This window comes from Paramisgurnus dabryanus, chromosome 14 (assembly GCF_030506205.2).
Source record: "Paramisgurnus dabryanus chromosome 14, PD_genome_1.1, whole genome shotgun sequence".
NCBI lineage: Eukaryota > Metazoa > Chordata > Actinopteri > Cypriniformes > Cobitidae > Paramisgurnus > Paramisgurnus dabryanus.
The window spans coordinates 20,028,858-20,130,067 of NC_133350.1; the positions used below are offsets into that span (position 1 = coordinate 20,028,858).

General features: G+C 38.1%; 3 protein-coding genes and 1 long non-coding RNA gene across 20 annotated transcripts in view; 3 read left to right on the plus strand and 1 right to left on the minus strand.

Moving 5' to 3' along the window:
• Positions 1-3,202: 3,202 nt before the first annotated feature.
• Positions 3,203-33,287, plus strand: zmynd8 (zinc finger, MYND-type containing 8). Of its 12 annotated transcripts, none has more exons than XM_065241487.1 (21): positions 3,203-3,324; positions 9,559-9,632; positions 9,798-9,949; positions 10,382-10,603; positions 18,798-18,911; positions 19,347-19,412; positions 19,677-19,769; positions 19,849-19,936; positions 20,018-20,073; positions 20,144-20,221; positions 20,333-20,448; positions 21,715-22,211; positions 23,087-23,215; positions 23,634-23,789; positions 26,164-26,718; positions 26,842-27,342; positions 27,468-27,661; positions 27,767-27,847; positions 27,932-28,010; positions 31,317-31,556; positions 31,833-33,287. In XM_065241487.1, the coding sequence occupies exons 1-21, from the start codon at positions 3,311-3,313 to the stop codon at positions 32,000-32,002; spliced, it is 3,675 nt and encodes a 1,224-aa protein (XP_065097559.1). In that variant the 5' UTR covers positions 3,203-3,310; the 3' UTR covers positions 32,003-33,287. The 12 variants fall into 12 exon arrangements, with proteins under 12 accessions (XP_065097559.1, XP_065097560.1, XP_065097567.1 ...); XM_065241488.2 differs by having other exon boundaries at positions 3,273-3,324; positions 9,562-9,632; XM_065241496.2 differs by lacking the exon at positions 3,203-3,324 and adding an exon at positions 4,557-4,628 and having other exon boundaries at positions 31,317-31,611; positions 31,833-31,972.
• A 2,156-nt stretch (positions 33,288-35,443) lies between these two features.
• dido1 (death inducer-obliterator 1) lies at positions 35,444-59,282 on the plus strand. 5 transcript variants are annotated; one of them, XM_065241498.2, is made up of 17 exons: positions 35,444-35,579; positions 40,036-40,099; positions 41,641-41,748; positions 42,086-42,974; positions 44,462-44,804; positions 45,930-46,148; positions 47,265-47,481; positions 49,804-50,395; positions 50,545-50,704; positions 50,844-50,960; positions 51,048-51,197; positions 51,470-51,626; positions 51,727-52,219; positions 52,427-52,577; positions 52,685-52,774; positions 52,861-53,056; positions 54,841-59,282. In XM_065241498.2, the coding sequence occupies exons 3-17, from the start codon at positions 41,673-41,675 to the stop codon at positions 58,746-58,748; spliced, it is 7,758 nt and encodes a 2,585-aa protein (XP_065097570.1). In that variant the 5' UTR covers positions 35,444-35,579; positions 40,036-40,099; positions 41,641-41,672; the 3' UTR covers positions 58,749-59,282. The 5 variants fall into 5 exon arrangements, with proteins under 5 accessions (XP_065097570.1, XP_065097571.1, XP_065097569.1 ...); XM_065241499.2 differs by having other exon boundaries at positions 45,933-46,148; positions 49,801-50,395; XM_065241497.1 differs by having other exon boundaries at positions 49,801-50,395; positions 54,841-59,281.
• A 27,370-nt stretch (positions 59,283-86,652) lies between these two features.
• LOC135719428 (uncharacterized) lies at positions 86,653-88,442 on the minus strand. The gene is made up of 4 exons (XR_010521088.2): positions 88,130-88,442; positions 87,684-87,732; positions 87,248-87,291; positions 86,653-86,825 (listed from the first exon to the last, which is right to left on the minus strand). It is a non-coding gene; the product is annotated as an uncharacterized lncRNA (long non-coding RNA).
• A 10,568-nt stretch (positions 88,443-99,010) lies between these two features.
• Positions 99,011-101,210, plus strand: part of fgd5a (FYVE, RhoGEF and PH domain containing 5a) — a 50,348-nt gene continuing 48,148 nt past the window's right edge. For both annotated transcript variants that reach the window (XM_065241502.2, XM_065241503.2), the window contains exons 1-2: positions 99,011-99,313; positions 100,948-101,210. In XM_065241502.2, the coding sequence (XP_065097574.1) occupies positions 101,014-101,210 (197 nt within the window). In that variant the 5' untranslated portion in view covers positions 99,011-99,313; positions 100,948-101,013. The remainder of the gene's footprint in view (positions 99,314-100,947) is intronic.

Below are 101,210 nucleotides of genomic sequence, written 5' to 3' on the forward strand. Positions count from 1 at the left end.
AACTGTCCATTATTATAATTTTTTTGCATAAGATAAATTGGTTAAGCTAGTTTGTTAATTATCTTAACACAGTTTTGGTAGTAGTATGACAAGACCAGCTTGTTTTGTATTTCTGTAACTGTATGCATGTTCAAGGGGAAATGGCTTCATATTGACATTGCAAACTTATTTGATAGCTAGCCAGTCCGTAAATTATAAGAGGCGTGTGGGTGCCAGTATAGACTATGCACAATAAACAGTGTGTTGTTTTATTATTAGTATATATTTAGATCATTTTGCAAATATAATTGAATGGTCAATAGGGGGCTATTTAGGACATGCTCTGATTCCTGTTGTCTGCAGAGGCTGTAAGTGCTCTGCCCTCTGAAGACCAGACATGGAAGATAGCAATGAACTCGTCTCCATGGTGATCTCTGAGGCATACCAGTGTAGAATTTCAACTGTTGGAGGAGACAGTGCTAAAGAGGGAGGGAGGGAAGGGAAAAAAAGAGGGGAGGGAGAGAACAGTGAGGGAGGGGGAAGGGAGAATGGAGAGCAAGCGAGAGAGCCAGACTGAGTAAAGAGAGAGAGAGTAGTAATTAGCTCATTGCTTGCTGTTTCCTGTCATGACAGTTCCCTGCTATATAACCTCTGGTCTCATCTGGCCAAGAATTTAGATGTGAAATTGATGCATGGAACCAAGCATTGAAACATATTTGGAAAAACTGAAGATATAATTTTTTTTTGCACAATTCCAAATCAAGGTTGAATTCTAATTGCTAAATTGGCAAAATCTTGTGAATGAGCATTTGAATCAGAAGGCTCATAACATTTTCTGCATTTTAGTTATTGCCTGGCATACGACTGCATAGTTTTGAGGAAAAAGACCCAATGATAGTGTCCCAATGACATTCTTCGGAAAACCAGAGGCCTATAGACCTGTTGTTGTTCCCTCCCCCAATTTGCAGCATAAACTGGCTTCCCCCTTCTATGAGTTGGAGACGGCTAACCCCCAACCCCCTCGTTCCGTCTGCCCCCTTTGAAAAGACAGGAGATAGGGATTTAAAAGGACAGGAGATAGCCCCCAATCATCTGCATCTATAGATCCTCTACCTGCAAACCTCCAGCCACGAACATCTCTTTCACCCATCCCCTCTCCACATGATGCATACACATCTCCACAGATTTACAAGGTTAAATCTCCTCTTCAGAAATGTATGGTTGAGCATCAGGTTTAAAACTGAAAGTGCAATACAATTCAAGGTTAAGTGGTGAAATGATATTACTGTGCTCCTTAACAAGGCAGATTGTTTAATGAACTACATAAATCAATTGCTGAACTTTATTTGAAACACTTTATTTGAGACATGATTTATGGATCTCTAGACTGAGCTAATAAATAGAAACATCAATTGTGCAGGTAAGAGATAACTGAACTGCATTTCAAATGAGCAAAAGACAGTAATGTGCATGTGCATAACTGAGATAGTGTAAATATTGAGCTGAAAAGAAACAGTGCACCGATGGAAGAAATTCTCTATATCATCGATATTTTTTGCTTGAGCTCTTCCATGCTGTGTGAGTGTGTCAGTATGTGTTCTGATTTATTAATGCAGCAGGGAGTCGTAGACAGCTGTCCTCAGCAAAGATGACAACAAGGGATGAAGAAAGCCGAACAGCTCCCTCTAGTGAACATCATGAACATTATTGATCAGTTGATCAATCATTTTATTTTATTCATCTAAATATTATTTTATTTTGGAATGTAAAAAATATGACTAAATTAAGAATTCTGAAAATAAAATAAATTATATTTAATATTTCCGTACATTTTTTCTCCTTGATGGTTTTGACGTTTCAAGTCCAGGTGAGTGTCTACCATTTGAAGTAAGTTACAAGGCGCGCGGAAATTCACAGATTTGGCGGTAACACACCCTGACCAAAACTCTTTAGTGACCATATACAGCATGCTTACTAAACAGTCTTTCATTAAAATGATACTATTTGACAGTTTCGCTTGATATGAGGAAATTAAGGCGTGTTTTTGTTTGCTAACGTCACTGACATGGATTAGCCATCCTCAGACATAGCCACAATGTTTTCTGTAAATAAATGACAAGGTCATAAAGATGACATATTAGAAATCACACGTAATTAATCTGCTATATCTGTTAAGATATTTTTCCAGACAGATTTAATATGATTCACGATCATTAATTTTTTGATAAGTAAAAGGGTGTATGGCCTACTTCATAATCGCCTGTTCTTATTTGTTAAATTGTCGCATAAGCTTAAATCCTGCGGCTTGTTGAGGACAAGTTTGACTTTCCTTTAGATGGGTACAACATGTACCATATAACCACACTTAATGTTGTCTTTACGAGGTATGCACGTGGTGCTTTATAGTAGGTGTTTCATTTAAATGACTCATTCAGTTTCAGTGAACACTTCCTGCAGTCTAGTAGCCTATGTATGGGTTGTCTGGTAATGTGTAGGTTACTAAAATTATGCATTCTTTAGATCATTTTTAATGATGAAATCAGGTTTCGCAGGGAGATAAGTGGGTATGGGGTGTGTTTACTTAAAGGTGCTTCAGAACCTGTCTAACTAGAGTGGGTTAAGATAAGATGTCCTCTACACCCAACTCTCTATCTCAAACATATATTTATAATATGTTTGTTTTAACCGCGCATAGTATGTTTGTCTCATAGATTTCTTAATTTCCTAATTGATACTTATATATTAGGACATGTTCAAAGATATAAAGGTGAGCTTGAGTAAACTACCATGGTTAAGAATTGTCAATGGTTTGAGTAGAAAGTAGTAAATGATTTACAAAAATTCCCTGAGGTTAAACTGCAGATGATGGATTTCCCAAGATGTATATATGGACTTGGTATTCTTCACTTCTATTTGATTTTAAGAAGGGCTTTGTGCATGTTTACTGACACACTTTTGTTGTTTTACCATTTAAGTACTCAATATATTTAATCTTGAGTAAAAACAACTCAACATATATAGGTTCGGTTATGTTTAGTGTAAGTATATGTGTTGGTGTGATTGAGGCCTAGGTTCTATCTCAATCTACAATCCTGCCACGGCCTGCCTGAACTGAACAAAAGACGTTCGCTCAGGAAACGTTTCAGCCAATCAGAGGCCGCTTTTCATTCTGCTTTTGAGCAGGGGCCAATCGTAGACCTGCTTTCATAGGTTTTACCAGAATGTTGGCTTGGCTGCCTTGGAGAGCCGAGACTGCTCTGTATAGAGAGGGAGGGCTGAGTGCAGTCCTCCATGTTTTAATAAGCATTGACATTACACACAGTTTTATGCCATGCATCCACAGAGGTAAGCCTGCTTTTTTATCGCTTCTTTATCTGATTATGTTGAGCATTTGAATTATGTCATGCAAAATACTGGATATTCTCAGAGATAGAAAAAAATCTTGTCCCCACACTATAGGTCTGTATCCTGACAGGCACAGAGCTCAGAAATCACTCTTTGACTCTTGTTGTTCAGTTTGTCTTTGAACTTTCAGGATCACATGGCTGACCCGTGCTAGCACAGTGACCGAAATGGCCTCCTCTCTTCTTTGCTTAGTAATGTTTCTCTAGAGCTGGAGAGAGGAGCACAGCCGTGTCTGGTTGTGTCACAGGCCAGACCTCTCAAAATGCAAGGCCCTGAGGAGCAGACGCTTTCTAAGAGGAAGCTCACATGCAGATTGGCAGAAAGATCGAGCTGCAGTTTTGGCTCAGGTTTCACATGTTTGAAGAACACATTTCAATGGCTGACATACTCAATGTCCATTTTGCTCCTAAGTCACATAAGTATAGCAGTTGTTGGCTTTAAAGCGAACAATTTCTGTTTCATAGACAGACATAAATGGAAAATTAGGCTTATGTTTGTCTTTCATAGTTAGAGGCGTTTGTTTGCTCTGAGTCAGACTACAGGCCAGTCATTTTATCAAAACTCAATTGTGGTTGGCCATTTCAGACAGCTTCCTCTTTTTTTAGCTGTGAAACCAAAAATACTGTATGCATCTACATTAAATATATATTTATGGCAAGCTTATGTATGGTGTTTTAAATATTTGTCTTGGTCCGTACCCGGTTTAATATAGTAGGAGTTTGATTAAGGGTAAGACCTAAAGACTGTGGACTAGTGGACTAGTGTTAATGTTAAACCAAAGTGTTTATATTTTGTACTACTAGCTACTTGCTGCCAGTGTCTGCAAAGTCACATATGTGTTTAGTTGTGTTTGACAGTTTGAGTCTTTTTTTGTGTGTTTGGCTTTACCTAGCTGCTTTGACATTATATGCATTTGTACAGGTGATTTACTGACCTATAATCTGTCCTATGCTGTCAAAAAATGTCCCCTATCCGTCACTGGGGCAGGACCTTATATGTATGATTATATGTGCCATTTTGGTACAGATATGTATTTGTTACATGTACCTTTGAAGCACTGATATATGAACTCTTTAGGTGCAAAAGTGAAAGGGTCCCGCCCCAGTGACAGCTAAGGAATTTTTTTTTTGACCATTTAATCTGACATTTTAGTTAGTATGTATATCTTAGGGAGAGGTGCAGAGGATTATGGGATTTCTAACATTTACAAGACGACAGTGATGGATGAATATCAGAAAAATAGGGTAAGCAGCACATTTTGCAGTTCCATTAATGCATTTGGCAAGTACAGTGCATACCATGTATACATTTTCTCTGGGATCGAACCCACAACGTTTTGCTCTGCTAACACGATGCTTTTCCCACTGAGCTAGAAGCAGCTTACAGTAGCAGCTTATTACCCGTTGTTATTATTACAACCTGACTGTGTAAACTGTAAAAACATTTTCGTTGATGCATGAGATCCTTTTTGGCAGGCTGCTGACTGCCCAAGCCATTCTTGAGCGTCTAAATGGGAACGCATAAGGAGTATTCCCAAGACCAGCAATTTACTACGACTCCAATTACATTTTCCTGCCTTTTCTTTGTCTCCTGGGGGCGTATTACAGAAAAGTCCTAACTTTAAAATCTTATCCTAACTGTTTGGTAACCATGGTAATTTCAGTTAGGACCTCATTTAAGACAAAAGCTATTACAGAATGATGTTCCTAAATGCATTATCTTATCTTAACTGAAGATAGGAAAGTGGTATTACAGAAGCATCCTAACTTGACAAAACATCCTAAAAACGGTCTTAACTTTAGGGTAACCTCACAGGTGTCCTAACTTAAAACTTTAATGAGAGCCAGCTGAAACAATCACATTATGATAGAGCTGCGGGAGAATACAGTACACACTTGACTCAGCATCTATTTCTTGTCATGTCTCTATCAAATGTTGAAATGTACAGTAGTATCCTAACACTTAGGAAGAATAATTTTAATTTTTGTAAGTCACATTTGCTAAATGTTTAAATTGAATGGTAACTGATAGATGATGTGCTAAAACACTAATACAAAAAACACAGATTATGATTACAATGAATTTAATAACATGTATTTTTCTGGCCCATTGAAATTAAAAGGACAATTCTTTTGTTTACTGTAGCAGCAGCTCACGCATTGCTGGTTGCTTGGTAACAGACATGACAGTTGATAGCCGAACATGATTAAGCGATTTGGGATTTCCTAACTAGAGATGAGATAAGATTTGGTGAGATAAGATGAGAATCCTAAATCAATTTAAGATTTGCTTCTGTAATATGAATTTGTGAAAAATCTTAACTTAACACATCATATCTTAAGTTAAGACCTAAGATAGAAAGTTTCTGTAATACGACCCCTGGTGCTTATAAGACCTTTAGTGCATTCCTGTGAGTCACTCATTTGTCAAAGCTTGGTTAGGCGATCGCCTAACACGACAGGGAGAGAACGAGATCAAAATGGTCGCTCTTAGCCATGAGCAGTGGAGGGGGAGGAGGGAAAAAGCCACCTGACACATTCGTCCGAAAGCTCCAGCGTCCCATATTTGTTCACACATAGAAGCCGGTAGTTTTCATGGAAGAGGAATATGAGGATTTTCAGGGTATTTTCCTGCTGAATGGCAGCAGCAGCCCTCCCTGCATTGCAGCAGTGTATCAGAGCAGAGAGAGGGAAGCGGAGAGAGCCACACAGCGCCAGCCACCCAATCACGCGCCTCCGTGTGGCTCTCAAACCAATCGGCAGCACACAGCTGAGGTTAAAGATTGACAATCGCTCTGAGAGCAGCAGGGAGAGCAAGGCCCTTCTGGAAAATTCTGCACCCATCTTTGTCTCATCCCTCAATGCCTTTAAATCTGAACAAAAATTACATTTAAAAGGCTCAGCCTGAAGAATCTGTGTACTGTGCCCGTAAAGAAAAAGGTATGCTGTTATTATGTGTCAGTTTTTATGTGGAGAATCATACAATGTTGACGCGATTGTGTTTTCTTTTTAAGGGGCGGACGATTATTGAGGTTAAACGTGTATGTATGGTTGTATTCTGATAATGTTTGCAGATGCTTTTGGGTTATTGATTATACAAGATGATGTGGATGCTGCCGAAGGTGGGGAGTGGATGGTGCATGTAGGTTGGGCGTGAGGAGGCCAAGATGGCAAATGCTCAGTGTACAGATGTGTGCATGCTGTCAACACAACCCCTCCCCATTCGCATCTCTGAAGGTTGGGGGTGCAGGATGGAGAAAAACCTGATGGGAAAGGCAAAGATATTGCTGCCTTGTCAGTGATTACATTTTGTCAGGATTCACTTGTAAATGTGAAACTGTAAGAGAGACACATTATAGGTATAAGCTAAACAAAAAATGCATTGCGATTGCATTGTCTTTGTTTTTCTTGAATGAGTGGTTAAGGTCAGGGTGAGCTGTGCAATGGTGGGCATGTGTAATGAAGACGTGGGCATCAGGTAGAAGTGAAGCTGATTTTCTCTATGTACTGCTGGATGCCATTAATGCTGGAAAATTATTGAGATAATAGCAGTTCTTACACCTATACAAAGGATTGACATTTTTAAAAGGGTTTTCTTTGCTTTTTGGATCAACTGATGATGGCAAGCTAGCAATATCTGACAAGTTATATCCCATCCGTCTATAAAAGCTATTTAGTGTATGCAGAAATGAACAACAATGCTATTTTGGCAGTGGAGGGAAACCATTTTGGTGAAGCTCCTGCCAATGTTGTAACTGAGCTGTGTTGCCTGTTATGTTTTTTTTTTTTCGAGGGAAGGAAGGCATGTTGTACAGATTGTTTCCGCTGGGCATCTTTGGGATATTTTTCCATTAAGGAAGTACATTTGCATTGCCAAAAATAGGCTACTGGGACATCGGATATTTTGTTCCATTTGTTTGCCCGTGTTAAATAAAGATGTTCAGATGTAAAACCATTTAAGTGCGTCTGACGTTTTCTTGTAAATGTTTAGGTTCAGTCATTTCATTTTAATGGCAATGAAAAGGTTATTAGTCAGTAATTGAAATGCGTTATTTTCACACATGTCACTATAGTCGTTTAATTGGTATGAAATTTGGCTTTCACTTCAAAACCCTCAAAGTACATGCAAGCCTTTTCGACAGAAACCTAATTTTTTTTCCAAAAGACATAGTAGCAGGTGCAAAACCACTAAGAGGGTGTTTACACTTGGCATTAACATTCATTGATAGGATCACAAGTGGAATTATGTTAATGCCAGGTGTAAACGGTGTTCAAAACATTTTGAGCTCGTCCACTTTCAATTACATTCAGAGGTAGTCGAAACCCCTTTCGATCGGATTGCTTTTGTGTAGTGTAAACACACATGTGGTTGAATGTGTTCGAACAGCCACACGCGACCACCTTCTCTCCGCCCATTTATCTAATCTGAGGTACTGAACACAATGTTTTACGTCTTTTCTGACTTCTGGCGCGGTGAACAGCGCTATTTTTAGCCTTTCAATGATAAAACTAAAGCGTCTGATCTCCCCAGTTTCATTTTGTAAGTATGTGAAAGTTGCGCGATCCAATTTCATCAGTTGCCCTGAAAATTCAGAGAAAGCTCTAACATATACATGGACAAAGCACTGTGCAGCATGTTTACTTACAACACAAGCAGCAGACTTCGACATAATATTAGTTTGCGTCCATATAAACTCATCATTACTCCCGCTCGCGTTTAAATGACAGCGGAGAGACTCACCCACCGTCTTGACAGACCATACCCTCACAGTATTCAGGACAGAAATGGTCGAAAGTGGACAAAAAAGACGGATTTAAATATCAGGTGTAAACGTGATGTGTCTCAACAAACGGTGCTAAATAGCACTAAAAGTGGTTCACTGGCTTGTAATCATAGGGGAAAGTGCCATATAGCACCTATGTAGCACCTTTGTAGAACCATATTGTGCTATATAGAACCATATGTGGTGCTATAGTGGTGCCAAATCACCGTTGACGGTTTCAACAGTAACAACATAAACAAGCGGCTTTCATGGTCAACATGTAAATTCCGGTAAGAATAAATAACAACAAAGTACTTTAAACGTAGTTATTTATATAATAAGCTAAATAAACAACACGTAGATTACATAGGAAACCAAAACAAACTACGAGATATTTGTTCAGACCATAAAAAAACTGAAACCGGAAGTAAAGTTCGGACCAGACGCATATCGCGTCACCACACGTGCGTCCGATGAAACCGTCTATATAGGTGCTATATAGCACTAAAAATTGGTTCCCCTTTGATTAAAGCAACACCAAAGAGTTTTGGCTCTTTGCTCCCCCTACAGGTTACAAGCGTAATTGTCCATTACCCACTGTCATAAATACTGAGGCATAGCTGGCTCTGATTGGATTGTAGGTCTGCCGTAAAGCAAGTTTTTGTAGTATTCACTCGGACTACAGGACCACTACCCGACGTTTGGAAACTTCTTTAGTGCGGTTTTGGCCGATAGAGGGCTGCAAAGCGAATGTGAAAGTGCTGTTCACCCTGTTTAGAGTGGATGAACGACTGACACTGTTTTGGAAGCGTTATTTTAAGGTAAAAAAAACTCTTTGGTGTTGCTTTAAGAGCTTTTTGTGCTACTGTATTTAGCACCAATTTTTTTTTAGAGTGTGTGGTTGCCATATTCGTGTTGCATTAAGGTCTAAGTACTCACATGGAACTCAAATTTAAATGTGATACATGGTCATTTCACATTCCTTTGCTAAAAATCGGGGGTGGCGTTTAGTGGATTCTGCCAACAAAGTGGTATTTCTGAATGGCCCATACTGCAGATTAGACGTCAAAAGGCTCTGTGTGATCTCTCTCTCTCTCTCTCTCTCTCTCTCTCTCTCTCTCTCCTGCATTGAGATGCTTTAATAACTACCAGGATTTGTGAAACAGTGAACGAATTTGTTTCCTTTTGCTCAGGATAGTTTTCAGAACGTAGTTTCCAGATTTTGTGATCTTCCTTTAGTTTCATTGCTATTTCTAGCTTTAACCCTTTGAATCTGATATAAGTCAAGGCTATTTTTAGTAAAGCTCTTTCACTGAAAAACCTCTACAAATACAAACAACACCATTATACCATTGAAGCCACCTATTTAAACCCTTTCTATAGAATTGATAGATTTTTATCTATTTTTGTAGCAGCTTGGCTGAAGGAGAAGTGAAGGCGGAGTCAGATGCGACTGGAGGGATGGAAATCGCAACACGATCTAAGGGTAAGAATGAGATGAGAGATCAAATGCAGCATCTTTGTAATGCTGCACACTCACTTTTAAGTTGCTACATTTGTTGATAATATTTGGATTTGGGTATACAGTTTAGTTGATACTATCAATATAATAATTCCTTCGCTCTGTGTTATTTGTGATTTTACTATGCAGCTTCTGATCAGGGGTCAGCAGAACGAACCGTCCCAAAACGCAAGGCCACCAGCCCTCCACACTCTTCTAATGGACACTCCCCTTCTGAATCTTCCTCCAGTCCTGCTAAAAAGAAGAAGAAACCTGGCGCCGTCAATAACAGCAAAGACCAGGTAAAACATCACTCTACCTATATAAACTCATGTTCAAGTCCTGCATGCCTGACTTGAACACGTGTGTCATTGTCGCTCATTCACTAAAGTCACTTCACTAACAGTGTGTGTCTGTTTTTTTGGGTGGCTTCTTCATGGTGATACACTACTACAAGATGTTATAGTGTACCTCGATGCCTTTACAGTTTTTGCCATTAGTTGCCATTTAAAATTAATTGGGTAGTGTTGCTATTGTCATAATTATTTAATGCACAAGGAAGTAAGGAAATCTGACATTCTTTATAGTGGTCACTAATTCAGCGGTCATCTGCATTTTCGTCTTCCCATTTCGCTTTCTGTTTGATAACCTTTGTACCTGCTTGTTTTTTCCTGTTACCTTTAATACCCGTGTTTTGAAATCCCGTCCCTCTGTTTTTCTCGCCCGCATTCCAGTCAGAACTAAGACATGGTCCCTTTTACTATGTGAAGCAGCCCGCACTCACCACAGACCCTGTTGATGTTGTACCGCAGGACGGGCGGAATGATTTCTACTGCTGGGTGTGTCACCGTGAGGGACAGGTGCTCTGCTGTGAGCTCTGCCCGCGGGTCTACCACGCAAAGTGCCTCAAACTGGCTGCAGAGCCCGAAGGAGACTGGTTCTGTCCTGAATGTGAGGTACTGACTCGCACAAACACGTGACAGATCAAAAATCATCTTAGCTGTTAAGCAATATTTTATTCGTTGTTTGTTATGTACAGTAGTATTGTGCACAAGTCTTATTGTGCGTTCACACCAGACGCGGAAGAGGCGGCAAAAAAGTAGTTGTACACTTGAACATTTTGAATTTACTCGCTTCATTCGAGACATTAATGCATGAATTTGCGTCATGGGAGGGGCTTATTAAGCTCAATTTGAGTAAACTTAAGGCGGGCGTACACGGTGCGATTTTTGCTGTCGTAGGGGCTCGCATGCGATTTTTTTTCCTCGGGAGCAAATCGTTCATGCTCGTATGGTCGCGGCTCGCACCGTGTGAGAGGAATTACGAGCCGAGCCGAGCAGGTTACGAGCACCTTACGACCTCCCGATAATTTTTAAACATGTCAAAAAAGTTCGGGAGCTGTCGGTATAAATTCGTAGTGTTGGTGCGGGTGTACGAGACGATCTGGCAAAGCACTTGAATTTGACCAATCAGAATGTACAAAAAGCAGAAGAAGACAAATGTAGCACTGCTACCTCAAATATTGATGACTACTCTATAGCTGGCTATGTTTCGCGCACACACACACTCCGGTTACCGGACATCATGACAAATATGACAGGTCCTTTCAGTGACGACCTCTTGATCAGCTTATTTGCCTGAAAAAACTTGTCATACGTGTTTTTGTGATGTCGGGTCACAGCTTTGGATGTGTGTGGAAACAGGAGAGAGTGTAGTTGTTTTAGGCTATACCGCTGTTCTGATGCATTAAACAAGGCTTTTTGATGTTAAAACTTTTTTGTTTTACTTGTTGATTTTTCTTTACTTGTTAATATGTTTTATCATTATTTACAATGTAAACATAAAATAAGCCAACTAAATTATGTAATACATAAATATAAAAATTATTAGACTACGTGCAGAGACCACTGGTTTAAACAGTACAGGATGTACAAAGAATGTCGCAATTTTTGTGTAATCCAAGCTGTGCCAAAGTTGCTGTAGTTTTATAAATGATTGGATATTAAAAGGGCTGTCGCGACAGAAAAAAGCAACGGAATGTCCATGTTTAATAGGCTAAGATATGCATTTATTGAGAGAGTACATAAACATGATGATCATATGCGGAGACGATGTTTCCCATCTTATTATGGAGCTTCTGCTTTAACAAGTGAGCTTGTTCGGTATTTTTACACACATATATATATTTTTTTTACATATTTTCGACCAAAGAAACAAATGATATAGCCCAGTGTAAGTTATATGGTAGCCTTAGCTTGTTTTGAAATGATGAGAACATTTAAATGACTAAAAATGTAGGTGTCACAAGGTGACGATCTTTTAGGCGGAACCAAAAATTTGGAAAGTTTTGGTTCCGCCCGGATGTTTCCGCCCGGACCGGTAAGAGAAAACACCGGACATCCGGTAGCGTCGCGAACGCTGTAATCGGCCAAATTACATACAGCTGAGAGTCATTAAGAGGAGCGCCGGGTGATTGGACGATGGCAACACTCAGGAGAGTATTTCAGGGCAGTTTAAACCACAGTTTGGCAGATCACACGAGAGACTCAGACACGAGAGGCGAGTGACACGGGGAAGCTCCTTTGCCAAAAGCAGACAAAGACACGCACCTTTTGAAGAGCCCGAAGCTCTGTTGATCCGGCGACCGCTGAAGCGGGCGGAAAGAGGACAGAGTCACAGAGGGTGAAAGGAAGGCAAGCGGTGGATCTTTTGAAAGGAGCACCCCGAAATCGCTTATTATTCCTGTTGGTGGTGTGTATCGTAGTGCTGAGTTGGGCTCACCGGGTATGCGGTTTTGGATTGTTGTATTTGCTCTCTCTCTCGTTTGGATTATAGCCTTACATTGAGGAAGATACCGAAGACCTTATAGGTAGAAGAATTAAACGAATACTGACTTTGGATGAAAGCAACGAAGGAAGGAAAGACGCACCATTGTGAGTATACGATTGTGGAAAAGTGGTGTTGGTGGCTGAAAGCCATTTTGTCTATGCATCTAGAGTCCTAGCAGTGTGAGATAAACCCTGGGGAGCGTGGGACGAAGAAAGTACAGCAGCTGTGAGTAACGGAGTCTCTTTATGGATGTGTTGTACATATATTTGACCTGTATATCTCTTTGAGTGTTTTTGGAAGAGAGCGGGTGGCCCTACCCCTGAACCAGCGCGGTGGGTGAGCCAAAGGGTCTTTGTGCTGAAACAGCTCCAGTGACGAAAACAAGCACTAGGCCAAGTTACCATCTCCATATTCTTCGTCCAGAGTGAGGTGAAGGAAGACGGGCGTCTATTGTAAGCACTGAGCGTGGTGGGTGAGTCTTGGATGTAGAAATTTTCACTTGAAGTGGTGCTGTGTAATGCTGTGTATTGCAGTGAGATTGCTATTGTCTTGTCTGACGTACCCCCGCCTCCAGTCACTCGTTCTTGAGACGACGAAGAGGAAGAACGGTTCTAGAGTAAGACCTGTATATAAATATGCTGTGAGTGTGTTCCAGTCTTAAAATCTCAGAGTGGCGTCTCGAAGTATTTTCCCAGCCAAACGCTCGGCGGACTTGAGTTTAGGAGTGGCGGTGAAGAACTGTGCTATTGACGGTGTGTGGATATTACCTATAATATTGCTACCTTACCTGTGTCCTTTTGTCATCACAGAGTTGGAGGCGAAGGAGATCCGCCGCCCCGAGGTCTCGACGAAAGGGCGCCCCGGTCCAGTTTTCGATTGACCAACGGGTCTCGAGGAAAGGGCAGCGCTCGACCCGGTGTGCCGGCGTGACGTTCTCGCCCCTCTGTAGACCAACGAGCTCGCCGAGAGGGTTTTGGCCCCCGGCGTCACATAGGAAACCACTGTCTAGCTGACGCATCGCGCAGCCAGTTACCGTAAGTCCGCCACCCTGTTAAAGTAATATACGACCTGTTAAAACTGCCAAATCAACGGGGAAGAGGAGTGTGTTGTGAGAGCTGTGCAGAGAGCCATACCTACCCAAAGCTGTAGTCAGCGCAGAGGTGAGAGAACCATTGGAGACCGATTCATTGTGCCTTTATGTCCCAGCAGTCATCTGTGGAGAGAGAGAGAAAGAGCCAGCGTGAACGCTGAGATATCGGACTGTGAAGAGAGAGCCATACCTACCCTAAGCTGTAGTCAGCGCAGAGTCCTCTGTGGAGAGAGAGAGAGCCAGCGTGAGCACTGAGATACTGAACTGTGCAGAGAGCCATACCTACCCAAAGCTGTAGTCAGCGCAGAGGTGAGAGAACCATTGGAAAACCGATTCATTGTGCCTTTGTGTCCCAGCAGTCATCTGTGGAGAGAGAGAGAGAAAGAGCCAGCGTGAACCCTGAGAAGCCGAGCTGTGAAGAGAGCCTAGAGGGGCCGTTATTTTAAGTTCCCCTTTCCCCTTCCCTATTTAATATTTTTAAGTAATTTAATAAAGTATATTTTAATTTTATGCCTACCTTGTGTGTCTGGTCATTGGGGTGGCTTTGGGAATCTCCTCGAGGTGGAGAAAGGGGCGTGGCCTTATTTACACCTGGGTCCACCCCTACCTGTGACAGATTTGGCGTAGTCGGCAGTCCACCTCGGGTTGAGACCAAGGTCCCCCAATGACCTACCACGGTTTTTTAAAAAAAAAGTAAAGTTCCCCCAACACATTATCAGTCCCCAAACAACGCGTTCTCGGGACGAGAACGGATTGGCGGGGGAGGATGTCACAAGGTGACGATCTTTTAGGCGGAACCAAAAATTTGGAAAGTTTTGGTTCCGCCCGGATGTTTCCGCCCGGACCGGTAAGAGAAAACACCGGACATCCGGTAGCGTCGCGAACGCTGTAATCGGCCAAATTACATACAGCTGAGAGTCATTAAGAGGAGCGCCGGGTGATTGGACGATGGCAACACTCAGGAGAGTATTTCAGGGCAGTTTAAACCACAGTTTGGCAGATCACACGAGAGACTCAGACACGAGAGGCGAGTGACACGGGGAAGCTCCTTTGCCAAAAGCAGACAAAGACACGCACCTTTTGAAGAGCCCGAAGCTCTGTTGATCCGGCGACCGCTGAAGCGGGCGGAAAGAGGACAGAGTCACAGAGGGTGAAAGGAAGGCAAGCGGTGGATCTTTTGAAAGGAGCACCCCGAAATCGCTTATTATTCCTGTTGGTGGTGTGTATCGTAGTGCTGAGTTGGGCTCACCGGGTATGCGGTTTTGGATTGTTGTATTTGCTCTCTCTCTCGTTTGGATTATAGCCTTACATTGAGGAAGATACCGAAGACCTTATAGGTAGAAGAATTAAACGAATACTGACTTTGGATGAAAGCAACGAAGGAAGGAAAGACGCACCATTGTGAGTATACGATTGTGGAAAAGTGGTGTTGGTGGCTGAAAGCCATTTTGTCTATGCATCTAGAGTCCTAGCAGTGTGAGATAAACCCTGGGGAGCGTGGGACGAAGAAAGTACAGCAGCTGTGAGTAACGGAGTCTCTTTATGGATGTGTTGTACATATATTTGACCTGTATATCTCTTTGAGTGTTTTTGGAAGAGAGCGGGTGGCCCTACCCCTGAACCAGCGCGGTGGGTGAGCCAAAGGGTCTTTGTGCTGAAACAGCTCCAGTGACGAAAACAAGCACTAGGCCAAGTTACCATCTCCATATTCTTCGTCCAGAGTGAGGTGAAGGAAGACGGGCGTCTATTGTAAGCACTGAGCGTGGTGGGTGAGTCTTGGATGTAGAAATTTTCACTTGAAGTGGTGCTGTGTAATGCTGTGTATTGCAGTGAGATTGCTATTGTCTTGTCTGACGTACCCCCGCCTCCAGTCACTCGTTCTTGAGACGACGAAGAGGAAGAACGGTTCTAGAGTAAGACCTGTATATAAATATGCTGTGAGTGTGTTCCAGTCTTAAAATCTCAGAGTGGCGTCTCGAAGTATTTTCCCAGCCAAACGCTCGGCGGACTTGAGTTTAGGAGTGGCGGTGAAGAACTGTGCTATTGACGGTGTGTGGATATTACCTATAATATTGCTACCTTACCTGTGTCCTTTTGTCATCACAGAGTTGGAGGCGAAGGAGATCCGCCGCCCCGAGGTCTCGACGAAAGGGCGCCCCGGTCCAGTTTTCGATTGACCAACGGGTCTCGAGGAAAGGGCAGCGCTCGACCCGGTGTGCCGGCGTGACGTTCTCGCCCCTCTGTAGACCAACGAGCTCGCCGAGAGGGTTTTGGCCCCCGGCGTCACATAGGAAACCACTGTCTAGCTGACGCATCGCGCAGCCAGTTACCGTAAGTCCGCCACCCTGTTAAAGTAATATACGACCTGTTAAAACTGCCAAATCAACGGGGAAGAGGAGTGTGTTGTGAGAGCTGTGCAGAGAGCCATACCTACCCAAAGCTGTAGTCAGCGCAGAGGTGAGAGAACCATTGGAGACCGATTCATTGTGCCTTTATGTCCCAGCAGTCATCTGTGGAGAGAGAGAGAAAGAGCCAGCGTGAACGCTGAGATATCGGACTGTGAAGAGAGAGCCATACCTACCCTAAGCTGTAGTCAGCGCAGAGTCCTCTGTGGAGAGAGAGAGAGCCAGCGTGAGCACTGAGATACTGAACTGTGCAGAGAGCCATACCTACCCAAAGCTGTAGTCAGCGCAGAGGTGAGAGAACCATTGGAAAACCGATTCATTGTGCCTTTGTGTCCCAGCAGTCATCTGTGGAGAGAGAGAGAGAAAGAGCCAGCGTGAACCCTGAGAAGCCGAGCTGTGAAGAGAGCCTAGAGGGGCCGTTATTTTAAGTTCCCCTTTCCCCTTCCCTATTTAATATTTTTAAGTAATTTAATAAAGTATATTTTAATTTTATGCCTACCTTGTGTGTCTGGTCATTGGGGTGGCTTTGGGAATCTCCTCGAGGTGGAGAAAGGGGCGTGGCCTTATTTACACCTGGGTCCACCCCTACCTGTGACATAGGCTATCTCTGAAACTTTATTTAAATAATGATTAATTTGTTTTCATACTATATTTGTATTGCTATGTATTAATTTACATAGGCCTACTGTGAAAATGCCCTATATTAATATGCAATGCCTTCTGTATGGCATTTATTTTGTGCAGTTACAGGAGCATAAATGCTGCGGTCTCACTTTTACTTCAAGACACCGCATTGACCGAACATTTGCACATAACAAGCCTAGACAGTGTGCTTATATTAAATTAAATTATTTTCGTTTTACAAATTAATATTTGGCTATAGATGTGTTGTCTTAATAATTTAATTATAAAGGGAAAGACGTGTAACGTTAGCTTGCGTTTTACCTCATTGCTCCTCATTCTGCATTTACAAATAAATAAATAGGCCCACTGAATGTGTTTTTTGAACGGTCATATTTATAAAAAAGCAACAATATATGTAACATTAATAATAGCAATATAGATATTTACTTGGCACTAAAAACATGATATATTAAGACGGTAAAACCGCATATGCGCTAGCACGAACAATCACTGCCAGAGAAATTCCTTCACCGCCACAGCAGACCTATATTGCAATTTCGGAATGCATAAATAGAAATTCTAAAGAACAGAAATTCCAGGCTGTTTTATATACTAAGCCAATATCTTTACCCTATTCTTTTTGTTTTATTTTTTGTACATTCTGCCACAACGAAAGGTAGCCTACTTCATCCTCACAGGTGTGAAAATGTCTACGTCAGAACTCGTCAAGTCGTACAGTAAAATCTTGTCGTGTGTGACTGCGTCCGAATTATTTTCGTATAAACTCACTCGTGTCGTGTGCGAGAGCTCACGACGTTCCGACCGTCAGAATTCGCACCGTGTACGCCCAGCTTTACCAGATTGTTCGACCTCCTCACTCACTTTCTTTCAAACAAGATCCTTTTAATTCCTGTAAAAGTACAAAGATGTCTCGTGTAGCGATGGTGATTGTCCTCCATTGTTGTTTTGTTTTCCTGCCCCGCTCGCTTCCTGTAATCACGTCACTGCTAGAGCAAGTTGATTGGTTAACGCTGCACGAAAATCTGCCAAAGTTCAGAATTTTTAGGATCATGCGGCAATGCTCAATTCACGCGGACCGCGCCATTTGCGCTTACCGTGCCACAGGATGCCTATTCGCGTCTTTGCATTGACTTAACATGTAAATCACTCAAGCTTGCCCCGCCTCTTCCGAGTCTGGTGTGAACGCACCTTTAGGCCACCACCAGCGTAGTTTTAATGATCAAACATATGCATTTTCTGCTCTCGATTAAGAAACAAACAGAAAATACAGAAAAAGTGTCACTTGGCACTAAACACATCTTGAACTCTTCTAAGGAGACTGAGGTCCGATAATCATGCGATTAGAATTAGGCTTTTATTTCATTTAGGTTTACTGCGAAAAATGACTTTCTTACTTAGTATTTTTGTCTTGTTTTCAGTACAAATATCTATAAATAAGATGCATTTTCTTGATGTTAGACAAAAAACATGAAATAAAATAAACCTAGTTTTTAGACAGAAAATATACAATTTAAGTGAATTTGTGCTTAAAACAAGCAAAAAAATCTGCCAATGGGGTAAGAAAAAACTATTGAACTTTTGTTTTAAAACACTTAATTTAAGAAAAAAACAAGAAAAATTTTTTTACCCCATTGGCAGATTTGTTTTTGCTGGTTTTAAGCACAAACTTAACTTAAATTGTATCTTTTTTGTCTATAAACTATATTTATTTTCTAAGGTCTTTTTGCTCATCAAGAAATTGAAATATTTATTCTGAACACAAAACAAAAATACTAAGTAAGAAAGTGTTTAAGAGATCCTGTAGGTTCCTGCTATTGCTCATCTGTAAGGGGGGCTCACACTAAATACTTGACACTATAGCTTATATATTCTATATCGTATTATTGCATACAAATTTCCTGTATTTTCTGGTTATATTCTTATAAAGAAATAAAAAATTAAGATAAGGCATAATTGTATATTTTACTGTACCATTGCTAAAACAACGAATCTAATGGTGGCCTAAGACTTTTGCACAGAACTGTATTTTAAAGGCATGTGCCCTATGCTATTGAATACTGAACAACTACTGTACTGATATGTAAATGCTGGTGATCATAAATATTATATCAAAATCCAGTTTAAGTTATATAGCTTTTCTAACGTTTGCATTTATACTCTTGCTTTTCTCTATTCTTTTAGAAAATAACAGTTGCAGAATGCATAGAGACTCAGAGTAAAGCTATGACGATGCTCACACTGGATCAGCTGTCTTTCCTGCTGAAGTTTGCTCTCCAGAAGATGAAACAGCCAGGTGTAAGTTTCATCTCTTTTAGCAGATTAACATTAGAGGTTTGTCATCTCATCTTTATAGTTATCTGGTTCTAATAGGAAAATATTTAGAAAATAATAGTGAGAAATAGCTGTTTTAATGTATAGTTATTTTAAGCCCTTTTCCTTACAGAGCAGACATGGAGCTTCATTAACTTCTCAGTAGTGCTCTTGGGGCGCTTTCACACTCGAGATTTGGGTGCAGACCCGAGTTGGTTTGACCTCAGAGTTCAGTAAATTTTGGAAAGACAAAAATCTGAAGTCTTTACTCAAAACTAATACATTTTTTCTGACCAAAATCATATAATGTAAAAAAAAAACTGCACAGGGGGTGGGCTGGTATAAAACTCATTCAAGCAGTCAAACCAAGTGTGAAAGATAGGCACCTCAGATCATGGGGCAGTTGTGCTTTCTTAACAGGACCAACCTCGTTCATCCTCTCAGCTTCCCCATGACGCTGCTTCACGGAGAAAGACTTTTAACTGGGTAAACAAATGCCATGCAAAAAAAATCTTACTACATTCCCACCCCTCTATTCTATCCCCTGCCTTTAAAACATGTTTGCAGTGGATCATATTGATAATACACCATAGCACTGACCACAACATATAGTCTAAACTTTATAGTTGGTGGAGATGTTGAAAGTTAATAGCAGTCATGCAAAGACAGCAAGGCCATTATTTCTACCTTCAGTGATGATATAGATTAGTGCTAAAATAGCTTTTATCTGTGTATTTTTCTTCTGTTCAGACGGAGCCCTTTCAGAAGCCAGTGTCATTGGAACAGCATCCAGATTATGCAGAGTATATATTTCATCCCATGGATCTCTGCACTTTAGAAAAGGTGAGAGTGAAACATTTAATTCTTAAAAAAATGGGTAATTCATCAAGAAATTCATTCATTTGCTTGCTCTGTTATTCAGAATATCAAAAAGAAAATGTATGGATCCACTGAGGCTTTCCTGGCTGATGTGAAGTGGATTTTGCACAATTGCATCATTTATAATGGAGGTTGGTTTAAGTACGGTAAATGCTTCTAGTTTTATGATGTGGTTTGATGAGTTTTGATTAAAATGTTGTTTTTCTTTCTAGGGAACCATAAACTTACAGCAACAGCAAAAGTAATTGTAAAAATCTGCGAACATGAAGTAAGTACAGTAAAACACATCACAACATGCTAAATTTAGTGCCAGTTTTTTAACACCAGTTATCTTACAGATGAATGAGATCGAAGTCTGTCCGGAGTGCTATCTCTCTGCATGCCAGAAAAGAGACAACTGGTTTTGTGAACCATGTGTGAGTGCCCTACACCAAGCAGAATGATGTGGCATTTTAGACATTCTTTCTTCACATAGTAACAAGTGTAAGTTAACCATCTGTTCACGAAATATTTGTGTGCATCAACAGAGCAACCCTCACCCTCTAGTATGGGCCAAGCTGAAGGGGTTTCCATTTTGGCCTGCTAAAGCTCTACGAGATAAAGATGGACAAGTGGATGCTCGATTCTTTGGACAGCATGACAGGTAAGAAACTTTACCAACCATTTACCGCATGACTTTCCGTCGTCTGTGTTTATTGCTTTTTTAATGCGATGAAAGGGGACATATCATGAAAATCTGATTTTTTTCCATGTTTAAGTGCTAAAATTGGGCCCCCAGTAGAGGTCTTCTCGGGTCCAAAGAAATGTACACGACCCAAATTACCTGAATCACTTTATACCCGAACCCGATGTGCATCATTATTTTTTAAGAAAGCCCCGACCCGAGACAAACCCGAGAAAATTAAACCCAAGTCCAACCCGAACCAGTGGCCCAGTACCCAAATGTAAACGGCACCAACGTGTGTGCAGTCTGCAGCCCCGCATGCAGCAGTCAGACAGAAAGAAACCCAGCTGGTCTCGCAACAAATTTGGCGAGCTGCTCCATTTGTTTTATTTTGTTATCTGACAACGACACCAAGGTAACCGCTAAAATGTACATTTAAAATTGACTGACATGTCTGTTTAATGAAAATTAACCTACTGCCAGCCACACAATGTCGCAAGCACTCTTGGCAAACAGAGGAGAGGTTTGAAAAGGACATTGACACACACACGTGAGAGAGTTCGGGTCTTAGGGTCCATTCGGCAAAAACACATTATTTTAAGTTACCCGAGAACCGATGCCGCTATTATTATACCCGTGTCCGAGGCACAAGTGAAACTTTTAGACCTGAACCCGATCGGGTCTCGGGTCGGACCTTGGGTTTTCAGATCTAAGTGGACCCGTGAAGACTTTATAAACCTAGAAAACGTGAAAAAGACCAACTCAGTTACTTAGTTTTGGTTCTGCAAGCATGTGCAAAAAATGTCAGTAGGGGATAAAACCGCCCCTTAATCTGCACTATCCAACCACGGCACTGCCATTTAGTGCAGAGATCAACTCATTTGCATTCAAAAGGACACACCCAAAAACACCTACAAAGTGGAAATTTTAACATGCTATATTAATTCTATATGGTATTTTGAGCTAAAACTTCACCTATGTACTCTGACACCAAAGACTTTTTTGACATCTTAAAAAAAACTTGTGAAATGTCCCCTGTAATGGAAATGGATGATAATCATAAGCAAGTGATCATAAGTAATTCATACAACTTGTATGTTGTACTACAAGGCTCCTGAAACCGTGACCATATGCTTTGTGCAGCGAACAAGGCTGAATATCTTTACAGAAAAAATACAGAAAGCTGATAAGACGATGTAGAGCAGTTTTGTACTATTATTTCATTCTGTCTAATTTATTTTTTAGGGCCTGGGTTCCTATTAACAACTGCTACCTCATGTCCAAAGAAATCCCATTCTCTGTAAAAAAGACCAAGAGCATCTTTAACAGCGCCATGCAGGAGATGGAAGTATACGTAGAAAACATCCGTAAAAAGTTCAGCGTCTTCAATTACGCTCCGTTTCGCACGCCGTACACACCGGACAACCAGTTCCAGATGCTGCTGGACCCAGCAAACCCTGGCGCGGGCTCCGTCAAACCCGAAAAACAAGAAAAGATCAAGTTCAGCTTTGATTTAACGGCATCTCCTAAATTGCTCGTGGGCAAGAGCATGGTGTCCAGTGGGACCACGGGGAGCGGGACGGGAGGGCGAATCTCATTAACGGATGTGCCTCGTTCACCAATGAGCACTAACTCGTCTGCCCATACTGGATCTGATGGAGAGCAGGAGACTGGAGAGAAAAGCCATGCTAAAGCCGCCTTGCCCCATTACAGCACAGCAGAGGAGTCAATGGATTGTACTGGTATATAAAACACACATGTTACCCTGCATACTACTTTTTTGTCTGTGAAATTCAGACAAAATCTAATTATGAGATTAGGAAATCGTTGATTTCATCTTTGACATGAATTTACTCAGTCAATATATTAAAGATATCAAAGTTATATTTTCACAGAATGTTCTTTACATTGTGCAGGATGATTTAAAGTAGAAAACAGTAAACTTACTTTAGTTGGGTTTTCGCAGATTGGGTCACATACGTTGGATCAGCTACTTAGCTTTGATGATAGAGAACCAACCTGATTAAGGGGCGGTTTCCCGGACAGGGATTAGACTAGTCCTAGACTTAAACACTTTTATCAGCTCTCCAAATTGAAAACAACTTGCACTGACATATCTTAAAATACATCAGTGGCCTTTGTTTTACCTCAAAATGCACGCAGGTAATGTTTTTAGTTAGGCATGTTTGTTAAAGGAACAGTATGTAGGATTGTGGCCAAAACTGGTATTGCAATAACAAAACTTGTGGCTAAAACTGGTACTGCAATCACCCAACTGGTGGCCAATACACAAAATGACAACATAAACATCAGTTGAGGGCTGCAACTCCACTTTTTAAATGACAATATCCTGGCCAGACCACTGTTGTGAGTGATATAAGTATTTGAAATGAAAATAATTTCTTAAAGTCTAGTGACATATCAGGGCCATTTTATGATTAATTGATATAAATTTCTTACATACTGTTCCTTTAAAACTAGTTGTATTTCCTAATTAAACTAAGGCCTAGTCCTGGATTAAGCTAATCCTGGTCTGGGAAACCGCCCCTAAAAGTTAAGTGTGTGTTGCCATAGTCCATAAATTTTTAACCATTAAAGCTCGTTCCCTCTCTTACAGCATCACCCGCCCCTCCTAGAACAGGAAACACCTTAGAAAGCCCTAAACCATTCCACTCCCCAGCTCCCAGCACCCCTGTTAAACAGGAGAAGACCCCAACCACCGGCAGTATCCTCAACCTAAACCTTGGTAGAACTTTTTCACCTCTGCATTTTAAGTTATACTTCATTTCATAGATCTAGCATGTTGTAGACAGCATGTTGAAGGCTGTGAGGCACAAGTTCTTGGATTATAACTTTTTTTTTTGCCATCAAATCATTTATCTCTTTGTTTTAGCCACATGACATTGGCTTAACCAATGACACAGGTTTGGTGTAGTCTCTTTGTTTGACTAACTGCAGAATAAAACAATAAAATGACACATTTTGCATTAGAAAGACTGTTTATTTAGATTTAGGTCTGCTGTTGTGTTGTTTTGTTGGCATCAAATACGATGTAAAGAAATACTTCATATGCACAATTGATTCAGTTTTACTGCTTTATTGTCATTTATGAGGCTGTATATTTAGGATGTGCTCCTGATTGAGAGCTTTGTTTTCTGTTTTAGATCGCAGTAAAGCAGAGATGGACCTGAAGGAGTTGAGTGAAAGTGTTCAGCAGCAGAACCAGCAGCAGCCTTCTCTCACCTCTCCTAAAAGACAGATCAGGAGTCGCTTCCAGCTCAACCTGGACAAGACCATAGAGAGCTGCAAAGCACAGCTGGGTGAGTTCTGATGGAAATCTGGGAACTAGAGTCACCTGAAAGATAACATTCATTGCATTAAATAAAATTACATTGGTGATTACGGCTGTGTATCTGCCAAAATCTTGTGATTCGTATCATGATACAGGTGTTTCAATGCATTGCGGTAGTGTGCTGTGGGCCGTTGTATTTGGATTTTTCTTATTTTTGGGGGGAATATAATAAAATATAATTTCAGGATAGTTTTCATTGAGAACAAACCACCATATGCAAACCTAAGCAAAAAAATTGTGGCGCACCCCTATGCTAGTGCTTCCTGTCACTATTTAAGTTCAGAGATAAGAAGAATGCTATCTAGTGGTCGAGATGTAACCTCCAATGAAACAACTGCTATGAGTCTTGTACGGATTAAATTTTTTAAATATTGTTTTTTTTCTGAATCAGTATAGCATTGCCACTTGCATTTATCTATATTTTCCTACCCCCCTATTGGTGACTTTCTAAATGTACTGTATGTCAGTCCACCATTTCAACGTATATTTTGAATTGAACAACAATTTTCTCTGTATATTTTTCCATAAGTTTACATTTATGCATTTGGCAGATGCTTCCATCTAAAGCGACTTAAAGTGCATTTAAGCTAAATACATTTATTTTATTATTTGTATGTGTATCAGCTTGGATCAAACTCATGACTCATGTGCTATATACCAGCTGAGCTACAATTCACACTGCACCACTGAAACAAGATCAAAGAGTACTCACAGAGTATCTTTATAGCATTCATGCTTTACTGTTAATGTTATTGTTATTGTTTTGTTCACACATAGCATCGGTACAAAACTTTTATGGTATCGCTAAAACGTTTAACGCCAGCAAATTGTTGGAGTGATTGGACCGATAAACCAAAAATGCTGTTTTAAAGCATTTTTATAGCCCAATTTTGTCTTGTATGTTTAGAAGTGTGATTTTGTTTTATTCTGTTCTCTTAATCCTGGTGTATAGTCCCTGTAAAGTAAAGTTTATTTGACCTCTACGTGCACAAAGACGTTTTGACGCATGCACATTGCGACAAAATGCAATGCATCTCCTGGGCTACATATTACATGTGCAACCTACTTGTACAATGTACAAAATCCAGCAGCCTAATGGCACTTTCACATAAGACGCCGTGTGCCCTGCGCTTTAAAACACATTAATTTCAATTGCTTGTGCCACGCAAGGGCTAATTTGTGTTAATTTTCCAGCTCCCCTAGAGTTAAACATTTGATTTTTACCGTTTTGGAATCCATTCAGCCGATCTCCGTAGTGATATTACGCACAGCCCGAAAATAGTCCCGCTTGTTACTTTTAATAGCAGGGCGCTGCGTAATATCATTGCACCTGCTGCAGCTATGTTACAGCAGCAAAGTCCTTGATTATTACCCCAGAATGAAAGTATAGTTCCTAGCCACATCGGCCTAGAAAATCAAATTAATTTTCTGATCATCAGAAGAGTCTGCGTGTGCTGTAAGCAGACCCTCGCATACAAGTAAATAAATGGACTATACTTCGGCCTTTACCAAGACAGTTAGGGGTTGTGTACACCAAAACTTTTACGCCCGCGGCCGGCGCATGTTTTCAATTGTTTCCAATTGAAGCCCGGCGGTTTTCAAATAAGCCAGCAGCTAGCAGTTTTCTTCCGCGCTGAAAACCGGCGCCCAGCGTTTTTTCCGCGCTCAGCACTGAGCACCGAGAGTTGAACATTTTCAACTTTGGATGACAAGCTCCGCTCGTCAATGTCAGTTCTCACACGGTCGTCCAATCACAGTGGAGGTGGGGCGGGACAAGTATCACAGCAACCAACCATCTCACAGCTGACGTATCAGAGCTACCAAAGCGCTTAGCTGAAGAAAGCTGGCACTCAGCTGAAATACGGCTGGCATTCGGCGTTGTCCAGGCGTTTTCAGCCAAGTTTAAAAGTTTTGGTGTGTCCAGCCCCTTAGGGGGCATGCACACCAAGGCGTTTACGCTGGCACACACTTTTCAAAAATGCCAGCAGCTGGTGGGTTTTGCCCAACCTGAGCGGCAAGAGCTGAAAAATTTTCAGCTCATCAATTGTCACTTCTTACTTGGACGTCCAATCACAGTGGAGGAGGGGCAGGAAAAATATCACAACAACCAACTAGCGTATCATTCATCGACTAATAAACAAAGCAGAAGTATCATGGCAACCAAAGTGCTCAGCTGGAAAAAAGCTGGCAAGAACCTTGCCGCCGGCCTGGCGTTTTCAGCCATGTTTAAATGCTTTGGTGTACACGCCCCCTTTGGCAACACTTTTAAACCAAAGATTTTATGCAGGTTTTTTTTCTTTTAAATGATTGATACCAAGTGTGCAATCTTTATTTATTTGCAGGTATAAATGAAATATCAGAGGATGGTGTAGAGCACAGCGACTCAGAGGAATCTGACAAGTCTGACTCCAGCGACAGCGAATACGCCAGCGACGACGAACAGAAATCTAAGACCAGCCAAGACAATAAAACTGCAGCTGATGGTAAAAACGCAAAAGAGCCCCTTAAAAAAAAGACTAAACATTCAGTGGCAGCTGTTGAGGACAAAGAAAGCGGCACAGATTCTACTACAACCACCAACACAGCAACCAAAGGAAAACCCATCCAGAAAATGAACCCCGCTGACCCTATAGCCAAAGAGAAGCCCGGTATGGAATCAGAAAAAGAACCACCAGAGAAACTAAAAGACAAAGTAGCTATGCCATCCCCAGAGAAACCCAAAACATCAGAGGAGGCCGGGCAGCCGACATCTGCGGATGTGGAAATGGACTCTGATTCAGAAAGGGAGCTAGTCATTGACCTGGGAGAAGAACATGCAGGGAAAGAAAGGAAGAGGACCATGAGAGATTCTGCCGCTGTCACCGCACTCAAAGAACCCACAGTCTCCAAACCTGAGGGTGAGATTGCTTTAGGAATTTCACTTTTATGAAGTCATATTTTTTGTTACTAATTTTAAAACGACAAACTTTGTGTTGGCCAACATGTTGGGTATATATAAAAAAAAAATTATTTGGTTGCAGGTAAATCCACTCCAATTTCAAGTGCTCTTACCCAGCACCAGAACCCAGCTGTCCCCTCCTCCACCCCAATTATCAAAGACCCATCTCAGTCCCCAATGGCGATCCCACTTAACATTATACCCCTCACGGTGGCTTCAACCAGCACCACTCTGACCACCTCAACCCTCCCCAATGCCACTCCGGGCACCCACAGTTCTCCACCCGTCCCCACCAGCACCGTAAAGAAACAGCGTCCCTTACTGCCCAGAGAGACTGTGCCTGTGGTTCAGCGGGCCGTCGTGTGGAACCCCACCACCAAGTTTCAGACGTCCTCTCAAAAGTGGCACATGCAGAAGGTGCAGAGGCAGCAACAGGGCCAAACGCAGCCGGCAACACAGGCACAGGTGTTAACGCAGGTGCAGAACAGCCAACAGCCGCAGCAGCAAGCGCAGGTCTCCTCATCCTCATCCGGGCAGCAGGCGTCTTCTAGCACCAGATACCAAACGAGACAAGCTGTTAAAGGTATGTAGCTGTTAAAGATATTATACTCCATTTCCAATGAGGTCTGATTTAGTGAATGTTGGAGATTAAACACCAAAAATTCTTATGTATCATATATAATTGAAATGATGTGCGTGTATATCCAGCTGTGCAGCAGAAAGACTCCCCACAAAGCACGTCAACATCTGCGGTCACTCTGGTCACCAGCACGCCGGTTTCCGCCACCATGACGGCAGGAGTCACTGTTAGCTCTTCTTCATCGACTTCCACGCCTGGGGACTTCCAGATCCCGACCACATCTGCTGATGTAGCAGCTGATATTGCCAAGTACACTAACAAAGTGAGATGGGGTGAAATGCTCATAATATCTTGGGATGAAAAAGAATTAATCCATAAATGTAATTATTGAAATGCTAGACTGACAGTGTTTTTTAACTTTTAACAGATCATGGATGCAATCAAAGGGACGATGAATGAGATTTATAATGATCTTTCCAAGAGCACATCAGGAAACACAATAGCTGAGGTTTGTATAAAAAAAAAACTGCAGAAAAGCATGATACTTAACTGATCTGGAGCAATAGGTATCTTTATTTCCTCTTTCTTACAGATTAGACGGTTGCGAATTGAAATCGAAAAACTGCAGTGGCTACATCAACAAGAGTTATCAGAGATGAAGCACAACTTAGGTACCTCATCTTCTGATATGGATTTTTTTTATCCGTATTACACTTTGTTGTCTTGTGACACGTACTGTTATTCATACATCAGTTAGTTCTGGTCTTGATTCTGATTGGTCAATAGCTATAGCACAGCACCAATAAGCAAAGTTAAGATATGTGAAACATTCTGTATTTTTCCAGTGGAAAGAAGGCTTTTGGTGATTTTAATTCATGAAATTTGCGTTGCTAGATATTGTTTTTGCTTTAATATATGTATTGTAGGGTAACCATTTTATAAAAGCAATAAGGTAGTGCTGTCATGAGTAAGTCAAGGCTGAAGAGTGTTGTACACTGCAAAAAATTACTTTCTTACTTAGTCTTGTTTTCAGTATAAATATCTAAAAATTCCTAAATAAGGTTCCATTTAGCAAAATGACCTAAGAAAATAAGTCAAATTTTTAGACAAAGAATATACATTTCAAGTAAATTTGTGCTTAAAACAAGCAAAAAATATGCCAATTGGGTAAGAAAATGTTTCTTGATTTTTTTTCTTGAAATAAGTGTTTAAGAAAAAAAGTTAATTTATTTGCTTGTTTTAAGCACAAATTTACTTAAAGGCGGCGTGCATGATTGTTGAAAAACACTTTGGAAAAGGGAGTCGGGCCAAGTACCAAAACTAAGGGTGTCACGATTTCCATTTTAAATCGAAATCGATCGAAATTAAGTCACAACCTCGAACTTCGAATTAAAAAATGGGATCGTCGATGCTGCCACGCTCCCATGTCACGTCTGGTCGGCTTGTCAACGGGGAAAATAAACCTCTCAGAGGTGCCTTTAAAAACATTGGTCCAGCAGAACGCGATTTAGATTTTAAACACGAGGGATGTATTGCTACAACTCCTTGTAATGCATATCATAAAAAGGATTACAACCTAGTGATCTGCCTTTGGACAGTGCCCAGCTCTCTGCACGTGCGCGAAAGAGCCGCCAAGATGCAGCGGGTTATATTTTAAACAAAAGGAATATTTTGCCTCAGCTCACATGAAACGCATAAAACTGAACAAATACGTAAAGATTACTACTTTAGTTTATGTTTAGACTTTGGACAGATGCGAGAGCACGTGTCATGCATGTGAGATAGAGAGAAGCGCAGCTGCTTATGACGCACCGCTTTTATTTCAGATGCTAGGAGGAGTCCAAGACCCGCGCATTAAGTCCATCTGCGTGCAAGAAGGAATCCTCTCTCTACAAGCTCTCTCGCGTAAAGTAAAGCCCACAAACCCCCATGCGCGGAAAGCACGCAATGTGCATGTTAATGTGAAACTATAATAATAATAATAATAATAATGGCATATGATTTTTTGTCTTACAAAAAAAAAACGAGAATCGAATCGAACCGTGTCCTAAGAATCGAAAATGTAATCGAATCAAGGATTTGGAGATTCGTGACACCCCTAACCAAAACACACTTGTAGCCAATAAGCAGTAAGGGGCGTGTCTACCTACCGACTTCGTTGCCTACGTTGCATATGTGTGGGGTGGGTCTATCAAAAGAAGGTCCAGATTCTATTGGGTTAGGGGTTTAAATATCAACATTGGCTTTCAGAGATCATGCACCCCACTTTTATATTTGATATTTTTTGTCAAAAAAATTTACTTATTTTCTTACTCATTTTGCTCATCAAGACCATGCATCTTGATTTAAGAATGTTTAGATATTTGCACCGAAAACAAAACATTGTTTGCAGTGTATACCCCAGGGGTCTCCAACCTTTTTGTGAGCAAGGGGACAATGGATAAGACAATCTTTTTTTATATAGTCTACTTAAAACAGTTTTGCTTTATTAGTTGATTTTATTGTATTTTTACATGGTGATGTGTTTTATCATTGTTCAAAAAGGTTAGCATGCATAAAAGAAGCAAAGCTAATATAAAAAATATGTAGGGTATTTGAGGGTATTTGGCAGGCAAAACTCGCAGACCATGTTGGAGACCACTGGTATAGACAGTTTCAGCAGTAACAACATAAACAAACGACTTTTGTGGGCTACACTGCAAAAAATGACTTTCAGTAGAAATATCTAAAAATATCTTAAATTAAAATGGATTTTCTGGATGAGCAAAATGATCTAAGAAAAAAAATCTAGTTTTATAACAAAATGAATATACAATTTAAAGGGATAGTTCACCCAAAACTTTCCAGGTCCAGAAAGGTAATAAAAACATCATCAAAGTAGTCCATGTGACATCAGTGGGTCAGTTAGAATGTGTTGAAGCATCGAAAATACAGTTTGGTCCAAAAATAACAAAAATTACGACTTTATTCAGCATTGTCTTCTCTTCTGCATCTGTTGTGAAGCACATGCGCGAGCCTGCAGTGACGCGGATGACTTACAACGCGGCTGACGTGTTATCTGTGCGCCCCAGCCTTTTTTTTTTTTATGCACCCGGGCTTCATTACAGTCTGAGGGAGACGCACACTGTAAGTTTAAAAAAAAACTTCATAAACGTCTGATGATAACATTGCATTCGTTTCACTGCAGTCACGTGACTTTAGTCTCGCACAATTTGTGCTTAAAACAAGCAAAACTATTTGCCAATGCGGTAAGAAAAAAGCTTGTTTTAAGCACAAATTGACTTATTGTATATTTTTTTGTCTAAAAACTAGATTTATTTTCTTAGGTCATATGCTCATCAAGAAAATACATCTTGATTTAAGAATTTTTAGATATTTCTACTCAAAACAAGACAAAAATAGTGAGAAAGTCATTTTTTGCAGTGTATACGCAACTTGTGGACTCGCATAGAATCAATAACAACCCTTTACTAGAGTCCTTTTACACTAGTCTATTTCTGATAACAAGGGAAGTAAATGACAAGTAAATGATCTTTGTTCATATATCATATTTAATGCATATCAACTATTACACTCAGCTAACATTTCTGTGTAAAATGAATGTATAATGTTAGCGACATGTCCTTGAAATCTTACCTGGCTGCCAAACCTCTCCGCACAGCTGTGATCCATGCTCGTCATCTCCCCTCATCTTTAGCAAACCAAAACATTTTACTTTATTATGGTGTTTGTTTTAAAGATCAGTTTAGCCACTACCCAGACAGGAAGTTCTTCGGTTCAGTCGTGTAACCACAACAATGTGCATGTGTCCGATGAAACCGTCTATAGGCAAAACGGGAAGCGGATTGACTTTCCACTATACAGCACAGCTTTCATACCTTATTGCTAACAAATAAAGTTTAACAAGGCACAACAAATCTATTGTCTTGATATTTACCCAGTCATCGTGACCCGACCCTTGTGTATGTGATTTTTAGAGTTGACTATGGCAGAGATGAGACAGAGTCTTGAACAGGAGCGAGACAGGATCGTGACGGAGGTCAAGAAGCAAATGGACGTTGAGAAGCAGCAGGCCGTGGATGAAACTAAAAAGAAGCAGTGGTGTGCAAACTGCAGAAAGGAGGCCATTTTCTACTGCTGCTGGAACACCAGCTACTGTGACTACCCCTGCCAACAAGCACACTGGCCTGAACACATGAAGTCATGCACACAGTCTGGTAAGATGTAGTGTGGGGATCAGACTCATACAGAACTGTGAGAGTGATAACAGATGTGAGTACAGATAAGGTTTACTTGTGCTTAATATAATGAGATACAATCACTATAACATCACTTGACCCCATTTTTATAAATAATTCACCTTTAAAATGTACTCACTCTCATGTAATTCTAAACCTGTGTGACTTTTTCCCCATGACAAAAACAAAAGGAAGGAGTTTTAAGTTATCCATGTGTGTGTTAGACTAATAAACAAATGACATATTATTTTTCAGCAACATCATCACAGCAAGAGCAGGATACAGAAGGTAACACAGACGTTGCACCCAAAGCCCATGGGCAGCCAAACAATGGACCCAATTCACCCAGAGAGACTGTAGCCACTATACCTGCAGAGAAAGACAGTGACGTGGATAAAACCAAGGACACCATCACTGTGTCCTAGCTTGAATGTACATACACTAAACTGGACTTACTTCTGTACAGATGTACATAATGTAGATGTTGTCAAATTGTTCACTACAAAATTTTTTATTTAACATATGTTTGTCTTGCCTAATAGTGCATTTGTGATATTTCTTTTTTTGTTTTTACGTAATGTCTGAATGTTCCCAGACAAAGACCACACAAAGATATTCCTGTTTAAAGGCCAGAAAGACCTTTCTATTTATGTTGCTTTTTAATTTCTTAACTGCTTGGGGATTAGCTGAGCTCATTTTTTTATGCGTCCAAAATATTCAAGTACCACATTGTTCAGGGGGTCTGCATAATAAAAAAGAAGAGATTAAAAATGAAAACCTCTTGTAATCTTTCAAGAATGACTCACTCTTACGGTAAATTGGTTATCGTAAAGCAACATGTTTTTTATTTCCAGTTACAAAAAGCAGTATATAATGTTATTTTTCATTTTTAGGATTTTTATCAAAAAGAGTACTGTTTTGTATTTTTTGAATACCTTATTTATGCCAATTTATATAAAAAGAATCTTTGGTTATGTAAAACTTAGATGACTACATTATATTCTGTCCTTACATTGCTAAGACAGGATTTAACACTGTTTCACCTATGACTACTTCATCACAGTCTTGTTAGGATTGTGTGTGTGGACACAAAGAGATTGTAATATGTTGTAAAACTGTATTATCATTAGAAAATATAGTCAGCATGATCTGTTTATTTGTTTTACTGTATCTTAAATATCTTAAATGCCTTTAGATATTTTTGCTGCCTTCACCTCAAGGGTCCAGATTATGTTTCATAGTATCCTCATGTAAGACCATCATTTTGTTTCTACTAAATGTTCTTTCTTGGTCTTTTGTTGAAACATTGTTATTGTTTCTAGCAAAGTATTTTTATTGGCTTTATTTATCTAACGATTTACATTTTTATATCCTTTTTTAACATGACTGTATTACATCAAGGGCACCAAAGTTCTTTGCTAGTTATAATTTTGTTTACAACATATTTTGTATGTATATTTTCACGTTTTGTTCTTAGTGACTGAAGAGCAAACCTACGACCTGGAACATTCCTTAACATGTTATACTGTTAGTGCATAAATATGTTATTCCAAACCATATACAGAAAAGGGGAGCGATCAAGAAAGGCTTTTCCGTTCAAAAACAAATAGATATTTACATGATGTATATAAAAAAGATCTGGTGGTCTAAATTGTAATTTAATAGTTTTTGTATGGTGCAAGTGAATTAAAGAACACCTGAATGAAAGTATTGAAACAGAGTCCTACTTTAATGAACAACACTGCAAAAAAATGGTTATCAAGAAAAATAATTCTTAGTATTTTGGTCTTGTTTACAGCAAAAATATCTAAACATTTTAAGTCATCTTGTGGACCCCTTGGAAATCTGCTGAAACCCACTAGTTGGCCCTGGTACTACCTAGGTAAAAAAGTTAAATGTTTGATAGCTAATCCTGAAAGATCTTAAAATGATTTATAAAAACACTCACGTACGCACTCACACAATGAAGTAATTTTGATGAGTAAAACGACACAAGAAAATAAGTCTTGTTTTGGTCTATAAAAGCGCTATATAAATGCAGTCCATTTACCATTTACCATTGTTTTTAGACTAAAAATATCAAATTTAAGTGATTTTGTGCATAAAACAAGCAAAACAATCCTGAACATTTTTCTTAAACACTAAATTCAAGATAAATTCAAGAAATATTTGCTTACCTTATTGGCAGATTTTTTTGATTGTTTTATGGCACAAAATCACTTAAATTTGATATTTTTGGTCTAAAAAGTAGAATTATGTCTTGGGCTGTTTTGCTCATCAAGACAAAGCATCTTAATTTAAAAATTTTTAAGATATTTTTACGAAAAACAAGACAAAAATACTAAGAAAATGTTTTCTTGAAAATCTTTTTTTTTTGCAGTGAACATATTAAAATAGAAAAAGTGCACTGCACGTTGTATAACTTTCAAGTGTCTTTACATTGTTCACACACTATATTTGATCAATGATTTTTTAAGGTTTAAGGAGAGATGGGCTTTCTCAGAAATGTAACACCCCTCACATTCTAAATAGTCAGTAAGATGTTGTCTGGATATTTATATGCATGAAAGCTTAAAAATATTTTTATGCCATTGAATAATTGTGATAACCTTTTATGCAATGTATTTGTGGAACTCATTGTTTTAATTTGGTCAAAGTTTAAAATTATTTCCAGTCATATACTGTATATGAAGAGTTTCGTTGCAAAACAAAAAACTCTGTTTTTAACATTTTTGTCAAAACATGTTTATTATTATGTTATCATGTTATTATTTTGTTTTATGGTTCTACTTAGCTGTATTTTTTAAGTTAGGAAGGTTTAAATCAAAACAAACCAACTGCAGTTGGATTGATATTAATTGGAATGCACAACCAAAAAACAAGATTTCTAAAAAAAACAACAACGGAGTTATCTCGTTTTGCCACGAAACTCTTCAATATTGATACAGTGATCTGACACAGAAGTACACAATATTATTTAAATCCAAAATGCAATATTTTCATTTAAAATAGCAGCAAAATTGTGTGAGTGCGTACGTGTATGTTTATAAATCATTTTAAGATCTTTCAGGATTAGCTATCAAACATTTAACTTTTTTACCTAGGTAGTACCAGGGCCAACTAGCGGGTTTCAGCAGATTTCCAAGGGGTCCACAAGATGACTTAAAATTTTTAGATATTTTTGCTGTAAACAAGACCAAAATACTAAGAATTATTTTCTTGATAACCATTTTTTTGCAGTGTTGTTCATTAAAGTAGGACTCTGTTTCAATACTTTCATTCAGGTGTTCTTTAATTCACTTGCACCATACAAAAACCAGATCTTTTTTATATACATCATGTAAATATCTGTTTGGTTTTGAACGGAAAAGCCTTTCTTGATCGCTCCCCTTTTCTGTATATGGTTTGGAATAACATATTTATGCACTAACAGTATAACATGTTAAGGAATGTTCCAGGTCGTAGGTTTGCTCTTCAGTCACTAAGAACAAAACATGAAAATATACATACAAAATATGTTGTAGACAAAATAGGGGTCCACAAGATGACTTAAAATCAGCATTAAAGAAGCATTAAAATAAGCTATAATAATAAAAAAATATGTGTAGTAATGCCAGGCTCTAGATATTGTATTGGGTAGTAAATGATAAAAGGCGGCATAAAATTTTGTTGAGGAAAATAGGGGGGCATTCAAGCCAAAAGGTCAACTTAAGGTTGAGATCCACTGTGCACCATTATGACTTGGTTGTGAGCTTTTTTGCCCTGCACACAAGAGGGAGCACTTTTACATGATAGATGTCCAAGGATGGTGTAGTTTCTCCTCCACTCCAGGGTGGCGCTTGACTTTTTAACCACAACTCGGTTTGCGCGAATGTGCTTTGCCTCATGCTATCTGAAGCGCACAAGCTAATATTACAATCGCCACCACCACCATCAACAGGAAAGAAAATGGAGGTCAGAGAGTTGCATTAACTGCAGTCCGAACAATATTAATGTTAACAAGTGAGTATGCATTTTGTCGCCGTAAACATTAATGCATGTTGACTCAAAGTTAATTTGAACTAAACGGATGTATAGATGGACCCTAATGCATATGTTCGTCAGTTTCACAGCAGTGAAGCTCGCGCTCCAGTAATGGCGCCTCGAGCCTCCATATTTACGTTACTTGATTTGATAAGAGTGATGCTATGTGCAAATGAAAGCCCTGATTTCCCATTAATATGAAATGCGCCAAATCAATGTTTTGGGGTGCAACTGAAAACCATTATGTTATGCATTTAAGAAGGTATGTGGCCGTTTGAAATATCGTTGTGTAAAATGTTATTCACTTTTTTTATACTAACTTATGTGATTATTATCTTATAGTAATTACACATGGTTTGCTGTCTAATGTATGATTGTACTCTGATTGTTGTGATTTCTGTTTTATCAATGCCATGAAGTTTTGATTTGTACTGGGCGGTGAAGTGGGTGTGTGCAGTACTCTGGTTTAACAATAAATGTGGTGCGTTGCTTTGGTAGCTATAATTTAAAAATATCAATTATTGCATTAAGTACGTTTATGGCTCCAGTACATTAGTTTACTGATTTTCTGGAAAAACGCGTGCCGCACTCTAGATCGTGTAGCTAACCACACCTACGGTATGTTTATATTAAATAAACAATATTTACGTTAAATTGTTAAAATCTCCTAACACAAATGTTCATTAGTAGGCACAAACCCATTTAAATTACTTAGATTATTAGACTATAAATATGTGTAGGCGCTAGCGTGATCAGTGGTATTAGCAACTCGTCACGTGGCAGCCCTCCGTGACTGAAACCGACCCGATTAATATTTAATTGGTAAATGGAGTAAGTTTATATTCCGTTTAAAACACATATATAGTTCAGACTCAATGGTTTTTTTTTTAAGTATTTTTTAAACTGTGTGGAGCAAATCTTTTTAATGTGAAAAACTAAGCGCGAGCGAAATGATGTGAAATGGAGGTCGCGCGCTAACGTTAGCTAAAGCTAACGGGCGAGTAAGCAAACTTAATTTTACACCGAAACCCCTTTATCGCAGTTAAATTACATTTAATGTTTTAATGCTCTTATTTATTGCGAAGTGATTGTGGGGGTGGGCTGTTTAGAGTTACTTGTGTCACTGTTGTTGTCACATAAGAGTGTGTTACTATTACACTTACGGGCGGCTATGCTACATAGGCTAACGTTATGTGTTTTTATTTCTCTTTACACTGTTAATTTAGTACGACAAAGAGGGTTTTATATAACTATATATATACATATATATACATATACATACATATATATATATATATATATATATATATATATATATATATATATATATATATATATATATATATATATATATATATATATATATATATATATATATATATTATTTCGCTAGTTGAAAGGGACTTATAAATCAATTGTTTTTAAATAAATTGCGTTTTTTAATATAAATTAACCCTTCCATCAAGGTTTGAGATGTATACTTGTAAGGAAATATTTACATTTTTTACATGCTGTATGCAATAATATTTGTTTACTCTTTATTGAGGTAACGTAACATGAAGTGTAAATAGATGGGTTAAAAGGGATGTCAGCTGTCACTGTTTTAACAGCACAAGCTGTCATATACTTAGTTGTGTATAAACAAGTATGTATATTAACAACTACTTGAGTGGTTTGATATTTAACCTCACCCAAATTGCCACATCAAGTAAATTACAGCAGTTTAGTTATGTACGGTATAAGTCAGTGGTCTCCAACATGGTGCACCAGGTTTCCTGCACACAGTGAGTTGCCGCCAAAGCACCTTCTTTTAATATCCCTAATTATTCCTTTATTCAATACATATATTTTATATTAGCTTGGCTTATTTTATGTTTGTTAACATTTTAACGATGATAAAACATCACAACACATAAAATAAAATTGACAAGTAAAGAAAAATGTTTTTAGTAGACCCTTTCAAAAAAGTAGCCCTCCAGATTGTTTTATCCATTGTGGTAGGTAGCCCTTGCTCACAAAAAGGTTGGATGGAGACTCATGGTATAAGTAGTATTAATAAATAATTAATAAGTAATAAGCTTTCTAGCTCAGCTCTCTGTTTGTATATACACTGCAGATTAATAGTTGTCGTCTTAATGCCATACTAGCAATCTTGCAATAACATCAACTAGAAATGCACTGATATATGTCGGCCAATAATCTGTATCTGTCGATAAATCAGTTTTTCATACTGTCGGCCGGTGAGTCCTGTCAATCAAAAAAAAGAACAGGAAAATGCAATGAATTTGAGCTGTGTATCGAAAATGTAAAGAAAAATCACCAGTTTATGTTGACGCTTAATGGTCATTTAATGAATGAATAACATTCAGAAAATGTTATCTTTAGAATCGTTAATGCTAGTTAATATAACCATCAAATTGTCGGTATCAGCAGATATTAGTCTGAATAATCATCTATTGGTATCGGTGCATCTCTGACATCAACTATTTATAGAAGATAGTTTTTAATTTAATTTGATGTAACATATTGATCTCGCTTTAAAGTTATTGTTGTGCACTGGAGTTTAATATCTGCAGTTAGAAACAAACAAGTTCCATTTACTTGTAGGGCTGTACGATTAAGGGGCGCACAATTATCCCCATTTTTACGAAATGTTAAGTGTCAAGTGTACCTAGATATGTCTGTAAAGTTTCAGGTCAAAATACCCCTCAGATAATTTTTTATAGCGTGTCCAAAATGCCCCTCTTTGGGTGAGAGCAAAAACCGCTGTTTTTATGTGTTTACCTTTTAAATGCAAATTGATTACAACTCCTCATTCCCTTACCAACAGACAGTGAGTGCTTTTGGTTGAAAATAATCTAAATCCTGTAAATAGAGCTACAGTGTTCTAACAAAAACATATGTGTAAAATTAACCAGTCAATCAGTGGTCATTGGCAGGGCTTTGTTTGTGTGACATCACATTAACAAGAAAATCAAAACAGTGGGTCTAATGAGATTAATTTGGTTTAACGAGGTTTAAAAGAGAAGTAGATGGTTTTCAATTGTGGGTTGTTGTCCTCACACACTGCTAACATGCATTTATGTCTTAACACCTTGTAAAAATGGATTTTGCATAATATGTACCCTTTAATTGAAAAACTAATCACAATTACGATTACATGTAAAACAATTACATAATTGTCAAAAACCACCTACGCTTATTTCTGTGCAAGCTGTGTTAGTTAGTTATCAAGCATGCCTCTTACAGACGCTTTTACTATTGATCTATTTTACATATCTTTGCTTGTTCCGACCAGAGTCTAGTCACACACATGCTTTCACACTGCTGTGATGCGATAGTTAAACACACTCTGGTCAGGTGGCTATTCTGTGTGAAGTTTGCATGTTCTCCCTGTGTCAGTGTGGGTTTAGGGTGCACTCACATTATCCAAACCAAGCCCCAGCGCGATTGTCACCCCTCCCTACTCCCCCAGGTGCACGCACTCACACTGTACCTTTTTATCGATCCGAGTCCGGGCGCGCTTACGTCATTAAGATGCGATTGTTTTGAAAAAAGCAGGAAGTAAAGCTCTCTCTTAACACTGGAGCCCACCGTAATGATAAGTCTGTGTTTTTCATTCGGAGTCGTTTGGTGCGCGATTACAGACAGCCCTCTCACATGTCATCATATTGCTTAGTTCATCTGTCACGTGCGCAGCTCAGACATTCACGTAACCCCGCTGCGCGAATCAAAAGGTTTTTACGGAGGCAGATGAAGGTGAGTGGTCGCGCAGCTGACGTCTTCACCTTTTGAATCGCGCTCAGGCGCGATTGCGCTCACACCACAGCCTTCCGCGCCTGAGCCCAAGTGAACCGCGCTCCGGCCCACCTCTGCAACCCGGCCGTGGCGCGAATAACCAATCCGCGCCCGGGCGCGGAACAGAGCGATCACACTAGTCAAACAAACCAGGCTTTGGGGGTCAAACGCGCCCGAGCGCGGTTTGGTTTGGACAGTGTGAGTGCGCCCTTACTTACGGGTACTCAGGTTTCCTCCCACAGGTCAAAAACATGCAGGTTAGATAAATTGGGCATGTCAAATTTTCCCTCCCCCAATGTGTGTATTGATTAACTGGTTCTTGCCATGAATATAGCCATATATGCTGGAATGGTGTTAAGAATAATGAAAATAAACACACACACCATATAACATTCTCTGGGTGTTTATAAAATTGTCTTATTTTTTGTGTAACCTGAAGCTTGAAAGTGTAGCTGGCCACATGATTTTAAAAACTACAAATCTAGGCTGTCTGAATTGTTGAATTTGTTTTAGTTTTTTATTTTCCTTGTCATTTTATGAATGTAATATAAGTTTGGTGTATGTCCTATCAGATGTCTCAGTCTTGAAATTAAGTTTTTCTTGTTTGCTGATTTATTTCATTTATTTATTGTTCTAGTACTGTGGTTGAGTTCCAGTCCTGGTCTTCATTTCAGCTGAGCCTGAGAAGCTGATCCGAACAGGTGCCACATTTCACTACTCCAATCTGATGAAACCGTACCTAATTTTGACAACTGAGGTCACACAATTACTTTATTGTAATAAGACTGGAGTAAAAATGACATGAAACTTGTAAATGTAACCTGTTATGCATACACAATAGGCAGCATGTGTTTCTCTAGGTTTCATTTGTTCAAGATCCATACAATGTTCATGAATGCAGCTTAACCCATCACAAAGCACTGTGCTGACATCTTTTTACTTTAAGACAAACTTGATATAGTTACAATATTCTAGTAAATCATTTCTAAAGATTAAAAGTTTATTGTCATAATTTGACAAATTTGAAACATTACAAAGAGAACTTTGCTTAAAGAAAATGTTTAAAGCACAATAGGGCGGATCAAATAATGTTGGGTCTTACGAAGTCTTTACGAAATAAGAGGATGAAATTCAGCCCACCCTATTGTTCTTGTTTCAATATTTTATATTATATTAAATATTAAACTTTCAAAAATATTAATATTTAATATTCAATCTTTTACTTTTAAATAAAGACTTCATTTTTGTATGTAATGTAAAATTTTGATCTATACCCCAAATATGACTTTCTAATTTATTATTTATTTTAGTGACTATAGTAAGGAAAAAATAACTTTGATATTTAGAGACAAGTATCTACATACCTGTTTTGTAGATTTTGTCCATATTGGGGCTTATCCTAGTCCCTGACTAAAATGCATGTTTGAGCTGCCTTAATTTTGCACTGTCATAACTGAACATCTCAGTTCCCCTGTTTTGTCTCAGGATGCAAACTGGTATTGTTTTTGTTTTTTTGTAAGGTATTTTTGTAAAAACTACTTAAATGGCCTAATTTGACTAAGCCTAGTCTTGGATCAATTAAATTCTGTCCCGGAAACTACCCCTATATCTGTACTTTGGAATGTTAAGGGCCTCTTTCCGAGATTTTAAATGGGTACTACTACGACAAATAATCTTAAAGGGAGCATATCATGAAAATCAGATTTTTCCATGTTTAAGTGCTATAATTGGATCCCCAGTGCTTCTGTCAATCTAGACAAAGTGAAAAAGATCCACCCAGTAACATAGTTTTGGTAAACCGTTCTCTGCAAGCATGTGAGAAAATGGGTCATTGAAATTCGGCTCCCCTTGTGATGTCAGAAGGGGATAATACCGCCCTCTAATTTGCACTATCCAACCACAGCACTGCCATTTAGTGCAGAGATCCACTTATTTGCATTTAAAGGGACACAATCCAAAATGACACATTTTTGCTCACACCTACAAAATGGCAATTTTTACATGTTATTAATAAATATCTAGGTGCTATTTTGAGCTAGAACTTCATATACGTACTCTGGGGACATGTAAATTCCTACGCATGTAAATTCTTAAATCCACAAAGCAATACGTAGCAACCCCTAGTCAAAAGCAACTATGTTTTAAGACGTGTCAGAAACACAGATCGCCCCAGTTGGGAAGACTGTCTGGAAATATATAGGAGCTGTGCTCTCCCTTATTTTGTCTTCTTTCTTAATTATAGATATTCTGTTTGAAAAGTAGTGTCTCTCTGTTATGGAGGAGAGTGTGAGCCCTGAGCTGGCTCAAGCCCCTGAGCCTAGCCAGGATCCAGTGGATACCAGCTCACAAGGTACCCATGGCTCAGTCCACCACATGCACTTCTTCATGAGAGCTGTGGGCTAGTCTGGAATTTTCAATGAGGAATTTATTTAAAAAGAAAGAAATCACTGAAAATTAAGTGTCACTTAATTACAATTATATGCACGTTTCAGTTATCTTTTCATAATGTGGTGTTCCAGTCTGTACTGCTTTGGGCTCTAAATTCACCTGCACTTTCATTATCAAATGCACTACATTTGCATTACAATATCAAATGTGATCAGGATCAGATATCTGCTGCATGCTGTTGATTTGAATGCCTGGTACATTGTGAATTCGATCTATATTTTGCTACGTTTCACACACAGAACCGACGTCGGTTTCAGAAGAAGTCAAAGATCAAGAAGACCAAGGTGATGGTATTCAAGATAAAGTAGAGGAGGCTGAAAAATCCACCAAGCCGCCTTGTGAGTTTAAGAAGACTTGGGGCTTTCGTCGTAGCACTATTGCTAAAAGGGAAATTCCTGGCGAAATGGCTGCAGAGACTCCAGAGGGAAAGGGCGCCCCAGTGCGTCGCAGTGGTAGGCAGGCCAAGCGCACGGACAAACTTGAAGAATTTCTAGTTACTGTCAAAAGAGGAAGAGGAACCGGGAGAAGGAGTTGTCCCTCACGGCTCGAGGGCGGAGATCCACCTTCCCAGACCCCGACTGATGCTGAAACAACCTCCGAGGCCAGCTTCGATGGAAACGCAGAGACCAAAACGGAGGAACCTAAAGTTGCCTCACCGGAGAAAAAGAAAAGAGGGAGGAGAAAGATAAAGAGAACTGCTAAGACTAAAGCAAGCAGTGCCTCAGTCAGTGATGATTGCAGCTCTGATAACGAAGAGGAGGGTGAAGGTGAGATGATAAAAACACCTGAGGAACATATGGAGATCGAAGCCAAAGCTGAAGATTGCAAAGACGAGGAATCAAAAGAAGAGGAACAGGCAATGGATGTAAAGAAAGAAGAAGAAATAGAAGAGGTAGAGAATGATGAGGGCAAAGAAAAGTCTTCAGATGACTTCATAAGTAGACGTCCTCCTACAAGATCTTACAGTAGAGATTCCAAAAAAGACACTAAACCCAAGCCAGGACCCAAGGTCAACAAAGATACAGATGAAGAGGAAGATGATGATGAGTCATCGTCGAGTGAGTCTGACACCGATGGCTATGACCCTAATGCACTATACTGCATCTGCAGGCAGAAACACAATAAAAGGTACGTGTTTTCGGTAGAGGTCCATAATGTATCAAAAATATATGAAAGTGTATATTAATAAGAGGTTTTGTCAAATGTGAAGGCAAGGTCTAAACATCGTATATGCTATCGTGCAAGTATGATTAGTTGACGTTTGAGCTCATTTTAATATACTAAATATATTTGGGATCATCTGTTGATATATTATCCTCCTACTAATTTTCTGCAATTTTTAATGTATTGTAGGGTTTTCTTTTTTTTAACAAGGTTGTTTTATTTAAAATTTCACATTACCTTTCACAATATAACGGATAAATAAGACTATTAGTGTAAGATACTGGGTAGTCTTTGTAATTCAGTAAAAGAAAGTAGGAGGTAAAGGGTCTTTCCATCTAAGTAATTAATTTTTTGGCAAGTAATGTGCAAATTGCTCTGATGGGGGTTTCTAATATAAAGTTCTCATAGTTTGGTCTGTAAGTTTGTTGTATAGTACTAGTTAGATCTATTTGATCTGCATGATTTCCTTAACACCTTAAACTTCCAATGTACCATGGGAGGACTACTGAATTTTTTGAAAGAAAACTTTGACATGATAAACAACTTAAAAACAAAAAGCTAAACATGTCACACATCTTTGGGAAGCTAAGATTCTTGTTATTCGAATGATGTAAACTTTTTTTAAGATACAGTAAACACAGCAGGTACAATTAGTGTCCTTTTTTGGTGTTTTTAGCCTTTTTTCTTAATCAAAATTATAATTTTTTTATTAGTTTATTGTGAATTGTCAGCCAATTAAAAGCAGTAGCTGAGTCTGTCAAAATTAAAATGCTTTGTGAAGTCCATTGTTTTTAAAGGACTATTTTTTACTTAAATTGGTAAACAGCTTGCTTTTTTCCTACGTATATCTGGTCATTCTTAATGTGTCAAAATGTGGTTGTTATGCAGCGTGTCTCTTCTGGCCTCTTATAATAATTATTATAATAAAATAATTGTGACCTTGTCTATAAAAACCTGGCTTAAAGGAATAGTTCAAGCAAAAATAAAAATTCTGTCATTTACTTTAATTTTGTTGCAAACCTGTATAAATGTTTTTGTTCTGGTGAACACAAAGGAAGATATTTTGAGAGCTGTTTGTAACCAAACCATTCGTGGACCCTAGTTACTTCCATAGTATTTTTTTTCCTACTTTGGAAGTAAATGGGGTCCGCAAACAACGAAATTTATACAGGTTTGTAATAACATGAGGGTGAGTAAATGATGACAGAATTTTCATTTTTGGGTGAACTATATCTTTATAAAAACATTTTTTGAATTGTGAAGTACTTATAGATTATAATCACCCTATATAATGTAAAGAACATTGTGTGATAACATAACCTTAATCTCTTTAATTTTGACTGAGTAAGACCTTGTCCGAGATAATTAGATTGAGACTTGAGCCTGGATTTCACACACAGGGTCACGTATATATTTTAAGGGTGTTTGGTTATTGGAATCCTTGTGCTTAGGTTCATGATCTGCTGCGATCGATGTGAGGAATGGTTTCATGGCGACTGCGTCGGCATCACTGAGGCACGAGGTCGACTGATGGAGAGAAATGGGGAAGATTATGTCTGTCCTAACTGCAACACACACAGAGTACAGATCACCAAGACCGGTGGCTCCACAGCAGCTGCAGACAATGGCAAACGGCCAGCATCTGGCCCTCGTAAAGCAGAGCCCAGTCCAGCTACATCCAGCACTGCTCCAGTGGCAGCAGAGGAGAAAGCTGCTGATGACCTGGGCATCAAGGGCAGAATCGAGAAGGCTGCCAATCCTAGTGGCAAAAAGAAAATAAAGATTTTCCAGCCGGTATGTTGCAACATGAACCATGAGTCTACACACTGCTGCTCTATTTTTGGTAATTGTTGATTCGTCAGGTCGATAATCTTAACATTGGTTTGTATTTGCTGGTTTTGATATGATTGTTTATATACCGTGCAGCAGTAATATGTTTTTTATTACATTAAAATTAACTAAGGAGGTTTTAGCATCACCTGCATTGATTTATTTAAAGTTATGTAAATAATAATTATTATTACTATAGTATGATTTTTTTCATTCATTTTTTGATAAATTACAATTAATGAAACGAAAAATCCTAAAATGTGTATATCTTGTCAGCTTTGTCGCAAATTACCTCCTTTAGAATATATTGGGCGGTTTTACAGACGTACCTTAAAAAATCAGTGACTTTGTTTTGTCTCCGGATTTTTTTTTGTATGGTATGTTTACAAAAATTATTTACATTTCCTTATAAAACTCTAATCCCTATCTGGGGAAACTATTCCATTATGATTTATATAAGAGCATTATCTTGTAGCATTAACTAATGTAGCTTAGAGCCATATCATATTTATAAACTGGATTAGATCCAAGTTGATATGTTTGCATTAGTGTGTATTAAAGGAAAACACCACAGTTTTTCAATATTTTACTATTTTGTTACATCAATTTAGATTTAATTAATACATGCCTATCTTTTTTTGATCCGTGCACTTTTAATCTTTGTACAGCGCTTCTTGAATGTGTTAGCATTTAGCCTAGCCCCATTAATTTCTATGGCTCCAAACAAAAGTTTTATTTTGTGCCACCATACTTACTCGTGTAACAGTCTTTAAATAAGGAAAACATGCAAGTGTTTGGTGGCTTTTAAATTAATCCCTGTTTGGAGCCATGGGAATGAATGGGGCTAGGCTAAATGCTAACATATTCACAAGGTGGTGTACAAAGATTAAAAGTGCATGCATTGATAAAAAGGGTATGTTTTAATTCACCTAAGTTGAGTTAAGAACATAGTAAAATATTGAAAAACGGTGGTGTTTTCCTTTAATGCTTGCAGTCTACTTTGTATTCAAGTGACTTTAACATTGCAAACAGAAAGAATCTCTGGCCACAACCTAGTGGTTGCAAAAATGTGACATCCTGAGTTTTCAGCAGGTGACAGCAGTCAAGGGATCTTCCCTTCCCAAGTGCATCGGTCCTGGATGTGAGAGAGACGCTCTTCCTGACTCAGTCTACTGTGGGAATGACTGCATACTCCGGCATGCCGCGGCTGCTATGAAGACCATTACCACGGATGGAAAAGACTCCAAGCAGAAGGAGAGGGGCAAGACCAAACGGCAAAAAAAGAGCACAAATAAATTGGCACATAAGGTATTAAATAAATTCCTGAGGAAGGCCCAGTAGTGTTTATTTTAGTAAAGGTTTAATGCTACAAAAAAGTTGTGTTAATATGCCACCTTTTACAAGTACACGGCTGCATTAGTATTGAGGGTATAGTAAGCTCAATAATTGTTAATACAGGTGCAAGACCAATCTTGGAGACGGGTACAGTATTGGCTTTATCATGCCAGGTCATTTGAGATCAGGCTTCTTGATGTCTACTCTGTTTAAAATAATACTTGTCTAGATATAGATATATAAATACGGTTAAATCTGTGGAATATATCTTTGTTATATTTAATATTGACCAAGTAAGGTCATGTCAAAGATTGAAATCAATCTTTGGTGTTCCAAATCTCCATAATAAGATTGGGTGAATCTCACGAAATCCAGACTTGGAAGGCAAATTTTTTTGCACATATAAGATTAAGGTCTGAACTTACTATAACCATTATTTTTTTTAAGGATTTAAAAATATTTTCTATAGAATTATTTACTCTTTTTTTTTTAGATTATAATTATAAAAAATTATCGTTTTTTATAGGTACTATGACACATAACATTACATTATAAATAAGAACTGCTTACCTGGTAGCCATCTTGAGTGTCACAGTCAGTTATGTCCCTTCCAACTATAAAAAAAGTGAGTTCATTGAGGGCTTAAACAATGATTGAAAATTGTTGCGGAGGATGAAAAAATTGTTCTTGGACACATTTATATTCCTTATTGTCTCTACATTTACCAATGATCACCAAATACCACATGTTTCTTTACTGTAAATGTTTACATGCACTGAAGCTTTTTATTTTTTAAATTTTTTAATTATAAATATTTTCATGTCAAAGACCCAAATCCAGTCATGGACACATTGCGGTAAAGAAAAAATTCCCCCAAAATTGGCTTGTATGATGTCATTTGAAATAATGTGCAAAATAGTACATGAAGAGATGTTTGTAACCGTATGCTGCTTATTTTGATAGCATTTACTTTTTATCAAAATGTTTTATGACACCTCATAAGTCTAATTTCGCGATAATCACCCAGATAGTGTCACACATATATCAATAAGTGCTAATGGTGCTTTCTTTCTGTTTTCTTGTCCATAGAAGAGTGGCTCTGAAAGGAGATCCTCTAACCAAGCTGAAGAGGAGGAGGAATCTGAGTCTGGTACTGAGGAAGAGGACGAAGATGATGAGGATGACAAGCATGCAGAGGAGCATCCACCTCCACCAGCCATGTCATCCTGGTCCAGTGACCATAATTACATTGCAGTAACGCCAGAAAAGACTACACCCATATCAGCATCTGTGTTAAACAAAGCGTGTATGTATCTCTCTGAGGGTTTTCCACACTTTATTGACTTGTCTCTACCGATGATAGTGGCGTTGAACTGTCGAGAACAGCCGAGTTATATTGTTGCAGCCTAGGGGATTGTGAGTTCAGATATCTGAAACACCAACTCCTGTCAAATTGGACTGAAGTCAATGATGTTACATGCCTGTAAAGGGATTTTTGCACTATGTTAGCTTAGCTATAATTATGAAATATTTTAAGGGGGACCTTCTACACCAATATTTTATTGTAAATAGGAACTGTTAATATTTGGAAAGTACCTGTATCAGGTCATTCGAGGTATTTAGAGCTCCAGTACAGGTAAGTTTATCAAATGTGGAAATGGTAAGTATTTATGATGAGGAGTAACTGTATTTAAGGTCAAAGTATTTAATATATTTAAGAGTAAAATACCTTTTATTAAATATAAGGTCAAGGTAATGGATATCATGAATCTTTGAAGCCAAATTGTAGTGCCTTGCCATGATATACATTTGCAGTACATTCAGGCCAATTTCTGTGAACTGTTTGTGTAAACTGATTGTATGGATCCCTACTACAAATTTATCTCCAATCCCTTGTCGACTTGGGTGCAATAACTTCTCGTGAAAAGATGTACTGACCTCACAGGACAGGTACTACTGAACAGGTAGGTTTTGATGTCTTTATACCGCCCCTTCCCCGACTACACATAGACATGGACATTTGACTGCAATGCTATGTTGTTTTAAAGAAAAAAACTTAACTTTACTTTGATACTCCTTTGATTTGCATGCATTGCATTTATAAACCTTTAATGGAGAAAAGTGGCATTCAAAATAAAGTGAAATTACGGATAACACTGATGGCCCTGTGCTTCAATTGTGAGAGAAGTCTGTTTATTGGATTACAACACTTCATGGTGTGGCTCTGCCTTTTTTGGCCGTGATCAGACATCAGTTAAATGTCAAAGCATTGTTAGCAAAAAGAAGCCGACGGTCCTTGGAGTCAACCTGAGAGAAGAACTATGGAGTTCAGAAAAGTCCCAAGAGTGCAAGCTGAAATAATGAGGAACGCTCAAGAACCGCTGAGGACAACGTTACAACCCACAGCAGCCGAAGACAGAATTCACACGCCTTATCATTCACAGCAAATGGAAATACATAAAACATAGTTTGCTTAAATGCATAATGAATTAATTTATTATATATATGGGGAACGGATAGTGTACAGGCTATATAATGAGTGTTGAGCTTCATGATTTGTTTTCCTGCTGTAGTGGTTATGGTTCAGTATTGAAAAGACAAAAGTGTCAATAAGCTTAATTACCTAAAGAAAGGATGCCATTGTTTGATATCAAGAAACTAATGACAATGCATATTTGTGCATTGGTCCAAGCTGATTTTTTATGGTTTTAGAAATGGTGTTTGGGTACATAAAGATGCTTTAGGTTGTCATTTGTACTGTGTTGATATTTCTCTCAAGGAGAAATGTGTCCGGTATGGATAACACATGAATGTTGATTATTTTGATTGAGGACATTGTGCACACAACTACATTTGAAGTGCTATAAAAAAAAACAATGCAGCTTTGCGTTATACTTTTGAGCTTGGATATTTAGTGCACAAATGTATTATACACTTGCATTTGAATATAATTATTTTTCTAGTGATCTTTATAAAGTCCTTATGAGTTTGCATTGATATTGCATTGATTTACTTGATGTTTTTTCTATTGTACTCTGTGTGCATTATTTTTCTTACTGATATACTGAGCATTTTGTATTTTATACAGAAGTCATTAAATTACAATGAGAGACAGAATTTTATTCAGAAGTGTACATGTAATGAAAAATATTGTGCTAAATATTTTTAGAGATTTAAATTTGCATAAACTCAAAAAAAGGAAGCAGAATTTTTAATATTGGCTTTTTGTTTTTAATATAAAGCTGCTAATTTTGCATTCATAATTAATTTATATGCATTTATAAAAGTTCATATGAATGAGTGTGTGTGTGTGTGTGTGTATATGAATTTAAATTCTAAAGATACATTTTAAATTAGTGTGAAGCGGATACACCAGCATTGGTGATTGTAAAAATATATTATTTAAAATAAAGCTTAAAAACTGCTTACTTGAGCCCTTTTGTGTTGGTTTTCTTAATTATAGCTATTGAGAGTGTTTACTATATCATGACAAGGCACTAAAATATGTGACTTCAATGAGTTAAATTTAACCAGTCGTCTGCCACCAAACTGCTAATTTTAATTGCGAATTCTGATAAAAAATTTTTTAATACATTGTGGTTTTGTTTATATCTTTATTTTCCAGCAGCTGTCCAAAAAGACAAAGAAAAAGAGGAAATCGAGGAAGTGAGGCCGGAAAAAGAGTCAACACATGTGGAAAAGAAAGCTCCTACTTCACATGTTGCTCCCAAAGGTGGGAAAAAGTCTCCTGTTTCAAAAGGGATTAAAGGAACTGCAGACGCTGCTTCTCCGACCAAAGCCAAACCAAGTACAACACCTCTGAGCAGTACCAGAGACCTGAGGAAACAGCCCCCACCACAAAGCATCAAGTTCTTGAACAAGCCCAAGAAGCCAGGGCCTCCCCCACCTCCAATTCCAATCTTGTCTCCATCAGGCCCTCCTGGATCTCGCCACCATGCCTCCGGAGCGCTTCGCGTTAGCAAAACCACTTTTACCATCCCTAAAAAACAGCCACAGGCGCCACCAAAAGAGGCTGCTGAAGGTGGTCCCTCTACCTCTTCTAAGACCCCACCTTCGCCAGTGTCGACCACTCCATCCATCCAGCACCCATCACCAAAACCAACCCAACCCCCTGCACCTGCTGGTCCTCCTCAGCCACCACCCAACAATCAGATGAGATCCAACATCAGACGATCGCTGACCGATATCCTGTATAAGAGGTGAGAGATGATTCAGAAGTACTGTTTTTTTGGTCATTGGGACTAAAATCCAAACATTTAAGCATTTAAAATATTTTTGGGATCAATTGTGGATTTCATAAAAAGTAAATCGATTCCAGTTGTGTGAATTCGTCACGTTTGTCCCTCAGGGTGAGCGACAGCGATGACCTCTCCATGTCTGAGGGTGAAGTAGGGAAGTTGGCGGTCAGCATTGAGAAAGAGATGTTTAACCTTTATCTGAACACCGATAACAAGTACAAGAACAAGTACAGATCACTTATGTTCAACCTGAAGGACCCTAAAAACAAGGTCAGTCCCTTAATGTACAAATATTTTTGTTTACTCGTATTCTAGAGGCAGAAAGTACTCAAAAATGGCTTGATAATGTTTGATTATCTACATGGCTTTGTGTTGAGTCTTTAAGTTCTGTTTTTTATTTGTGCATCAGGGTCTGTTTTATCGTGTGATCGGTGCTGAGATCAGTCCTTTCAGACTGGTGAGGTTGAGTCCAGAAGAACTTCTTTCCAAGGAGGTGTCTGATTGGAGGAAAACTGAGACCACTGAGGTAAACAATACATTTTTAGTATTATCTTAATAAACTACAGAATATGTATCACTAGTAGGAATGAAATTGTGTGCTTGTTCCAACAAGGATCCAAGATCCCAGTCAGGACATTCCAAATCCGGATCACGACAAGAAGGCATTCCCCCAGATGTAGACATGGAGGAAGCTCCTCCAATGTCTGATGGAGATGTATGTATGCCTGCCACTTCCCAATCTCCCCACTTGGCTTCTTCTGCTGTAAGTGCTGAGGCTCTGGCTTTCCTTACCTGTCTATTCTTTCGCACCTCACTTTCATTGTAGCTTCCTATGTTAAAACCTCATCCCTTCTTTCTTTTTGCTTGCTGGATGCATAATTTGCTATACGGGGTGTTACTTATCTGCTGTGACCGCATTACTTTGATTTGTCCATTATTTGCATTGTTTTTTGGTTGTACATTCGTATAAATTAAGGGGATAATACTGTTCGAAGATTTCCCTTTTATTTTCAACGTTTGTCTTTTTTTTTGCAGGAGCCCCAGGAAGACGCACGTCCTACTTCTACATCGCAAGCTTCAGTTTCTTCCGGAAAAGGCAGTGCAATGCCAGATATCTTTAGTAGTATGTTGCAAGATACTACGGCACATCACAGGACTCATCTGTTTGACCTAAACTGCAAGATTTGTACAGGTTTGCATAAGTCATTTTAGTAAGCACAGAACATTAAGATTATTTCAAGCTGTATCTACACTTACTAATAAAACTTCATTGAACAATGCCAATTTTGCAGGTCAGATGTCTGCAGACGATGAACCACCTTCTAAAAAAAGCAAAATGTCTATGGCTAAGAAGCCAGAGCAACCCTTAAAGTCCAAACCTGATCCCAGACCATCCAAACCCTCCGGTGACCACCCCCCAGTTTCCTATTACTCTGGTGTAGAGACATCCATGCCTGATTCAACATCTGCAAAGGAGGATCCAAACACTTTACCGCCACCGGTCCAGGCCCCAATTCCTGCTGCTGTCTCCTCTGTTACTATAACCCGAAGGGATCCTCGTACGGCAGGTCACCGGTCATCCCTGCCTCAGATTCGGACTGCTCAGACTGTTCCTGATGTTGGGGTTTCTTCTCTGTCAGCCAGTATCCCTGTGTCTGTTGAGCCCGTGGCTGTAGAAACAAAGGGTCCTTTACCAATGCCTCCTTCAACCCCACCACCTAGACCTGTGGTACAAAAAACAGCCTCTTCACAAGATGCACGGCATTATGGATCCAGCACTTCCAGGTGCAGTGCTATTTCAAATCTGCATTTGAAGAAATGTTATGATTTGTATTTTATTGAAAACATAGACTACTATTGATAAGTAGTTGCATGTAAAATGTCTGATGGTGAAACTGATAATGAAAATATCCTTTGATACTGTGATGAAAATTTAGAAAAGCCTTTATTATTACGTTTGGTTATATTTATATCTATGTTGTATGCTTTCAGCAATGTGCCAGAGCCTTCTGTTGAGGGTGAAACAGCTTTGTTCCTGTCTGGTCAGGAGATGCTGTGGAAAGGATTTATAAACATGCACACCGTCGCCAAGTTTGTCACAAAGGCCTACATGGTGTCTGGATCATTTGAGCACATTAAGGAGGTGAGTTTTTTTTAAGTTACATTTGTATAATGTCACATGGTATCATATGTCTGTAAAGTTAGGAGTATTCGAATTGAAGATTTAACTCTTTAACACTTTCTTTGCAGGATTTGCCTGACACCATTCACATCGGCGGTAGAATATCTCCACACACTGTGTGGGATTATGTGGGAAAGTTGAAGACTTCACTGTCCAAAGTATGATATGAAAACATATCTGACCAAATTTACTAATTTTGATTGCTTACATTTTACGATAATCTCCCTTTTTTTTTTTTTTTTAGGAACTCTGTCTAATTCGTTTCCATCCAGCAACCGAAGAGGAGGAGGTTGCGTACGTGTCCCTGTTTTCTTATTTCAGCAGCCGTAAGCGGTTTGGAGTGGTGGCCAACAGCAACAAACGCATTAAAGACCTTTACCTCATCCCTCTGAGCTCAAAAGATCCACTGCCAGCGAAGCTCCTGCCATTTGATGGACCAGGTAAGCATCTACATAGATAATGCACATTTTTCGCAAACATTTCTTATATCTCGGTCTATATTTCTAATAGAAAGCCAAAAGGGTATATAAAAAAAACTAATCTGGTAAGCATGGTTATTCGCTTGTTAAGTATGAAGTCTTACACCACTTCCGGGTCCTAACGCTCTTAAATCAAGCTATTATGCACTCGTATCAAAGCAAAACGACCACAAACAGCTCATCCTAATTTTTATATGCATAACAAAATTCGAGGTGATCAGACATGGATCATGGACATGGATTTTTTTTTACAAATTATTAATATATTGCTGTTGGTGATTCTGTGAGCCTGGAGACTGCAGGGTACACTGATTATATATATTTTTACTTAATTGTGTAACAAGAATAAATATTGCTCATAAACGGCTGTTTATAAAATATCCTCTATTAAAATAAATGGAGGCTTGGACCCGGAAACAGTACTTACGTCATGACTTAACAAGCACCCGTAGTCTTGTAGGTTATTTAGTGAATTGAGAGCTTGTTTCATAATTTACAAAAAAGGAAAACTATTTTCAATGTCAAACATGCTTCAATATGTGTTACTTCACTAGTTTGTTTATTTGTACATTGCTGTCTGGGTTGTCTTTTTTCTTGTCATGTGTTTTAAAATATCCTAATAAAATATCTTCTGAATCCAAGTTTGGTGATGTCTTAGATTTGTTTTTATTCTTAATATAAAACACTTCTCACAATGAAAAATGAAAGCGAGGATGTCAGAATTGTACTTTATACACACAAAATGAATACCCTAAAATTTAACCGCCATGTTTATTATTATAGCCAGGGTGCACGATTTTAGAGAAAAACTTTGGAAAAGGGAGTTGGGCTGAGTAGCACAACACACTTGTAGCCAATCAGCAGTAAGGGGCGTGTCTACTAACCAATGGGTTGCATAGGTGAAGGGCTGGTCTATCAAAAGAAGGTCCAGATTTTATTGGGGTAGGGGCGTGTTTGTTTAGGTGATTCCAAATGTCAACATTAGCTTTCAGAGATTGTGCACCCCACCTTTAAAGGGATAGTTTACCCAAAAATGAAAATTCTTTAATCATTTACTCACCCTTATGTTGTTTCAAACATGTATAAATTTCGTTGTTTTGGGGTCCACGAATGGTTTGGTTACAAACATTTCTCAAAATATCTTCCTTTCTGTTCATCAGAACAACAACATTTATACAGGTTTGTAACAAAATTGAGTAAATGATTACAGAATTTTCATTTTTGGGTGATATAGCCCTTTAAAATCACCTAGAACAGCATTATGCTGAATTATCTTTTTTCATAAAGAAACAGTTGAAGTCATCCAACCTGCTCAAGGAGAGTGAGTGAATGCAACTTACGAATGATAACCAGCATGTTTTTTTTACGAGGAGAACCATTGCACAAAATTTACATTAGAATGATCTATATTTGGTATGAAAAATTTGTCAGGGCAAAAACTGAATTATCATTTCCAACTGTAGCATATTTTAGAGTTTTGTTTGATTGGTGTGTAAGGTTATTTTTTATATAATTTTGTGTTACCATTTTATAGGAATGTAAAATTAAGTCCCATTTCTTTGAATATGCAAATACAGAACTTTAACACAAGTGTATTATGAAAATGAAACGGTTGTATTTTGTGAAACAAGCTCTCTAAGATTACTAACTTTTATTTTAAAATTTCAAAAATCGTACGTGACTATAAATGTGAAGAATGTATTTGTTAGGGTAGTGACTAAAAATATTTTCCTATTGTGTTGCAGGGCTTGAGCCAGCTCGACCCAATCTCCTCCTGGGGTTGTTGATTTGCCAGAAAGACAAGAAGCGTCCCGGAGCATCTCTTGAGAATGAGGAAAAACGTTCTAAAACCTTAAGAGATGAGGAGACAGGCCTCCCAAAACCATCCATTGTTGGAAAAGTTGAAATAAAACAGGACAAAAGTGTTAGATCTAGTCTGGATGGCATAAGCACAACTCCGCCAGGTACACCACCACCCCTTAGTGCCTCTGAATCTTCAAGCTCCATCTCAGCTTCTGTGTTGTCCATTCTCTCCTCTGTGAAAGCAGCTGGTGTCACCACTAGCACAAACAATAATTCTCCAAATGTCACAGCGGCACAGGCAGTCTCTTCCACACCTCTGCAGACTATCCTAAAGACTCTTTTTGGTAAAAAGAAGTCTGATACTGATGTCTCGTTATCACCTTCAGACCAAGGTGCTGCAGAGGGATCCATGCCTTCTGTGTCCATACTGGACCCAATTGTAAAACAGTTTTCAATATCAAAGAGTAAAGAGATAGAAGTACAGGACGACAGACCATATGATCCTGAGGAAGAGTATGACCCAGCTGTTGGCTATGCTAAAGAAGAAATGCATAATGCAACCAAAGTGTCTGCAGCTGTTGAGAAAACAGAGGTGAGATCTGCTGTGGTGGATGATATTGCTTATGACCCTGAAGATGACTCCATTTTTGATGATGTTGGGGCTAGGAAATTAATTGAATATCAGAAAGGGCTTAAAGACCAACAGGCCGAGGAACAAAAGTTGCAGCTGGAAAGGCATGAGGATCCAGTTCACCAAATACCAGAGACTTTGATTTCTCAGCCTGTGACATCTTTATTAGCTAACAGCCAGTTGTTGCAGCTTGGTAAAAAAGTTGAAGACTTAGTGGCAAAGAGCTCAGCTACTCAAATTATTAACCAGAGAAGAGACCCAAGGCAAAGTAGGGACCCTCGCCAAGCAGCTGTAAGTAGAAGACCAACGTCTGATTCAATTGAGAAAGAAGACCAATCTATTGTAACTACAGATGAACCATCTCCACAGCAAGCTTTGGTGATAGAGACATCAGCGTCACAAAACTGCATAACCTTAGATGCACAAACAGCACCGCTGGATTCTATTATGGATACATCAGTGGAGGAACCTACTACAACCACTGACACAGCCCCAACTCAAGTCACTTCTGTCTTGGATATTCAAGATGTGCAGCATGACATCCTGCAGACAGCAGAAACAACCAAGCCTGAGGAAGGCAAGAGTGAAGCTGTACCTTTCCTTGGTACAGAGAGCATGGAGGTTTCTATTCCATTACTAGGGGAAAAAATTGACCCCGAGTTAGTTGAAAACTATGTGGATAAAGAATCTGAAGAGGAAGAAATTAGGGAAGATCCTATTGAATCTGACAGTAAAAGTTTTGAGAAAGTATGGCCAAATTCTGCCAGTATCTTAAAAGCTGATCAGGTTTCATCAAGTGGACAGCCTATTGAGACCACTCCAACCACATATTACAGCATTTCAACGATCAGTACGTCATCTGTACACTCGACAATGCCAGATGACGACATGCATGATTCTTATATGGATTCTCACAGTTCCCATATACAACACATAACAACAACCAATCCTGCAAACATTCCACATCAAATGTCTTTTCCTCCCCCTATTGGGCCTCCACCCATTCTTGGTCCACCTCCCATGCAAGGCCCACCACCCATGGCTGTTCCACCGCCCATGCATATCGCTCCTCCAATGTCTGGACTACCACCACCAATACAGATTCCCCCCATGCAAGGTCCTCGTCCACACCTTGGAGAAAATGATCATTCTCAGTTTCATCCACCTGGATCATATCCACCTTACCAGAATCAGTGGGGAAGCAATCCTCAGTTTGATGCTCCAAGAGGCCCACCCCCTCCCAATTTTACACCAAGAGGACCACCCCCATTCCAACAAATTGGTCAGAGAGGTCCTCCTCCTCAGATGTTTGATAATTCTCTTAATCCAATGCCACCTCAGCATATCGGACCAAGAGGCCCACCTCCAGGCCCTCCACTAGCTGGACCACCTCCTCCAAACTTTGATGGACAAAGGTTTAATGGTCCTCCACTCCCGTTTAATTTCTCAGCACCTAGAGGCCCCCCTCCACCATTCCAAGGCCCCCCTCCAACTCTCCAAGGCCCCCCTCCACCTCTCCAAGGCCCCCCTCCAACTCGCTTTGATAATAGAGCACCGCCACCATCACACTTTCCAGGACCCAGGGGGCCACTTCCCACTCATAATATTGGGGATCATGGAACCCCATCTAATATGTCAAGAGGTCCCGGTGATGACCGTGGAAACTCTTATCAAGGACTAGAGAAACCCCACATACATGCACAAGGGCCGCCTTTTAGGGGTCCACCTCCAAACCACTTTGATGGACGGAGGGGACCCCCTGGTCCTCAAGGTGATATGTCAGGACAGCGCTTTCCACCTCCACACCAGTTTCGTGGTTCACCTCCACGTAGGGGGTCTTTTGATGAACCGCGGGAAAGATCGTCTCAAGAATTTGAAAGACACAGAGGACCAGCAATGCAGCAGTTTGGTGGGCCAAGAGGTCCACCACCGGGGCATTACGACAAGGAGGCTGCTGGTCAACCACCACGATATAGCTATAACGAAGACAACCCTAGCGATGTTAGACCCATTCGTGGGCCTTTGCTTCCAACGCCTCCTGATGGTCTCATCCCAATGCAGGCCCGTGTAGGTGGGCACAGTCCAGACCCCCACCGTGATGACCACTGGAGACGGCACTCCCCGGAAATGAGACGGCACTCCCCGGAAATGAGACGGCACTCCCCGGAAATGAGACGGCACTCCCCGGAAATGAGACGGCACTCCCCGGAAATGAGACGGCACTCCCCGGAAATGAGACGGCACTCCCCGGAAATGAGACGGCACTCCCCGGAAATGAGACGACACTCCCCTGAAATGAGAAGGCGAAGCTGCTCTTCGAGAGATGGTTCAGATCCTCACAACCGTCCGAGTAGATTTGATGGAAGCTCACGTGACAGAGATGCCTCCTCAAGATTGTCTGAAGAAAGAGAGAGGCAGCGTGATTTGTCTGAGGATAGGAGGAGAGAAAGAGATCGAGAAGGTCCTCATGGTGGACGACCATGGGGCTGGAACAGGGAACACGAGTATGAGAGAGGCAGAGAAAGGGATCATGAAAAAGACCGGAGCAGGGAAAGAGATGGGGAGCGGGGTCGGAGCAGAGAAAGAGATGTGGAGCCTGGTCGGAGCAGAGAAAGAGATGGGGAGCGTGGTCGGAGCAGAGAAAGAGATGGGGAGCGTGGTCGGAGCAGAGAAAGAGATGCGGAGTGTGGTCGGAGCAGAGAAAAAGATGGGGAGCGTGGTCGGAGCAGAGAAAGAGATGCGGAGTGTGGTCGGAGCAGAGAAAAAGAGGGGGAGCGTGGTCGGAGCAGAGAAAGGGAGAGGGAGCATAGCAGAGAGAGGGATCACAGTAGAGGCAGAGAGAGTGACCGATACAGAGATGGAGATGGAGACAAGAGAAGAGACCGGGATCGAGACAGAGACCGAGGTAGGGAGAGAGAGCAAGAGAGAAAAGACTATGATCGAGAGCGAGCCAAAAACAGAGAGCGAGAAAGAGACCGTGACCGAGATCGGGATGGCAGGGACAGGAGACGAGATCGCTCGAGGAGTCGAGAACGAGAGCGTGGAAAAGATCGGGACAGAAGAGATCGGGACAAGGAGAGAGACCGAGATAAAGACAGAGGGAGGGAGAAAGACAGAGACAGACGGGACAGAAGCAGGAGCAAAGACAAGAAAGATGAGAGAAGGGAAAAGTCTGACTCCTCAAGGGCAAGGTCTACAGAATCTAAGTCCCATTCTTAAGTTGTTAATTTTGATATGATGTAAAAACCTCTGGAAGAACATTTTCTGAATGTTTTTTTTCACATTTTGCATGGATTTGAAAGTTATGTTTCAAAGTCCTGTTTTTGTACTCCTTGTCTTGCTCAAATATTTTATGCTTTTTACATTTAAAATCGTTGATGTTGATAACATCTTGGGGTGACATCTTACCTGATGATAATTTTGTTAGCACAAAATGCACTCTACTTGTATTGCCGTTTTAAAATATATGGGAAAACTTCACAAATAACAATAAAGCAAGACATGTAAATATGTATGTATGTGTGTATATACAGGTACGGTTTTATCTACTTTTTCTAAATAGAGAAATCGTAAGCCATATAGCTTTAAAAAAAAGTGTCACGGAAAAAGAAAGTTGTCCTCAATAGAAGGTCTTTGTATTGTAAAAGCTTAACCAACATTTCATGAATGTGTCTGTAGGCTGTTAATGATTAAAGCCACTTCTGATACCCAACATATTGTTTCATTAAATCCTCTCTATTGTTAAAACAAACTTTGTGTTTTTGTTTGCTTTGTTTTTATACAGAGTATAAATAGGTAAATATATAGGTAAAGTTGGACTTTAAATTATTTAAAAGTTCAAATAATTAGCTGGAAACTTTTTTTCAAAAGTATGCATTGTTTTGACTTTGTACTTAATATTACAGTTTTGAAAAATGAAGGGTCACAATGGTTAACATCTTTCCAAAACGCATGTGGGGGCTCATGAAACGTCATTAAGTATGATAAAAGCGCAGTGTTATATGTAAGATCTCATTTCCTATGGTTTGTTTTAAGATTTTTAAATTAAGTCGTACTTAATGTCCCGTTTAGACGTTTTTGTTTACAGGATACCCATAACATTGTATCGTTAAGGTAGTAAAGATAGTTTTTTGTGGTATTTAAAATAAATAACTTAATTTATGAAGGATACCTTTCAGCGATTTTGTTTGTAGTGTTGAACAGTTTTTGAAAATTGTGTCATACACACACTGTAAGAAACACACTGTGGTCTTTACTGCACTGTTTCCTCTCTTATGAGAATAAATACTTTACTATAAGTTGTCACTGCTAATGAGACCTGAGGATTTCTGTATTTTGCATCGTTGGGGTTGGTGTACTGGTATATTGATCAAGACATTGTCTTTTGTATCACACTCTTAAGACAAGTGACAGTTCACCTTAATCCTTCTTTTCAATGGCAAAAAAGAAAAGTTGGCATTGGAAACAAGGATCGAACACACATGAAATCAGTACAACAAAAAATGACATTAAACCCAAAACAACAATAATAAAGCTACTTAAAAAATGACAAAAAAATTGACAAGTTACATTTTTATTCTTTTATTCATTCATTACAAATATTTGTAATATTAAAAATGCAGCCTTTGTCGCAAATACTTACATGAAAAATACTATCCCTTACTTAAATATTTATTAATATTACTTTGTGGTAACTATGGTTTGACTATAATAAATACTATAAAAAATAGTTTCTTGTTTTAATTGTAGTAAAACCATGTTTAACCTCTATAAGGGGTAGTACGTGTCAAGTATTTATCAGTTAATAATACAAAATACTCCAATGTTAAATGTTTACTATAAGAAACTACGGTATAGACCATTTTACTGTTTGTACACAAGGATGACGTGGCAGCGTTTGCGCGCGCAGTTTGGCAACGGAAGTATGGCAATCATCAGCAGTGAAGCAACACAGACAAAGTTATTTTAAAAAGTTTACTTATCAAATTTTTCAACACAGCTACCAGATCCGTGTACTATAGTGGAGTGGATAGAAGACGTTAGCAGATGGCCAAATATAAAATGGCCAGATACATATATACGTATATTAAATTAGTGCAACCAAACGCAACAACCAGACATTTTGATGCTGGGAAACCGTATTAATAAACTTTATGAGTTGCTGCTAACACGTTAGAACCACTGGGGAACAACCACTTCTGTTGCCAAAATGCGCGTGCAGGCTATTTGATGACGTGGGCTGTAAAATGATCTATACATCAACTAACTGCAGTAATGGAAAAAAATGAAAAGGAATAAAAAACCAACTGCAGTAAATCCTATAGTGTATTACATAATTTTTTATGTAAGGAGGAAAAATTAGTTAGACTGAACCCATTACTAATAAATAAATATATTAATGATGAACATCATGCTAGTCATTCATAATTTGAATGTCTAACTGATATTAAAACAGCTTATTAAGTTTTTCCAGTAAAACAGGCCTGTTCAAAAGATTATATTAATTTTAGCTTTTTATTGTGAGCACACAATATATTTTTCAACATTACCTTTGGTGTTGGCGAACATTTGGTTTCCCGACAGGGATTATTTTAAACCAGGACTAGGCCTTAGTTTAATTAGGAAATATAACTAGTTTTAACAAACATGCCTTACAAGCATTACTGGCGTGCATTTTGGGGCAAAACAAAAGGCACTGATGTATTTTAAGATATGTCAGTGCAAGTTGTTTTCAGTTTGGACAGCTCTTATTTTTATTTTAGTCTAGGACTAGTCTAATCCTTGTCCAAGAAACCGCCACAATGACTAACATAATATTGCTATCTGTGATTAAAATGTCATAGTAATATCTCGTCAGTAGGTGGCGGTAAAGGCTCAGAGAAAATAATAAAACTGTTCAGTTCACGCCAAATGAAAAACTATTTGTGACCAAAAACATGTCATGTTTAGGTGTTACATTTTTCCACATTATAAACTATATCCACGTTTTTAAAGTACATAAATATTGTATGTAGTAAAATGGCACGTTGCAGAAATTCATTTGTGTATTTTGATAAGTTACTTAAAAACCTTTAGAAAAAAGGCTTTTCTTTTCTTGTAGCAGTGTGTGGGTTGTGATATCTATCAGCCTTGCTCTTTTCAAGGTCATATTGAAGGATATTTTCATGTCATGACTGTGCCGGTCAGGTCTCTTATCATTTATCACAGCTAGACTGTGTGCAGCAAAGGGCCCACAGCATTCAGAATGAAATGTTCTTTATACTGAATCGCTCCATCTTTCTGTTGAGCACTGAGCTTTTGTAGTTTGTCTGCACACCTGACCTTTAACTGTATGGAAGTTTTGCTAGAATCCTGTAAATATGTTTGACATACTAGAATAGTTATATTCATTAGTTGGTTGACTCATATAAAAAAAGGTATAATTAATTCTTACATCTATTTACTGTAACATCCAAGCATTTTATAGAAAATGCAATGGCCATGTTGAGAATATGAGAGCATGGAAAAGGTGTTTATGAGGAAAATGAAGACAAGACGACAAAGACATTTGGGTGATTCTCGCGAAATTAGACTTATCAGGTGTCATGAAAAATTTTGATTTAAAAAAGTAACTGCTATCAAAATAAGAAGCATACAGTTATAAAGATCTCTTCATGTACTATTTTGCACATGATTGCAAATGACAACCTGCAAACCGATTTTGTTGATTTTTCCACTTTTAAAGGGAAAATTTTCATTACCGCAACGTGTCCATGACTGGATTTTGGTTCTTTGACATGGAAATATTTATAATTAAAAAATCTACAAAAATAAAAAGCTTCAGTGCATGTTACACTATAAACATTTACAGTAAAGAAACATGTGGTATTTGGTGATCATTGGTAAATGTAGAGACAATAATAAGGAATATAAATGTGTCCAAGACCAATTTTGTCATCCTCCGCAACAATTTTCAATCATTGTTTAAGGCCTCAATGAACTAACATAAAAAAAATAGTTGGAAGGGACATAATTGACTGTGACACTCAAGATGGCTACCAGTAAGCAGTTCTTATTTTTTCTCTCCAGATAAAAGTTGTAATTTTGTTTGTCATAGTACCTAGACAACTTTTTAGTTCTCATTACCGAAACATTTTAAATGCATATATTTAATGTAATAACATGTTGCGGTAATGATAATTTTTGATAATGATAATCTAAAAAATGTAAATAATTTTATAGGAAATATTTTTAAGTCCTCTAAAAATAATGATTATAGTAAGATCATAAGAACACATCTTATATGTGCAAAAAAAATGGCTTCATGCTTTTTTCATGAGAATCACCCATTTTAAGTCAAATACACAAAAGGCTGAATGTTCCACTAGGGGATGTACATTACCCAAATTTGGATGTTATGGTTCACAGTTTATTGTTTAATTTAAAAACATATTGTATAATTGTACAACTATTGTATAAAATAGCACAAATGTTCCTCACACTTCTGTTGCATAAAACATATAGATATTTTTATAACACCATATGATTTTCTTAGTATTTTTTTCTGTATAAAACGCGTATTTTTGTGAATGTTTAGTTTTGTTAGTATGTAAATAGTTTTCAAGCCCCAGTCAGCGTCCTCATTAAGGATCTATTTGGCCTAAGACACTTTCCCCTTAAAACAGAAATCTCACAGCAACATAGATTCAGTGAATGATGTTTCTGATTCTCCTGACTTCCCACAATTACCACCTGAAAACTGTCAGGATGTCCAGGATCCACTGTCAGTGGGAAAACCGTAAACTAGGGACAATCAGCTTGGTGACAAGCTTGGAGAAAACAGATTTTGGATGCAGTTCTATAATGAAGGAAAATACACCTCACATAGTTCTCCCAGCAGTCCCTGTCCCAAATTACGCTCTTCTACAATATGTCTAACCTATGGACAATTCACCTAAAATCAAACTCATGTTGTTCCAAACACAGGAAATACAAAGATGATGTATGACATCATCTGTCAGTCTCCATTCACTTACATTGTTGGGATAAAAGATGCATTTGAAATAAAGATAACTGAGGCTGTTATGTCTTTAATATATGAAAGAATGCAATAATATGAATGAATGAAAGAAATTAATATCTATTTGGAACTTGAAAAAGTTTCAGAATTTACATTTTTAGGTGAACTATCCCTTTAAGTGATGTAATATCTAGGTTGTGGTATAAATTTACTTTAAAATCAAGTAAGACTGGGTGCATGTGAACATCCTTATGAATCATATTATAACAAATGGGATCCTCAGAGGTCTTGTGGGTGTCACGGATGTGTGCAAGCAAAGGCTGTGAGACCCCTAGTTTACCTCAAGGGCGCTTTTGAAGACAGGTCTTGATTCTATTAACTCAATTGTTTATTTTTTATATGTTCAGCCATGATTTATTGCTGTTTATGTTATTGTGTGTATAGGTTGTGTTGTGTTTCCAGGGCCAGTGGGGATATTTACTGTAAAATATCTTTATTAAATGTAATAATAATACTTTGTATGAAATGACCTGACATCAATATTACCTATGGACATTGTAGGGATGCTGCCCAGGATACCGAGCGAGAGAGAGAGAGAGAGAGAGACAGAGAGAGAGAGAGAGAGAGAGAGAGAGAGAGCACTGTATGATTGATTATTCTGTTATACCTTTGTGGTTTGATGAAAGCATCCATGATTTATTTGGACCACTCACAACATCATTACACTTGGTACAGTATCTGTGTGTGCGAGCGTGTGTATTTTACAGGTATATTAAATCTCAAGTATTTCTCTGAGGCTAAAAATATTGCAAACAAAGCCTGCCAAGAACGGGTTCATAAATGGCTGTCCTCCCGATAAATATTCTCCCTTCTAGTGACACCCCATATTAAAATGGGAACTATCCCCTGTTGTGCGTACTGCACATATTAGGTTATTTAATACTTGATGAATGTGTTTACTTGAAGCAGATGTTGCCTACAGTGTAATTATTTACCATGGCTAAACCACATCAGTTTAGTGTCTGGTCCACATGCTTCCCTGTTGTCCCTCATGTGTCATAATTTCTGGTAAGACAGATTTAAAGTTGCTGTTTTCCTCTTTTAGTTTCAATGGGATGCACATGTGTGTTGTTTAATTGCTTAATGATGTTACAGTAGGTTGCTTTTAAAAGCTTGTGAAATTCATTGCAGTTTATTGCAATCGTAGACTAATAAAGTCGTATAATCTTTTCATTTTACAAGACCTTTAAAATAGTTTTTCACAGAGCAGTCTTCTTGCTTACGTTGACATACAGTATCAGCACCAAAACACAACCGTCCTAAACTGGTCTTGCTGGTGACCACCAGCTGAAGCAGCACCAAACCAGGACCAGCATGGGAATGATGTTTTTGCAATATTCCCATAAATGTTAATTACTTGTTTTATAGTAAGATGTCTTAACTGTGTTAAAGTGCATGTTGAAGTTTTGTTGTTGGCATGCAAGCGAGGCTGAGATTTTTGGTGTACTTCCTGGTTGGAGGGTTGGGTTGTGGATGCTGGTTTGCACTTTGTGCTTCCTGTCTCTTATGGGACAGGCCCTTCGGTACTTCCTGCCTGGAGGGGTGGAGGGCGTACTGTGACCTTGCCTCATGTGTTTTTCCCGCTGGGTTGTCCCATCGAGCCATTCCAAGATGGGGACACAACAAAACTCACATTGAAAGAAAACCAACACAGAGGAACAGGGGTATCAGGTAAGACCTAAAAAATGCCTGTATACACAATAATCAACAAACACAGATGGGTAAATCACTTCTGAACTGAATCTACAGTACATTGTCAGAAAAAAATACAAAACTGTACCTATTCTGTCGCTGGGGTGGTACCCTTAAAAGTTCATTTTTGTACCTTTATGTGTATACAACAGATTGAAATGTTGTACCTTTTGGAGTACAACATTATATTGTAAGGACCTATTGTGTACAATTTTGTACCAGTTAAATTTTAATACCCAAAAAGGTATAACATTGTATTATGTTTAGTATACCCGTAATGGTACAAAACGGAACCTTACAGTGTACCTTGCACACCCAATGACAGTAAAACATGCAAATGGTTACAATAAATGTCAAACTTTTAGACAAGTGTTTCTCAACACGGTTTTATCCGCAGGGTTCAGCACCACAAAAATTAAAACAATACAAGAAATGAGTACCCATACTTACACTGGATACATTAATATCAGTGGTGGCCGGTGACTTCTCTTCCAAGGGGCGCAAATTCAAAATATGTGTGATGTGTGTTGCTCGTCATGTTAAAATATGCGTCAAAAGGGTTTATGATAAAAGAGATGCTTAGGTTCACGAAATTACTTATTAAAGGGGACATTTCAAGACTTTTTTAAGATGTCAAATAAATCTCTGGTGTCTCCATAATGTTAAGTTTTAGCTCAAAATATTACACCGATAATTTATTTTAGCATGTTAAAATTGCCTCTTTGTAGGTGTTAGCAAAAATGTGTCATTTAAAATGCAAATGAGTTGATCTTTGCACTAAATGGCAGTGCAATGGTTGGATAGTGCAGATTAAGGGGCGGTATAATCCCCTTCTGACATCACAAGGGGAGTCAAATTCCTATGAGCTATTTTTTCCATGCTTGCAGAGAATGGTTTACCAAAACTAAGTCACTGGGTTGAACATTTTCTAGGTTGGTAGAAGCACTGGGAACCCAATTATAGCACGTAAACATGGAAAAAGTTTGATTTTCATGATATGTCCCCTTTAACACTAACCTCTGATAACACATGAGATTAATCTCTTTTATCATAAACCCTTTCGAAGCGTCTGCAGCAGGCTCGTATTTTGACATCACGTGTGATGCACATAAGTTTACATGATGCGCCGAGCACATATTTTGAAATGAGGAGCCACACACATGACGGGCTACATACATGTTGTGACGAGCTTCGCATCGTGTGCCCTTGAAAAAGAAGTCACCGGCCACCACTGATATATACTAAATTTAAAAGTTTTTTTAAGTAAAAACATGTTAATACTAAATATATTTAATCAATATTCTATCAATAGTTTTATTGAACAAAGCCAAGAGATTTTAAACTTAAACAGTTTGAGAAATATTTGTTTGAGAATCTGTTATTTTATGAGTGCATTGAGTTTTTCACCTTAAGAGTTCATAGTAATACCAACTGATACCAAATGTATAGATGGTTTTATCGGACGCCTGTCCGGTGACGCGATTACGATTCAACTTTTCATTTTTATAATTTATAGCAACTCCTCACTAAATATATGATTAATTAAGATACAGTATATGTTGATTGTATTGTCATTTAATGTATTGCTCTGTATATAGTCTTTCCCACAATGCAAGAAATTATATCATATCCAGTGGCGTAGCGTCTGGGCATGCAGGGAATGCACGTGCCAATGGGGCCGCCCCAGCTTTAACATTTTTTTTTCCAATTTAATTTTTATTTGTGGCAGCAATAAATATATTTTTGTATGCATATCATGTGTAGTGATTTCTTATTTCTCCGTAATGTCAAATTTCTCCGTAATTCCTTGTTTGTGTTTATTATATATTTTTTGCACTCCGCGGCTGCTGTAGACTACTACGTCATCATTTTTTTACATGACGCATTGCCGCACCAAAAAAAAAAAAGAAAACACAGTGTGAGAGGTTACTATAGCAGCTATCTACATGAACATTAAGGATGGACAAATATAAACATAAAAGTGGGGCCTCAAAGAGAAAAGAGAAGGCGGAGAAGTTAGTCACGAGTTAAAAACTACCCAAAACATTTCATTTTTCTTTATTTAAATCTACCCTTTAAAGTAAAAAGTAAAGTAAAAATGGCTTTGGCTTAAGGGGGCCCGTAATTTTTTTTGCATATGGGCCCGGGACTCTCTTGCTACGCCACTGATCATATCATAATTAAGTTAAACTTCATGCTGCATTTTTTTTACGGCGCAGAGCAAACCATCAGGTTAAATGTAAAGTTGAATTCTAATATTATTTCTCGGTTCATGTTATGTGAAATATATAAGCTCTCTAGAATTTTTTTAGAAGAAAGTTGTTGTCATCTTCTAGTAGGCCCTTGTAGTGAATGAGGGAAACTAGCCATTTTCGCTATTTCAGCTCGCATTTATTTCTGCCTTTACTTCCTGTTTCCTGTCTGCCTCAGTTTAACTTCCTCTCCAGCTTCAGCTTTAGAGAACAGAAGATGTTTAGGATGAGCCACCGAAAATTTTTTGTTGAGAAATTGTTATCTTAAAGAAGTCACACTTATTACAGTGTATTCAACGTATGTGCATTGAATAAACTCATATTTCTTTCCAAAAAAGCCTATGATGGTTTATATATAGATCAGAAAGGAATGCAGGTTGGTTCCTCTGCATTGCCTGTTTTAAAGGGGTTCCCACCCACAGGTTAATCCCTATGGGAGTCTTTAAGCCAACATGCAATGCTCTCCTCTCTCTTCCCTGTGCACTATGGGTGTGGAGCTCAGGGAAGCAGGGTATATCCTTCCTCTCAGTTGAGGACATGTTGAAGGGGGAGGGCAATGTTGGGTTGTAAACCGCTGATGGATAAGGGGATATTAAGGTCTGTTTTACATGCCAGTGTCTTTTAATTATGCGCAAGCATCATTGCGTCATATTTTTCGGTGTGTTAAAAGGGTTTATAATACCTTATTGGTTTGTCAGCAGTAGCGTAATGAAGTAAACCCTGAAGTAATTTACAGCCGATGTAAATAAAGTCCCATAAACCTGCGTTTATGAGGCTTAATGGTGTGTCTATGGTTCATTTTTCATTGCTACTTGTATTTCTTAGTTACATTTCAGTGTTTTTATGTCTTTTATTTAATTACATTTTTTACCAACTAAGATCGATGGTTTCCCACCATTATGTTCATCAGTAACAATGATGCTATTAAACATTTAATGTTTCCTCACCTAAAATTAATAGAGAGGTAATGGAGTATGAAAATATGTTCTAATGGATTGGTTGACACGGCATTAAAAGCTGTAGGAATAACTGTCTGATATTTAACACGGCAAGTATTTATGATGTCTTATCATAATAAAATGAAGAATGCATGCAATACAAAGTTGAAGGCAACATTGAGCAAACAAAGATGTGAGATGTATGAGCGGTTTCCCGGACAGGGTTTAGGCTAATCCAGGACTAGGCCTTATTTATATTAGAAAACATACCTTTTAAAAAACACTACAGGTGTGCATCTTGAGATATGTTAAAATTAGTCAGGACAAGGTGTTTTTAAATTAAAGCAGCTCAATCTTGCATTTTAGTCTGGGATAAGCCCTATCCGGGAAACCGCCACCTAGTTATTTTCCACTCAGCATTAGATCAAAATGAGATGAACCCAGCATGTTGGGTTGTAATTTAAACTATGCTAGGTTGTTTTAACCTGTTGTTGGGTAAAATCTAAACATTTTCTAAACGGCTGGGTTTCGACCCAATGCTGGGTGCAATGTAAAAAATGCAGCATTTATGTTACTTTAACAAATTAAGTTAAACAATTTCAACTTGTTTCTAAAATTTATGTCGGTAACACTTTACTTGTAGGGGTGTTCATAAGACTGACATGACATCTTCATGATCATGACATGACACGTTTCATGAACATGAAGGAGATTTTATGCACATATGACAACTGTCATCAAGTGTCATTAGTTCAAAAATGTCATTTTTAATGCAAAGATAACATTGTTTGAGATGTCTTTGTTATGACAACTTGACATTACAGTACCAAGACAACATCATTTGTCATAAATCATGTCAAAACATGACATATCAGATAAATTATCAAAATTAAGAAACTACCTTTATGGGTTAACATTACAGTAAACTGTCATGTGGTTGGTTTTGAAATTTGCTATCATAAGGCCATTATAATTGTGTCTGATCACTTTATACCAGTGATACCAGTGAAATTTGTCATTTAAATGTCATAAAGATTTAATACTCTGTCAAATAGTTTTATACAGCGTCATAAATATTTTTCTTGACCTCAACTACAGTGGTATAAATTAAATTTGTTATTAAAATGTCATTAAGTGTTAATACTGTGTCAAATAGTTTTATAACAGCGTCATAAATATTTTTCTTGACCTCAACTACAGTGGTACAAATTAAATTTGTTATTAAAATGTCATTAAGTGTTAATACTGTGTAAAATAGTTTTATAACAGCGTCATTATTATTTTTCTTGACCTCAACTACAGTGGTACAAATTAAATTTGTCATTAAAATCTCATTAAATGTTAATACTCTGTCAAATGGTTTTATAACAGCTTCATGAATATTCTTTATTTCATAATGTTTTTTTAGTTTCCTCCAGGTGTTAGAGAAATAAAATCAATCATCCAATAATAAAATAATACTAATTAAAATTTATCAAATTATATTTTATTGCATTTGGAGACAGATTCACCTACAATTGTTGAAAACAGTACAATGGTGGGTTAAGCCATACAAAAACGTTAATTTAATGTTAATTAAATTCAATTAATTAATTTTTTGTTCGTTTTTTCTTCTATGTCAGAAGATTTCAGAACCCTCTGTGTGAGGAAAAATAATATCTGTTATTTGTCAGTTTTTTATGTACTGTGCACATACATAAAGTTACATAAAATATAATCTTTTGATGTGTCTAACAATTTAACACTTGATGACTACATGTCTATACGCAGGCTTGATCAATGAGGTCATCCTATCGGATGTTTCTCGATGTTCCACGGTGTATAGGCTTCAGAACATAGGGGCCGAGCATTTTAGTGGCGGTGCAAAACGCAGTTGTTTTAACTTAATGCTGCGGAAAAAAACCAAGCAGATATGTACCAAAATATCCTGAGATACATGTGCATTTAAAACAAGGTTCAGAATCCTCCATGTTATATTATAAAATTCCTGAAAAAGGCTAAAAAAAAAATGTGTTGATTGTATCTTACAACGGTTTACATTATTTGAATCACAAGAATTCCAGCTTTCCAAAGATATGTGAAATGTTTAGCTTTTTGTTTTTGAGTTGTTGTATTTGATGAAGTTTTCTGTCATATAATGCAGGGTCCCTCACGAGGTACCTTGGAATTTAAGTACACTGTCAAAAAAAGGTCCTAATTCGTACCATTGAGGTTACTTTAGGTACAAAGGGATACTTTTTAAAAAGTGTACCGCCCCAGTGGCAGCTTTTCTGAGAGTGTAGCTTGCATTTATTTATCAGTCCATGTATATGATCTTCAATGGTAATTTGTACACATGGGAGCCTATTTTACTCTTGATTAGCCCAGTAAAGAGAGATCATCTCACCCTGATTCCCTGGAGAACTTCGAGCAGGTCTACAGCCAATACTGAGGACTGCTCCTGACATATTCATTATAGCACAGTTGTGAGGACCTTTGATTAAAATCAATCCTTTCTATGGCACACACTTCATTTGAACCATTTTTCCCAAGCATAGGTGCTTCCCAACAATCAATGAAGTGATGGATTGTAGGTAGTGTACTTGTAGAGAATAAACAGCTGGGTTAATGCACGCACACACAGAGTTACCAAGGACTGAATGATGTGTCACTGTCATGATGTATTGCCCAGAGTGATTGCCCATCCTGACGCACGCCTGCTTGTAGCAATAACAGCCCTAAATACCCAGGAAATTAAATGCTCCACAGAGGTAATAAGGAACGTAAATCCAAAGGCTTATAGATAGGGCGTGCAGTGGAAAATGATATTTCATATTACTTCAGGAAAAAGAGAAAGTACTTCTATATATATATTTGTGCATTATTCAGCACTGTGGGATTTACATTGAATATATAAAATGCTTTACATTTACGTCAAAAAATTATGTGCTGACATGGGGTTGTCTAACAAATAGGCGTTTTTTTAGACATGATCATTGTCTTGTGATTGTTTATACCTACTATAAGTGCTTTACGTGCAGCGTTTAGATGGGTGTGGCAATAGTTACTGCAAAAATATATATTTTTATTTGATAAGCATAAATCTGGTTTAGCTGTCTGGCTTGCATTCAATCTAAGTATGTGTTCACTGGGATTGAACCCACGATTGCTAATGCAATGCTCTAACTATTGAGCCACAGGAACATTAATTTACATACAGTATAGAGGCGTCATGCCCATTCAAACTGAGGGGGCAGTGCCCCCGGTTCTTTTGAGCCAAATGGATTTTGCATGCAACCTCAAAATCAAAGAAGCGTCCATTAATCTGTTATTTGAATTTTAATCTGTTTAATATGCTCACTATTATCAATTCTGTGCTGCATCGAGGTCACTTTTCGGAGATTTTCGGCGTTTTGATCGTGTTTTGATTGTGTTACATTGCAGACAGCGCAGTCGCAGACGTCATCAGTGTCTGAGCGCGCTCACGGACTCTTTGCTGTTGCTGCTGCATTTTGCTCTCTGAGGAATTAAAACGGGTAAGAAACGCTCACGACATTTCCAAACCAAAGTACGGTAATGTGCAGTTAACCTCCTCTCTGTACTAAAAAATTTATGGTTTAAAATGTGACAGTCTCAACGTTATAGTAGTAGATTTCTAGATTCATCTTGGTCTTTAGAATCCCTTGGGAGTTCACGGGGGCGTGAATCACAAATGTTCATGAGGTAAAATGTAATGCAATAATGCGTTCCTCTAATAATTTTATCTACAACTTTTGTTAATCATTATTGAACATTAAAATCAATCACGTGGCTATAGCTTATGTCATTTTCGTTGTTTATATAGCCTACTTTATGGATTTAAAATGACATTCATTTTATAAGATGCAGTTGTTGTGCAAAATGCATTAATGACACAAGTAAACAAGTTCTTTATTAAAACTTAAATAAACAAAACAAAATGTCATTATTCAGATTGAATAGTATTTGATATGAAAGTTAGTCAACACTTTTATTTTGGAGGTTTTTTGCATGAAAGCAGGGGTGTTAAGATTGTTAGAAATGTAAGTGCCATGGAAAAGACTGAAAGCTGTATAATATTTCGTTTGATGCACACATTTCTGTGAGCTGTGCATACTGTGCCCCCTTAAAAAAAATTGGTTCATGACGCCCTTAAGTATATTTACATTAAATTACATTAGAATTTACAGTAGCCTACAACAATAGGAAACTTGAATCAAAATGTATAACTTTTTTGAAGGATCTCTTGATAGAAACCCATTACGGCAAAAAATATATATTTTAAGGTATATTTTAAAATATTTTTACTGATATATTTTTTGGTCATTTTTGTATATTTTAAATATATTTTTAAAATAAATACATTTTAAAGCATCAAAAATATATCTAGCCTAAAATATCTGTTACAATCCTGTTAATTAAAAAGATTGAATATATTTTCAACTTCAAAAACATACTTTAAAAAAAATTAACTTGTATTTAGCATATATTTTAAATATATTTTGGCAAAGAATACTTTTTATAAACTTTTGCCATATGGTTTGTAAAATTAGAAATGTATTTGCTTGCCCTTGAAATACATTTTGAAATGTTAATATGAAGGTAACAAGTAAATATATTTCCAAATTCAAAAATATATTCAACTGAGCATTACTTTCTACAAAATATATCTAGCATATTTTGCCGTATATGAAAATGCAATATAATATACATAAATATATAATCAGTGGTGTATAAAGACCTTACATAATGAACTGTATTGTTTTATTACCTTAAAATAAGCCGTTTTTATCTACATACACCGCGGGTCCCCTTACTGTACATGGAAGTTGCCGCCATGTTTCTACAAAAGCCCGAAATGGACAAACTGTTTAACAGAGCCTGAAACCGCATACTGTACAGTAGGTGCTGATAGAGATGAAGTACCTACTTACTAACCGTTAAAACATAGGTACTGTATAGTATGAATCCTGGTAGTATGAATGAGATTCGGGCATACTACATCCGCCATGTTGCTACATCACGTGACATACGTCGTCATCAAGTCATGTCATTCCAGCGCAAATTCAGCCTAATATGACAATGTGTCGTCTTCTTCGTTGAGTAACTCCTCCGGGGTATAATGGGATAGTGAAGTGTCCATCGTATGCACACTGCAAAATCTAATCGGAAGTAGTAGGTCATTCGGGTACTTTTCGCATACTGTTTTTCGAATACTATGTATTCGGACATACTACTCGCCTCGCCTACTGCTTTTCACGTACTATATAGTATGGAAGTAGGCGGTTTCGGATGCAGCATTTGTCTTAGATGACAACATGTTTGTCCTGTGGCAGCTACCGTAGCTTCACTTTGCGTTTCGAAATTGAGGGGTGAGCTGTTGGTTAAAAAATTGCAATCTCATCGCTAGATGCTGCTAAAAAAAACTGGACCTTTAAGGTTTGTTATAAATGTTCTTATATGATGTCATTGTCTTTTAGCCAACCAGACAAAAATCTTTATATTGGGTTCTAGCAATTTATTTCAATCAAGCATCATCCATAAAGACGAAAGCTACAATTGAATATCCTTAATTGTTTTCAAAGTAAGCACAAGCAAAAAAGCACTGGTTGTTAGTTAAAGCTTGCACAGACTGACTTTTCTGTCATCCATCATGTTTAAAACACACAGATGCTAAAAACGTTTCTGAAGTTTTTATACCTGTTGAATAAGCAAAAGCATCAAATGTGTTATCACACTACAGCTTTCAGCCATGAAATGGTCCTGCAAAAAGAAGCACTACACTCCATTTGCAGGCATCATTGCAACGGTCCACAGTTATCTTTTGTCTTTCTGTATCCGTACGATATCATGACTGATGACATTCGACATAGATGGAGACAAGAGGTCTTCTGGACACCACAACCCACTAAATCATCACAGCAGTAGATGTGTCTGGGTTAGTCGGCCGTCTGGGTGCTAAGTGCCGATGCTACAAAGGATGCTAAAAATTCTGCAATCCCTGTATGATGATATAAAAACATCAATTATGGTGCAGATGGTCAGTTTTTGTAGGTATTTTGTAGGTATTTTTGTTGGTGCCACCTAGTAAAGCAGATAGATGTCATACGATTAAAGAAATCGTATATATAGTTATATCCTAGTCCCAAAAGTTGAAAAAAATAAACTAGCAGGTATAAAAATGGAACATGTATATGTGTCATAATGGACCAAAAGTATCAATTACTGGCTTAAATATCTTGATTTGCTGGTTTGTGTGTGCTGGATTGTAAAGAAAAATCTCTGCAGCATTTCCGCTATAGAGGGATTAAACAGCCCTGCTTTATGGTGTGGAAACTTTCTACAATAGTTTTTCTCCCGTGGCCTTATTTGCTGTGACATTTAAACTGTTTAGACAAAAAACAAAATTAATGTACTGGCACTCAATGTAATACAAAATGTCAGCAGTATTTACTCTTCATTAAACTGGCGGTGTCACAGCAGATTGCTACTTCAAATGAATAAATGATGAAAACTGAGATTCTAGCATTTTATGCCACCGTAGAAAATCAGATTTATAAAAACAACACATAGCAACATTGCAAATGCAGCATTTATGAGAAAACTATTCAAAAATGTGTATTGTATTGCTTTTGATATATACATGGGTAATGCAATATGCATCTTAACATCTTTAAGATGCTGTGTAAGAGCGGCAATAGCATAAGTTGGTTGACTATGAATGCAATAAATCACTAGTATAATGATTTTGCTATTAACAACCACTACATTTAACTTCACAACTGAAAATGTTGCATTTTAAGCTTCCATATGATGATGGCTTAAAACATAGTCACAACATTTTAATCCCATTTTGTTTTTCTGTGATGAGGTGAAACACAGTTCAATGTTTAAATCAGATTAAATCCTGCTGTGCAAATCCCGATTTTGTGATATCGTTCCTGTGTGTACAAACTGTGGAACAGCAAAAATTTTGTTTTAGTCATCCAAAATATTATAATATAATATTATAATATTTTTCAATTTTGCTGTAAATGAAGCGTTTCAATAATGTATACAAACAGCACCCAGCTGTTGTGACTTTGGTTATTCACTGCTTTATTTTGGGTTCTCAGTGTTGGTGTTTGTGTTTATTGCTTCACACGTGCGCGTCTCAGTCACGGGTGTAATCAGTGTTATTTGTTTCACCTGCGCCACTCACCTGCAGCTCATTTCATGGCCATTCGGTTCTGTATTTATCCCTGTGTGTTTCAGTGTTCGTGGCAAGTCCGTCTTTGTATGTGCTCGCCGGTTTCTAGCTTTGCTGGATTCTAGTCTTGTCCTGTCAAGTTTGCCTGTTTCTCTAGCCTGTTTTATTTTTCCCCCGTCAGTCTGTGCTCTCTGCTACCCGTAGGTGTTGGAGACTTCTCGCCCAGTTTTTCCCCTGTTCGCCGCTCTCCCATTGGGCGGTCCCTCGCTTCGGGAGCTGTCCAGCCTGCCCGGTCAGATTTCAGCACCACTAACGCTCTCTCTCTCTCTGCCCGCCTCAGGATTATCTCGCTCGCCTCCTGAGCTGGCTCTGTGCCCTAGTGAACTGTGGACATCTCTCACTGTGTCGTGTGTGCTCCTCTCTCTCTCCCACCGTTCGCCTGAGTGTGGCAGCAGGCCGGACGAGTGTGGTCATCCTCTCAAGCCCAGTGTGTGGATTCTGTTTTGCCGTCTGCCTCGGAGTGGCCATTGCGCCCAGACGTGCTTCTGATTTTTTCCTTATTATTATTATTTAAATAAACTCTTCTGTTAATCTGCTCTGGGATCTCTCTCTGTGTTTTTTTCACCGTAACAGAACGGACTTGCCAACATGGATCCCGCAGATGCAGATTCTGTCCGATCTGCGCTCGCGCAGCAGGGAGCTTGGCTGGGCCAACACTCTGCCCAGCTTTCCACTACAGCTCAGGAGGTGGAGGATTTGACCACTCGCATTGACGAGCTCTCCACACGCCTCGACCGGACTCGGCATTCCCTCGAGTCAGAGCCCCATGCTGCCAACCCTCCGCCCTACGACGGCGATCCTTCCTCCTGTCGGGCGTTTCTATCCCAGTGCTCGCTGGTGTTCGCTCTCCAGCCTCGCCGCTACGCGACTGAACGCACCCGAGTCGCCTATGTCATCACTCTGCTGGTAGGGAGAGCGCGTCAGTGGGGCACCGCCGTGTGGGACGCCCAGGATCCATGCTGCCGGTCATTTGAGGAGCTTCGGGAAGAGATGATAAAGCTCTTTGATCGCTCGGTTCGTGGTGATGCCGCCGCGGCTCGACTGGCTCGCCTCGCCCAGGGATCGGGCTCGGTGACGGACTACTCCATACTGTTCAAGACCTTGGCAGCGGCATGCAGCTGGAACGAGGCAGCCCTCCGGGCGCAGTTCCTTGAGGGTCTGAATGACAACATCCAAGATGAGATAGCGACCCACGACCTCCCGCACTCTCTTGACGGCATCATCGAGCTTGCGCTTAGGGTTGAAGCCCGGATGTTATTCCGCGACCAGCGCCGTACCCTCCGTCACCGGGTCTTTTTAAACGAGCCTTCCCAGTCCAACCAGCCCGGTAGCTCGCCGCCAGTGGAGAGTGAGCCCATGCAGCTGGGCAGGATGCGTTTATCGCAGAGAGAGAGAGAGCGTCGCCTTCAGAATTCTCTATGCCTCTATTGTGGCAAACCTGGACATTTTGCCAAGCTCTGCCCGGTAAAAGGGGTTGCCCACCGGTGAATCAGGGGGTCCTGGTGGGCACCACGTCACAGAAATCCTCCCCATCGTCCTGCACCCGACTTCCGGTCACCTTGTCCTTCTCGGGTGTCGATCATCCCACCATGGTCCTGCTTGACTCGGGCGCCGAGGGCAATTTTATCAGTGAAGACCTGGCTCGGGCTTGTGGCATCCCTGCTGTTTCTCACGAGGCTCCCCTGGATGTATGGTCCATCAGAGGTCAGCAGATGGCACAGATCACTCATTGCACGCCCCCTGTAGGTCTTTTTATTTCTGGCAATCATCGTGAGGAGATTGTGTTATACATCCTGCATGCCTCTCTATCTCCCATCATTTTAGGGCATGCATGGTTGGCACAGCACAATCCCCATGTTGATTGGCAACAAGATGTTATTTTAGCTTGGTCTCAGTCCTGTCATGTGTCCTGTCTTGGTTCTGCTGCTTCGGGTTCTGTTTCTTCTCTTCCTCAGGTTTCGGCGGTTGATTTAACTGGAGTCCCGGCGGAGTATGCCGATATCGGTCAGGTGTTCAGTAAAGCCCGGGCCACCTCCCTTCCTCCTCACCGGCTGTACGATTGCTCTATCGAGCTCCTCCCAGGCACTTCTCCGCCAAAAGGTAGACTTTATTCTTTGTCCGGTCCTGAGAGAGAGGCTATGGACCGTTATATTAATGATGGCCTCCGTGCCGGTATCATCCGTCCCTCCACCTCTCCCGCAGGGGCGGGGTTTTTCTTTGTTAAAAAGAAGGACGGCTCCCTTCGCCCCTGTATTGATTATAGGGGTTTGAATGACATTACTGTTAAGAATAGGTACCCCCTTCCTTTAATGTCTTCTGCTTTTGAGCTTTTGCAGGGAGCACGGTTCTTCACCAAGTTGGATTTGCGCAATGCTTATCATTTACTACGCATAAGAGAGGGCGATGAGTGGAAGACAGCCTTTAACACCCCTACTGGACACTTTGAGTACTGCGTTCTCCCTTTCGGGCTTTGTAACGCTCCCTCTGTCTTCCAGACTTTGGTTAATGATGTGCTGAGAGACATGATTGACAAGTTTGTCTTTGTGTACATAGATGATATTCTCATCTTTTCTCCCTCCATGCAGGAACACACTCAGCATGTCCGCCGAGTCTTACGTCGGTTACTTGAGAACAAGTTATATGTGAAGGCGGAGAAGTGCGAGTTTCACAAGAGGTCGGTTTCGTTTCTGGGTTTCGTGATTGCCGAGGGTGAGATACGTCCCGATCCAGCCAAGGTCAGAACGGTGGCCGAATGGCCAGTCCCCGACTCCCGTAAGGCATTACTTCGTTTCTTAGGGTTCGCCAATTTTTACCGGCGATTCATTAGAAACTTTGGTCAGATTGCTCAACCCCTTACGGCTCTCACCTCCACCAAGGAGAGGTTTGTCTGGGGAAAGGAGGCTCAGGAGGCCTTTGATAAGTTAAGGTCCCGGTTTATCACTGCTCCTGTTCTTTCTATTCCAGATCCTACCTCTCAATTCATTGTTGAGGTGGATGCTTCGGATGTCGGGGTTGGTGCCGTTCTGTCTCAGCGATCGTCTAAGGATGGCAAGGTGCATCCTTGCGCTTTCTTCTCACACCGGCTTAACCCAGCAGAGCGAAACTACGACATAGGGAATCGGGAACTGCTGGCCGTCAGATTGGCTTTGGGTGAGTGGCGTCACTGGTTAGAGGGGACCTCGGATCCCTTCCTGGTCTGGACGGATCACAAGAATTTAGAATATATCCGTTCAGCCAGGAGGTTAACATCACGTCAGGCTCGGTGGGCGCTCTTCTTTGACAGATTTGACTTCATCCTCTCGTACCGGCCTGGTTCTAAAAACACTAAACCTGATGCCCTCTCTCGGTTGTTCGAGGTTTCCAGTTCTGACAGAGACGAAACCATCCTCCCGGAGGGGCGGGTGGTGGGGGCTCTGCGCTGGGGAATCGAACAGCGAGTGAGGGAGGCCGGACGGGAGGAGGAAGTGCCAGAGGGGTGCCCAGCGGGTCGACTTTGGGTTCCGGAATCGCTCCGTTCCGAGGTCATCGTTCTGTCATGGTTTACAGAGAGATGGGACCCAAGTGCAGGTAATGTGGAACTCAATGGGGTTTATTTAACCAAAAAGCCCACGAGGGGGCAAAAGACAACTTTTAACAGCAACTTGACAAAACAGAAGACACAACACGAGACTTGACTTGACTTGACTTGATTCTTTGACAAATGGTCATCAGAACAAGGGTTCATGATACACAGGACAATACAAAACGATTCAGCACAGGACAAGACACACTGGGGCCTTAAATAGGGAAAACTGAACAAGATAACAAGGGAAGCTCAGGTGCAGGGAGTTAACTAATAATGAATATACTAACAAGGAAACAAGGTGTTGTAGCACATGGCCTTTTGTGTAGTGTGCTGCAGTGTCTTGTCTCTGGCCCCGCCCCCTTGTTTCCTTGTTAGTATATTCATTATTAGTTAACTCCCTGCACCTGAGCTTCCCTTGTTATCTTGTTCAGTTTTCCCTATTTAAGGCCCCAGTGTGTCTTGTCCTGTGCTGAATCGTTTTGTATTGTCCTGTGTATCATGAACCCTTGTTCTGATGACCATTTGTCAAAGAATCAAGTCAAGTCAAGTCAAGTCTCGTGTTGTGTCTTCTGTTTTGTCAAGTTGCTGTTAAAAGTTGTCTTTTGCCCCCTCGTGGGCTTTTTGGTTAAATAAACCCCATTGAGTTCCACATTACCTGCACTTGGGTCCCATCTCTCTGTAAACCATGACACCAGCCACCCACAGATCTATTATTCACAATTTAAAAGTCCTAGAGAGATAATGCAAAGTGCATGTTTTTGGATAATGTTTCCCTGTGATGCATATTATCATTGTACATAAATTATTTTGAATGCAAATATTTGGTCATAATAAGATGATGGTCAATACCAACACAATCTCATGACAATTCATACACTATAATGTGTCAATATGTAAAAACTGGTTTGACTTAGTAACTGGTTTAACTTGGTAGTAACTGGTTCAACTTAAAGAGTAACTAAACCCTAAACCAACTGTTTTTCGTTAATGATCTGTAAGAATGATGCTTTATTAGTGCTGTTCATTGATTTTAGTAAGTTTTTTGACATTTGGATATAAAGTGTTTCAATACTACAATATATGGTGTAAAAACGTCTGAGTGCTGCCCTCTTCAGGTTGAACGGTGGCTACTGCAGTTGAATTTTCCTATTGGATGTTGGGTCCAAAAAATGACTCGTGATGTAGGCAGGTTCAAGCTCACCACGCCCTTGTTACGATCTCACCACACACTTGGTACGAGCTTAGTTCGTCCCCTCTATCTCCATTGGGATCTGCCCACTTTTCTTGCATTTCTCAAATATTGCCAGTGGGTGGAATCAGGCTCTGACCAGGGGTTTAGTTACGCTTTAAAAAGTTAATTAACTGGTTGCTTTAAAATTTGAGAGTTAATTCAACTTAATAATATTAATTGACAAAACATTTTACACAATTTTTGTCGAGTTAACTAATATTTTTAAGTTAAATAACTCAAAATATGAGGCCACTAGGTAACTTACTTTTTTAAGTTTGTCCAACTTTTTTAACAGTGATTGTCGTGGTCGGAGCCGATGGTATAGTGGACGGCGCTCCGACACATGTTTTCAGATTTATCTTGTAATAATATCTATTGTTTTCTCATTATTTTTTCCTATTTTCAAATTATTGTCGCTTGGGGTTAGATTTGGGATTTGCGTTAGGATGTTTAAAAATGTAAAGGAAAATTATTCTAACCCTAACCCCAAGCGACAATGGTAAAAATATAGGAGAAAACAATGCATAAAATGACACAAGAAATACGTGGGAGTGACACTGAAAAGACATCCGTGGTCCCGTCACCGAAAAAGCTGAATTCTATGACATGGTCATGGATAAAGTGATAAAATTTTCTGTGACTGTAACACAGATTGGACGTTGGGGTTGGGCCGGGGTTTAATTAGTATTTCTTTAGCGATTCACTTCGTACGATTTCATACGAATTAGCCAACTCGTAAAATATGTACAAATTCCTGTGAGATTAGGCGGTCCATGCTGTAGCACTGTTTAAAATGGGCAAATGTTTTTAAAGATGCTGATCTCAGGTCAGAGCCATGCTTTTGTTGTTTTTAATATAAGCACATTAACCTTATTGACAAGGTCTGATGATTTCAAGTCCAGACTGCTTATGCCTATGTTTTAAAGGAATTAAGTTAATAAAGGTTCATAGTGTGCTCAGAATCTTGATGAACCTGGTTTATTACAACAGATCGATCTGTAAAAGCTGTATATTCATTCAACCCATCATCTGTAAGTCTGATCACTTGCTTGTTTTCCTGGACTCTATCATGAATTATATTACATTACATTCATAATCCTACTTTGCAGGATCCACATTGCTTAAGTCTAATTGTAGAGGAAAGTGAGAAGCTGATGCAGATGCTATCATCTGACAGTAAAGACATCCTGGATCTCAACTCACTACAGTTGCACCATTCATGAGGTAATTAAAAAAAAACGCAATATCTAACTGAGACATCTCCATGTATTGCGACAATGCTAGAGAGCCATTCATTTCCCCTCTGTGCCCATCCCAATATTATGAAGAGACATTATTAATATATTAAAGATAAAAGCCTTTATCCATATGCGCTCGTAGGAGCTGTACAATATATTATGAAGATCTGTCTCCATTTCCCTGTTTTGACCTCAAGCCTAACCCCAAGATCACACAGAAGCATAATGAAAGATACATTTGGGTGCTAATGTACTGCTCTAATACTCTTTCCTGCCAGAACGGCAGGTGAAGGGATAAAAAACAGATGCTATGGTTTATGTGGCAGAATAAACACAAGCCGAGAACAGAGGAGAATAGAGGTTCAATAACAGCTCAATGGCCGGTATGCCCTGAGGATGGACTGTGTGATGTTATGGGTTTGTTCTCCCCTTCTGCATTGAAAGGAAAACATTATGAGACTCATAAAATCATGCTGTTGTTTTATATTGTCAGAACCCCTACAGTGAAACCATGCTTTAACTATAGCATGAATGACCACACCAAATTTTCTGAGGGTTATAGACCGTTTCATCGGATGCACGTGAACCTTACTTCCGGTTTCGTTTTTTTTAGTCTGACTAGTTGATAAACTGATCTCTTGAACAAATGCCTCGTCGAAAATAACAAATGTTTTGGTTTCCTAGGTAATCTATGTGTTGTTTTTTGCTTGTTATATAAATAAACTACGTTTAAAGAACTTTGTTGTTATGTATTCTTAGCGGAGTTTACCGGAAGTTACGTGCGGACCGCGACAGCCGCTTGTTTATGTTGTTACTGCTGAAACCGTCTATAAACAGGGAATTTAAATGACAAAGGTCATATTTTAATGATCAGGTAAATTTTGTTTTAATTTCATTAGTGATCAATGAATTTTATTATTAATGTATTATTAATGTATAAAATACTAGAAAATATATTATATAAACATATTTAAAGGTGACATAGAATGATTGAACGGGGTATTTATCCTTGTTCTGTGATGTGACATGTAGACAAATTTTTTTAGTTTGGGCCTGTAATGCCTTCCTAAAAACCTCTCTCAGATAGTTCTATTAGGGTGGGGGATTTTAAACAAGTGGTTTTGCACCTATTTGGCTCCCCCTACTGGCTTAACTTGCAATCTCATTACTGATTGGCTGACTTTGCTGCCACTCAAAAAATGTAGCAGCCAATTATTTTAAAGTGGAGGGACAGTTAGATGCCTGTGATGTCATAAGCATCAGTTTTTCAGATTGGGCTGTTTTCTGGCTGACATTTCTAAAAGAGGAATTTCTATGAGACTGAGATGTTTAGCATGTCTAGCACTTTTTGTATGTTTGTGAATGCGGGTAGACTACCATTATTCAACAAAGACAAGGTAAAATGGTTTTTCATTCTTTGTCCCCTTTAATGATGTTGCAGTCTATTCCACAATATCAAAAAACATTTAAGGTTACCCTGGGAGTAAGCTGTGTTAAAGCTGCCACATAAATCAAATCAAACATGTTTTAGGTTGAAAAAATTGGGGTTTAGACCGTTTCTGTTACACGATATTTAATGTGTGAAATAAAACCCCAGTGCTTGCTCAGCATTTCCCTTGTGCAATAAACAGCAGGTAAATAATAGTCTGTCATTTATATCGGCTCACATGTGGTAGCTCTGAGAGACCTTATGAAGAAGTGAGATGGGAATTATGAATATCCATAATGAGCATGTATTTAAGCTTGAATGAACATAAATGCGATAATATTATCCATTATTTCAATTTGTGACATGACCTCAGTCAGTATTAAAGATATCAAGGTTATATTTTCACAGAATGTTCTTTACATTATGTAGGGCGATTTTATGTAAACAGTAAATCACACAAACAAAATGACTTTCACAGACTGGTTCACATTTATTAAATAAATAATTATTGATGAGCATCCTAAAAAAGGTTGACAAACCTGCACTGCAGTCGAGTAAAATCAATACAGGAGCGTGATTAATGTGACAAAAACAAATATACCAGTCTTGTTGAACTAAACTATACCAGTTTTATGCAAAGTGATGTAAAGTCCATTCATTGTACATTTCATCAGTTTTCTGGGATTTGAAGGCATGACTTTGGTTCTGCTAGCACAATGCTCTACACTTCAGTTCCTGGATTTTTTACTTTCCAGAGACTTCCAGCTCTGCTATAATCCACTATTTTGCAATATCACCCTTAAGCACCCCCAGTTATTTTTGTTGCATAGCAACCCCTTCAGTCTTGACTATCCACAATATTGCACCCCCTCAAGTGCCTTACAAAAGCATTATTTTCCATTGCATAATGAAAAGTAAAATTATCATTAAAACCTTATTTTATTTAGCAAATTCATTATAAAGGCTATAAATCCTTAGCATACTGTAGTGTTTTTCAGTATGTTGTGTATTTCATCACAGCTGGAGTGATGATTGGTCAGCCAACATCCAGGTTTTAATAAGAATGCCTTGAGATGTGTAATACTGCCCTTGTTACCCAGCAAAAGTCATTTTTTGTGATTTACTGTTTTTTTTACACAAATTCATCTTGCATAGTGTGAAAACACATTCTGTAACTTGCACTCTTGCTATCTTTAATATTGGCTGAGTAAGGCCAGAAAAAGTTTGAAGCTCCTAATAAGACTTCAGCCTGAATTTCAGTTTTGTCTCAGGTCAGCTCAAGGTCAGTTCAGGTGAGGATAGCAGGAGTCAATAGTAACCTTACATATCCCATGCACCATCTTTCATAGAGACAGTCATGGTCACAATTAGGTTTTATGACAGCCCTCCATGGGCCCACATGCCATTTGTTTAGACCGTTTTCATCTAATCATCAAAGCATTATTACATTTATGAAACCAGCTCTTGTGGAGTTACCCACACCTTTTGATGCTGTTCAAATGTGTTCATCTGGCCACCATGGGTTTAAATGAATTATCTACAGAGGGGATTATAAATGAAATAAGAATTAGGTTTGAGATAATGGAGAGTGGGAGAAACATACAGTGAAAGGAAAATGTTCTGACTTAGCTTTATGCAAACCTCAAGTAACAGCAATTTTAGTCTTGCACTCGCTCTAGATTTTCCACATAAACCTCAATATCCAAAATAAAAATTATGTACATGATGTACCCACTTTGTCTTGTAAACTCCCACAAGCAGGTCTCATCAAAATCTCGTAGGCTACCACAGAGTTTTATGGGTGTCTAAAGAGATGGTGGCCTAGTTTTTAATCTTACTGTATGTGCCCTAGATGTGGGATACAATTGGACCTAATAAATGAACACAATATAACTGAGGTTTCTCTTTATTATTGTGTCAATTTGTCCCTGGTTTTGTGCTTCTGGTCATGCATCACATGAATGCAAAGATCACAGGCTCAATCCCGAGAGGACACGTGTACTGATCAAATGTATATCTTAAAAGGACTAAGATGTTTTGAAAGAAACTATAAATTATACCCCATTTTCTTAAAAAGTCATCTTAGTAAATGTATAAACAGAAAACAGTTGCACCACAGGGGAGAAATGAGTATTACGGAGACTGAGTATGATATAAGGGTATCTCTGACAGATGTGTGACTTTTAACCTGCGTTGCCATGGCAACATAGCATCGGTGTAACACATCCATCATACATAAGCGACTGAATGTTGCTGATATTGGGATGTAGGTTAAGTACAAAATAAATGTTGTTAACCATTTCGGATAGAAGTTAAAGGTGCTGTAAATAAGAAAGTAGGAATAGGTCTGCATTTGGGAGACCCTAGCCTGCATCCTAAATTGTTAATGAAGTAGTCATACCCCCATACCCCCATAAAGATATTACAGTAGGCCTATATTCCAGTCCTAACTAAATGGTTCTGAAAGAAATCACAGACATGAATAGAAATTCAGCAAAAGTGTTTTGCTGATGTGGTAAAAGTGTGTGCATAAGGGATGATCTGTCACTGTCTGTTTCTTCAAGTAGGAATCTGTGTGCGTGAAGATGCCTCTTCCCATTAACTGGCCTTTACTTTTATCACATTTAACTCCTTAACCTAATTTTATTTGAAAACAATCTGCTTTTAAAATGTTATTCTTAAAGACCAGACATTAAAATGTTTCTAGTTTATGGCATTATAATTTGCAGAAAGGGACTGGACACATCATGGTTACATTGATTTAACAAAAGCACAGAAAAGGCAGGTGCGTAAACATTGGGATTTTGGCACTAATTGTAGGCTATTCCCTGGTGAAAAAATAGTATGCTAAATATATTTAATTTTGATATACTTAAGTATACTTGCAGTCAGACTAATGACCAGTATACTTAAAGTGTGCTATTGATTAGTTTATTTAAAGAGTGCTATTTTGGAACAACTAATTTTGTACTTAATATATTTTAGTTGTATATTAATTGTAACAAAGTACAACTTTAAGTGTATTTAGTGTACTTTTGTGTGCTAAAGTGGAACAACTTTAAGTGTATTTAGTACAATTTAAGTACATGACTGTTTTTGTGCTAAATTCATGCTTGATAAGTGGATTTAGAGTGTGTTTTATTTATGTTAGGAGTACATTACAAATGTATTATGAGTGTCTTGCAAACATACAATCAGTATATCTTAAATAGACTGTTTGCGTACATTCTATATATTTTTGGCCAATCCAAAATTCTAAAAACTGCTCTGGTGAAAAATGAATATGCCAAGTACATTACATTTTGTATACTTTTACATACCTACAGCTAGATTAGTAATGAGTATACTTCAAGTGCGTTAATAATTAGTTAACTTAAAGAGTGCTATTTTGGGAATAGATTACTTTAGCTGGTAACATAACCAAAATAATTTTTTCCAAATAAATAAAAGCTGATTAAAACAGTCAAAAACAATTCATTTTAAATATATTTAAAATATAGTTTTATTCACAGTTTTCAAAGTGTACAGTATTTGCCTAAAAATTGAACAATTACTCATTGAAGAATGTCAAGATGATTGAGTTTACAACGTCTTTCTCTCCCAAATCAACTTTAGTCTGGCAGGTTTTGGTTCAGCCTAAGGAAATCTGAAAAAGAGAGACAATAAGCTCAATTAAAAAGTGTTTAATATTAAAACATTACATTTATTTAAGACTTACTGTATTAAATCTATAGTTTACTGGCAGAGATTGTATAGCAGATATATTTTTACCTAAACTAGAGCTTGACTTAAATGTCATCATATATATTAAGGGGCGGTTGCCCAGACAGGAATTAGACTAGTCCTAGACTAAAATAAATGTAAGAGCTGTCCAAACTGAAAACAACTTGCTCTGACATATCAGAAAATACATCAGTGCCCATTGTTTTACATCGTTATGCACATAAGTAATGTTTTTAGTAAGGCATGTTTGTTAAAACTATCCTAATTAAACTAAGGTCTAGTCCTGGATAAAGCTAATCCCTGTCCGGGAAACAACCCCTAAGAGTTTTCATTATAATGACTTGCCTATATGGGCTGCAAAATCCTCCTTACATAAAATACTTCAGCTCCTAAAGAAAGATTTTATTGTATTAAATTTAAATGTAAAAATTGTCAGAAAGAAAATGCAACAAGCAGACAATTGGGTGTTTCCTGGAAAGGGATTATCTTAAAACAGGACTAGGCCTTAGTTTAATTAAGAAATATAACCAGTTTCAAAAAACATGCCTTAAAAAAACATTACCTGTGTGTATTTTGAGGCAAAACAAAGGACACTGGTGTATTTTAAGATATGTCAGTGCAAGTTGTTTTCAGTTTGGACAGCTCTTACATTTATTTTAGTCTAGGACTAGTCTAATCCCTGTCCGGGAAACCGCCTCAATATGTATAACGTTATCTAAACTGAAGCTTGATTTACTACTACGAATGAATTATTATATCTTAAGAGTTTAAAATGACTTACCATTAGCTGCAAAGTCCTCCCTACAAATGTCTTTGAAAAACTTTAGCTTCTGAGGAAAGAATGCAGCATCATTAATACTAAATACAGTTAGGTAAAAGCCTTACAAACTCTAAACAGTCAATAAATGGTTAACTTTCACGCTACATTTAAAAAACAGATTTTCTGACGCTACCTTTTTTCATTAACATATACATACACACCAATACATATATTTAACAAAACAATCGGGTGTACTAATTCGATATAACAGGCTGACAGTGCTATCTTTCAAACCTTTAACATTAGCTATAAGCTAAGCTAAGCTACACAGCAGCTTATCACTAATAGCGAGTTAGACACCGCGTTATTGACAACATTTCGCATTCGAAATATGATAGTCTACTGATAAACGTCAGAATGGTCAAACGATAATCAAATATAATTAATTTTAAGATATTTTAACGTACCTTGGGACTGAATCCGTCCGCCTTGAACGACTGGTAAAAATCAAAATACGTGCGTCGTGACGTCATCACACACACGTCAGATGCATTATTCAAATCTCAGAATTCACTTCTCTCTGAAATGCATTTACGAAAACTGTTTAAGTTTTGTACAGCTAAAAGCGGTATGCAATTGACTGAAAAACTACAAAAAAACAAACACTCATATTCCCCTTACGAAAATGAATGTTTTTTTTTTGTGGTAAAAGTTTAGTAACCATGTTTTTTTGGTGTATTGATTATTATTAGCAAAACCACGGTTATTTTGTGGTAAAACACAGTTAATTTGTTTATCCAATGCTTGACTATAGTGAAGTTAAAGTGTACCTTATGTTAATAGTATATTACAAATGTATACATCTACAATATAAAATGTAACTGAACATACTGCTCTCTCGTAATTTTAAGCCCACGTTATTTCTCCATAAAATAATATACATTTGTACACCCCATACTTTCAAAATGTACTTAAAATATACTGTTTCTAAAGAATACTAAATAATGTATTTTAGAAATATACTGTCAGTGCATTATTATAATGATAACTTTAAGCATACCGATAAAGTATACCTAAAATACATTTTAAAATAAGTTTAAATTTAGTATACTTTAAAAATTGCACAAAACTTTAACTTTAAGTATATTTTTCTAAAGTATACTTTTAGAAAATATACTAAAGTATAATTATTTTGAAGTATGTTAAAAGTTTAATTGTAAAAAATACACGCAAATATGTTGTAAGCATACTTTAAATATGTTTAAAGAAAGTACATTCCTTTGTAAGTATATTTGTAATGTACTATTGCAAAGTTAAATATACTTGAAATACAATAAAGTATATTTGTTTTTCACCAGGGTTGTGATTGCTATTATTGATTATAGGCTCACTGTCAATTCTGTTGAGTGTAAAATGCTTTTTAGGTAGTTTATCTTCAGTCTGTAAAAGCAGATTGATGGTAATGTGGTCCTTCCCAGATTTTTGAGCTCTTTCCTAAAAAGCTATGATTGTAATGCATTGAAAAAAATTGGAGTAGGATTTTTCTTGAAAAAGCTAGGAAACAATTTTCACTCAGAAAATGCTATTCAATTTTAATGAATTGCCAAGTAAAGGCTAAACACAATTATCAACAGCTTTAACTAGAATTTTCTAAGTAATGTTTACATTGGATTTTTAAGTAATGTATTTGGGAAACACAAACATCAAGAATCAGAGTATGAATCTCAAAAATGGTGATAAGAAGATAATTATTTATCCATGCCACAGATATGTAATTTTTATTACCCAGCATGTATTGCAGCATTAAGTTTTTAATTTAATTGTCACCATTGTTGATATTCATAGTCTGATTCTTGATGTTTGTGCCTCCCAAATGCACACCGGTTAATTTTTGTTCAAAGTTTCTAAAAATCCTTAATGACAAACTGCTGTGATAGTGCTGGATCTCATTTTGTAAATTTTGTGAATTTTACTATATTATGTACCAACCACCACAGAATTGCACTATTAACTTTACATTACTATAACAAATGTGCTTTATACGCACAAAGTTAATGCAACCAGGAAAAAACTAGCAAACAAAATTTCAAGGGTCAAGAGTTCAACTAAACCAAATACCGATCACCATAATGGTTACTTTAAATAAAACAAAACATCAACATCTAAACTTAATAAGTGAATTGTGTTTTCTACAGCAAATTTTTTACTGAACATTCAGAAATAATGTTTTATTACAGTTTTAAAATAATAAAATGCAATGTTTCTCACATAAAAGGCAAATAAGTAAATATAGAAAACAGTTGATTTAAACATTGTTATAATCATGTTAGCCCTGTATGTCTTTTAATGTGTTTCATGTGACAGGGTCTTGTCAGCCCTCACTGTTGTCTTGTTTTATGTGGAGAGTCACGTGGCCTGTGTTTATATTTTGTGTACCACGTGCTCTCCTGTCTTAAGTCTTGACCCCGCCCCCTCGTTTCCTTGTTAATTATTCATTATTAGTTTACGCCCTTCACCTGTGTGTCCTCGTTCCTTAGTTTAGTTCTCCCCTGTTTATTGCCATCGTGTCTGACGTCTTGTGCTGGATCATTGTGTGTCACCCTGAGGAGTCTGTCTTGTTTTGCCCTGTCTGTTATTATTTAATTCTTGCCTTGTTTACTCCATCAAGTGAGTTTTTGTTAACTAATGAAAGTCTTTTTGGTTAAGAGCTGTCTGCAATTGGGTTCTTTCCTCCCCATTCTTGACAAACATTGTGTGAACATTAAAACATGACATTGTCATAACGTTTGAAAATGGTGTAACATTCCTCTAACGTTCAAACAACCTCTTAAAATCTTATGTTTGCACTTGGCAGAACGTTTTCTGGAATACATTTGGTAACTTTCAAGGAACGTTCTTAGATCTTTTCTCTGTTAGCTGGACATGCGCATCTATTATCTGGGTTAGTAATGATCTTTTACTTGCGTTTGTCATTTGTTCCACCAAATGATTTTGATGACAAAACACAAAGTTCCAAAAACAATTCCATTTAAATTTCCAAATGTATTTGAGCACAAATAATAGTCAATAAAAGTCATTGAAATAAACGTGACCTTTTGAAGTAAAGACAAAATAGTATTTGTTTGTAAAACATACTAAGATAATGCTAACTTTATTTACAAATTCAAAAAATAATTTTTTACAGTGATTTATCTTCACAACACTGTATGCTCTGATCTTGATCCAGAATCATTTTTATTAGCAAAGATTTACTAAACTGAAAATCATCAAGATTTTACATTTACTCATCAAATTTTACTTAACACTATAAAAACAGCTTTAGGGAATACCAAAGCATGTGTTTAGATGGAGGCGGGTGAAAATGTTCTTATCTACGGTATATAAACAGTGAATAAAAGTCAAAGGCTCTTGTAAACAACCCAATACAGCAACCATTTGTAATGTTGTCCTCCCTCCAATGACCCATGCAGAAAAATGCTGAAAGCGATATATTGGATTCATGTCAAAACCACAATATTTCAAGATCCATTCATATTTGATCTGAACCTTGCAGGCCTATTTGTACATTATAAAGATAGTAATTAATTTAGATCAGAGATAAACTTATGTATCAATAATTTCACATGAAGTATTTCTTAACGGGAACTTAATGTACCTCTCTAATTTATCACCTCTCTTACTTAAGGTGTTTGGAAACATGAGACCGGCTGACAGCCAAGGACCGAAGAGGTTAGAAAACACAGATATTTTTAAACTTAGTATCTGCATCCGTTCAGTCTCATTTGGCTGAAAGATGTGAAAACAGTCACAGGAAAAAGTAAATCCAGACTAGGGGACTTTTACACAGTCCTATTGTTCCCTTTAGGTCCTGCAGAAAGAAACATCAGCAGCTTGGTCTTGTTAATGGGGGAGTGTTCTTGAAAATTTGTCTTTCACGCTGACCTAAGATCAGATTTGTATTTGCTTTATAGCAGGTTAAGTCCACGGGTTGCGGGTGGATCAGGAGAAATATGATTGTGGTCTAATGAGTGTCTCAGTCATGCTGTTGTGGTGCAGAGCCGTAGGGTGCACATGTTTCTGTTTGCATTAGAATACAAGGCCAAACTGAATGCAAGAATGAATTGTGACAGAAAAGGGCAGCCAGGCACTATGCACGATTTTTCAAAAGAAATCAAGCTCTCTAGGGCCCATAAATCTATTGTCCTAAAGGCTATAGGCTAGTGCCTGACTGGCCCATTGTGCTGCGCTTTTAAAGGCCAAGTTTCAAGTTTTTTTATGCGGCTTCTTGAGACTTTTATTCATTACCAGTAAATCGATGTTGTTACAGTACAGTGGGGAGGATTGGGTAATTCTGAGTATATGGTGCAGAAGTAAAATTGATTTATTTTCAAGGTATTGCCTTTTGATTGACATGTTATATCACCTGTTATTACACAGCACTCTGCAAAGCTTGATTCTGATTGGTTATAGTGGTGACATTCCAAGGTTTGTTGTTCCCAGATAACAACCGCCTAAAACTAATAACACAGCCTCATCCGGGTCAGTCATCTTGGCAGGTGCAATTTAATACTTTCAAATAAATGCTATATATGGGTGATTCTCACGAAACCATTGAAACACCACGGCACTAATGATTTTAGCTATAAAATGTGTAATATAGTAATATTAAAAAGCATCAGAATTAACACAATACTGTGTTCTACCTTGCACAATGTGTGATTTCAACATAAGGATTTATAATTTGTCAATTTTATCTCATTTTCTGCTGAAATTCTCAGTACCGCAATGTGTCCGGCTGTGTTTGAACATGTGTTATGTTGTAATTTAATCAAATTAACACAAAAATATTTAGGAAAAAAATAAATGGTTGTTTTGCTAGACTACTTTAGATGACAGAAAAAATATTTACTGAATATTCATGTATAATTATAATGAAGAAAAATTAGGAAAATGATGTGTCAATGCCTGATGTTCTCATCCTCCGCAACACTTTTTGAGAACAGTTTAAGCACACATACAGAATTTTAATAAAGTTTGATTTTGAGTGACCAAGCACATGGACCAGTTACTTCAAGATGGCTACCAGGTAAGATTATTTTTTTTACAGTTAATTTGAAATATTGTCTTGTCAGAATGCTAACACAACATTTTGATTATCATTACCGCAACAGATGCTTATTAAATGTTAATTTAATTAATAGAAGCATAATACTTTGATTTTAAATGCATGTGCAGAATCTCCAAATTATGGTCTTTCAGGTTTGTCATGTCATTTTGAAAATATGTCAGTGTTGATGTTTTCTGACTGTTGCAGTAATGAGATTTTTTAGGACTAATTTTTTAAATTATGTTACAAAAAGTGTTAAATGATAAGTAAAAGTGTTTAAATTAATGTTCCCATTTACTCCAGACTTTGTTTTTCAATTTCTGGTGGGAAAAAAGTAAATGTAAGCAATTTTTACATATTATGCTTGACATTTTTTAAGTTTTCGTGAGAATCACCCATATATATATATTATTTTCAATGCGTGCACTTCATCTTTGTACAGCGTGTCGTGAATGTTTTAGCATTTAGCCTAGCCGCATTCATTCCTTAGGATCCAAACAAGGATGAATTTACTCTAAACACTTCCATGTTATCACTATTTAAAGACTGTTACATGAGTAGTTACACGAGTAAGTATGATGGCACAAAATAAAACGTGGCGTTTTTTTTTTAAGCGGATAAAAAATGAGAACTATATTGTATGGTGGAAGAGCACTTAGTTTTCAGCACTTCGACCTCTAGCCCAGTAACATCATCACTTAATCGAAAGGTTGAGCGAGAGGAGAGAGTTCACAGGAGTGATGATGTTACTAAAAAGGGAAAACATGAAAGTGTTTGGTGGTTTCTAAATTCATCACTGTTTGGATCCTAAGGAATGAATGGGGCTTAGCTAAATGCTAACGCATTCACGACGCGCTGTGCAAAGATGAAGGGCACACACTGAAAAAAGATAGGCATGTATTAATTAGTCTAAATTGAGATAAGAACATAGTAAAATATTGAAAAATTGTGGTGTTTTCCTTTAATTATGTTGTTCTAAACCTGTATGAATTTCTTTTTTTCTGATGAACACAAAATATATTTTGATAACTGATAGTAAGTGCACAGCTGATTGTAAGCATTGACTTCCATAGAAGGAAAACAATTATAATGGAGTATTGTGGTAAATGATGAATAAGATATTTAGAAAAATGATGGTTAGCACACAGTTGATGGTATTCCATTGAATTCCATTGTATTTGTTTTCCTACTATAGAAGTCAATGGTTACAATCATCTGTGTGCTTACCATCATTTCTTAAAAATATCTTCTTTTGTGCTTATCAGAAAAAATAAATTCATACAGGTTTAGAACAACATGAGGATGAAAATATTATGAAAGATTTTTCATTTCTGGGTGAACTATCCCTTTAACATATAAGAATGTATTAATCCAAATGCAAAAGGTTTGCATTTCTTACAAATATGCTAATATCAAATCAATATTTTGTGTACATACTGTATGTTTACTCATGAAGCAGCAATCTAATAAGCATAACATACAGCCAGTCCTGATTCATCTGTCAGGTTTTATCCTGCATTATTAACCAGCTGGCTGTAAATATCCCTTACTAAACATCTTACTAATCCGTCTCTCTCTCCAATTACAGGTACTTCAGCAAGAAGTTATTTTCCACACTCTGAATCCGAAAATAACATTAACCATCCTTAATAGTAAAATCATTGTACAAGCAAATGCAACTTACTATGAAACAAAGCCGTGCAACATTTACGTATTTCGACATATTGAAAGTATTTCAAGTAGGAATGTTATGAATGCAGGGGTACAACTGCAGCAATATAGACTATTATAGTAGCTATATAATCTTTAACTACAAATATACATTCTCTCTTAACCACGGCCAGTGGTGTTGTATTGATTTGGCTGAAGAGGTCTTGGGCTCCACAGGGAGGTTTTTGTTTGCTATTTTTGATGAAGTGCTGACTCCTGGCTTCACCTGTCTTTTAGCAGAAGCGTGGCAGTGAGAGACTGGGGGGAAGGTGAAAGTGTTGTTTCTGTAGCTGTGCTTTTGAGTTGTCTAAGAGTGCTGATGCCATATTTCCTTCATGTTCTCTTCACTGGGGAAATATGAGGTATATGTCTGACACCTGGGGTTACCAGAACAGAGGGAGAGAATCTTTTGTTTTCTGTCATTTCATAAGATGATTAAAATATAGTATAAACATTTATTTATTTAAATACTAAAAGTGTTTTTAAAGAGATGTAAAGCAGTTGGAATTACTTTAAACATGAAAAATATATGAAGAGCTCGGATGCAAAAGCTGTTAAACCCCACCTCCATCAAAATGGGATAATGATATTGACCGAATGCTCTCATCACATATTACACGTTCGCTTGAAATCCGCTTAATCCCGACCTCAGGCCATTAAGAAATACCAGTTTATTGGCAGAATCCATTAAAAGCCACTGTTAAAGTGCTCCTATAGCTCACTGGTAGAGCATTGCGTTAGCAGCACAAAAGTTCATGGGTTTGAACCCAGAAAACACACAGGTAACACTTTATTTTCGATAGTCCACTTTGGACATTTTACTGATTATAAGTAACTTTGCAACTACTCATCAACTACCAATCTTTAGAGAATTAGTAAACTGTCTGCTTAATATCTACTAACACTTTATTGCGATGATATCTCAACAGACATTGAACTGTCTATAAGTATCTTTACAGGTGCATGTGAACTTATTCCACTAACCCAAACCTCTTCCCTAACGCTTACAGTCTACTAATAATCTAATGATAGTTAGTTGACGAATAGTTGCAAATTATTGAAAGTTGACATGTAGTTGCAAAGTTATTTATAGTTAGTGTAAAGTCCAACCAACACACATAATGATTTAAAAGAAATGTATACATTGTAATGCACTGTCAGTGCTTAAGATAAAAGCATCTGCCAAACACGTAAATGTAAGTGTGATTTTTCAGCAAAGTCCTCAAAGTGCACGAAAGAAGAATTGGATGAACGATGCCGCGCATACCTGTGGCGGCCGGTGACTTCTTTTTCGAGGGCGCACGATGCAAAGTTTGTCACAACATGTATGTAGCCCGTCATGTGTGTGATTCATAATTTCAAAATATGTGTTCGGCGCGGCGAGTGAACCTATGTGGATAATTGCCTGCTGCAGACGCGTCTAAAGGGTTTATGATAAAAGAGACGCTCGGTTTGCCAGATAATCGCGTAATCTCATACATAATCAGAGTTTACTGTTGCGTGTATTTTGTGAACGTGAGCGTCTCTTTTATCATAAACGGTTTTGACGCGTGTGCAGCAGGCACTTATTTTGACAAAACATGTGATACACATGGTTCACATGATGCAACAAACACATATTTTGAATTTGCGCCCCTTGGAAGAGCAGTCACAAGCCGCCACTGGTGCATACGTCAAAGAGTTTTTTTACCCAGTTAAAAGAGGTTTACTGAAAATAATAGGATATTGACAAAATTTTCGAGCCTTTTACTTTTATTTAGTAAGGACAATGAAGAGTGACTGGAATTTTTTTAGTGATTGCCATTAAAGTGAAATTACTGAACCTAAACATAAAATGTCTGACGCAGTTAGAGGGTTTTGCATCTGAACTCTTTGCTTTTTTATATAGATTGAGAGAAATTAATAAATTACAATGAGGAATAGGGATGAGAAGATTACCAGTTTCACGCTTAACCACGATAAAATGTCCTGACAGTTAGTATTATCATTAAAAATGTAATTATCATTACAGCCGTGCTTGATTACCGTGATTTTGAAAACTCGCTGTAAATCCTGCTAGCCAGAATCAATATGACGCAGGCGCGCACATGCAACATAGTTTTTTGCACAAGAAGTTATTTAAGGGATAATGTATTGTATTCATTCACAGTAAACTTATTAGACAGATGTATTAATTTTTTACCACAGAAATAATTTCAGGGACATGAAATATTATATTGTGATTTTCAAAAATAAAACTTGTTTAAATGTTTTCAGTGTGTGTATCAGTTCTTTTTGAACATTTCCATCTCATTTTTACAAAATTATGATAATATTGATAACCACGATAACTTTGTTCACTATAATCGTGATATGAAATTTTCATACGGTCCTATCCCTAATGAGTAAAAAGAAGTAAACATCTTATGACTTTTGTATGACACATGAACTCACATTGGAGTTTGTCAAAAACAAAAAGTGTTTACTATAACATCTGTCCGAATGTGCCTTGTCAGTACTTTATTTATTAGTTTTTTTTAGTGTTTCAGTATTTAGAAACATGCAGTATGTTCTTTTAAAGGCAGGTGTTATGAGATGGGTGGTGAGAGACTAATCTGAGTTCTGCAAAAAAGTCATTGACCCTCTTTCCAAATCAGTTTCCTGTTTGGGTCAGTTCTGTGAATACATGTGTGTGTTTATGAGTAAAATGTTGGTGTCTGACATGTTTTTCCTCTAATCTCACACATGTGCCATAATGCGGCTGTCAGAAATAGTTGTTCATAGAAGTCTAAAAACATGTTTTCATCCTGTGCATACAGTGTAAACCACATCTGCAGGGCTATTTATCTTAGAGCTATTCTTTCAGTCACCAACTATATCCCTCACAACACAATGCCTGCATTTCTCCTCTCTTTATAGATGAAAACACATTTGTTTGATAAAACGCAAAAAAGGTCAGATTTAGTGCCATAGCATACTTTCCAGCAAAGGACACAATTAGCACAGCTAAATGCCAGCAATGCTATCTTTGGCTGTGGTTTGCCATTAAAAGAACAAAAGGAGTCACAGTGGAATAGACCAATAACATGATTTTAAATATAGCCAGTCTTACATGCTATTCTTTAACAACATATTTACATTGACCAGCTTGCTTTAAAATGAAAGGTGAAAACAAAAGTGTAAATTTATGAGAAATGTTTCTAAACAAGAGATTTCTCTGAAATGTTATTCAGGCTATGAAACAGTTTACAGGAATAACAAACTTTCCTGTGAGAGTGCACGTGCTGCTGTGTCTGTTGTAAATATTTATTTTTTCAAGGTCACAATTTTTTTAGTGTTATAACACTTGTCCAATGATGCAAATTGTCAACAACACATGATATATGTTACTAAAATAAAGGCTGAAATGATCTAGAAGACAACGAAATGCAGTTATTCATTAGTAATCCCATCATGCAGTAATGTTTCATATTTTGATTTAAATGTGTGGACATATTGAACATATGGCATATTCCCCTATGCGTTACAGACGTCCTATGAAATTTGCCACCTAATGTTTGAGGGTTTAACTTGCAATACAAACTGTCAAGATGAAGCCCCAGGTGTCTGACAGTTTTCACTTTTGAGTTTCAGAGCTCTTGTCTGCCCTTGAACATAGCTGCAGTGGCTCAGCTGGTGGTTATCTTGTCTTACAATTCAAGGGTTTTAACATAAACTCTGTCTGAGAATATTTGATTTTGCTGGATAGATGGCAAGAATTTGGCTGAATGGAGGTTTTGATGCGAATAAGCGGCAATGAAAGTATTCAAACTATATTATGTTTAGAAATGTTATTATACCACATGCTTTTTAGTTTTCCAAGTTCAACAACAGTGATTTGATGTCATTGTTTCCATTGACTCAAAAATAACTATTTCCATCTAAAAATAGTTGAATTAGGAAAAATACATAGTAAAAATCTTAAATGCAGTGATACCCCAGTAGGGCTAACAGCAGTACCTTTGTTCATGTGTTGCTAAGGAAGCATTGCCTGTTGTGCAGGAAAGAGGGATAGCAGTTTCCTGTTATGAAGAGAGGTTTTTAAAGAGCTGCTTTTCTCCAATCAGGTCACAGATGAGTAGAAAGGAAGCCTGAGGAAAAGCAAAAACATTTAGTGTCTTGAGAAAATGTGTTTACCCAAATTACATAAAAGTCTTTGATAAAACACCACCATTTTGTTTTATTGCTTTTAATGCTTTCTTTTATACAACACAACCTTTTTGTTAAATTTACGTTTATATATAACGTTTATTACGTTTATATATAAAATAAGGATGTTATTGGGACAAACGTACGTATATTTTAAAAAGAAATGTCGACTTTTCGGTGACAAATAAATTAACTCTTATAGAACAATTTATATGATATATTTTGACAATATGAAGCAGCTAGTAGTTGATAAAAGTGATGATTACTGTTTTCAGATTGGTTTCTTTTTTGTGTTTTGGTCTTTGATTCTTGTATTCCCGTGAGAGGTACGCGCTGTACCTCCTGAGGAAGCGCGAGGCAAACACCTCACCAGTCTCCACGCGCAGACTGGAGCGCGCGCGCGCATCACTCATTCCTTTAGCGGGAAGCGCGCGGACCTGAATGGACCTGCTGCAACGGTCGCAGCTGTGAAACAGAATTTTTCGGAGACGCACCGTCGATTAAGTGATGAAGTCTGCGTGGTTTATTTTTCAAGCTTTATGACAAATGTTTCCGGAATAAGTTCACAACATCTTTGGAATTATATACTGTTGCTTGGCGGAATATCAAGGAATAATGTGGAAGTATTTCAAATGCCACGGTGGATGACATTCGAAAATGAGCTCAGGTGGGAAAACTTAATTTATATTTCAAATTATGAACTTTATAGTGCTGTTAAATTAACTTAACTTGGTGCAAACTTAAAGAAAAAACGAGCATTTTAAACAGCTGTACTGCAGATATTTTTAGCAGTTAAAGTTAAAGAAGAGAAGTGGAAACGCTGTGTTGGTGATGCACAAAAAATATTTTACTGTAGATGCTGTAAAGTTATTCATCAGAATTTATGTTTTACTTGTATATAATATCCAAAATGAAGAGCTTACTGTATTTTTTACAACACTGCTGTGTTAGGATAGCCTATATCATTGTCGCGTTAGTGGAGTAAAACGCACAGGTAACATTTACCATTTACAGATTATGTTTCCATGTTGCACACAACCTAGGCTATATATTTTAAATATTTATAAAATATACACACGATATATAGCCTATAAAGGACTTTTTAATATATCAAGACGCATTGAGATTTAAATTGAGACTGTTTACACTTTTAAAACGGTCTGTCTGCCTGTCTTTCTGTCTGACTGTCAGTCTATCAAATTTGTAAAGGGTATTCTATATCTCTAAAGATAGACTATCTATCTATCTATCTATCTATCTATCTATCTATCTATCTATCTATCTATCTATCTATCTATCTATCTATCTATCTATCTATCTAATGAATATGTATCTATATGCATACTGACATTCATAGATAAATACATATAATTGATAGATAGATAGATAGATAGATAGATACGCAGAGAGCAGTTTTGCAGTGAAGTGAGTTTTGTTCTCCCTGTATCCCTTTCATTGTGTTTAACCATTTGTTTTTAGTGAATTCTTGTTGCATAATTCATATCCTGTTATTTTGCCAAAGGGACCTTAGTTGGGATGTTGATGTTTCTCTTTTTATTGTTCTTTAATGCACTGAAATGACCTTTTCAACAAAAAACAAAAAAGAAAGATTGTCTGAGGGGTGGGATTTATCACTAGAGTGTGAATCATGGGAAGACTGACGAGAAGGAAGTGTATATGTGTTGTGCAAAACTGCCAACTCGTAGAAAAAAAGAATGTGGGAGATGGGGTTCATAGAGGAGACAGGGTGCACTGTTAATGTCCTTCCCCTTTGCACTTCTTGTCCGTGGTCCTTTCAGGAGAGTCTGCTGGAATAGTTAATTAGTCGTGTCAGGAAACAACATCTTAGCAGGGTGAGCACCAAGTGCACGGTGAGTTTAATAGGACGTGCGTCAAGGCAGGTACCAAATAACAGGAAGAGGCAGGAGTGTATGAGTTTTGTCAAGCGAAAGGGTGTGTTTCACCATAAAACAGCCTTTAAGGTCTCCAATGACCTTTTTAAAAATACACTTTTTTTCAGTGCCTCTGGTTTAATTTTTCACTTTTACTTTTAGGCTGAAAATGATGTCCAGTTTGACTAGGGTGACTTTCAGTAGGACATAATCACTTCATTATGTTTTTGATTCAGAGGTTGCAGTTCATCAATCAAATTGTCAATGTAGATCAATCAAAATGCTGCTGTAAACGAGCAGCTGAGCTCATTATGGCATGTTGTCAGTGAGTTTGTAGTTTCACCTATTTGTTTTCATTGCAATTGCAATTTATCAACCTACTGTAATCATTTTTTTTCTGTTTTTGCAGATTTTTAGAAGGAAATCCAAACCTCTCAACCATAGACATTTGACTATTACTGTGAGCTCCACCCTGATGTCAAGGCCTTGTCACTCCACCCGAGGTTTAAAGCCTCCTGTGGCACCTAAACCAAGGCTAGCCTCAGAGGTGAGCCAAAGCATTGTGGGTAATGGGGACATAACGTCCTCAGACAGGCCTGAGCTGGGGCAGGAGAATGAATCAGATGTCTCACAAGATGAAGCAGATGCACCTGGAGAAAACTGTACAGACGA

Coding starts and splice junctions, on each gene's coding strand:
- zmynd8 (XM_065241485.2), top strand. CDS start 4,609: ATGAATATCAGAAAAATAGG. Junction 10,604..18,797: donor GGTTCTGTCCTGAATGTGAG/GTACTGACTCGC, acceptor CTATTCTTTTAG/AAAATAACAGTTGCAGAATG. Junction 20,449..21,714: donor TTCTTTGGACAGCATGACAG/GTAAGAAACTTT, acceptor TTTATTTTTTAG/GGCCTGGGTTCCTATTAACA.
- dido1 (XM_065241497.1), top strand. CDS start 41,673: ATGGAGGAGAGTGTGAGCCCTGAGCTGGCTCAAGCCCCTGAGCCTAGC. Junction 44,805..45,929: donor AAATAAAGATTTTCCAGCCG/GTATGTTGCAAC, acceptor CTGAGTTTTCAG/CAGGTGACAGCAGTCAAGGG. Junction 51,627..51,726: donor AAACTGCAAGATTTGTACAG/GTTTGCATAAGT, acceptor CCAATTTTGCAG/GTCAGATGTCTGCAGACGAT.